The following is a 144,179-nucleotide window of genomic DNA, read 5'->3' on the forward strand; positions in this document are numbered from 1 at the left end:
ACAGTGAGTTTTCATCATAACTTACTGGGATATTTTGCAATCTATTCCTCTTTCCTGCAGCACAGACGAGCCCAGGTACTAGAGCAAATCACCAATCCAGTGGACTGGTCATCTGCCACCCCGTTTCAGAGAAAAGCAGGTCTTCTCTTCATGCTGATCCTGCTCTCCGGATCCAGCTCAATCCTGGACCAGTGACCCCTGGAGAGCTGCAGAACTTCGGTGCTGATTTGTGCCCGAGTGTGTCTGGGACTCCTCTGGTGATGAGTGAGCATCAACTTTCTAAGCTGGGCTTCTCCCTTAACAGACAGACTAAACTTTGTTATCACCAGGCATGATGTCTTAATGAATAACTTTTTGCTACTGGACTGTGACCTTGATAGGTCCAGTGTCTCTCTCAAAAAACCTGCTGCTGACACCACTGCGTGTCAAAACCCTGCAATGAGGAGGCAGAGGTTATTCAAAACCTTACAAACTGTCAATCATGCAAAAGTCTTATGGGACCTGAAGCTGAAACTGAGGGGGCTATTTAGTTGACATTTTAACATCAGAAGCATTACTGCAAAGAGCAATCAGCTAACTCATATTCTGTCTGACTCAAATCTGGACTTTCTCTGTCTGACTGACACATGGTTGAAACAAACAACTCCTGCGAGTGTGTTCACCGTGCACTGATACCAATGTTTTAGAAGAGACAGACCTGATGGAAGAGGAGGAGGGGTGCTTTTTATGTGAGAGACAACATCAAATGTGAATGTATGGTTTACATTTTGGGTAACACGTTAGAATATGTTGGGATAAAATAATGTTATCCCAACAAATGTCTTTTAACATCATAAATGTTTATAGCCCCCCTTCTGCAGATGACACTTTCTATGATCAACTCACAGAAGTCTTGAAAGAGTGCAATCTCAACAAAGAATTATTACTTATGGGAGATTTTAATGTGAACTGGGAGGATAAATCTAAGAGGAAAAAACTAAAATTGATCATAGAGAAATTCCAACCAGAACAACTAGTAAAAGACTCAAATAGGATTGCAAAATGCTCCAGTACACAATTTGCTCTGATATTTACCAAATTTAATGAAAGAATAACTAAAAGTTATAATTTAATCACTGGCTTATCAGATCATAACCTAACCCTATGTGTGAGAAAACTGACTAAAAATAGATTTAGGATTAGGACCACAGCAACTAAGCCAATGATCCTTTTTATCTCAATATTTTGAATGAAGCAAAAGGCAACAGTAAATTGATCTGGAAAAACACTGATAATCTCACAAGGAGGGACCCAAAATTTTTAGGAGATTTTAAACTCAACGGACAGAATAACAACAATCATAACAATAACAATGATGCAGCAATAGCAGTAGCAATAGCCAGGGAAGGATGCCAACAGGACTGCAAAGGACCACGAAGGCTAGGCCTGCAACCCAGGGTTTACTGAGAGATGAGAGAGCACAAAAAACTCCGGGGAAGAAGCCAAGTTAGTGACATGTATTGAAGTTACATGAATGCATACAGATGGAGAGGAGGAGGAGGAGAGAGGAGCTCAGTGCATCATGGGAAGTCCCCCAGCATTCTAGGTCTATAGCAGCATAACTAAGGGCTGATCCAAGGTGAGCCTGGTCGGCCCTAAATATGCTTTATCAAAAAGGAAAGTTTTAAGCCTACTCTTAAACATAGAGAGGGTGTCTGCACCCCAGACTGAATCTGGAAGATGGTTCCACAAGAGAGGAGCCTGATAGCTGAAGGCTCTGCCTCCCATTCTACTTTTAAAGACTGTAGGAACCACCAGTAAGCCTGCATTCTGGGAGCGCAGTGTTCTAGTGGGAATATGGTACTATGAGCTCTTCAAGATATGATAAGGTAAGATAAGGTGTGCCTAAATACTCTGTTGTGCGGAAGTGGGATGTGTACAAGGCGTGGTCTTTGTTCCCGAACTTTGTTTATAAATCTATAAACTTCATTTAAAACCATTAAGTACAACCTAGCAAATTTTAGACATATTAGAAACTGTCTCTCTTTGGACACAGCCAAAATATTTATGCATGTTATGATTCTTCCCCATACGTCTTATTGCATCACATGTTGGGGGCGGGCTGGAGAAACAGCCATAAGACTTCTTGAGTCCTTATACAAACAAACTCTAAAGACTCTGGACAAAAAGCCAATGCATTTCCATCACTGTAGGGTACTGAAGAAATACAATTTTCTGAGCTTTGAGAATTTTAGATTATTCTCAAATTTGTGCCTAGTTTATAAAATTTTAAATGGTTTGGCCCCTCCTCCACTACGTGACTTTGTGTACACTCACTCAGTAAGTTCTATTAGATCCTCCAGAATATCCTCTATACAAGATTGCACCATACCATTTCGTCGCACTGCATTTGGGCAATCAGCTTCCTCTGTGATTGCCACAACTCAGTGGAATGCCCTACCTGATGATATGAAGAGCTGCAGTTCCATCAGTATGTTCAAAACCAAATTAAAAAATCTGCTAAAAACTACTCAGCTCTGTAACTGCTGACTCTAGATTTCATCTCATGGTCTTCTCGTGAACGCAAATAATCTTGCTTTCAATTTGACAAGCTTACATTATTAATTTTTAATTGACATTGTGAGTGCATGTGATGTGCTATTGTATGTACCTTTGTATTTTGTATTGTATTGTATACTATTGTATTTGTGTCCTGTGCGTTTTTTGATTTGTACTGTTTGTTATTGTGCTGTTATATGTTTTAATTGTGACCTGCTGAAGGGACTGCAGATGAAAATTAGCTATAAGCTACCTCTGGTGCAGTACATCAAATGGTAACATTTATGTTTAACACTGTACATGGTCCCAATAAATACATAAATAAATGAATTTTATGGTCGCAACTTCATCTGACAAAATCAACATAGATGCAGGTTAATGACAGCTTCTGTCCTGTATGAATGGCTATATTATTTATAATGAGTGATCAAGGAGATTAGGGACAACAGAAAGTTGTCATTTTTGCAGACCTGCATGAGCTATAACAAGACAGGCTAGAGGCAACGGGCTACATATAACATAAAACATAAAAGGCAACAGGCTTTCTGTAACAAAAAAGGCAAAAGGCTTTCTATAACAAAAAAGGCAAACAGGCTATACTGTGCTGCTTGAAAGTTTGTGGACCCTTTAGAGTTTTCTGTATTTCTACATAAATATGACCTAAAACATGATCAGATATTTACACAAGTCCGAAAACTAGATAAAGTGAGCCCAATTATACAAATGAGACAAATTTTTTTTATTTTTTTCATTTATTTATTGAGGAAAATTATCCAATCTTACATATTTGTGGGAGGAAAAAGTATGTGAACCCTTGCTTTTGGTAACTGGTGTGACCCCCTTTTACAGCAATAACTTCAACCAAACGTTTCCGGTAACTGTTTATCAGCCCTGCACATCAGCTTGGAGGAATTTTAGCCCAATTCTCCTTACAGAACAGTCTCAACTCAGGGATGTTGGTGGGCTTCTTTGCATGAACTACATGCTTCAGGTCCTTCCACAGCATTTCTGTAGGATTATGGTCAGGACTTTGACTCAGCCATTCCAAAACATTATCTTTCTTCTGCTCTAACCATTCTTTGGTAGAATGACTTGTGTGTTTAGGGTTGTTGTCTTATTGCATGACCCATTTTCTGTTGAGCTTCAGTTCACAGACGGATACCTTGACCTTTTCCTATAGAATGTGCTGGTACAACTCAGAACTCATAGCTCCTTCAATGATTGCAAGCTGTCCTGGTTCAGAGGCAGCAAAGCAGGCCTGAACCATGATACTACCACCACCATGTTTCACAGATGGGTTGAGGTTCTTATGCTGGAATGCAGTGTTTGCTCATCGCCAAACATTATGTTTCTCATTCAAGCCAAAAAGTTAGATTTTGGTCTCATCCATCCACAGAACATTTTTCCAATCACCTTCTGGCTTATCCATGTGGTCTTGAGCGAACCGTAGACGGCAGCAATGTTCTTTTTGGAGAGAAGTGGCTTTTTTCCTTGCAACTCTGCCATGAACACCATTGATGTTCAATGTTCTCCTGATGGTGGACTCATGAACATTGAATGTAGCCACTGCACGAGAGGCCTTTAGTTTCCTAGACATTAGCCTGGGGTCCCTTGTGGTCCAGAGTAATACTCCGGGAGTATTACATGCCTGTTCTTGGTGTGATTTTTGTTGTTTGACCACTCCTGGGGTGGGTAACAATGGTGTTGGATGTCTTCAATTTGTACACAATCTGCCTGACAGTCGCCTGGTGGAGTCCAAACTCTTTAGAAATGGTGTTGTAACCCTTTCTAGCTTGCTGAGCATCAACAACTCTTCTTCTAAGGTCCTCAGAAATCTCCTTTGTTCAAGCCATGACACACTTCCACAAACCTGTGTAGTGAAGCTCAGACTTTGATAGTGTAAACCCAGATTTCTCTTCTTTAAATAAGGCAGGTCCTCCAAGACTCACACTTGATTCTCTAATTTCCCCTTCAAATAAATTGATAATCCTAGAAGTTCACACACTTTTGTCACGTGCAAATATGTAACACTGGATCATTGTCCTCAATAAATAAAAGTGTAAGGTTTTTGTCTCATTTGTTTAACTAATGTCTTTTTACCTAGTTTTAGGACTTCAATGGAAAGTATTTGTATTTGTATCTGTATTTGTTGAGACAGCAAAATTATTTGTATTTGTATTTATATTCAAATAAAAATGGAAAGAGGCTTAAAAATCCTATTTTTGTTTTTCTTACGCTTTTAATTTTAGAAAATTAAAGTGTTAGTATAAATGTTCATGTATAAACTATCTTGTGAAGGAGGTCCCCACACCAGGTCTCGAACTGGAGTCTCCCAGATCATAGATGACTGTGCTGACTACTGAGCTAAAACTTTATTCATTGTCTCATTGCAGACAGACCTCTACCGATTTATACACCAACACAGAGACAGCAAATCATGTAACATGTAGGGAAGAACTTAAAAGGCGATTCTTGCTTTGCACTTCTCATTTATTGCCTATTTTTTACAACCTAACTTTGTGGAAAGGAGAAGGGGAACAACAGGTTATAGAGTATGGAGTGTGTCAGTAGCTCAGCTTTATATCTGGGGAACAGCCTCAACTCTGGGACTGAGTTGGAAATGTGTGTCATGTAGCAGGTGGACGTGACTCCCCTCGTTGAGACCTGCTGATAGATGTAACAGTGGAGCAGAGGACAAAGACTGAGATAGAGACTGTAACCAACCTGCTATTTGACATGTTTTTTCTCGAAAACAAATCAAAATATTTGTATGAAACAAATGCTCGTAAAAAAAACCCCCACTATTTGTGTTTTGCCGAATAATGTATTTGTGTTTGAGCACACCCCTACTATATATAACATAAAAGATCAAAGGAAACAGGGGGACATTTTTGTCCAAACCCTGCTCTCCACTTTCAGTGTAGGTGACTGCTGGGCAGAAGAAAAATCCATCAAGGAGTTCGACTCATCAGGAGATATTTCCAGACCAAGACAGTGTGATAAATGTGTTGTTATAGACAACATCAATCATCAATCTCATGACTGCACCTCCTTGCTAGGACTGAATGTGAAAATATAATGTGTTTCCTGTATTTGCATGTGTTGCCAGTGCGATTGAATGTGCCTGCATGTGCACACAGAGCAGACTGAAAGACTACACAGAGTGGGCTGCCAGCATGTCAGGGGTCCAATCACAAGAAAAATGTTCTGAGAATATGCTCTCCTACAGCCCAGTAGTAAACTTTGAGTAAGCACTCTAGCAGTTGCTTGACCAGTCAACACTTGTGATTCCTTCTGACAGCCACACACAAAGCACTGGTCTTCAAATCATGCCACCATGCTGTCTTGTTGAATGTGTTAGTTCAGTTAAGTGATGGGCTGTTGAATGTGTGAAGTTTTTGTAACATCATGGACAACTTACTGATTCTTAATTATGTAATGGTCCATTTTGTGGGCAGTGTTCTATACATCTGACTTTATGTAAAATTCATGTTCAACTTTAATGAAAAAGTTTGTGTACCTCTGCTGTTCTAGGGTGTAGATTGTTGCACTGAAGGAGAAAAAGAAATTCTGTGAAATTGCACCACTCATTGTAAACCATTTTCCCCGTTGAATGTTCGATGAAAATGTTAGCAGTCACCACTGCACACATACTGCTGTGGTTTACTGTAATGGTGACGCATATAAACCCATTTCATACCAGAATTTAATTCACACAAGTAGTATATATATATGAGTCAGCGGGATTAGATTATGTTACTGCTTCATGTTGTGTTCTAAGCTGCTAAATGGCACTATGTCTGTTTATTAAGTGCCATAAGCTACTGTATCTTATGCACATTTGTAATCAACTTATAAAGCTACATAAAACTCATAAATAAAAGTACATGTGGCATTCAAAACTAATCTTGGGCTGCCTGTTGCTAAGCCAATCCTTAACAATCTGATCATAAAAGATAAGTCTGAATGATAATAGAGGGAGTTTCTACTGAACTTTTTTATATGTACACATGATTTTCATCATAAAATAGTTGCTGTGTAACTTTGCTTTGATAAAAATTACAATCAGATTTTCCAAATATTCCAGGTCAAACCACAGGTGTTGGGTTATCACTGTTGGTTAAAGGAGGTGAGCACTGTTCAAACACACTTTGATGCAATGTTATAACGTCTTTGTTTGGTTGACTCATAAAATCTCGATATTGTGCAACTTATATTAAATACGAGTCAGAGCCAAAGCTGCTATTGAAGACACTACCCCCCTGCTATCAGACATACTGTAGTAACTAGTATGGGACAAAAGAGCAAAAAACCTAGATATGAACAATGAAAAATCATTTCAATTACATTATTTGTCTTGTCATTAACCACAATTTGTCACAAGCTCAGCCTCCATTTAACTCACTTAATCCCACTATTGAGTATCCTCTCATTTCAGACCCTGTCATTCCTCTCCTGGCCAGCTGTAGTCCTCACTTCTTCTCTCTGTTCTCCACTCAACTGACCCCCACCTGCCCCTCATCACCTAATCAGCTCCCTAGAATATATACCTTTGCCAGATTGTCTATTGTATGTCAACCTTAGTGTTTCTGCCAACCTGATCTGCTACAACCCGGGCTTGGTCCCTCTCACAGTTCTTTTGGACCTGTTTGGACCTACCTGCAACTGAACCTGCTTTTGCAAAAAGACAGAATAAACTGCCATTTGGTTTTATCTGCACTGTCCCTGCGTCCTGTTTTTGAGTCCACACCTGACTTAATAAGACAAACTCCTAACACTAAGGGCTGTGTCAGTCCTAACCTTAGGACACTTTTGGTCTTACAGTATGGCGCTGTCAGACATTCACTGCTGTGTGGAATAGGCAAGACACATTCGCTTCCAGTCGTTGACCTGCAGCCTCCGTTTTTCGGAGGCTGCAGGCCCTTTGCTGACCTTTTACACATGAAATCATGAGGCAGTTGGGGTGGAGGGTGAGGTGGTTGAGGTGGAGGAGGTAGCAATGGGTGTGTAGTAATGTTCACTACATTAACTGTAAATACATTACTCCCAACCTCACCCTATCCTTAAAAGAAATGTTTTATCTTGTATCTTTCCCTAATTTTAACCATACCATAGGGCACAGATATTTTAGAAAGAGAGAATTTTAAAAACATTGGCATTGAACTTCATATAAAACATTGGCATTGACCTAAATCCATGGTTTTGCAGAATTGTGCAATATCAACCTACTGTAGGTCATAATGTCAAATATCATCATTATCATTGTTGAGTGATAGGGTTGGGTCACAGGGTGTAAAAGGGAACAACTGGTGAACAAGTAATGGAATTAAAAAGGTGCAGTGGAGCTTCACAGAACTTTCAATCACAAACATACAAATGCTTGAAGTGAATGCGCTTAAATATTCAGCTCTAAAAGTGGCTGAAGTATCTGCTGGAAACAAGGAGTCACAATGGTCCAGAAGGATTACCACAAATAAGATTGCAGATACAAGCAGCTAACAAGTTTCCTTCACATTGTGTCTGGGTTAACCTTTAAGGACCTCTGTCAGGACATCTGAATAGAACCACTGCTCCTCCTGCTTTAAAAGAATCCATCCAGTTGAGGAGTTCAGGCATCAGATTAGGATGCCTCCTTGACCAGTCTCCAGACAAACTAATATTCACCTACAGCTGCTAGACAGAACATGCGGGAGTGATTATACAGTATATCCTGGCCTGGGAATGCCTCAGAATTCCAGTGCCAGGTGGACATTAATAGAAATTAGATGGCGCATGTGTACTTTGATATTTTGCATATTTCAATATACATCAATAATACCCTATCTTGAATTTTGAATGATATTACTTCTTAATAAAAACTAAACTCAGATTTAAATGGCAGAACCTACAGTTCACTTTCCATGAGCTCAAATAATTAACTCTTTACACACACACAAAGACAGACAATGCCAGCTGAAGATGTGCAATCCTCTGCTGCAGATCCACCAAGAGCTCTCCCCCGGGAACAGACAATATGTGATTGGTCTGAATATACATTTTTTATGAGTCCCTCTGAACCCTGAGCTTGTAACCCTCTGAACTTTTCTCTAGCGGAATCATCAGGCCAAGGTTTGCTCATGTGTTACTGCAAACAAAAACAGCTTAATCCCAAGAACTTGAAGTGGTTTGAAACTAAATTGCGTTCTAACTGTGCTATCCTCAGGGTCCACATTTCTCCATTTAAATTCATTAAATCCCATTTGAATTTATTTCACAACATAAAAACAGAAATGTAGTTGAAGCTACAAAGCCAATGACATAAAAATGATTGCAATAAGACAATTTCTTAAAACCCGGTGTTTTTGTTGCAGTAACTATTGTCTTATTAATGTCTGTGCTGTTACCAAACACCCACTCACTCAACAACAGGAAACAATGTTTCAAAATGCCAATGCTAAAATCATTCTTTTTGCTTTTTTCATCCCGATGTTTGCCATCCATTCAGAATCTGCCCCAAGGTCTAATTTTGTAACACAATGCACCAGTTGGCAACCACTGCTCTTCAGTGAAGTAAGCAATGAAAGGTTGAACTGTCATTGAACGTTAAGAAGAATGTTATTGTCCAATGAGCCTACATATGTGAGGACTTTTGAGTTTTCAAATAAGTTGAAGGATATCATGCTTTCTAGGCTTGTAAATTTGAAGTCCATTGTCAGTCATCTCAAAAATGCATTGTCACAAAGAGGGGTTAAAACAGTAACAGCTATGAATGTTACGGTGGTGTGTGTTCTCCTGTTTGCACTGGTCGGGGTGTTGGTGTGTTATAAATGTTACACCTACTCTCCCTGTTATCTGGAGGAATATCGGGAATATTTTAAATATTTTTGTGACATCAGAAATTACATGAAAGGGATCCAAGTATTTTAAACTCAATGTAGAGTCATTTTTAAAAAATATTTCAACACTTGCTTATAGGGTTTCTCACCTGCACACTGCTTTTGTTTTTCATCCAGTTCTGAATATCTCTTTCTGCCTTCATGAAATATAATTAGTCATTTACAAATTTCAAAGTTTAGGCCTGTTATTTTTATGTAACTGCAACTGTGTCTGCTATGATGTAGTGGGCACCGTTCTTTACATTTCAAGAAGACAGATCGAGTGTTTCTGACATTTTAGAGATAAAATTCAGTTAAACTGTGATGAGGTTCATAATGTCAGTAGCTGAGGTGACTGGGAAGGGACAACCACCCAGATAATTATTCCTAATTAACTCCATCTTTACAGTGTTGTTACTGCCGGTCTACAGTCTTAGTCAGACATGCCATTTGAGATACCTCAAATTAAATTGACCTAATTGTTGACCTAAAAATTGTTTTATTTCTGCCATGTATCTCACCAGAAAACATGCACATATAACTAAAAAGAATAATGTTTTCTTTCTTCTGAAATGTTATGCTTATAGTTGAGACATTATTATGAGTTTCTGTTATGGTAGTGATTTACAGAGCCTCCTATAAAAATCATGATTCAAACAGCATGACGTAAAGCAGTTGCTGATTTATGCTGCTGCGTAAATGGCAGGGCTACACCCATGGCTGTGCATCACACAGTAGACCCACTTCAACCAACAACATAATGACATTTATGTTGATGGTAAAACAATACTAATGGATCTGTAATGAACTGAGGTGAATTGAAGTCATCACTGCTTTCCATTCATGTTCCATTCACTGTTGATTCTTGCTTTTGATAAAGATGACTGCTGGTGATAAGAAAGCAAAAGACAAAAGTGTTAATCACCTCAGAGATCTGAACACACCTTGAATACATTTAAGCCTTTATCGCCTGAGTCAAAATATGACAAAGAAAAGCAAATAAAAACACTCAGGAGAGTATTATGTTAAGTCTTTATTAATCTAAAGCCTTGTATTATCTCAATCCCTAATGATGATCTATTATTCCCACAGGTCCAAATCAGATTTGCTAGATGTGGGTGTAACCCACTTGAACTTTAAATAATGCCAAAGCTGTATCTTGATGCTCTTAAACTGAAAAGACAAACCTTTGCTTTCCTTCTCACTGTTTATTGCCACAGGTAGAAACTAACTGAATACATCTACTCAAATACAGGACATAAGTTTATTTTTGACTGTTGATATTTTAAAGGTTCAGTTATCCCAAATTACAAAACAACATATTTTCTCCCTTTCCTCTTATGGTATTTCTCTATGCTTATAGTTTTTGCTTTATTTGTTCTGATATCTGTCTCCACCTCAATTAACAGTGAAATTGAACATTTTCAGCAGCATCCTCTCTTTCCAGGGGCATTTTCCCTCTTACTCAAGATAATCCACACAACACACTGTCAACAGCATTTGAATATTTCTTTAGTTGAAATATAGTTCCACTGAAAAAATGATCACAGTGAGGCCTGTGACTAGGTTAACCAGGACCATGGTTCCTGGAAAGAGAATGCCATTGAATTTTAGTTTTTTAAGAAATATTTTAATGCTCTGATATATGTTATATGAATACAGAAAGTAATGAAACTTAATGATCCAAGAACACATCAGAAACACCAACACCATGGGTTTGGCCATCAGTATGGATGTGGATTCCTCATTAGTATAGACTGTGGCTTTTAGGTGTTAGTTTGTTTCCATCACAGATGTGAGGTGAACATTCTCTGAGTATTTGCATGCTCTGTAATCTTGCCCTCTATATCAGGTGTGTGAGGGAGAGTGAAACATGGACCATGAAAGTAAATGGGACACAGGGCAGGACCAGCAGTCATGAATCACCACGTGGAGCTATGGGCATGCCACTCCCTCACCTGCCGCATTAAGACCATTCCCCCTCGTATAAAGATCTGGGACTTCCTCCTATCTTCCTCAGAGTTCCTGTGGAGAAGCAAATGGCTATGACTAACGAGTGGCTGCTATGGCTGACCCTGTCTGCCATCGTAGCTGCTTGGCACAGCGGTATGTACATTATGCTCAATTAGGCAGCCTGACAAATATAACAAATGGGACTATTACTAGCTCACATGTTACCCATGTGCTACAGCAAAGCTCAGCTATGTTATGTTTTAAAGAAGTTTGAAATCAAGTTTAAAGTCATTGATTACTTGACTAATAACTCTTAATTCTTTCAATAGAGGCAAAGTCTGCTGTGAACACGTTCTCCTCTATGTCCCAGATTCCTGAAAAAATAACAGGTGAGCTTGTTGGTTGGACCTGTAAGCTGACTGTTTCCTTGTGTAGACAATGTATGAGCATTCATTCATGTAGGTAAAGACCTCTGTAAAAGATGACCACTGTTGTGGTACCACCTCCTGATCTGTCTTTGTCCTGTAGGTGTGAGTCCCATCCACAACGGCCAGGTTTGCAGTACATGGGGAAACTTCCACTTCAAGACCTTTGATGGGGATGTTTTCCAGCTCCACTCCTCCTGCAACTATGTCTTGACCTCTTTGTGCAGCAGCAGTTACAAGGACTTCAACATACAGATAAGAAGACAGGATACTGCTGGCCGTCCATTCATCAGCAACATCATTATGAAGCTGGAGGGTACTGTGGTGGAGCTCTCCAAGGACTCAGTGGTCATTGATGGCAAATCGTAGGTTTACTCTAAAAACCCCAATCCAGACTATGTCAGATTTTCCTTAGTAGTTCTCTTCAGATTTCCTTAGATAAAAAGAGGAAAAACTTAAGTAAACTTAAGTCATGTTTTTAGAAAATATCTTTTAACAAGTGTGAGACTAGGGAATTCCTTAAAGTCTGTTTTCTCCTCACAAACATTCCTGGAAATAAGACAAATTAACGTAACTTCAACAGCAACTTAAATGGAAGACATTTTGTCATTGCTGAACAGAATGTGCCAGAATATGTTTCAGGCTTTGTCCATGGTTTTTTTATGCAACCTGATCTTAAGACTCATCCTAGTCATCAGAGCAGCACAGTTAGAACCTAAAGACATCAGGCACAGTAAAATTCCCTAAACTATACTGGCAATTACTACCGGTCTTTGCATTCACACTTTCACAGATATTGAGATATAATTGGCAGCTCTGTTCACCATTTCCCTGTGGTTCTAGGTAGGGATGCACGATATCATCGGCACGTCATCGGTATCGGCCAATATAAGCTCTAAAATGAAATATCGGCATCGGCCCGAAATGAACATTTTCTGTTGATTATGAGAGGCTAATTTGTTGCCTTCTCCTCCGCCGCCTGACTGTGCATCCCTCCACAGACTGTTTCACCCTGACAGTCCCAGTGCTTCCTCCGTAGGCTCTACTTCACTCAAGCTGCCCATCAGACCTGCTGCTTCTTCCCACTTTAACCTGCGGAGCGTTAGCAGCAGCATGACCGGAGGCTAGTCAGCTAGCCTCTCAGCTAACATTACCCCCGGCTCTCCGTGTGGATCCAACCGGAGCACCGAGCCCCGGTTTGTTATTCAGGTTAAAGTGGGAAGAAGCAGCGGGTCTGACTGGCAGCTGAGTGAAGTGGAGCCTCTGAAGGAAGCACTGGGACCGTCAGGGTGAAACAGTCTGCGGAGGAGCTGCTGTGATCGGCTGTACAGATGGGAAACACCTTGGCTGACAGGATGTACCCGTAGACTGTGGATGTACCACTCTGTTTGGAAAAAAAAAAATCTTCTTTTTGGTATATAACGGTGGGTGGAAACCAGCGTATTAGGTGCATTACTGCCACCTTCTGCTCCGGAGTTTGGACCAGAGATTAAATCCTACACATTAATCCTGTATGTCTAATAAACTCAGAGAAAACTCTACTGCTCCACCCACTTAAGCAGGTTCATCAAAGTTTTAATGCTGAGCTCCTGAACTCCAGTCTTCCTGAGTTCTTCCTTCATATATTGTCTTTCTCAATCATACTTAGTACAATATATGCTTGCATGCATAGTAGTCTTCTCAGCCAGCTGGAAAAAAATATGTACATATATCGGTATTGGCAATTGGCCACAATGAGTTGGAAATATCGGCATATCGGATATCGGCAAAAAATCCAATATCGTGCATCCCTAGTTCTAGGAATACAAGTTGGAAAAACAAAATAATGTGACTTTTTCTTTTTGCAGAGTCATCCTACCATTCAGTCAAGCAGGAGTGCTCATTGAGGAAACTCCCACCTACATCAAAATCATAGCAAAGCTGGGACTGGTTGCTATCTGGAATGAGGAGGATTCTTTTCTGGTAGGTATATTGCTGCACCGACAATATTGTTATCATCAATGTTGTGTGAAAATACTAAACTGGAGTATAACATGGCGTTAGGCTGGACACTAAACACATGATATTGTTTTGTAATGTAACAAGGGCTAGTATATCTTTTAATGAGTAGGATCACAAGACTAATTAAAGCTGCAAGCAGCGATGATCGGGCCCTCGAAACCTTGCGTATGTCGCTGCGTGGCGCAGTTGAAGGGCTTCTGTCACTCGCATGTAGATGTGTTCAGACCTGGGCTGTTTTCAGACAGTGCAAGGAGATAAACATCACTTCCTTTGTCCACTATTTTGTCTGCTGCTTGGGCTGCTTCCTTGAAATTTTATAGGGGGCGCTATGGAGCCAGTTTGCATTACTTATTGAATATTCTCATGTAGGCGTGTTCAGGCTGGCAAACATGGAAAGTTTGGGGCAGATTGGAGCATTTACACTAAAGTTATAGCAATTTCCTCTGGAATGGCAAAACATCAAAACTCAACGCCACACCACAGCCACACGCTTCAACGATAACTAAATAATTTAATACATTTTGATCACAAACTAGTCTAGATGACATACACTGATTTTGAAGTCGTTATGATGGATTCTGTAGGAGGAGTTCGTTAAAATATAACACATGCAAAATCGCCAAAATTGACAACTAAATTCAAAATGGCCAACTTCCTGTTGGGTTTCAGCTATGGGTCCAAGAGACTTTTTTGTGCGCCCTGGCATGATACATGTGTGTACCGATTTTCATACATGTAGGTTTAATGTGGCGCAGGGGCTGCTTCGTTGAAATATTATAGGGGGCGCTGTAGAGCCATTCTGCCACACTCATGCCAGCCACCTATACGATATTACAGACTTTAAGACCTGTAATGTCTGTGTAATGTTTTGACTTTTCAAGCATGTCTAGCCCCTTAAAAACAGCTTCATACTTTGTGGCGAACAATGTGTTGCCATGGCAACGGCTTTTGATGAAAACTCAGAAGCTTCAGGAGTTATCATCATCAAGGTCTTACACCATGGCTGACCAAATTTTATGTGTTTCTGACCAACCTGCTAGGAGTAGTTAGCAAAAGAGTGGCGCTTAAAACTTCCTATTGCCAGTAGGTGGCGCTACGACTGTCACTAAATATGGGCCTTTACATGTGTTCAGACCAGGACTCTTAACAAGCATATGAAATTTGGAAAAGATCAGACCATATGGAGTGAAGTTATAAGGCTTTGAAATTTCATGGTGAGACATCGAAATTCGCCGCATCGTCATGGCAACACCTTTCAACAAAAAGTCACCAACTTCAGACTATACAAACTCCAAGGTCTTTAGGCTATTCTGAGTAAATTTGAGGTGGATCCAATCACCGTGCTACCCACAGGGCGTCAAAGCGTAAAACATGTTACTTCCTGTTGCCAGTAGGTGGCGCTATGACTCAGATCCAATATTGATACATGGATGTGTTCAGGGCGGGACTCTTTACAAGCACAAAAGGTTTGGGTCTCTTAGGATCATGTATGCCTGAGTTATGACCGTTTCAATTTTCATGGCGAAGGATCGAAATTTGCCACCCGTCCACGCCCCCTTGGCAATGTTGAAAACTCACTGTTTTGATAACTTTTCATCTCCCAGGTCTGTAGATGATACTGACCGAATTTGAAGTTGCTGAGGTCAAATCTCTAGGAGAAATTTGTTAAAGTATGAGGGCTGGAAATGGCAAAATCAGCGTCAAAATCGCAACTTTGATCCAAAATGGCCGACTTCCTGTTGTACTTAGGGTATGTCTCCAAGAGACTTTTTGGTGCGTCTGGTCATCATACATAAGCATACTGAATTTCATTCTTCTACGACAATCTGTATCAAGGGGCTCAATTTTCCTAATTTTCTAGGGGGCTCTGATGAGCCATTTTGCCCCGCCTTTTTGCGAGACCCATAAAGTATCAAATTTTTCACCACCTCTGATGTCTGTGCAAAGTTTAACAACTTTTCATGCACGTTTAGGCACTCAAAAATGCATTTGTTCCGGAAGAAAAAAGAGAAAAATTCCTTGAGTTACAATAGGGCTTTCGCACTGTCAGTGTTTGGGCCTTAATGATATGATCAAAAACATCAAAAAAATAATAGATTTCAATAATTTAACTCTAAAGTCTGTATACTTTAAATTGCCAGGAGTTTTGTGGAACATCAGAATTACCATTTTGTTCTGATTTATTCTGATCATTGGTAGTCTGGGAAAGTTTACTTCGAATAGACAAACCTGATGAGGTCACTTAGAGTGTGCTGCAGGTGCAAGCAGCTGATTAAGCTAATGTTTTTGTCCTCACAGGTGGAGCTAGATCTGAAGTACAAGAACCAAACCTGTGGTCTTTGTGGAGACTTTAATGGGGTCCAGCTCTACAACGAGTTCTACAGTCATGGTACACTTTGATCCACTTTAACAGGTCAGTCAGTGTAGGCCACAGAACTGAACTGTGTTTCTTTGGTTTTATCCAAACAGGTGTGAAAATATCTCCCTCTGATTTTGCTAACTTCTGGAAAATGAATGGTCCAACTGAAAGCTGCTCTGACTACACACTTGAATCAACACAAGGCTGCAATGACACGGTGAGGCTTCAGTCAGTTATATGGAAATAGAAATGGAAAAAATAATTTTACACAATATTATATCACTATTATACCATGACCAACACTTGATTCTGATTTGTGGGTGTCTCAGGGTGTCAGTGCATTGGTTTCATCACTGTTCTTGGTGAATATGCTGAGCTGGAATCCTACTCATGAAGTAACATTACAAAACTGACACATATATTGCCAAAGTGCTTTAAAAGTGAGGAGTCCACTTACCCAAAACATGAATAATGAAAGGATGCCTATTTTCTGAATACAGCATGCAGCTAATATGGATGAAGCAACCGCAACAATTATCATGGGTCATACATTAGTTTTCAGTATCTGCACAAAATGGCATAGTTTATCCCCTGATTATATGTGTGGCCTTTGTTACAATATTGTCAGAATTGATGCAGAAATATTTAATATCTTGCACTTCTCAGCTTTACCTACCTAATCATTCTCCCTGTCTTTGCTTTTCCTCTGTTTCCATCTCTGTCTCTCTGTTTGTCTTTCTGTCTTATAGAAACCTCTGTGTGAGCAGATCCTTACAGGGGTGGCCTTCAACAGCTGTCACAGCCTGCTGGACATTGCCTCTTTCACCTCTGCCTGTGCTGCAGACCTCTGTCACTGTAGTAATGGTGTAGGTGAACATGCAGATGCCTCATGCCTGTGCAACACTGTGTCTGAGTTCTCTAGACAGTGTGTCCATGCTGGTGGCAAGCCTCAAAACTGGAGAACCAAAGAGCTCTGCTGTGAGTACACTCATTAGACTCTGCTAATTATATATTCCATGGGTAGGAGAGCTTGTCTGCTCTGCCTGGACTTTTGTCCAAACAAAATATTTGAGGTGCATGGTGCATGGGTTTCTCTGACTGAAAACACAGAAAGATCAGAACTCAAATTAATTGAGAAGATAACATTAAATCAGAAAAAACTGTAACTGAGATATCTGTCAATTGTGAATGTTACAAGAAGGTGAAAAAAGAAGTTCAGAGAAAAGGTTTCAGCCATCATATATTCTGTAAACTTAAGAGTAACTCCAGGCCACAGTGTCTTCAGTCAACAATGAGGTTTGTCAGTGTACAGTTTGCGTAATTCAAGCAAGTTGATCAAGAACATTGGTCTGTGTTATCCTAACCCTAAGCACAATCACAATTTTGCACCCATACAAAAAGTGCTGTCTTGGGTTTGAATATTTCTAAATTCTTATTTCTAAATTTGAATGGAGTCTGGAGTTTAAAGGTTAATTCACTAAACACAGCTAATTATAAAGATCATTAACCTTGACTTATAGCTGTTATTAAGCTGTTGGCAACTGTTGAAAACTGACCAACTTCAGGCCCACACACACTGGCACTGAAGGCTTGACTGTTTCTTCAACCAAGAACAAGCAAGACCAGGGCCTGTATTCACAATACATCTCAAGGCTTAAAGTAGCTCCTATAACTGGCTAGTTAGCAGAAAACTAATAGTTGTGTTTGTTGTAACTCTACTACTACTGGGCCACTGGAATAATTTAGTACCTATCTAATTAATTTAGTTTGTTGCACTCATGTATATTGATCAATATTTTGTATCATATTCACTGACACAGATGATAACCATGGTCAGAGCGTAAGCTTAAACATGATGTAATGCATAAAATGGTGCCAACCTTGCCCCTTCTCAAAGCTTAGGAGTTAAGAGGAAAGTGCTCTAAAAAGAGAAAAGTAGGCATCAAAAACAGAGCTTTTTATCAAGAATGGACACTTTTACCCTGTGTCAGAGTTTCGGGACACAGCTAAAAAAGATATTGGACCATCCCTGGCAGCAGGACGAAAATGGACACCAAAGGAAGCAGTACAACAGGCAAAGTCACCCCTCCAGCATGGTGACATTGTGGGCTCAGCTGGAGGGACTTATGGGAAATGGAGGCAAGCAGAATCAGCTTCCTGCTTAGAGTAACTTATAATGTCTTTCCTTCGCCTAAGAATCTCAACCAGTGGCTGGGTGAAAATGGTAAATGGTAAATGGACTGTACTTGTATAGCGCCTTTCTAGTCTTCTGACCACTCAAAGCGCTTTTACACTATGAATCACATTCACCCATTCACACACATTCATACGCTGAATGGGTATAGGGGCTACCATGCGAGGTCCCAACCTGCCCATCAGAGGAAATCTAATAATTCACATACATTCTCACACTGATGGCACAGCCATCAGGAGCAATTAGGGGTTAAGTATCTTGCCCAAGGACACATAGACATGCAGACTGGAGAAGCCAGGAATCGAACTGCTGATTCTTCCGAAAATCCATCATGCCCCCTGTGTTCAACTCCAGCTACCCTCAGACACATCTTCACTGGGTGAAAAGTGAGCCTCTCCCAAGGCAGGTACACTTGGACACACAACCAAGTACTGAAGTGCTTGGCATCAGCTCTTGAATCCAAGAGAATAATTACCAATGCCTTGCCCCTTAGAACATGAAGAACAGTTCTGAAAACATCATTTGTCCGAGAATGGGAACTGGGACAGAGAAAGCTCCCGCCAACAACGAGAACTGGACAATTGGAAGCCACCCAGGACTGGGAAATGCGGGCTGATATATGCCAATGTCTTACAGTCCCGTCAGAAATAGCCACTACCACCTTGAGACTAGACTTGGTGCTCTGGTCCAACTCTCTGCACACTGTCTACTTTGGAGAGCTGACAGTACCCCGGGAGGATGCTGACGATGAAGCAAATGAGAGGAAGAGGCTGTGGTATGCTGAGATGGCAGCTGATGCAGAACAGCAAGGCTGGAGTATGATGGTTTGTCCTGTGGAGGTTAGTTGTCGGAGCTTTGTAGCAATACCTACTACTAGGTTGCTGACAGAACTGCGAATATGCGGCTAAGCCCTGTGCCAGACTATCAAGGAAACATCGGGAACTTCAGAATGCTGTAGCCAGTGGATATGGATGAGGAGGAAAGACCTCAGCTGGGCCCCAAAAGGACTGGGGCACACACCCAGCTCTGATCAGCCTGTGGTGGGCCTGCCTCAGCAGAGGGTGTATTGTGAGGAAAAGGCTGAAACACCCGATGACGCTGAGGTACACAACTGATGATGTGTCCCAAATAACATCCACTGGTGGTGGACAAATCGATAAAATATTAATGATGAAAAGTGCCTACTTGAAAACCCCCAATGACGGACTGACTCAGTTCCTATCACTGCTCGTTTCTTTAGTTAAGTGTAGAGGGCCTTCCTCAGACACAAGGGATTCATAACATCACGTCTTCTGTATTCAATAGGTTTCAGTCAACTGTAAAAAAACAAAAAAAACAAAAAACATCTCAGTATCAGCATGTAGATGATGTTTGTCAGATACAATCTACAGTACAGTTTGACCTTGTTTCATTCATGAAATCTGTATATCTATCTCTCCATCCTATTTTATCTAATCATGCTGCTGTGTGTTGAAGAATATTTCCCTTAACATTCACTGACACAGCCCAGTCACCTGTCAACCAATCACTGCGGAGGTTTCATTTCATTTCATTTTCATAACATCCAATTGGGGTCAAACATTTCTTATTAAAAGTTAATCTCAGCAAGTTGTGCAAATCGGTTTTAAGAGGAAACTCTTAGTTAGGAACTCTGGTAAGACTTTCTATGACTCTGCTGCTCATGTCTATAATGCGTTACAAGCTTATAATGCATCATAATATGCTTATAGTATTGTATAATTTTAATTATATTATTATTATTATTGTTCATAATTATTTATAATGATAATATCTAAAATGCATTATAGACATGAGCGTCATAGAAAGTGTTACTGGAACTTTTAGTGACACTTAGGAGGACTCCTAGTGGTAAGATAAGATACTTTGTGAATACAGCCCCTGAAGTGGTAGACACTACCCACACTGTGGGCAGACCATTCAGGGGCTGGAACCAGACTACAATAGTAGTGTTTGTGTGAATGAATTTATCAAAGATATAAGTCAAGTGGTGAGAAAAAACTGATGTATTCACAGGGAAGTCATGTCCCTACAATATGGAGTACAAAGAGTGTGGGAGCCCATGTTCTGATACCTGCTCCAACCCTGAAGCTAGCCACACCTGTGACAACCACTGTATCGATGGATGCTTCTGCCCTGCAGGTACGGCAGAGTGACACACACACACACACACAAACACACACACACACACACACACACACAACCCCAATACAGTATTACTGTGATTTCGTTCAGGCACGGTGCTGGATGATTTAAAAGGAAAGGGTTGTGTTCCACTGAGCGAGTGCTCCTGCAACTACAACAGCAAGATCTATGGGCCAGGAGAGTCCTACACCAGTAACTGCAAAAACTGGTAAGATATATATTTCGTCTGTCTGCATGTTAAAGGAACACTCCACATTATGGGAATGTGTTTGTTTGCTTGAAAAATCATTCAGATGAAATGATCAATTTCTATATTGTCAGTCTGTGTCCTGTACAAATATACAGTATATCCAAGAATGGGCTCCGCCTAGTTTATAAATAAAACTGTCTTGGAGATAGTTGCAAATTATTAAATCAGCTATCTGCTGAGAATCAATTAAGATCCAGATGTGTGTGTTGACAGTGTGTGTGAGGGTGGCCAGTGGAATTGCACAGAAGAGAACTGTCCAGGAACCTGTTCTGTGGAGGGAGGAGCCCACGTCAACACTTTTGATGGGAAAATCTACACCTTCCATGGAGACTGCTCCTACGTTCTGGCTAAGGTCATAAACATCATCATTACTGCTTATATACCACACACCGCTCTGCTAAGATAACACTGGCACAACACTGTAGATGTATGTATGTCTCTCTAAACCTCAGTTTATTTAAATATCAAAAAAAGCAAAATCGAATACAAGATGCAAATGTAACCAAACTTTGCACTGGAAGTTGGTATCACTTCCAAACTGACTGACAGTTATTTTAATAACTTGCTAATATTAGACAACTAAATCTTCACGTTACAATATAAGCTATAATACAAATTAGTATTGGTTAAAAATAATCAGTTAATCATGTTCTCTGATGCTGTCAGTGTTTTGTTATATTAACAATAATCAGTTCGTCAAAAAAAAAATCCTCTAATTGAGGGATACAGAGTTAGCACACAATATTAATATCTGACCTTTTTTTCAGCAGTGGTTTTAAACATTGCAACAACAAAAAAATCAATCAATAATAAAAAAAAATCATAGTTCCCTAATATTACCTGCCATTCTTCTGATCCCAATCCCCTTCCAGCCTCACAGGAAGTGCATTAACAGTCCTACACAACAAACAAGCTCTCCCTGTCAATAGGATGGAACTGCAAAGTAAATAATGTAGTGTAAAAAAAGAGGACACACATATTAGATTAACATTTAGATCAGGATTAGAGGTAGATTAAAAAACAAGAAGACAGGAAATTAATCTGGAAATTGAATGGAAACTCGATCTGCTGTTGTTTCAGTTTGACAGTTAGCAAGCAGCACTGTTTGATTAGTTTTATGTTTGTATGTTTAGGACTGCAGTGGAGCCTCGTTTGTGGTACAGGGAGAACTGGGGCAGTGTGGACTGACTGATAGTGAGACCTGCCTAAAGTCTGTTACCTTGGGTTTGTCTGGAGGGGCTAATGTGAGTATGATACACACACACACACACACACACACACACACACACACAATGGCATGAATAGATTCGTAGATTGCTGAACATGTTTTTCCTATATTCCAACCAGCCATTGATTTCTATTATTTCAGCAGTTAATATAATATTTCAGTCTACAAACATGATTGAGTTAGGTAATCCATCACAGAGAATATCAGTTACGTTTTTTTTATTCTATATTTATATCCACTCTTAATCAAAGTTGCACTGTTCCATGGTAGTGCTATAAAAGCATATTTTAGTGTAATTTAATCATTACACCATGAGTGAACATGCACTCAGAATGTAAAGATTTCAGTAATAACATCTTGTCTCCTTTCAATATAGGTGATTACCATCCAGCCAAATGGCAAGGTTTTTGTGAATGGCATCTATGCTCAGTTACCCTTTTCAGCTGGTGAGTGTATAGTATGTGCATGTGCAAAACATGTATACTGTCTGTGGCCACATTATAACCTACAGTATATTTTTCTATTTAATGTATACCAAAAACAGTTTAGCTGAATGACTGAGGACTCATTTCATTTGTTGTCAGGCTTCTCAGTTCCTAAATATTTGATTGCAATGCCCAAACTATTATATCTGACCTCTACCTACAATATCTACAACCTATCTACCATATCAACGTTTAAATACTATCCTAAAGGTGCAATATGTGACATTTAGACAGACAGCTCACAAAACTCAGATCAAACTGTCACAGTACATTAAGGGCCAAAATAGTCCCTCCTTGGCTCTGTGCACTGTGGCCTTGATGCCAGGGTGGCCCTAGTGGAGTTGCTGCAGGTAGTATTATTGGAGAAAGTGAGGAATGATAAATCGCTGACAGTCCATTGTCCATTGTTGTGATCTCATTCCTCATTGCATAGTAGGGTTTGACACTATTTGGGAGTCGTTTTCACAAGCCAGGCCAGGTTTTTGAGACAATGTTGGACAAGCTCCTGAATTTGGGGTCAGTGAGTGTCTCCTGTCTGAGCTTTCCTCCAAGTAGAGAGCATGTACACAGTCATTACCATTACCCCAACACTTGTCAGGGATGAGCTTCAGGTTATTGGGTTGAATCCTGTCCAGGACTTTGTGGAGACACACATCATGCACCTGCATGGATTTGCCCCAGAGCAGGATATCATCCACTATGATCTTGCACAGTAATCCTGCAAAAAGCTATTCCATGCATCACTGGAAAACTTCACTCCCTGTAGAAATACCATAAGGCATGTGAGGGAAGCAGTAATGGTCACCTGGAGTTATGAAGGTAGTGAGTCTTGATGACTGCTCATTGAGGGAAAACTGCCAACACCCACATTTTGCATTCAGAATACTAAACACCTTGGCTTCAGACATATCCGCAATGACCTGCTCCACAGTTGTCATTGGATGGTGGGGCCTGAGGAATGCTTTGTTAAGGTGCACTGAGTCTATGCAGAGCCTAACTTTTCCATCTTTCTTGCTGGCTGCCACCATGTTTGAGACCCATTCAGTGGCTTCCACAACAAGCGTGATGACTCTTAGTTTAGTCATTCTATCAAGTTCTGCTACTACTTTGTCCATAGCATAGCAAGCAGCACCTGCCTGGGAACATATATGGCGGAGGGCACAAATTCATCAATCCACATGTGATAGAGCACTGGGAGCTTGCCTATGCTGTCATAGTCAAACAGGTCTTTGTATTTGCTGAACTCTGGAGTTCCCTGTTGGAAGCTGTGTACCTTGGGAGCAATGCTTACCAGACCCAGTTTGTTGCTGTCTTCAAAGCCCAAGAGTGGCTTCACATTGAGGTCCACTACCTGGAACTTGAGCCACCTGACAATCACCGGTTCATTGTAGCCTTTGACATGATGTTATATTTCATTTCAGAATCTATTTTGACTCTCAGTTCTTTCTGGGTGGAGGTGGAGAAGAGTGTGGTGAAAAGTTCATCCTTCTGTGGTGGAGCCTATAAACTCTCACAGTCTGATGGTGCCTGTACTAGACCTCCTCTCTGTGTACTTGAAAATTTGCTGGCAGAAAATGGTTTAGATCTACAGCACCTAGAGAAGTGGTTTAATTTCCTACAGGTATTGCAGTGTTTATTGAAGGCAGGGCACTTGCCTCTGTCAGATGTGTGTTTTCCACTACAATTTGAATAAGGGCCTTCCTGTGTGCCTCCTTCTGGGGCCTCCTTCTATAGCTCCTTGCTGCCCCGTTCCAACTGCTCATGTAACATGCAGAGCTCTATGGCAGAGTGCAACATCAGGTCTTTCTGTTTAAGAAGCTGCGAGTACAGGGCATTGCTATGGATTAGCTTTAAGGTAAATCTGGTGCAGTACATCAAATGTTAACATTTATGGTTAACACTGTACATGGTCCCAATAAATACAATACAATACAATACCACACACCAATCGATCCCTGATCAGTTTGTCAGTTAGACTGCTGAAGTTACATCTTTTGGCCAGCAGTCTTAATGTAAAAACATATTAATTCTGTGTGTAGTGTCCCCCACTTTTTGTTTCATGGTGTTGAATGTGTGTTGGTCCATTGTTACATTTTTTAATAGGAGACATATGGTATCAAACTTTTGTATCAGTACCTCTGGATCCTCTTTGTCCTTGTCATCTCCAAACATGAAGATTTCGTATTTATCCAAAGCTTCAGAGCCAGCAAAGTTGAGGAAGGTGTAAGCCTGAACTTTTTTGAGGTAGCAGAAAGTCCAACCATGCAGTACACCCACCATTCCTTCTTAAACTCCAATTCTCTTAAAATCCAATTGTCTGCCACATTTTAGTCAAAAACCAGTGAGTCCAAGCTCCATTCTGACACCATGTAGACATGTAATAAATCCACCTAGCACTCTTGAACTTACTCGCTGCTCTTTTTATTAGCTTCATGTTAATTAACACGTTTTGGCTAGCAACAACAACCCAAGCGCCATTCTGACACCATGTAGACATGTAATAAATCCACCTAGTACTCTGTTGAACTTACTCGCTGCAGAGCCAACATCCTTTCATTTGTCTGTGGCCTGATTTGGATGACAGCATGCAGAAAATGATAGATTTCAATTTTAATATGCTTTCACTGTGAACTTTTTTCTTCGACTATCCAGATGGGCAGACTAATAGTATTCCACTCTGCCCCCTCCCCTTCCCTCCTCCCTGCTACCCCCTTAACAACTCTCATCTCCATCTTTTCTCTCAACCTCTAGCTGGGATCTCTGCCCTCAAAGCGTCCACTTTCTACCTTCTGGTCCAGACATCTGTTGGTGTTCTGTTGGAGGTGCAGCTCCAGCCAGTCATGCAGCTTTACATGACAGTGACCAGTGACTACCAGGCCAAGACCTGTGGTATGAACCCTGAATGATCTGTAGCTGGTCTCAGACTGAAAACATCCCACAAACAGTGAATATGCAAACAGTGAATAAAACATGGAAATAAGAGGTTCTGTAAATAAACACAAGCAACTACTCCAGGCATAGTCTGGGACACAGGCAAAGTCAATATTATAACTAACATAAACAGTATATAAAATAGCATCAAACATATCCATTGGAGTGAGAAAGAAGAAATACTGAGACAAAAAAAGTCAAATATTCCCATTTTTGAAAAGGGAGATTCTGCAAATTGTATGAGTGTTTAAAAAAACTAGAAGGGACTTTGACATAAATACAGCTTATACAACAATATGTTACTAACTGGTTGCCTTAATGTCTTAATGTAGTATTTCTTTGCTCAATGAGGCAAGAGCGATTTATTCATTGTTTGAAGTGGAAATATCAAGCTATACCTTCACCAAACAGGTGTGTGTAATCATTACATTAATCTTCCATGCTTCCCTGCATTTTCAAATCATATACAGTAGAAGACTCACTTGTCCACATATATGAAACTTTGATGAAATTTAAAAAAACTGTAGAAAGTTTGATTGATAGACTTCATAATTTGACTTTTCTGTAATGAATAACAGAATCTTCTGAGAGGCTGCAAAAACCTAGCACATACAGCTAATTTATTTTAAATTCAGACAACAGTATAGTGCCACAATGTGGATCACTTCCCCCATATTGAATATATATTCAGTATTATATATAATATTATTTTTTGCAAAATGTTCTGCTGTGGTGTGCCTTTTTCTTTATCTGTTTTGGTTTTAGTACAAAAGAAATTTGTGTAGTGAGAATACCCATAGAATCAATCAAATTTGCCTCTACAATGAATGCTTATGTATTGCCACCAACATGATGGTGTCTGCCTGCAGGTCTGTGTGGGAACTTCAACAGTAACCAGGCTGATGACTTTCTTAAGCTCAGTGGTGTTCCAGATGCCACAGCAGCTGGTTTTGTCAATAGCTGGAAGACACATGCTGGCTGTCCTGATGTTAAGAGCAACTTTGAGAACCCCTGCAGTCTTAGTCTGGATAATGGTGGGTCAGACTCATTTAGATTCTCTTTTACCACTGTGAATTCTTCAGAATGACTGATGTTAATCCTTGTGCTTCAATAACAGAGAAGTATGCCCAGCACTGGTGTTCCATGTTGAGTGACCCTCAAGGAGTGTTCGCCTCCTGCCACTCAGAGATCAACCCTGACATTTACAAAGAGGTAAGTCTCACAGCTATACACAGCTGTAAACTTTACATATTTCTGTGGATTGTACTTGGACCAGTCTCCAGACCTGGGATATGACCTCACACTGCTGTTTTTTTTTTTTTTTTTTTTTTAAATTCTGTCTCCTCTCAGAACTGCATGTATGACAGCTGTAACTGTGAGAAAAGTGAGGACTGCATGTGTGCTGCAGTCTCTTCGTATGTCCATGCCTGTGCAGCTGCAGGGATCCATATCAGTGGCTGGAGGAAGACTATCTGTGGTGAGTAGTGAGGAAAGGTGAAACAGTACAATTTTACGAGGATTCTCTTCTTGGAATTGGTAGAAGAGGCTTGAAGATTGAGTGTCCTCACACATATCCAAGTCAGTTTGGCCAAGCATTAGATAAATCCTTCACATATTTTTTTGACATAAAAGCCAACTGTTTCAATTAGAAATAGTTGGTTTCTTGCAGTTTGTTCTATTCTATCACACTATGATTATAAAGGATCACGTTTTATCCTAAATTACTACAAATTAACTATACTTTATCCTTTTTTATTTTGAGCCATTCCCGTCTTTCTAATTTTGTGGAGTAAGAAAATCACCTTGAGGGTCATGAAACTTGCTTGATTGATAGAAATACAGAATAACTCTGCACAGCAATAGTTACAATCATCAAGGATTTTTTTTAACACCTTCATTTATTCAGGGAAGCCTCTCTTTTGCACTTACACCATTTCACACATTCACACCTGGAAGCGGTCCAGTACAACTACAGTCTGACCTGCTGGCCACTGTGCAGCTCCACTGGAGCAGTTGGGGTTAAGGGCCTTGCTCAAGGGCACCTCAGTGATGATAATGATGGAGGGGCAAGCACTGCTTTTTCACTTTTCACTTTTCCTGCTCAGATTCCTCCTGTTATTCCAAGGATTGAACCAGTGATTGAATCCGGTCACAAGCTTGCTTCTCTAACCTTTAGGCCATAACTAGATCACAATAACTGTTTTTTGTAAAATTAACTAAAACCAGTAGCTGCATTCACTTAGGAAAAACAACCTAAAACACTACAACATAACTACAAACAGATTTAACTATAATTTAAGATGCAAGCAACAATGATCAGGCCCTCGCACATTTGTTCATGCTGGGGTGCGATGCAGTCAAAGGACTGTTATTGCAGGCATGCAGATGTGTTCAGGACCGGGCTCTTATCAGACATTGCATGAAGGAGTTAAATATCACTTCCTGTGTCCACTAGGTGGCACTAGACAACACCCACAACTTATATATCATGTTGCTGTATATCAACTGTAGACGACACTGTGTAAATTTCATGTGACTCAGATGATGTTTGTCATATAAGGCTGACATCCTGTTGTCAGTAGGTATGACTATGACTCAATATTGACATGTAGATGCGTTCAGGCTGGGACCTTTATCAAGCATGAGAAATTTTGTGCAGGTTGGACAGTGCACATTCAAGTTACAACAACTTCATGTTTCATGGTGAAACATCAACCTTTGCCGCGTCACCACGGCAAGGGCGTTCAGTGTAAACTCAAGATTTTGATTACCTTTCATTGCAAAAGTCTTTAGATGACATTGACCAAATTTGAAGTTGGTTGGGTTAAATCTCTAGGAGGAGTTCGTTAAAATACAATGTCTGAAAATGGCAAAAAGTGCGCAAAAAACGCAAGTAAATTCAAAATGGCTGACTTCAAGTTGGACTGAGGGTATGGCTTCAAGAGGCTTTTTTGTGTCTGGACATGATACATGTGCCTACCAAATTTCATTCATCAACCTCAAATTTAAAGGTGTTTGCTTTTAATTTAAATTTTCTAGGGAGTGCCCTCGATTTATTTTGCCATACCCAAGCTGAAAACCCATATCAGACAACTTAATAGCACCCTTCTGATGTGTGTGCCAAGTTTTGTGAGTTTTCAAGCATCCGTAGCCCATAAAAAACAGCTTCCTGTTTCATGGCAAATAATACGTCGCCATGGCACCAGCTTTTTATGAAAACTCAAAAGCTTAACCGTTTAGCATCATCAATGTATTACAACTTAGCTGACCAAATTTTAGGTGGATATGGTTAACCTGCCAGGAGTAGTTAGTAAAAGTATGTGGCCTATAACTTCCTGTTGTCAGTAGGTGGCGCTATTACTATAGTACAATATTGTCCTGTACATGTCTTCAGACCAGGACTCTTATCAAACATGTGAAATTTAGGAAAGATCTGACCATGTGGAGTTGAGTTGCAACAATTTGTTTTGCAATGGCAAAACATTGAAATTTGCCGCATCGCCATGGCAACTGAGTTCAATGAAAAGTCACAAGTTTCACAATATAGCATTATCAAGGTCTTAAGGCTTTTCTGACCAAATTTGAAGTGGATGTGTTCAACCTGCTAGGCACAGGTCATAAAAGTATGGCACCTGTAACTTCCTGTTTCCAGTAGGTGGCGCTACAACTGTGACTCAATATTGACACATGATGTGTTCAAGCAGGGACTCTTATCAAGCATGAGAAATTTGGGGCAGATTGGATGATGTATGTTTAAGTTATAACAACTTCCTTTTTCATGGCAAAACATCAAAGTTTGCTGCATTGCAACGGTAATAGCATTCAATGAAAACTCAAGGTTTTGATAACTTTTCATTGCAAAGGTCTTTAGATGACATTGACCAAATTCAAAGTCGGTCAGGTTAAATCTCTAGGAGGAGTTTGTTAAAACACAACACCTGCAAATAGCAAAATCTGTGCAAAAATTGCAAATTAAATTCAAAACGGTGACTTCCTGTTAGATTTAGGGTATGGCTCCAAGAGCATTTTTTGTGCGTCTGGCCATGATACATGTTCCTACCAAATTTCGTTCATGTATGTCAATTTGGAAGGAGGGGCTTCAAATTTGAATTTTTCTAGGGGGTGCCCTTAGGCCCTTTTGCCATGCCCATGGCCTAGTCCCATAAAATATGAAATTTTTCACAACTTCTGACATATGTGCAAAGTTTTGTAAATTTTCAAGCACGTTTAGCCGCTCAAAAAAGCGTTTCTTATGGAAGAATAATAATAGAGAATAATAATTCCCTCAATTACAAGAAGGCCTTCACACCATTCGGTGGGCGGGCCCTAATAATAACAAAAATTCCTCCAGTTACAAGAGGGCCTTCACACCGCTAAATGCTTGGGCCTAATAATGTGGCAAATTGGCTAAATTGTGCAAAAACACTGGCATGGGTCTTTATATATCTTCCTGTGCCATTATTGCAATGCAACAGTGTCAGTTTTTCCTCTGCTTCCTGTGGTCTGATCTCCTTAGGAAAGTATTCCAGTTCCTGCCCCAGTAACATGGTGTACTCCTACAACATCACATCCAGCAGTCGAACCTGCCGCTGCATCAGCACTACAGATCTCAGTTGTCACTTCTCCTTCCCGCCCATCGACGGCTGTATCTGTGCAGAGGGAAGCTACCTAGACGACTCTGGGAACTGTGTCCCATCTCAGGCTTGTCCCTGTCATGACAAAGGCACAGTGGTGCCTCCTGGACAAGTTGTCAACAAGGATGGGCTCATGTGGTATGAAAATGATATATTGTATAAGTTTGTTATTGTGTTATTGCATGTGATTTGTATGTGATTTGGTTGGTTGAAATGAGAGTACCATACCTCATATCTTAGAGTTAAAGCCCCAAGCCATAAAATTCTTCAGCAGTAAAATGCTAAATATATTCATATACTGTATATAATTAAAGATACAGAATTTTATATGAAAGGGCATTTTGTCTTTTTTAAGTGATCATAAATAAAAGTACTGGCTTGTAGTTGTTGTGTTCAAAGACCTGCCAATCAATTTGAGAGTAACAGTTGACAGGCAGGTTTTGAATTTTGGCTATTTTTGTATACATTTGGACTACAGATTGGGCACAAATCTTGAAACTGTGTGATATAGTGTTATCTATGTATATTAATATATTTCTTTTTTTTTCTACTAGCACTTGTAAGGAGGGCAAACTAAGCTGCATTGGAGAGTTCATTATACAGCCATGTAAGTTACATAACAGAATCACCTGATAAGTGGCAGTCTAAAAGTGGTAAATTCCTTACAGTACCTTGTATAAGGCAGAGAATGTTCTTACGGTATTCACCAGCTGTATTTATTTACGGGGAAACAGTGTCTATGTATGCTGTGAACTAGGAAAGAGTAGGTCTTAATAGATTTGAGTTACATTTCCAGATGTAACAGACTTACAATAATCTCTAGTATGAAGCTGAATCTGTCAGATTTAGAACCTTGGACAGTTGTTGGTATCCTTCATAGCTAAAATAGTTGGTTGCATTGTTTGGAGGTTGAATATAATACTAAACAAGATTTTGTTTGTGTTCAATGGAAAGGTGTTCATTTGTTTTTTTATAAGAGTGAGATGTTCAGATAGATATTTGGGATGAAAATTCGTAAAAATGAAAATGATGAGCCTTAGACATTAAATAGTTTTATGATTTGGTTTTAGAATACAGACAAAACTTAAATTCACTTGCCAGTGTTTCAGCATTAGCCTCCAAACACTAGAGAGTTTCCTGTTGCCAGGGGGCGATTTTTACCACAGTTTACAGTTGACAGGGTCCCCTGGAGGCTTAGAGTATGCTGCTGGTATCCCAGGAATAGAAAGTGAAGAGAAGACAGAAAAACAAAGGAGCTGCTGAGTCTCCTGCATCATTTAAATGTAATATTACTCATTTAAATCACAGAATGTTTGTTTTGCAAACCGTACGTTTCACTAAATCTCTGGCTGTGTATTTGATTCTTAGGGCTCGTTTTCAAGCTGTATGGATGTATAATTGTCATAATCAATATCTTAAAAAAATCAGTTTTCCAAGCTCCATTAATTCAGGCATAAAAATGTCTTTTTGGTACAATAAATCTGGGCAACAATGATGATGATGAGTGACAAAGATTAATTTAAAAGACATATTAAAGTTATTTCAATCATGCCTTTTCTCAGCAGCCTGTGCTCCTCCCATGGAGTTCTTGAACTGCTCTGCTAATGGTCCAGCTGCAAAAGGAATTGAGTGTGAAAAGAGCTGCAACACATTAGACATGGCTTGTGTGAGTCACCTTTTCCCAACACAAAGAAACATTTACATAAAAATACATATTATTAGTTAATATCTTGAATAGATAAGTGGGTAATCTGAGGTAAAGCAAAACATGATTTGGTAAACCTCAGCAGAAATTACATATACATCTATGGATTGTATGTTTGATATTTTCTCCAGGTGAGCATAGAGTGTGTCTCTGGCTGTATGTGTCCATCTGGGATGGTATCTGATGGTAAAGGAGGCTGTATCAAGCCAGAGGCCTGTTCCTGTGTTCACAACGGCATCTCCTACCAGCCTGGAGAGACTACCAAGGTGGACTGCAACACCTGGTAGGTGAATCACAAGAGGAATGAAATGTTGTAAAGCTAGAAAGATACACCTTAATTCTTTTGGCAACACCTCAGTCTGTGATTGAAATGTACAAACAAAAAGTCACGTCATTTATTATAAGCCTGATGCCTAATGGTGATCTAATCTTTATTTGTTTGCAGCACTTGTAAAGACAGGAAATGGCAGTGCACTACCAACCAGTGTGATGGAACCTGCTCTGTATATGGTGATGGACACTATATGACTTTTGATCAGAAACGCTTCACCTTTGATGGCAGCTGTGAATACATTCTCACTCAGGTGAGTGAAATGAATGAAATGAAAGCACACAAAATCAGTTGAACAGAGTGATGGAACTGATGTTCATTTTTTCACATTTCACCTTCATTTTTTGACTGAGGTGAGCATATGTTATGATTGATGATGGACTCAACATGCCGTGTGACATATTCAAGAATGAGCCATCTCAGACAATGTCAGTGAGCGATTAAAAATACTAAAACTTAATTACAACTGTAACCCTGCCCTACAAAATGCTTTTGGTATTCTGCATATGTCATACTTTTCAAAGTCCTTGCTTATTTCTTGTATCAATGAGTTGTTGCATGGAGGTAGAGACAAACATATATGCAATATACACTCCAACATCCTGAATACATATTCATTCAACATTATTATCTACATTTATTTAATGTTATGATTGGCCAGTAATCAGTAATCTACGCATCTATTGATGCAATTGTGTTTGTGTGTGTGTGTGTGCGTGTGTGTGTGTGTGTCCTTCCTCAGGACTATTGTGGCAGTGCTGAGAGTAATGGAACCTTCAGAGTGATCACTGAGAATGTTCCATGTGGAACCACAGGAACCACTTGCTCCAAGACCATCAAGGTTTTCCTGGATGTAAGCAGTCAATATAAAACCTTTTCAATAGCAACTGCTTTGTCTGTTTCAATATCAACTGCTTACACAGAGATGACATTCAAGATAGATTCATAGCCCTTTCTTGATGTAAGATTTTTGTAAACTCCAATGTAACTTTATTGATATGTTGATATTTTGAGAGACAAGATTTTTTTTTGTAAATTAAAATGAACTGATATGACATATCTGGACTTGCTTTAGATTATTGAAGATGTTTTGCTAATGGCTTTTTAAAACTTTTACAAAAATCTTTCATTTACATTTCCAAAAGGGATTTTAAAAAATCTTTCCTCTCAACTTATCTCATCATTTATACAAAAAACTGATTTTATTAAATAAACTCAATAAATTAATGAAGAGAAAAACAAATTAATGCCCACAGGATTTACACCATAATGTAACTGTAATGGTGATAAAGGTTGAGATGGCAGTCTGATTTCCCTTTTGATTTTTTCTTGTTGTGGTCAGTAATCCTGCAGCCAAACTTGATCCTTTGCACCCACATTGAATCAAACACAAAATTCTCCCAGTTTTACAAGTTTATGTTGGCTTTTGCTATTTGCATGCATTATGAAGATCCCATATGAGTTCATAAAAGGATATAATGCAATGCAATAGAAATGCATACTATGTAATTTGTCTAATTGTATGTTGAATGTGTTTTGCAGACTGGAAGAAATGGATTACTTAGGACTTAGTATACTTACAAATGCCACATTGCAGCCTAAAATAGATGACTTAGGGTGGTGTTGGTGGAATACAAAAGAACTAGAGGGGCCCATCATAGCTGCAAAAAACAATTGATTAAATGACAATCACAATGATTTAATGGCTTCAGAATTTTCAGTCAGAAATTTTGGCTTTGGAGTCAAACATATCATAAGTAAACAGTAAATGCAACATATTACATATATATATGTATATATATGTATATGTATATACCCAATCAATCAAACAATAAACAATTTGTTCTTATGTTTAGAGTACAGAACTGATTCTAACAGAGGGAAGCTACCAGCTGCTTTCAAAAGGAAATGAAGAAATAGTTCCATTCCGCTACAGCACTATGGGCATCTACTTGGTAATTGAAGCCAACAACGGCCTCATTCTCATTTGGGACAGGAAGACCAGCTTGTTCATCAAGCTCAGTCCAAAATATAAGGTAAACCTGCAATGTGAAGGAACATTTCAGTTTTAATGAGACTTTAAATGATTTGTTCAAACAAAAAAAGACAAACTTTGTTTTGATATTTGAGTCGAACAGCATAATATAAGGTGCTCTGTTTTTCAGGGTCGGGTGTGCGGGCTGTGTGGCAACTATGACAACAATGCGAATAATGACTTCACTACAAGGTGCCATGCTGTGGTGGTCAATCCTCTCGTGTTTGGGAATAGCTGGAAGGATTCACCAAGCTGCCCTGACACTCAGAGCATCACAGGCCCCTGCACAGCCAACCCATTTAGATACTCGTGGGCCCAGAAAAAGTGTAGCATCATACAGAGTGATGTCTTCTCTGCCTGCCACTCCACGGTAGGTTGTCGTTGAAGTCAAATTTGTTGTTGAAGTTTTTCCTTCTGTTTTTACCTTGCAAGCAGCAAGGCCTAATGATGGTGATGTTTGTCAGTTTGGCAGTTGCTCCATCTGTCCTTCAAACAGAATAAGATGTGACAATATCTGCAAAAATGGACATCCATGGTCCAAAGAGAATGAATTGTAATTATTTTAGTGACCCCTTAGTTTATATTCAGCACCACTGTCAAGTTAAAGTTTTACCCTTATCTAATCCATGTAAAGCTGTTTCAAAGAAGAATCCCAAGATTACCATGTAATATTTTGGTGAACCCCTGAACGTTCCTTTAGTGGCACCATGTCATATCTCCCTCTTGTATGAAAAAAACCCATCCAAATCTATTTCAGGCCATTTTAGACTAAGCTTTTATGAGCTTGTGCTTTCAGGCCAAAAGATCAACTTTGGCATCACATAAACTAATAGGCAGACTGACACGATATTTCCAGCACATACTGAATTCCAAAACAGGCAGAAACATAAACAGCAGATGTGCACACGATTCTGCTTATACATTAGGTGTCTTCATACTTAAAAGTACAGAAGTATTATCAAAATTGACTCAATCAATTTCAAATGTTTTTAAAATCAATCAAAAATATCAAAATAAAAATTACTCATTATGCAGCAGAATGGCCCTTTCTGAGTGTTAAATTGTTACGTATTACAGTATATATTTGGTATATTATTTGGTCATTATAGCTGTTAAATTTCAATGTTGTAGCTAGTTGAGGTGGAGTTGAACTGTTTTATACACCGTTGGGTATTTCAATCTTTAATAATGTATCGTAATTAGTATCTGTAACTGTTGATGTTGATCAGTTTATTGGAGTAAAAAGTACAATATTTGCCTCTGAGATGTAGTTTTGTTGTGGGATTTCTCTTTCATGCAGCTTTAACTCATAATCTTCAAACACTTGTCTGTAGGTGGATCCTGCTCCATACTATGAAGCATGTGTGTTTGACTCCTGTGCTTGTGACACTGGTGGAGACTGCGAGTGTTTCTGCACTGCTGTGGCGGCTTATGCTGAATCCTGTAATCAAGCTGGCATCTGTGTACAATGGAGAACCCCAAAGATCTGCCGTGAGTAAATGTTCCTTGTTGCAAAACTACAATCAGCGTACAGTTGATACAGTTGGTCTGAGGTAAACTCAGGTTAATGGGAAAGGAAAGAAAGAGAGGGGCTGTAGTAGTAACCCTCAAAGTAGGGTGGTTGGTTGTAGTATAGAGAAGAATGTGAGATGAGTCTAAGACTTTCATGAACCATATCTGAGAAATACATGTGTGTATGTGCTGTGTCTAGCAGGTACCTATTTAGAGTAGGGATGTGCAGAGAGCCCAGTATATGTATTTGTATCTGTATTTGTTGTGTTTGTATTCGATTAAAAGTGGAAAGAGGCTTAAAAAGGCCTGTTTTTTATTACACTTTCAATTTTAGAAAATTAAAGTGTTACAATAAGTGTTCAATAATAAACTACCTTACGAAGGAGGTCCCCACACCAGGTCTCAAACTGGAGTCTCCCAGATCATAGACGACTGGGCTGACTACTGAGCTAAAACTTTACTCATCGCCTCATTGCAGACAGACCTCTACCTATTTATACACCAATAACACAGAGACAGCACATTGTGTAACGTGTAGGGAAGAACTTCAAAGGCAATTAATGCTTTGCACTTTTCATTTATTGCCTATTTTTTACAATCTAACTTTCTGGAAAGGAGAAAGGGAACAACTGGTTATGGAGAGTCCCTTGGGAGCACTCGTGTGTGTCGGCTTTATCTCTGGAGAACACCCCAAAGTCCAGGAGTAATGTCCAAATTAGGAAACGTGCTTCATGTAGCAAGTGGATATGACTCCTCTCATTGAGACCTGCTGATAGATGTAACAGCGGAGTAGACGAGAGAGACTGAGCTAGTGATGTAACCGACCGACAAATCATTTTTAAAATATTTGTACAAAATAAATATTCGTAAAAAACCCACTATTTGTGCTTTGCCGAATAACGTATTTGTATTCAGACACACCCCTGGTTTATAGCTCTGGGATGTGTTCAGTTGCCATTCATATACATACAGCAGAGTGTGGATCATATTTCATCAATTGCAAAGCTCCTTTTTCCTTGTTATGCTCTAGCCCAGCCTCTATCCCCATTTCGCTACACACCAGGGTGAGGCCCAAAGCACACATAAGGTCCCAGCCTAACAAGTTTACTGGACAGCAACTTGACAATAGGAATGAGTGTTTAAAATTTCCAATCACTTCATCATGAACTCTGGCACCATATATCTTTCTTTTATTGAATTCCCTGTTTCCCCTATTGTTCTTAATGTTCTACTGCTCATTTTTGAAGTTGGGATCAAATCTGATGCTTTAACAACAGACTCTGCTGCCCCTGAGTCTACCAAAAAGGTTACTCCTTGGGCTGAAACTTGAAATGTGTGTGTGGGCATGACCCTGTATGCTGTATGTGCAAGCATAGAATATTTGATATTTTCTGTATTCTGTTGTTCTTTCTCTTCTAAATATATGTTGGCATTCTGAACTAATTGCTGAGGGTTTTGTGTTTGTGTATCTGTCCTGAGTGTTCTTACTGTCATGTTGTTCATCTGGACCCCAACCTGTTTCCAGCTCTGTGCACTGTCAATCAGCTGTCATCTCGTCCTTGTGTTTCTTTGGCCAGTCCTTAGCCCAGTGGTCACTGGCACTGCAGTTGAAACATCCATCAGAGTGACCTTTGCCTTTGCCTTGGCCTCAGCCAATCACTCATCCTTTACCACGACTCCTTCCTCTGGTCCTAGGTTTAATTTTTTTCCCTCATTTGTTTTCTCGAGTTTACTGCTATGGGCGGTTCTCTAGCCTGCACATGCCCTAGTAAGCCATTGCCTATATAGAACCCCTTTTACTATTTCTCTTTTCTGTTTTTTTCTCATAACCAAATAACAATAAACAGAAAAATGCTATTTTGCAATTCTAAGAATCACAGAGGAAATTTTCCAGAAATATTTTTCTCAATTGGAGTGATCATTCATACCCTTTCTTCCTTCGCTCTCAACCATCAGCATTTGTCCCCCTTCTCACCCTTTCTTCGTAGGGGAGGTCAAGGGAATCCTCAGAGGTTTTATTTTTCTGACTATGCAAAGCTTTTGTCTGTCAGCATTGAGTTTGCCACTGGTCCACGTTCAGCATCCTGCCTGACAACACCAAAATTGTGGTGGCAATTTCTGTAATAAAGACTCACAAAACAGAAGACGTCTTTCTGAGTTTTATGCTCACACTTGCAGACAACACTGAAGACAGTTCTAATAAGCACAGTAATGTCACAGAATTATGAACAGTAAGTGATTGCTTACTGATAGCCTTTGATCAGATGTCATTATCTGTATGAGATATCCAGGCACAGATCACATTTTAATACCAGGTAGAGAGGAGTTTAACTTTAATGTTTAATTATTCTCGCCAACCTTTTAAACAAGAACCTGTAGTGTTAGTTTATTCTCTAATACCATGTCATATTTATATATACTGATATATGTAGACATTAATGTCCTTTAGGAACAAACAAGAAAAATATCTGATGCATTAGCGTTAAGGACAGACTTAATTTTTTTTAAACATATCTTAAGCATGTCTACCCGGGTCCACACACCATTGCCAGTCAGCAGTTGTCCTTAAGACACTCTGGGCTGTAGTTGGGCTAAATGTTAGACCATGCACACTTTCCTACACTGTCTGTGTTTCCTGCTGACAAATATGGCCTTTCTCAAGGTAATTTTCATCATTATTGTACTGCTCTGGTTTTTGGCCAGGGTACCATGTGCAACCACAGGTCTAAAGTCATCAGTATTCTCACTAAATATTCCAGTCTGGAATGTGCCTGTACTAAATAAGTTTTATTATCTTTCCCAGCTCTCTTCTGTGATTATTACAATCCCCCTGGTGAATGTGAGTGGCACTATGTGCCATGTGGATTTCCTTGTATGAAAACCTGCAGGAACCCCTCAGGCATCTGCTCTACACAGATACCTCCTCTAGAAGGTAAAATATAATGTTTTTGTAGCTTGGTCTGATTTGCTAATCAAATTTGATTGAAGATTTAAGATTGAAAACAATAATAATTCTAATAATTATTAATTCAAATGATTTCAACACTGTCAACAATTATTAAACAATCCATTTCTGGCACCGTATGAACAACAATTTGGTTTTCAATCAGGTTGTTATCCAAAATGTCCTCCTGCTGAGCCATACTTCGATGAAGATGCAATGACATGTGTTTCAAAAGACCACTGTGGCTGCTACAATAAAGAGGGGACACACTTCAATAATGGTGACAAAGTGCCAACAACTGAAAACTGTCACACATGGTAGGTCTTGATTTAATGTGTCAATCAAGGTAATATAACTCTGCTGGTTCTGTCAATCTGACAATATTTCATGTCCTCTCTTGAAGTACATGCAGTTCAATGACCATCGAATGTCGCTATGATGCCCAAGGTATGAAAAAATTTGGAGAGATTGAGGGTTGTAAAATACATACTTATATTAGGTTGATATGTTAATAATACATCCTCTCTCTTTACAGCCTGTACTTGCACATATAATGGAAACAAATATCCCCCTGGCAATACCATCTATAACACAACAGATGGACATGGTAACTGCATCACAGCAGTGTGTGGGAATGACGGTACCATTGACAAGGAATCATACCCGTGCCCAGTACCCACACTAACAACATCTATGTCCATTGCAACCACTACTACAGCAAGCCACTCTTCAACCACGTTTGTTTTTACATCAATCACACCAGGTATGCACAAGACTATTTTGGAACATGAAGATATATTCAACTAATGTAAGGTATATGATATATGATATATATATTTCGACTATGACATTATACAGTTTCTTAACCAACGCCTGAATTATGTGTGTCCACAGAGCTAGTCACAGTCACAGTCACGAGAAAATCTACTCCTGAAACACCTTCAATCTCAACTGCAAAACCCCCAGTAAAACCTACAACAACAGAAAGTGTTACTGAAACATCTTGTCAGGAAACGTTCTGCTACTGGTCACGGTGGATAAGTTCAGACTACCCTGAATATGGTCCTGGACGTGGAGACAATGAAACCATAAAACACATTATCCAGAGAGGATATAACATCTGTGACAATCCAGTGGCAGTGGTGTGTCAAGCTGTGCACTATCCAGGTGTTCCACTAGACGAACTGGGACAAACAGTAACATGTAATAACCAAGGACTTCTGTGTAAGAACAGCTTACAAAACCCCCCCATGTGTTACAATTATGAAATAAAGGTTAAGTGTTGCAAGGCAATACAGTGCAGGAAAACGCCAAAACCTACTACAATTACGTTCACAACCATACCAACTACACCACAATCTTCTCATACTAGTACCACAAGTGAATTGCCAACTAAAACTCAGACACCTACAACAACTACTCCACCCACTACACCTTCTTCCACAACTCAGAAAAGCACAACTCAGACGACTACATCAACTCCTACAACCAATACGCCTTTTACTACAACTGAAACAACTACAACTCAGAAATCTACAACAACTATTCCACCCACTAAAGCTTCCACCACTACTGAGACAACAGACACAACTCAGAAACCTACAACTACTACAACCTCAACACCCACTACCACAACTGAAACAACTACAACTCAGACACCTACAACAACTACTCCACCCACTACACCTTCTACCACATCTGAGACAACAAGTACAACTCAGGCACCTACAACAACCACTACTGCCACTACACCTTCTACCGTAACTGAGACAACAACTACTACTAGGCTACCTACAACAACTCTTTGCCCAGGGGGACATGATATGACGTGTGGCTGGTCAGAATGGATAAATCTTGGCAAACCCACGCCGGGCCCTAATGGTGGAGAAAATGAAACCATCCAGAATATAATCTCTGCTGGTTATCATGTTTGTTCAACTCCAGAAGAGGTCCAGTGTAGAGCTGTTCTTTACCCAAGTCTTCCCTTGTCAGAGGTGGGACAAGCTGTGACATGCAATAAAGATGTAGGTCTCATATGCAACAACAAACAACAAGGGCTACAGCAGGGGTGTTTCGACTACGAGATTAAATTTAAATGCTGTAGGTGTCCAACACCATCAACTGCCCCTACAAATATTCCAACTTCAACACCTTCAACTACCACATACGTAGCACCTTCCAGCACAACTGAAACAATTACAACTCAGAAACCTACAACTACTACAACCTCAACACCCACTACCACAACTGAAACAACTACAACTCAGACACCTACAACTACAACAACCACTACACCCTCTACAGCCACTGAAACAACTACAACTCAGACACCTACAACAACTACTCCACCCACTACACCTTCTACCACATCTGAGACAACAAGTACAACTCAGGCACCTACAACAACCACTACTGCCACTACACCTTCTACCGTAACTGAGACAACAACTACTACTAGGCTACCTACAACAACTCTTTGCCCAGGGGGACATGATATGACGTGTGGCTGGTCAGAATGGATAAATCTTGGCAAACCCACGCCGGGCCCTAATGGTGGAGAAAATGAAACCATCCAGAATATAATCTCTGCTGGTTATCATGTTTGTTCAACTCCAGAAGAGGTCCAGTGTAGAGCTGTTCTTTACCCAAGTCTTCCCTTGTCAGAGGTGGGACAAGCTGTGACATGCAATAAAGATGTAGGTCTCATATGCAACAACAAACAACAAGGGCTTCAGCAGGAGTGTTTCGACTACGAGATTAAATTTAAATGCTGTAGGTGTCCAACACCATCAACTGCCCCTACAAATATTCCAACTTCAACACCTTCAACTACCACATACGTAGCACCTTCCAGCACAACTGAAACAATTACAACTCAGAAACCTACAACTACTACAACCTCAACACCCACTACCACAACTGAAACAACTACAACTCAGACACCTACAACTACAACAACCACTACACCCTCTACAGCCACTGAAACAACTACAACTCAGACACCTACAACAACTACTCCACCCACTACACCTTCTACCACATCTGAGACAACAAGTACAACTCAGGCACCTACAACAACCACTACTGCCACTACACCTTCTACCGTAACTGAGACAACAACTACTACTAGGCTACCTACAACAACTCTTTGCCCAGGGGGACATGATATGACGTGTGGCTGGTCAGAATGGATAAATCTTGGCAAACCCACGCCGGGCCCTAATGGTGGAGAAAATGAAACCATCCAGAATATAATCTCTGCTGGTTATCATGTTTGTTCAACTCCAGAAGAGGTCCAGTGTAGAGCTGTTCTTTACCCAAGTCTTCCCTTGTCAGAGGTGGGACAAGCTGTGACATGCAATAAAGATGTAGGTCTCATATGCAACAACAAACAACAAGGGCTTCAGCAGGAGTGTTTCGACTACGAGATTAAATTTAAATGCTGTAGGTGTCCAACACCATCAACTGCCCCTACAAATATTCCAACTTCAACACCTTCAACTACCACATACGTAGCACCTTCCAGCACAACTGAAACAATTACAACTCAGAAACCTACAACTACTACAACCTCAACACCCACTACCACAACTGAAACAACTACAACTCAGACACCTACAACTACAACAACCACTACACCCTCTACAGCCACTGAAACAACTACAACTCAGACACCTACAACAACTACTCCACCCACTACACCTTCTACCACATCTGAGACAACAAGTACAACTCAGGCACCTACAACAACCACTACTGCCACTACACCTTCTACCGTAACTGAGACAAAAACTACTACTAGGCTACCTACAACAACTCTTTGCCCAGGGGGACATGATATGACGTGTGGCTGGTCAGAATGGATAAATCTTGGCAAACCCACGCCGGGCCCTAATGGTGGAGAAAATGAAACCATCCAGAATATAATCTCTGCTGGTTATCATGTTTGTTCAACTCCAGAAGAGGTCCAGTGTAGAGCTGTTCTTTACCCAAGTCTTCCCTTGTCAGAGGTGGGACAAGCTGTGACATGCAATAAAGATGTAGGTCTCATATGCAACAACAAACAACAAGGGCTTCAGCAGGAGTGTTTCGACTACGAGATTAAATTTAAATGCTGTAGGTGTCCAACACCATCAACTGCCCCTACAAATATTCCAACTTCAACACCTTCAACTACCACATACGTAGCACCTTCCAGCACAACTGAAACAATTACAACTCAGAAACCTACAACTACTACAACCTCAACACCCACTACCACAACTGAAACAACTACAACTCAGACACCTACAACAACTACTCCACCCACTACACCTTCTACCACATCTGAGAAGACAAGTACAACTCAGGCACCTACAACAACCACTACTGCCACTACACCTTCTACCATAACTGAGACAACAACTACTACTAGGCTACCTACAACAACTCTTTGCCCAGGGGGACATGATATGACGTGTGGCTGGTCAGAATGGATAAATCTTGGCAATCCTACGCCGGGCCCTAATGGTGGAGAAAATGAAACCATCCAGAATATAATCTCTGCTGGTTATCATGTTTGTTCAACTCCAGAAGAGGTCCAGTGTAGAGCTGTTCTTTACCCAGGTCTTTCCATGTCACAGGTGGGACAAGCTGTGACATGCAATAAAGATGTAGGTCTCATATGCAACAACAAACAACAAGGGCTTCAGCAGGAGTGTTTCGACTATGAGATTAAATTTAAATGCTGTAGGTGTCCAACACCATCAACTGCCCCTACAAATATTCCAACTTCAACACCTTCAACTACCACATACGTAGCACCTTCCAGCACAACTGAAACAATTACAACTCAGAAACCTACAACTACTACAACCTCAACACCCACTACCACAACTGAAACAACTACAACTCAGACACCTACAACTACAACAACCACTTCACCCTCTACAGCCACTGAAACAACTACAACTCAGACACCTACAACAACTACTCCACCCACTACACCTTCTACCACATCTGAGACAACAAGTACAACTCAGGCACCTACAACAACTACTACTGCCACTACACCTTCTACCGTAACTGAGACAACAACTACTACTAGGCTACCTACAACAACTCTTTGCCCAGGGGGACATGATATGACGTGTAGCTGGTCAGAATGGATAAATCTTGGCAAACCCACGCCGGGCCCTAATGGTGGAGAAAATGAAACCATCCAGAATATAATCTCTGCTGGTTATCATGTTTGTTCAACTCCAGAAGAGGTCCAGTGTAGAGCTGTTCTTTACCCAGGTCTTTCCATGTCACAGGTGGGACAAGCTGTGACATGCAATAAAGATGTAGGTCTCATATGCAACAACAAACAACAAGGGCTTCAGCAGGAGTGTTTCGACTACGAGATTAAATTTAAATGCTGTAGGTGTCCAACACCATCAACTGCCCCTACAAATATTCCAACTTCAACACCTTCAACTACCACATATGTAGCACCTTCCAGCACAACTGAAACAATTACAACTCAGAAACCTACAACTACTACAACCTCAACACCCACTACCACAACTGAAACAACTACAACTCAGACACCTACAACTACAACAACCACTACACCCTCTACAGCCACTGAAACAACTACAACTCAGACACCTACAACAACCACTCCACCCACTACACCTTCTACCACATCTGAGAAGACAAGTACAACTCAGGCACCTACAACAACCACTACTGCCACTACACCTTCTACCATAACTGAGACAACAACTACTACTAGGCTACCTACAACAACTCTTTGCCCAGGGGGACATGATATGACGTGTGGCTGGTCAGAATGGATAAATCTTGGCAAACCCACGCCGGGCCCTAATGGTGGAGAAAATGAAACCATCCAGAATATAATCTCTGCTGGTTATCATGTTTGTTCAACTCCAGAAGAGGTCCAGTGTAGAGCTGTTCTTTACCCAAGTCTTCCCTTGTCAGAGGTGGGACAAGCTGTGACATGCAATAAAGATGTAGGTCTCATATGCAACAACAAACAACAAGGGCTTCAGCAGGAGTGTTTCGACTACGAGATTAAATTTAAATGCTGTAGGTGTCCAACACCATCAACTGCCCCTACAAATATTCCAACTTCAACACCTTCAACTACCACATACGTAGCACCTTCCAGCACAACTGAAACAATTACAACTCAGAAACCTACAACTACTACAACCTCAACACCCACTACCACAACTGAAACAACTACAACTCAGACACCTACAACAACTACTCCACCCACTACACCTTCTACCACATCTGAGAAGACAAGTACAACTCAGGCACCTACAACAACCACTACTGCCACTACACCTTCTACCATAACTGAGACAACAACTACTACTAGGCTACCTACAACAACTCTTTGCCCAGGGGGACATGATATGACGTGTGGCTGGTCAGAATGGATAAATCTTGGCAATCCTACGCCGGGCCCTAATGGTGGAGAAAATGAAACCATCCAGAATATAATCTCTGCTGGTTATCATGTTTGTTCAACTCCAGAAGAGGTCCAGTGTAGAGCTGTTCTTTACCCAGGTCTTTCCATGTCACAGGTGGGACAAGCTGTGACATGCAATAAAGATGTAGGTCTCATATGCAACAACAAACAACAAGGGCTTCAGCAGGAGTGTTTCGACTATGAGATTAAATTTAAATGCTGTAGGTGTCCAACACCATCAACTGCCCCTACAAATATTCCAACTTCAACACCTTCAACTACCACATACGTAGCACCTTCCAGCACAACTGAAACAATTACAACTCAGAAACCTACAACTACTACAACCTCAACACCCACTACCACAACTGAAACAACTACAACTCAGACACCTACAACTACAACAACCACTTCACCCTCTACAGCCACTGAAACAACTACAACTCAGACACCTACAACAACTACTCCACCCACTACACCTTCTACCACATCTGAGACAACAAGTACAACTCAGGCACCTACAACAACTACTACTGCCACTACACCTTCTACCGTAACTGAGACAACAACTACTACTAGGCTACCTACAACAACTCTTTGCCCAGGGGGACATGATATGACGTGTAGCTGGTCAGAATGGATAAATCTTGGCAAACCCACGCCGGGCCCTAATGGTGGAGAAAATGAAACCATCCAGAATATAATCTCTGCTGGTTATCATGTTTGTTCAACTCCAGAAGAGGTCCAGTGTAGAGCTGTTCTTTACCCAGGTCTTTCCATGTCACAGGTGGGACAAGCTGTGACATGCAATAAAGATGTAGGTCTCATATGCAACAACAAACAACAAGGGCTTCAGCAGGAGTGTTTCGACTACGAGATTAAATTTAAATGCTGTAGGTGTCCAACACCATCAACTGCCCCTACAAATATTCCAACTTCAACACCTTCAACTACCACATATGTAGCACCTTCCAGCACAACTGAAACAATTACAACTCAGAAACCTACAACTACTACAACCTCAACACCCACTACCACAACTGAAACAACTACAACTCAGACACCTACAACTACAACAACCACTACACCCTCTACAGCCACTGAAACAACTACAACTCAGACACCTACAACAACCACTCCACCCACTACACCTTCTACCACATCTGAGAAGACAAGTACAACTCAGGCACCTACAACAACCACTACTGCCACTACACCTTCTACCATAACTGAGACAACAACTACTACTAGGCTACCTACAACAACTCTTTGCCCAGGGGGACATGATATGACATGTGGCTGGTCAGAATGGATAAATCTTGGCAAACCCACGCCGGGCCCTAATGGTGGAGAAAATGAAACCATCCAGAATATAATCTCTGCTGGTTATCATGTTTGTTCAACTCCAGAAGAGGTCCAGTGTAGAGCTGTTCTTTACCCAGGTCTTTCCATGTCACAGGTGGGACAAGCTGTGACATGCAATAAAGATGTAGGTCTCATATGCAACAACAAACAACAAGGGCTTCAGCAGGAGTGTTTCGACTACGAGATTAAATTTAAATGCTGTAGGTGTCCAACACCATCAACTGCCCCTAGAATTATTCCAACTTCAACACCTTCAACTACCACATACGTAGCACCTTCCAGCACAACTGAAACAATTACAACTCAGAAACCTACAACTACTACAACCTCAACACCCACTACCACAACTGAAACAACTACAACTCAGACACCTACAACAACTACTCCACCCACTACACCTTCTACCACATCTGAGAAGACAAGTACAACTCAGGCACCTACAACAACCACTACTGCCACTACACCTTCTACCATAACTGAGACAACAACTACTACTAGGCTACCTACAACAACTCTTTGCCCAGGGGGACATGATATGACGTGTGGCTGGTCAGAATGGATAAATCTTGGCAAACCTACGCCGGGCCCTAATGGTGGAGAAAATGAAACCATCCAGAATATAATCTCTGCTGGTTATCATGTTTGTTCAACTCCAGAAGAGGTCCAGTGTAGAGCTGTTCTTTACCCAGGTCTTTCCATGTCACAGGTGGGACAAGCTGTGACATGCAATAAAGATGTAGGTCTCATATGCAACAACAAACAACAAGGGCTTCAGCAGGAGTGTTTCGACTACGAGATTAAATTTAAATGCTGTAGGTGTCCAACACCATCAACTGCCCCTACAAATATTCCAACTTCAACACCTTCAACTACCACATACGTAGCACCTTCCAGCACAACTGAAACAATTACAACTCAGAAACCTACAACTACTACAACCTCAACACCCACTACCACAACTGAAACAACTACAACTCAGACACCTACAACTACAACAACCACTACACCCTCTACAGCCACTGAAACAACTACAACTCAGACACCTACAACAACCACTCCACCCACTACACCTTCTACCACATCTGAGAAGACAAGTACAACTCAGGCACCTACAACAACCACTACTGCCACTACACCTTCTACCATAACTGAGACAACAACTACTACTAGGCTACCTACAACAACTCTTTGCCCAGGGGGACATGATATGACGTGTGGCTGGTCAGAATGGATAAATCTTGGCAAACCCACGCCGGGCCCTAATGGTGGAGAAAATGAAACCATCCAGAATATAATCTCTGCTGGTTATCATGTTTGTTCAACTCCAGAAGAGGTCCAGTGTAGAGCTGTTCTTTACCCAGGTCTTTCCATGTCACAGGTGGGACAAGCTGTGACATGCAATAAAGATGTAGGTCTCATATGCAACAACAAACAACAAGGGCTTCAGCAGGAGTGTTTCGACTACGAGATTAAATTTAAATGCTGTAGGTGTCCAACACCATCAACTGCCCCTAGAATTATTCCAACTTCAACACCTTCAACTACCACATACGTAGCACCTTCCAGCACAACTGAAACAATTACAACTCAGAAACCTACAACTACTACAACCTCAACACCCACTACCACAACTGAAACAACTACAACTCAGACACCTACAACAACTACTCCACCCACTACACCTTCTACCACATCTGAGAAGACAAGTACAACTCAGGCACCTACAACAACCACTACTGCCACTACACCTTCTACCATAACTGAGACAACAACTACTACTAGGCTACCTACAACAACTCTTTGCCCAGGGGGACATGATATGACGTGTGGCTGGTCAGAATGGATAAATCTTGGCAAACCTACGCCGGGCCCTAATGGTGGAGAAAATGAAACCATCCAGAATATAATCTCTGCTGGTTATCATGTTTGTTCAACTCCAGAAGAGGTCCAGTGTAGAGCTGTTCTTTACCCAGGTCTTTCCATGTCACAGGTGGGACAAGCTGTGACATGCAATAAAGATGTAGGTCTCATATGCAACAACAAACAACAAGGGCTTCAGCAGGAGTGTTTCGACTACGAGATTAAATTTAAATGCTGTAGGTGTCCAACACCATCAACTGCCCCTACAAATATTCCAACTTCAACACCTTCAACTACCACATACGTAGCACCTTCCAGCACAACTGAAACAATTACAACTCAGAAACCTACAACTACTACAACCTCAACACCCACTACCACAACTGAAACAACTACAACTCAGACACCTACAACAACTACTCCACCCACTACACCTTCTACCACATCTGAGAAGACAAGTACAACTCAGGCACCTACAACAACCACTACTGCCACTACACCTTCTACCATAACTGAGACAACAACTACTACTAGGCTACCTACAACAACTCTTTGCCCAGGGGGACATGATATGACGTGTGGCTGGTCAGAATGGATAAATCTTGGCAAACCTACGCCGGGCCCTAATGGTGGAGAAAATGAAACCATCCAGAATATAATCTCTGCTGGTTATCATGTTTGTTCAACTCCAGAAGAGGTCCAGTGTAGAGCTGTTCTTTACCCAGGTCTTTCCATGTCACAGGTGGGACAAGCTGTGACATGCAATAAAGATGTAGGTCTCATATGCAACAACAAACAACAAGGGCTTCAGCAGGAGTGTTTCGACTACGAGATTAAATTTAAATGCTGTAGGTGTCCAACACCATCAACTGCCCCTACAAATATTCCAACTTCAACACCTTCAACTACCACATACGTAGCACCTTCCAGCACAACTGAAACAATTACAACTCAGAAACCTACAACTACTACAACCTCAACACCCACTACCACAACTGAAACAACTACAACTCAGACACCTACAACTACAACAACCACTTCACCCTCTACAGCCACTGAAACAACTACAACTCAGACACCTACAAAAACTACTCCACCCACTACACCTTCTACCACATCTGAGACAACAAGTACAACTCAGGCACCTACAACAACCACTACTGCCACTACACCTTCTACCGTAACTGAGACAACAACTACTACTAGGCTACCTACAACAACTCTTTGCCCAGGGGGACATGATATGACGTGTAGCTGGTCAGAATGGATAAATCTTGGCAAACCCACGCCGGGCCCTAATGGTGGAGAAAATGAAACCATCCAGAATATAATCTCTGCTGGTTATCATGTTTGTTCAACTCCAGAAGAGGTCCAGTGTAGAGCTGTTCTTTACCCAGGTCTTTCCATGTCACAGGTGGGACAAGCTGTGACATGCAATAAAGATGTAGGTCTCATATGCAACAACAAACAACAAGGGCTTCAGCAGGAGTGTTTCGACTACGAGATTAAATTTAAATGCTGTAGGTGTCCAACACCATCAACTGCCCCTACAAATATTCCAACTTCAACACCTTCAACTACCACATACGTAGCACCTTCCAGCACAACTGAAACAATTACAACTCAGAAACCTACAACTACTACAACCTCAACACCCACTACCACAACTGAAACAACTACAACTCAGACACCTACAACTACAACAACCACTACACCCTCTACAGCCACTGAAACAACTACAACTCAGACACCTACAACAACCACTACATCCACTACACCTTCTACCACATCTGAGAAGACAAGTACAACTCAGGCACCTACAACAACCACTACTGCCACTACACCTTCTACCGTAACTGAGACAACAACTACTACTAGGCTACCTACAACAACTCTTTGCCCAGGGGGACATGATATGACGTGTGGCTGGTCAGAATGGATAAATCTTGGCAAACCCACGCCGGGCCCTAATGGTGGAGAAAATGAAACCATCCAGAATATAATCTCTGCTGGTTATCATGTTTGTTCAACTCCAGAAGAGGTCCAGTGTAGAGCTGTTCTTTACCCAGGTCTTTCCATGTCACAGGTGGGACAAGCTGTGACATGCAATAAAGATGTAGGTCTCATATGCAACAACAAACAACAAGGGCTTCAGCAGGAGTGTTTCGACTACGAGATTAAATTTAAATGCTGTAGGTGTCCAACACCATCAACTGCCCCTACAAATATTCCAACTTCAACACCTTCAACTACCACATACGTAGCACCTTCCAGCACAACTGAAACAATTACAACTCAGAAACCTACAACTACTACAACCTCAACACCCACTACCACAACTGAAACAACTACAACTCAGACACCTACAACTACAACAACCACTTCACCCTCTACAGCCACTGAAACAACTACAACTCAGACACCTACAACAACTACTCCACCCACTACACCTTCTACCACATCTGAGACAACAAGTACAACTCAGGCACCTACAACAACTACTACTGCCACTACACCTTCTACCGTAACTGATACAACAACTACTACTAGGCTACCTACAACAACTCTTTGCCCAGGGGGACATGATATGACGTGTAGCTGGTCAGAATGGATAAATCTTGGCAAACCCACGCCGGGCCCTAATGGTGGAGAAAATGAAACCATCCAGAATATAATCTCTGCTGGTTATCATGTTTGTTCAACTCCAGAAGAGGTCCAGTGTAGAGCTGTTCTTTACCCAGGTCTTTCCATGTCACAGGTGGGACAAGCTGTGACATGCAATAAAGATGTAGGTCTCATATGCAACAACAAACAACAAGGGCTTCAGCAGGAGTGTTTCGACTACGAGATTAAATTTAAATGCTGTAGGTGTCCAACACCATCAACTGCCCCTAGAATTATTCCAACTTCAACACCTTCAACTACCACATACGTAGCACCTTCCAGCACAACTGAAACAATTACAACTCAGAAACCTACAACTACTACAACCTCAACACCCACTACCACAACTGAAACAACTACAACTCAGACACCTACAACTACAACAACCACTTCACCCTCTACAGCCACTGAAACAACTACAACTCAGGCACCTACAACAACCACTACTGCCACTACACCTTCTACCGTAACTGAGACAACAACTACTACTAGGCTACCTACAACAACTCTTTGCCCAGGGGGACATGATATGACGTGTGGCTGGTCAGAATGGATAAATCTTGGCAAACCTACGCCGGGCCCTAATGGTGGAGAAAATGAAACCATCCAGAATATAATCTCTGCTGGTTATCATGTTTGTTCAACTCCAGAAGAGGTCCAGTGTAGAGCTGTTCTTTACCCAGGTCTTTCCATGTCACAGGTGGGACAAGCTGTGACATGCAATAAAGATGTAGGTCTCATATGCAACAACAAACAACAAGGGCTTCAGCAGGAGTGTTTCGACTACGAGATTAAATTTAAATGCTGTAGGTGTCCAACACCATCAACTGCCCCTAGAATTATTCCAACTTCAACACCTTCAACTACCACATACGTAGCACCTTCCAGCACAACTGAAACAATTACAACTCAGAAACCTACAACTACTACAACCTCAACACCCACTACCACAACTGAAACAACTACAACTCAGACACCTACAACAACTACTCCACCCACTACACCTTCTACCACATCTGAGAAGACAAGTACAACTCAGGCACCTACAACAACCACTACTGCCACTACACCTTCTACCGTAACTGAGACAACAACTACTACTAGGCTACCTACAACAACTCTTTGCCCAGGGGGACATGATATGACGTGTGGCTGGTCAGAATGGATAAATCTTGGCAAACCTACGCCGGGCCCTAATGGTGGAGAAAATGAAACCATCCAGAATATAATCTCTGCTGGTTATCATGTTTGTTCAACTCCAGAAGAGGTCCAGTGTAGAGCTGTTCTTTACCCAGGTCTTTCCATGTCACAGGTGGGACAAGCTGTGACATGCAATAAAGATGTAGGTCTCATATGCAACAACAAACAACAAGGGCTTCAGCAGGAGTGTTTCGACTACGAGATTAAATTTAAATGCTGTAGGTGTCCAACACCATCAACTGCCCCTACAAATATTCCAACTTCAACACCTTCAACTACCACATATGTAGCACCTTCCAGCACAACTGAAACAATTACAACTCAGAAACCTACAACTACTACAACCTCAACACCCACTACCACAACTGAAACAACTACAACTCAGACACCTACAACTACAACAACCACTTCACCCTCTACAGCCACTGAAACAACTATAACTCAGGCACCTACAACAACTACTCCACCCACTACACCTTCTACCACATCTGAGAAGACAAGTACAACTCAGGCACCTACAACAACCACTACTGCCACTACACCTTCTACCGTAACTGAGACAACAACTACTACTAGGCTACCTACAACAACTCTTTGCCCAGGGGGACATGATATGACGTGTGGCTGGTCAGAATGGATAAATCTTGGCAAACCTACGCCGGGCCCTAATGGTGGAGAAAATGAAACCATCCAGAATATAATCTCTGCTGGTTATCATGTTTGTTCAACTCCAGAAGAGGTCCAGTGTAGAGCTGTTCTTTACCCAGGTCTTTCCATGTCACAGGTGGGACAAGCTGTGACATGCAATAAAGATGTAGGTCTCATATGCAACAACAAACAACAAGGGCTTCAGCAGGAGTGTTTCGACTACGAGATTAAATTTAAATGCTGTAGGTGTCCAACACCATCAACTGCCCCTACAAATATTCCAACTTCAACACCTTCAACTACCATATATGTAGCACCTTCCAGCACAACTGAAACAATTACAACTCAGAAACCTACAACTACTACAACCTCAACACCCACTACCACAACTGAAACAACTACAACTCAGACACCTACAACTACAACAACCACTACACCCTCTACAGCCACTGAAACAATTACAACTCAGACACCTACAACAACTACTCCACCCACTACACCTTCTACCACATCTGAGACAACAAGTACAACTCAGGCACCTACAACAACTACTACTGCCACTACACCTTCTACCGTAACTGAGACAACAACTACTACTAGGCTACCTACAACAACTCTTTGCCCAGGGGGACATGATATGACTTGTAGCTGGTCAGAATGGATAAATCTTGGCAAACCCACGCCGGGCCCTAATGGTGGAGAAAATGAAACCATCCAGAATATAATCTCTGCTGGTTATCATGTTTGTTCAACTCCAGAAGAGGTCCAGTGTAGAGCTGTTCTTTACCCAGGTCTTTCCATGTCACAGGTGGGACAAGCTGTGACATGCAATAAAGATGTAGGTCTCATATGCAACAACAAACAACAAGGGCTTCAGCAGGAGTGTTTCGACTACGAGATTAAATTTAAATGCTGTAGGTGTCCAACACCATCAACTGCCCCTACAAATATTCCAACTTCAACACCTTCAACTACCACATACGTAGCACCTTCCAGCACAACTGAAACAATTACAACTCAGAAACCTACAACTACTACAACCTCAACACCCACTACCACAACTGAAACAACTACAACTCAGACACCTACAACTACAACAACCACTACACCCTCTACAGCCACTGAAACAACTACAACTCAGACATCTACAACAACTACTCCACCCACTACACCTTCTACCACATCTGAGACAACAAGTACAACTCAGGCACCTACAACAACTACTACTGCCACTACACCTGCCACCACAACTGAAAGAAGTACTACTACCTTTCAACCTACAACAACTACTACCGCACCTGTAGAGACAGGAGAACCACCCTCTCAACCACCTACTGGGCCAGCAATTTGCCATTGCTCTCATAATGGTATAGAGTTCGCCCCTGGTAAGTTCTCATTAATAAAGACACCCTTCCATCGACATTTAACTTGCAGTTGAGTCACATCCATGGCAGACATAATTGTGATTATCTTCTATACAGTATCACTGAAAAGTTTAGACACATCCTCCCATTCACCTTCTGTCTTTGAGTGCACAATAATTGGAATGCCACAGGCTTTGATGATGAAACAAGGCATTTATTTTTTCTTGCCTTCTGCCATAGCTGAATTCACTGTGAGATGGAATTAGGTAAAAAAAAAAAAAAGTATTATGGCTAGGATTATGAGAGCAACGATCCCATTGAGTTCCATGAACATGCAAGCAACTTTATATCAACATGGCCCAAGGTTTGGGGGCGCTATGGAGCCTCCTGGCCACACCTGAGCCCAATCACTACAGAACGTTGCAATTTTCGCCAGTTCTGACGTTTGTGCTAATTTTTCTGATTTTTTGAGCATCCCAAGCCCCTCAGAAATGCAATGGCATGCAGGAATAATAATAATAATAATAATAATAATAATAATAATAATTATAATAATATTTACAAAAACAATAGATTCCTTGCACTGGATCGTTGGGCCCCTGGCACATTTGTACTTGGGCCCTAATTATAGCTGCAAGCAGCAATGAATGAGCCCTCGCACTCCGTGCATGTCAGATGTAGCGGCAGCCATGGTATCACTACTAGAGGTCTGTTGACATGGGTCTGAATTTTCAGGACTGTGTGAATGGATAAAATATTATTTTCTGTGTGCAGTACGTGGTGCTAGAGATGACATAGTGGAAATTGTGTATTTTAAATTGTGTATTGTGAAATATTAATGCAGCAATACATTTACTAGAGGGCAACTGACATGGATATACATTTTCATGAATATTGGATATTCCATGTTGTAGATAACAATCACTTCCTGTGTCCACTATGTAGCACTAGAGAACACCCACTACTTATACGTCATGTTGCTGTATTTCATGTGAAGATCACACCATGAAAATTTCATGTAAATCGGATGATTTACAATAAGGCTGACTTCCTGTTATCAATAGGTGGTGCTATGACTATGACTAAATATTGACATGTAGATGTGTTCAGTCCTGGACTCTTATCAAAGATAAGAAACTGTCTATGGGTAATAGAAAGTGCAGCCTAAATGACACATAGTTCATGTATACAAAGTTTTCAGTATGTCATCTCCATCGCTGCGTTCTGCACACAGGAAATAATATTTTACCCATTCGCACAGTGATGATAGTGAAATTTCAGAGACTCCAGTAGCGATACCATGGATGTGTCTCCCTCCAATGCTGTTTGCAGCTTTATTTATGATTATTATTACTATCATTATTATTATTATTCTAGTAAGCCATTGCATTTTTAAGGGGCTTGGGAATCTCGAAAACTCACAAAAATTGGCACACATGTCAATTTCTGAAGCTCTGAATTGGGATTACACAATAAAATCTAGTGATGTTGCTTTTAACACAGATATATCCATGGGATATTTATAGTGCTTAATTCTGTAATATATGAGATCACATACTGTCTATGATATCTGACAGACTCATTTTCAACAATTCTCCTGTGTTTCATTTACAGGCTCCATAGTTTACAATGTGACAGACCATGATGGCTATTGTTACATAGGGTACTGCAATGATAGCTGTCATGTAGTGCCTACACACCACCCATGTAATGTATCTGGGAAAGAGTGTGCTGATGTAAATCCTCCAAGAAAGGTACTTCTTTATGTCCATTCCATACATATTTAACTTTCCTTCATGAAATTGTGTAGCAGCACTGCTCAATCTGTAAAATGCTGTGATTTCCTCTTTTTTTCCTTTAATTCCAAATTATGATTCCCTCTCATAGGATGGTGAAAGTTGGAAGGAAAGCAAGTGTCGTATAGGAAGATGTGATAATGGCAAGGTAACCTATAGCCACATACAATGTCCAACTCAGAAGCCTATAGTGTGCAAAAACAACTACCCTGCTATTGAAGTGCAGGATGATGATGGATGCTGCTCCCACTATGAATGCCAGTGTAAGTCTGACCTACTCAAATGTTGCTAGCTTGCGAAATCCTCAGGTTAACTATGCAAAATTATTTTAATTGTAACAATGTTTTGTTATGTTTTTTCATTTTACTTACATTATGCAATCCAACATCTAATGTTGGGTTGCACTTTATTTTATGGTACACTAATAACACATATCAAATTAGACAAAAACAAGAAATAATATGTTCTTTATCAGACAGTAATCAAACACAGTTATACCCTGATTAATCAATTACAAACCACATATAATACCGTGTTATACCCAAAATATTCTATATTTAGACACTATTATACCAAATTAAACTCTAATTAGAAAATGATAGATCCTAATACACTATTAGACACCATTTGACAAGATCATAGTCTAATTAGAAATCAAATAGAATGCCATATCAGATCCAAGATATGCTACAGATAGACACTATTCTACCCTTACTACCAAATTATGCTGTAATTAGACACCACATTTATTATTATATATTTTTTACTGCTTCATCGAATGTAAATTATACAAAAAGTATGAAGATAATACATTCATGATGAAGTAATGTGACACAATTATAAACCCTTTGTAACTTTTATTAACCCAGATAAATCTCACATCATTGCTAAGCTGTTAAAAACATACAATTATTAATATCTGGTTTCTAATTAGAGTATAATTTGGCATATCAGTGTAAAGTATATTTTAAATACAGCATTGTATGTGGTTTCTAGTTACAGCATAATTTAGGTGTATGGTGTCTAATTAGGGTATAACTGTGTTTGTAGTACAGCTTAGTACATCTTATTAGTGTACCGTAAAATAAAGTGCAACCAGATGTTGTATACCACATGATACCAGAAAACATGTCATTTTAAAATTTGAATATCCATATTGTATCAAGGTGTCTGCTACGGTTGGGGAGACCCCCATTATGTCACCTTCGATGGAACCTACTATGATTTTCAAGGCAACTGTTCTTACTGGCTGGTGAAAGAGATCTTGCCCAAATACAACTTCGGTGTTATAATAGATAACTACTACTGTGGTGCAGCTGATGGCTTGTCCTGTCCTAAGTCCATCACTATCTTCTTCAAAAACTACAAGATCTTTATTACACAGATGGATATCAACGGCATTTTTACAAACCAGGTAATTCTCCCTTTCTCTCTTTTTAATTCAAACTCTAGTCATTATCCCAGCAACGTCTCTCATTTTTATCAGTGCAAATGCAGCCACTGCTTGGACTTATGTAGATACCTGACCTGATCCTAATTGGTAAAATTGTCCAAAAAAGGGCTTTCATACCACCACTGTAGATGCATTGAACCATGCAAAGAAGTTTGTAAAGAGTTATTTCTGACATTTATATCATGATGCTTTTTGTTTTAGATTTCTGTGAATGACAAGCCTGTATGTGCTGCATACCAGACTGGTGACTTCCGTGTCACCACCACCGGCATTGATACAGTGCTCGTCATCCCTAGAATCCATGCCAAGATAACTTTCTCAGGGCTCATGTTCAGTATCTACCTGCCCTATAGTGAATTCAGCAACAACACCCGGGGGCAGTGTGGTGAGTCCTGCAGTAGAAATTAATAGCATCTTACTGTATTTAGAGTTTAGACATCAGTTGATTAATAACATAATAATATGTAATGCACATTTACAGTAGCTGAATATTTTGTGCACCTGATACTTAGAATACATAGAATCTATTGTACCTATTTTACACATTCTACATTCAGCATTTTGAATGGGAAAAAATGGCTTCTGCATAATTCCAGGGATTCAGCAGGAAAATAGCTGTTTGCTGAGTGCTGTCATGGTTTCACTACTAATGAGGGTTTCTCTAGGTACATGTAACAACAACCGGACAGATGACTGTATGTTGCCCAGTGGCAAAATTGATTCTTCATGCTCAAATGCACACGAGTGGCATACTAACAACAGTAACTGTGAAGATCACCTCCAGCCCACACCAGCCCCTCCACCTAATCCCTGCAATACAACCATTTGTGAGGTCATCAAAAGCAGGTAGGAGGAAAAGGCGTAAATAATCATCTGTAACATAAGGTTCAAACATTTATTAGTTTGAGTATTAATTTTCAGCTGTGAAATTAAGAGTTTACAAGTTCTAAAATTTGTTTTTTTGTTGTATTTTATTCATTTTTATTTTACCAATACTAAGAGACTTAAGAGTCTTTATATACAGCCTGTGGGGGGAAAAATAAGTTTTTCTAAAATCCATCAGTGATGCAGCCTGAAAGAGAACAGAAAATACTATTCCTCCTTCTTGTCATTGCTCTCCAACTCACCACTGTTTTCCCAATATTATGTCTCTTTCTGTAACTGTCCTGTCATGTCTGAAGAAAGCCATAACAAACAACTGTGTCTGAATGGCAAAAATTACTTTTATAAGTTATCTATGTTAACATAGATTACCATAGATTAATATTAGGGATGCACGATATTATCGGCACGTCATTGGTATTGGCTGATATAAGCTCTAAAATGAAATATCGGCATCGGCCCAAAATGAACATTTTCTGCCCATTATGAGAGGCCGATTTGTTGCCTTCTCCTCCACAGCCTGACGGTCCCAGTGTTTCCTCCGTAGGCTCCACTTCACTCAAGCTGCCCGTCAGACCCGCTGCTTCTTCCCACTTTAACCTGCGGAGCGTTAGCAGCAGCATGACCGGAGGCTAGCCAGCTAGCCTCTCAGCTAACCTTACCCAGGCTCTCCATGTGGATCCAACCAGTGCACCGAGCCCTGGTTTGTTATCCAGGTTAAAGTGGGAAGAAGCAGCGGGTCTGAAAGACAGCTGAGTGAAGTGGAGCCTGCGGAGGAAACACTGGGACTGTCAGGGTGAAACAGTCCGCGGAGGAGCTGCTATGATGGGCTGCACAGCTAGGAAACACCTTGGCTGACAGGATTTACCCATAGACTGTGGATGTACCACTCTGTTTGGAAAAAAAATCTTCTTCTTTTTGGTTTATAACAGCGGTTGGCAACGTATTAGGTGCATTACGGCCACCTTCTGCTCCGGACTTTGGACCACAGATTAAATCCTGCACATTAATCCTGTCTGTCTAATAAACTCAAAGAAAACTCTACTGCTCCACTGGCTTGGCAGGTTCATTAAAGTTTTAATGCTGAGCTCCTGAACTCCAGTCTTCCTAAGTTCTTCCTTCATATATTGTCTTTCCTGATCATACTTAGTACAATATATGCTTGCATGCATAATAGCCTCCTCAGCTAGCTGGAAAAAAATATGTACATATATCGGGATTGGCATCGGCAATCGGCCACAATGAGTTGGAAATATCGGCATATATCGGATATCGGCAAAAAATCCAATATCGTGCATCCCTAATTAATATAGCAAAATTACAGATTCCATCTCTGAAACTGGTTTATAAGACAAATTACATTCCAGCTTTGTTTCCAGGTAAGCAACACATTTTATTCATTTGTCTCAGGTCAATAATGTGCCATGATGCTTTCAGTTTGTGTTCAGTGACCACACTAACTATGAATACTATCTTCCCCAGTGTGTTTGAAGCTTGCCACAAGATCATTGATTACAGTCCATTTGTGAGGGCCTGTGAGTTTGATGTGTGCCACATGCACGTTAATCACAGTTGCTGCACCAGCTTGCAAGCCTATGCTGAGGCCTGTGCTGAGTCCGGAGTGTGTATTGATTGGAGGAGTGCCACCAAAGGACGCTGTGGTATGAAACTAGAATATGTAATGTGTAGCCATTATGTCAAGCACTATTACACACTGTACCAACACTGCACCAACAACATCACAGCAATAACCTCTACTAAAAACATGATGTTTATTCTCTCTTCATCATTGAATAGAATATAAATGTCCAAGTCCCAAAGTGTACCAGGCCTGTGGCGTTAATGTGGAGTCTACCTGTGATTCCTGGTACAGTAATTCACCAACACATTGTGGTTGCTCATCACAGTCAATTAATTATCATTCATTGCTTTGACTCACATACAATATCAATGTGTGGCTTTCACACACCATACTGTTGTTTCTATAGGTACAACCAGAAATTCATCTATACCATCAATGAGTTCAGCAGGATGACAAATATGAAGGTGGAGGGTTGCTACTGCCCGAAAGACACCGTCCTCCTCTCTTCCAACTCAAATGAATGTGTGCCCACCTGTGGTAAGAGCAGATAGCATTCCTGTATGGCATTTGCTACTTAAGTTGTAATTCAAACTCTTGCACTTTTTGATGACCTGTTGTGTTCACAAAGTCAAAATTGCATTTGTTATTCTATTGTAAAATAATTTAAATAAATTAAATCACAAGTTTATGGAGACAGTAGTATCCTGTAGCGAAGAGGAAAGTGAGGGTGTAGAGGTCAGGGTAAGGAATGGGTGTGTAGTGCATTCAACTTTGATGCCATAAAACAAGGTTTGCACCTTGTCTTAAACCAACAATTAATGTTGACTGTTTTTTTTTTTACCGTAATGACAATCTTTCCCTCACTAAGTGTTTTACTAGAACTTTGCTATACTGTAGCTGACATATGGGGATATGAGAGGAATGACTAAAGAAACACTCAAAAATGCCATTACTTAATCCAGTAGACCTGTTATCAACATCTGTCAACCTGTTGCTGTAGCTGAAGTCTGAGTCTGTTTGGAAGTCTTAACCAGTAAAAAGAAGGAACATTCAAACTGACTATTCTGGAATTGAGTACAGCAACCCTTGGCTGGTACACAATGCAGTACCTTAGCAATGGGTTAAGGACTGTTAATCTAATTTCAACAGTAAACCGATGTGTAGAATATGAGATGGGAAAATAATTTTATGTTGATGTATGACTATATGTTTTTCTCCTAATAGAAATCTGTCGACTTGCAAATGGAAAATGGAAAAAGGTAAATTATTTGTCTACAATGCCAGCCCCTTTTTACCTTTACCCGAACTGTCAACAGGCCAGTAATACATGATAATGCCTTTCCTCCTGCCACAATTCTACATTAAATAATGTGTCCTCAGGCCAATGAAACATGGATAGAAGGCTGTGAGGAGTGTATATGTGAGGAGGACACTCTGCAGGTCACCTGCCGTAGCATGTCCTGTCCAACACACCCACCAATCAGCTGTGACGAAGAAGGTCAGGTCAAAGTCACTGACACTGATGGCTGCTGTCAAAAGGAGAAGTGTGGTAAGTGGGCGCCAAGAAGTTAGCAACTCCTAGTACTGAAGTCACAGTTTTCCTCATCCTATGCATTCTGTATTTCTAAATATTGTACTGTTCTGTACTGTATTTATATATTTAATACACTGTTCTCTCATTTCCTGCTATTCCCTGCTATGTTCGGTGTTTAGATACTAGTGATCCACACAGATAGAATTTGAATGCACAGTAACTATGTCTGCACATATTTAGAACCAATGATAACCACAGATCAGAAATGGGTTATAATGGTAAGACGATGATTGATGTTTGTAATTTGATATCTGTTCACAGGTAGTATAAGTGGGACATTATACATACCATAATTGCAATGTGCAACACAGAAGCAACAAACCAAAAATGACCACAACATGCTTATTTATTGCCTGCTGTGAAAACCAAGACTCTTGAGTATTTCAAAAGACTTGTTTCTCAGTGAAATATCTCCCCAGTTGTTATTTTACTGGTGTGAACCTCCCTCTTTGAACACAGAGTGTGATGTGAAGCAATGCCCTGGTATGCCATCCTGTTCTGCTGGTTATTATCTAAACACCACTATGGGAGTCTGCTGTCACAAATACTTCTGTGGTGAGTGTGCTCATGTCTGTGCATGTTACTATAAATGCATAGCCAAGTTTCATTTTTGCCACTGTGATTGTTGCAGCACATTTAAAATGCATTAATTGATTGGTGCCGTTGCTTCACAGTGCCTAAAAAGGGTGTGTGTGTTTCCAACAACCATGAGTATCAGGTGAGATCTCACATCTACCACCACCATGAGAAACTGATGTAAAGTGACTAGATTACAGAAAAAATACAGTGGGCCTTTGTTTAACACATAGACTGTGGGATTGTGTAATTTTTCTACAACCAAAACCTTATTTGATCAGAAATATATGAAAGGTGTTAACATAATCTAAAATTTCTAGACTTGGTAACTGGTGGCACAGGCAAACAATTATGCTAATTGGCCATGATATATTAGAGTTACCTAAAACTTGTCATGGGAATAATTGCATTTGTACAGGAAGAAAATGTAGTCATTAACTCATATTGGTAGGCTCAGTTATGCTGCTGTATTTTGCAGGATTCCTGCAACTTACATGTGTCATTTACATTTGTCTTCCAATGCTTCCCAAAATATTTAAGAATTTCTGCACTTTATGTCCAATGGCCCACAACTAAACAAAAAACAGACAAAATGGCGACAATTCTAGGTGAAAATGGGTGAGTCCAGGAATCCAGGAAAAACTATTTTTTTTACCTTATGGTTTAAGATTTATATGACAAAACATAAAGTGCTGCACTTGATACATTGAGATCAAACGCACAAGTAACTGAGTCACATTTTGTGTATTAGTTGTGTAGTATTTTTGACATTGGCAGATATGGTTTCACTTGAATTGAGACTTATTATGAACATGAATTATCTGTGCTGACCTTCTCACCCTGTCCATCCAGGTTGGAGACCTGGTGCCCATGAAGCCATGTGATAAGTGCATTTGTAGTCACCAGATAAATGCCAACAGCAATCTGCACACTATAGAATGTCAGCCCATACCATGTGACATTCACTGCCCTCTGGTAAGACCAGTGTCTCTCCCTCCCTCCCTCAATGATGTACTTTCTCACTCACTCACACACACGCATGCATGCACACACACACACACACACACACACACACACACATACACACACACACACACACACACACACACATTTATAATTTTTTTTTTAGCTCACTCTTACATTCTTACATTCTCACTTTTTCTTTCTTCACTGATGAGCACATTCATTGGCCACGTTCTCTCCCATACATTCACATTTTAATTTTTATTAGTTGCCAGTAATGCCCTTTCAAACCTCTGTCAGATCTGCTGTGCTATTTTTCCATTCTGCTTTTATTGTCAATTCAATCATAAGTTTTAAGCATTTTCCTCCTTACTTCATATTTGCTGGCAGGAATTAGTAAGTAACAGTAAAATGATTGAAGAACACTACACATTGGATTGGAGTACCAGTCAAAAGTTTGGACACACTTTCTCATTCACTGGAATGAGAAGGTGTGTCCTGATGAGCAAAAACTACTCAGCACAAAAAATTTAAACAGGGATAATTTTACAAATCCACATATGAGAGTGTACACCAACAGATTTGTAAGTGTCAAAGATATATTCTGCAAGCGCAGAATGGTGAGTGTCATCACTGTGTCAGAGAAGTTGTGTTAATGGATTTGAGTGAGCAGCCATGTGACCTTTTAAATCAGGATTCAAAGCAGAGAACAGCAGTTTTGAATCATACAAAAGCAACTCAAACCAAAATTCCTTGAATTTGACTTAGAAGTAAAATATCATCCTATTAGATGACATTTTTAAAATAACATCAAGCATCCTTATACTTTGCTCCACTATATTTTATTTGTTTAAAAGAATTTAACTGTTTTAAAAATCATGGGTCTAACAGTCAGTTAAGAGAGTATTCTGCCGAAGCCTATTGGTCAGAAACCATTGTTAAGCACCTTCTCACATTCTCCGGCGCTAAGCCTTTGACAAGTAGGAAACAGTGAGAGCAGATTGAAAATGAACATGGACCATATGAAAAAAAAATCCCTTCACGCACTCACCCACAGAATGTTTAAAGTGTGAATTTAGTGTTAGGTCATTTGTACATTTCCGCAAGTCTCAGCAGAGAATTTTGAGTCCTAGTACTTGACTACAAATTTGTCTTTTGACCACACACAGTTTTAGTCAGAAACTGTCTGTGACATTTTGTGTTTTGTATTTGCCTCAACTGTATTGCTTCTTTGCTGCCAATGGGAATAACTAATGTAAGTAATGAAAACATGAATGTACACCCTCCAATTATAGTTACCCGTTTGATAAAGCTATCCCATAAACTCATCAGAATATTGATGTTAACTCTATATCCAAATCCTGACATTAAATGTCCTCATCTAGAATGGATCTTGTGCTGGTTTTACATTTTTACATTTTGTTTATATGCTGAGTTTCTGTGTGTGTCTCTGTACAGGGCTATGAGTACCAGATAGTCCCCGGCCAGTGCTGTGGGAAGTGTGTCCAAACAAGCTGTGTTGTCACGCTGTTGAACAATTCAACACACACATTACAGGTTGGTATATGTGTGCAATTCAAAAGTCTCAACTAATGTGTTTTGGAAAATTGTTAGCAATAAATTATTGGTGATGTGTAGAAAAACTCTGGAATATCCCTTTCAGTTTAACTGGCAGTGATACTAGATTCAGCACAAATTACCAGGAGGTGAAGTGCATCTTCATTTGATGATACTCACAAATAGAAAAACATATCAGACAAGGCAACAGGGAGGCAAAATAGCTCAGTCGAAGGCTATGAAAACCAGTCCACATATGTTTGAGGAGATGACAGTGATTCATGCAGTCCTGCCTGGGAGACTGTGTTCTAAATTGTGTTATGTTATCTATGTTATTCTTCAGCCTGGCACCATTTGGACTCCTTCTGGGGACCCCTGTGTGAGGTTTGAGTGTGTGAAGAACGGTAATCAGTTCACCACAGTTGATATCAAGACCATCTGTCCTCCCTATGACCCTAATGAATGCATACCGGTAGGCTACACACACATGCATGCAAGCACACACACACACACACACACACACACACACACACACACACACACACACACACACACACACACACACACACACAAACCATCATCATTGTAGCTTCTTATTCATGAAAGATTTGAGTCTGTCAGGTTATAATTTCACACATACAGTAATGACATGATGGTCATGTTTCAGGTATACATAGTATGGCATGCCATCAAACTCATTAGACCCCCTGGTCTTCCCCTTGCTTTTCTGTTGTCATGGACTAAACTGTAATTTAGTTTCGTTAAATTGCTTTTTTAAAAGAAAGTGTGAAAAGATTTGTCATTATTATTGTATTTGGATATTGCGATGTGTTAGATAAGTCTTTATAGCAATGCCTTGTGTTCCTCTGTATAGTTTTTGTCCAAGACATTGGCAGACTTGCCATTATGAAGAAGAGACAGATTGACATCTAACTTGCATTTAGAATAATTCCTTATGTTGGAGTTGAATCAGACACCACAGAAAAACAAAAGATGGATGATTAAAAAAGAGAAAGCTTGTGTGTTTTTCTGTGTGCAACAGCAACAGAGAAACCACAGTTTTAATTAATTGAATCTGTTCCCCCTACATAACTATGGAAATGCATTTACACACCCAGCATGTGACCACAACTTATGATACCATCCTACATATGCCTACATAGGCATACATATTGCTATATTACTTGGCAGTGGTATTAGAGCTTTACTTTAAGCGCATACACGTTAATGCACACACCCAATGAGCTTGGTGGCTTGCCATAACATAGAAGTGGAAGTAGTGTGTGCCACCTACTGTCAAATGTGAATCTCTAGAAAATAAAACATGACTCAACAGAGTACTGATGTGAATGTGTGTCTCCTACAGGGAACAGAGACCATAACACCAGATGGATGCTGCCATGCCTGTATGTATTGCCTCCAGGAGTTTTTCATATCTGCATGTTATTTACACTCCTGTGGCCTGATTACACTCATGAGGTCCATTAGAGCCTTTAAATGAGCAGAGCCATAGAGCTCTCACACTATGTTATCTTCACTCTATTATTTATCTGATAACTTCGAATTTTCAAAGTTATCAGATTGTGTTGTGATAACTTTTATACTGTGATCTCACCAGAATGTCATGTGATCAGGTAGAGGGGAGAGCGGAGATATTTTTAGACCAGAAAAAAATTTCTAAACACATTTCACTCCCATAGTTTTAACTCCTCAAGCAACTTCAAATAATTGTTAGATGACAGGCTTCTGTGTTCAATACCCGCTCATTGCAATGCTCCTCATAATATTGCTCTTATGAACAAAGTTGCTTTAGATCTTCACCATGTACCATCATTCAGTTCGACTCAAGTGCTCTTCAACATCATTACTTTAAATGTGGATTGGTGTAAATGTTGAAGTCATCTTTTCCAGTCACATACCCCTCTTCTCATTTCTCAGTTTGTACATCCTCGATTCCTTTCCTCGTCTCCTCTCCTCGCGTCTTAGTTCCTCCCACCTGAGATGCGAGAGGAGGAGGCAGGGAAGAGACACAAGGCAGGCATTTAACTAAATGAGACATCCTTGCCATGTCAATTAAATATAACATGCTGCAGGGCTGCATCATCTGACCATTGTTTTGTTACAGCATACCGCTATATTTTATGATACATTGTTATATTTTATTTAACACGCACGTGCACGCACAGAGTATGTCTAAGTAGTCCAGTGGTTTAAGATCAGGCCACCTCTGTACCCCTTTCAGATCTGTAGGTTGTGAGTTTGAACCCTGTAAAGGCTAGCAGTTAGTGGAGTTGAAGGTAAAAAAATGCAGAGGCACACACCTTGGCAAATTTTATTCTTGGTAGATTTTTCAATACTATTCAACTTCCAGCAATGCAATCTAAATCAGCTTTCTGCGATCACATGCAGTTTCTACAGAAATTGCATTTTCTAGTAATCATTATTATCATTGTGTGAGAGCATGCATACTATGTTATCTTTGCTTTTGTCCAGCTTTCACAATCTTATCTTCTTTGTTCCTCAAATCTTTATTTATTGTGCGAGCTGCAAAGCAAGATAACTATGTTATCTTCGCTCTTTACTAGTGTGAATGCTTTCAGTAAATCTTTATTATTATTATTGCGTGAGAACTGTACCACAGCTCTCACAGTCTTCTTATCTTATTATTATTATTCTTCTGTATGTTTTTTGACCACTACCTACACCTACATACTTTCAGTTACAGAATCCATTCATATCACAAAACTTTTTAAGTTTTTACTGGACATTTTAAGGACATTACTGCTGTTGAGACTTAGTAGGAGCAGTTTTGGTTATTAGCAATAATCAACAATTATTAAAAATAACTACTAATTATTAAAAATCAGTTATTTGTGCAAATTAATAACAACAGGGCACCACCCTGAGATCAGGGACCAATAACCAAACAGTGAAAACAGTCTCAAAAAGTGTGTTTTTCCAAGAATGTCAACATCTGAGAGATATTAACATTACAGGATGAACAGTGAAAGTATGAATTAGAGCACTGACCCCGTCACCAAGCTGTTATCACAGTATGTATGCAAACAATCACAGGAAACTTCTCTCCAAATGCACAACAGAATTAATTAACATTAGTAGTATCAATTACAAATTACTAACACTTCAATTAATGAACATCTATCATAGCTAGTTACAGCTACAACTATCCAACACAAGCAACAATAAACAACAGTGGTTATAAACAGCAAGACAACATATAGCACTAACAGAGATGTGTGTGTGTGTGTGTGTGTGTGTGTGTGTGTGTGTGCAGGAGGGGTGTGAGACGCGACAGTTCCAAGATGGCAGGCGTGACTGCAAGATAGATAGAGAACAGAGACAATCGTTAGTAGCGTCTGCCGGTTGAACACGTGTCTCTAACAATAGGATAATTTGGGGACAGAGCTGAGCTCTGTAACTGAGTTATCTGCTCACCAAATGTGTGTGTGTGTGTGTGTGTGTGTGTGTGTGTGTGTGTGTGCGTGTATGTGCGTGGTTAGTGGGAGAAAGGAGGTGGAAGCACCAAGGAACAAAAGATCACAGGGATTGTGAGAAGTGGCACTTGCTTTTATTTTCATAGATGTGGAGTATGAATGTCCTTATTTGCCAGCCACGGTCTGATTTCAACAAATAAAACGCAACCTATGGTCTCATACACGATGGCAAGCTAACACAAAGAGTCCAAGCAGTTGGACAAACACAAATACAGCAATGATACTTTCACAGCATTCTCAGCAGCAAAACTGGGCTTACAGTCCGTTAATCTCATAACAACAACAGCAATAAAGCTGAAAATAACACAATTTAATAACCTATCTCTGCCCAGACTCTTACTTGTGTCGCTTAAGAAAGCAAGTAGGGTGTGATTATATATCAGGTCACAATGAGATGTTATTCCCTCTCAAAATGTTGCTCCTTTCTGCTCCAGGTGTTCGGAAGAATCAATCATGCAGTGTGTCCACCACTACTGTGTACCTGGAGAGCGAGGGCTGCCACTCCAAAGACCTGGTCAACGTCACATCTTGTAGTGGAGCGTGTGGTACCTTCACCTTGTGAGTCCCCACTTATCATCAGTGTCATGGATAATTGTTTTATCTCCGAATGAATGTTTCTGTTTTCTGAGATTTTAACGACATTATCTATGATAGAGGTTTATATCACTTTAAAGGGGCACAGCACCAATTTAGTATTGCATTTCCATTAAGCTATAGGAATTGTGAGAGACAGATTAATATTGTTAATGCTGTATCTTACGCTTCTCATAATGCAGCTCCATACTGTTTATCAGACCCTCCTTGCTGTTAAATGCCCATGTGTTTGATACTTCACAACCTCAGACTGTATCACCGAGCCAGTTCTTGCACTTCCAGTTGCTGCCGCTCATGTGTTTACTCTCATGTTTACTCTCGTGTCTCTTGTCCTTGGTTATTGAAAATAATTTCCCAACTGACCACTGATTTTGGATTATGGAAAAAAAGAGCGATATATATTTTTATAGGTCAGTGAAAACATTTTATTGTTCCAGACTTTCTATTTCCACTCTGGTTTTTAAACAGAGCTTCTAACAAATGGAGAGATTGTTTACAACATGGATGATTTTACACTCTGATTCCATCACTGCAGCTCAGAATAACATGAGACAACTGTGTGATGATAACTAGAAATAAAAACAAAATATTGTCTTTTATTAGAAAAATAATCCGCACACTGTTAATTGGCTCCTATGATTATAGATAGACCTCATCAGTCATTAACTACTTTTCCACTCTTTGTTTCGGTAGCAGAAACAATCTGGCTGCAGTTTGTTTTTTTTATGTACATATGTACATATTCAGGATGGTTTCTTCATCATCCAACTAAATAGCAAAAAATACTCTCTCTGTATTTAAGTCATATATAATAATTCCTAAATGTATTTTAAGTATTTAATTTAATGTATTTAGCCTACTTTTAATATGTGGAAATTATTTCTAATGTTTCTACATCTTCTTATTCTGTTATATGATTACAGGCTCATTTACATTTCACTTGGTTGAATATGACTTTTTGCTGTCTCTTAAACAGAAGTTTTCCTGCAGGTACTTGGTATCACTGTTCATCTCATATCATGAAGTATTTCATTCATGGTTCTGATGATGTCTCTCATAATTAACAATCCTGCCTCTTTCACATAAACGCGGTCGTAGCTGGATAGGAAAACCTGGTTGAGCTAGTTGATAACTATCTTCGTAGTACTGGTGAAGCCAGATAACGAAAAGATATCCTAGGTATGTAGAATTTGCTTCGTAGTACAGGTCTCTGGTTGGCTGATTTGGAGCAGTACGTGCGGATGAACGACATCATAGTCACTGGGCTGCATTATTGAAAATGGATCTAGAAAGTCAAGTTACCCTCACTATTTTATTGACGATGATAAGACCATAAATAATATGGATATGTGTTAGTAACATGGATATGGTTAGTGGTTTAAATAATTCTTTGTGTGGGACCAATTGGCAGAAAAAAATCAATGAACCAGAAACAACCAAAGAGGGGAATGATGATGATTAGGGGGATAGAAATGCAAGTTCAATGTTTCTTAGAGCAGTAGAGGAAAAGGAAATCATGGACATTATAAGCAAATGTAAGAACAAAAATTCTACTGACTGGAGTGAAATTGATATGACAATAATCAAGAAAGTCATTGAAGGAATTGCAAAACCACTAACTCACGTCTGTAACTTGTCTCTCCAAACTGGTAAATTTCCAAGCAAAATGAAAATCGCAGAAGTAATACCATTATATAAAACTGGGGATAGACATCGCTTTACAAATTAAAGGCCTGTTTCTTCACTTTCCCAATTCTGCAAGAAATTAGAAATGCTCTTTACTGAAAGACTAGACAATTTCATTGAGAAGCACAAATTGCTGACTGACAGTCAGTATGGATTCAAAACAAACAGATAAACATCTTTGGCGCTAATTTAATTATTGAAGAAATTACTAATTGTATAGACAAAAAACAGTATGCAGTGGGAGTTTTTATAGATCTAAGAAAAAGCTTTTGATCCCATTAACCATGATATATTACTACTACTACTACTACTGAATTGGTTGAGAAGCTACTTAAGAAACAGGCAATAACTTGTAAAGATAGGTGAGCATAAATCAGCATGTATGGATATTACTAGTGGAGTCCCTCAGGGGTCAGTATTAGGTAGTATCATCTCCATCTATCTCCTCCACTGTTACGTCTATCAGCAGGTATCAATGAAGGGAGTCACATCCACCTCCTACATGATGCACATTTCCTTATTTAGACATCACTCCCGGAGTTGGGGGTGTTCCTCAGAGATAAAGCTGAGCTATTGACACACCTAAAGTGATCCCAAGTGACTCTCCATAACCTGTTGTTCCCCTTCTCCTTTCCAGAAAGTTAGGTTGTAAAAAATAGGCAATAAATGAACGCGTTACACAGTGTGCTGTCTCTGCGTTATGGGTGTATAAATAGGCAGAGTTCTGTCTGCAATGAGGCAATGAGTAAAGTTTTAGCTCAGTAGTCAGAGCAGTCATCCATGATCTGGGAGATTGCAGTTCAAGACCCGGTGTGGGAGCTTCCTTTGCAAGGTAGTTTATTCATGAAAACTTATTGTTACATTTTAATTTTCTAAAAAAAAAAAAAAAGCATAATGAAAACAAAAACAGGCCTTTTTAAGCCTCTTTCCACTTTTATTCGAATAAAAATACAAATACTTTTGCTGTCTCAAGAAATACAGATACAAATACAAATACTGGGCCCTCTGCACATCCCTAGTCAGTATTATGCCCCAAATTGTTCTTTTTGTACATAAATGATATATGCAGAATATCAGAAATATTGAAATTTGTTTTACTTGCAGATGACACAAATATGTTTTGCTCTGGGGAGAATTTACAACAGCTTTTGGAGGTGATCACAACAGAAATTATCAAATTAAAACAGTGGTTTGACATAAACAATTGTCATTAAATCTGAACAAAACAAAGATTATGTTGTTTGGAAATTGTAAAATAAGCACTCAAGTTCAAGTGATGACAATGTCAATATAGAAAGAGTATATGAAAATAAATTTCTAGATGTGATATTAGAACACAAAATCTGCTGGAAAATAGGATATGTTCAAGTAAAGCTGGCAAGGAGCATTACAATACTAGGAAAAACAAGGCACATTCTGGATCACAAAGCGTTGCACACTGTTCACTTGTATTGCCATATCTGAGTTACTGTTTGGAGGTATGGAGGAACACCTACAAAAGTTTTATTGGTACCCTTGCACTTTATTAAATTAATGCACCATTTGCCCTGAACAGTGTTGAAATTAAAAGATATTTTATGATCAATGCATGTCTATGTTTGGTTTGCAGTGGAACAAAACAAAAAAGTCGTGAAAATAACTGAATTCATGCTCATTCTACAAAGACATTCTAAAATAGCCTGAGCAAAATTAATGGTAACCTTTAGAAGTTGTAAGAAATAATTGATTTGTAGTGATACTTTAAGCTATTTTAATTAGTATCACAGGTGTTTTCAATCTTATAATCATTCATGTAGCCAGTTTAAAAGAAGAAAATGACTCCCTCTGCTGTTTTGCCACTGTGTGCATCACATTGAACATGAAAAACAGAAGGAAAACTAGAGAGTGGTCTGAAGACATTAGAAAAAAGGTAATAGCCAAGCATGGTCAACGTAAAGGTTACAAGACCATCTCCAAAGAGCTTGATGTTCCTATGACCAATGTTGCCAATATTATTTAGAAGTTTACGGCCCATGGAACTGTAGCCAACATCTCTGGACGTGGTCACAAGAGGAAAATTGGAATATTGAACAGAAGGATTGCTCAAATGGTCGAGAAAGAACCAAGGAAAACTTCAATACAGATCAAAGATGTTCTTCGAGTTCAAGGTACAATAGTTTCAAGTCGCACTATCCGTTGCTGTCTGAATGAAAATGGGCTCCATGGTAGAAGACCCAGGAAGACCCCACTTCTAAGAGGGAGACACAAAAAAGCCTGACTGGACTTTGTCAAAATGCATGTTGACAAGCCACAGTCCTTCTGGGAGAATGTGCTTCAGACAGATGAAACAAAATTAGAGCTTTTTGGTAAATCACACCAAGCCTATGTTTACAGAAGAAAAAATGAAGCCTTCAAAGAAAAGAACACCATGCCTACCGTACTGCTATGAGTCCTGATCTGAATTTCATTGAACATCTGTGGAAAGAGCTTAAACTTGTAGTCGGGGGACAACACCCCTCTAACTTGAGAGAACTGGAGCAGTTTGCTCAAGAAGAGTGGGCTGAACTATCAGTGGAGAAGTGTAGAAACCTTTTTCAGGGTTACAGAAAGCGCTTGACTGCAGTTATTGCCTCCAAAGGCTGTGCTACAAAATATTAAGTTAAAGGTACCAAAATTTTTGGCCATGCCATTTTCATTTGTTTTATTGTATTAAATAATATGTTAAGTTGTAAATCAAAAGCAAAGTTTTAGTTATATTCAATGTGAAATAAAGAATGATAGATACTATATACTTCTGTCAGTTTCGACTTAGTACAGAGAAAATTTAGTTTTTTTTTTTTAAAAAAAGGTGGAAGGGTACCAATATTTCTGGCCATGTCTGTAAGTTTATCGTTTATTTAATTTCATTGTTATTCTTATTTTGTTTTTATCTTGTTCAAAATAAATATAATATATTTAATATAACATCATCATTGGGGTTATTTTCTCAGACTTGTCAAAGCTCCTCCAGAGCCACAAAGACATAATTATAACTGTTTTCAAAGGCTCAGTAGTACTAACCAGGAATAGTAAGATTCCACAAATTGTTGTCTCCCTTTAGAGCATCAGAAATGAATAAGACTGAAATTACAGATTTAGAAAAGTTTTGCTCACTTCCTGTATCAATGTGACTTTAAGGGTTCATATCAGATCTTGACCTGATTGAGGAGCTTTCCAAACTTAGTAGCTCTGTAGTTCTTAAATCCGATTTTTATTTTATGCTCCTTTTTTCTTCGTTTTTAATTTCTCTCAATTTCCTTGTTACCCTCTTTATTTCTCACCCCCCTCTTTTTCTTTTGTCTCTTCTCTCAGCTATTCTACCAAAATGAGATCCTTGCAGCACACCTGCTCCTGCTGCCAGGAGTTGACCACATCTGAGCGCCAGATTCAGCTCTCCTGCCCAGACAACACAGAGGTCACATACACTTACATGCACATCGATTCCTGTGGGTGTCTCAAGACAGAGTGCTCTGTGTTTGGCCACAGTCAAATGGCGACAACTCCCTCTAGTGTGAAGTCTCGTCGACGCAGGAGATAAGGCAAAAGCCAAGACTAGCATATGTATTGGTAACTTAAGTAATGAGCATTTATAGGATAGAATTTATGGGAGCATCATTGAATAGACATAATTGTATCAGTGTCTATTTCATCTGCATACATACTTCATATATTTATGTCTAATGTATTAGAGTACTTAGTTTAAGCTTGATAAGATTATAAATACAGAAAGATCTCATTAATAAAGCTTATAGCTGCAAGCTGAGCATGTCTGTTTTTATTTGTGGAGTCTTACTGCATGTGCAGCATGTGTGTGAGTGAGTGTGTGTAGCTATTGAAATTTTGTTTCACTACAACTTTCCTCTAAAACTAATCAAATTTAGGGCCAATCAAACCTCCACAGTAAACATACATTTTAACTGATTTAAAATTCATGAATGACTGTCATGTCACCATCTGTTTTTATGAATAATTTTATGACTGCATTAGTTCGAGATAGATTACAGCATATTTTTCAGACTTTAATGGCAAGTTGAAAGAAAACAGGTTGAGCTTTTCTTTGCTGGGCACATTATTAACTTGGATTTCATTTTAATGCTGGATGCATGTTAGGAAATGAAACCAGGATTATTCATATTTATTTTTAAGGTTTGTTTTTTGTTGCATATTCTTGATAAATGCACCAATATTTTTGAAGATCTTATTTGTTCTTGAAATGAGTTCTTTGAGCAGCAACTAACCTGTAATTTTTGAAAAACACAGATTTTCTCATTAAAAGGGATATTCATTACCTTTGAGTCACAGTTCCAAAAGGTAAAGCTGAAATTATATTTTAAATATCCTCTCTTAAGTCGTCTCTTTTACAGAGGAGATAAGAATACACTATAACCAAGTCTCTGGCTATACAGCAGTAGAGAAGCAGTCCCTTCACCCCAAGAAATCCCAAATCCAACACTGCATGGTTTATGGACTCAGAGTAACCTTTCATATCAGAAGTGGGTAATGCACAGTTTTATCCGTATTTTCCTAATAATTCCTAAATTAAATACATCTCCTTAAAAGAACGATATAATTTGGTATCAAGTATAGTGTAAATATACATAGATAAAGTTCTAAAACTTGAGTTTTGTTCATAGTGAGTTCAAATGCAGTTGTTGAATTGAATTTTGAAGTTAAAAAAAAATGACATCAGAAGAGACTGTTGGTAAATTTGACTGATATGGAATTTATGATTAGTTGGCATTATCAGTATAATGCTCATAATCAGTTATTTATTCATAAGCTCTTTGTGACACCAGAGAACATTATTATGCACATAAGAAGCATTTAAGTGCAGCATGACCTACTGTCAGTCACCGGAATTTGATGTTCCCATGTGGGTTCATGTTGCACTGATGATGCAGGATGAGAGTCACGAAAACTGTTAAAGGATTGAGTCAGGCTTCCTGTCTGTCTGTATAGCTTCATGTTTACAGCTCCCATTTCATTTGTAAAATAAGGTCTCCAGATACGTAGGCAGATAACGGAATGGTATATCACAGGGAACATGAAATGGACTAGAGCTAATAGGCAACAATTTTATCTATTAAATAACTACTGCTGAAAAATCATCCTAAGAATTCACAGTTACATTTCTGTTCCTTTCTAGGGAAATTATTAGAGTCCAAACAATAGGCTGATATATCAGCAGATATTAGCTCATTGCAAATATATTGGTAGTGCATAAATGCCAAAGATATGTTTACAAACAGTGTCAGATTCTACAGTTTGCCCACCAGAGAGTACTGACAAGTTTATCTTTCAACTGTAAAAGATCCTGCCCAGTACATTTCTTGGTCACAATCCAACTGAAATCATATTTAATCATCCCTCTTTGCAGTCAAAAATAATGTCAACATATTTTTTAAATATATTGGTAATGGCAAACATCGTGTTGCTAGCAGGGATTTTGAAGAGCAATGACCACATCAGCTTCTAATGGGACCCAACATTTACATGTGCTGCAACTGAGCAGCTAAGACATGACAGTAGTGGTACACTTTTGCGGTATTTCATTGAATTATCGTTAAATACAATTATTACTTGTAAAATAAAGCATTGCCTAAAAGTTCAATAAAAGCCATGCATTGTTTGGACATATAAAACCTTTTACCTGACTTCACTTGACATCTCTTGCTATATCATCATTTACTATATAACAGAATGCAATACTGTGTTTGTTAGGATTATAATATACAGCTCTATTAGAGACTGAAGTTTGTGCTGTTGTTAAAGATATTGGTCTTTACTGGCAACTGTGAACACAATAGATGTATGAGGTTTCTGAGGACAAAGTGTGTGTGTGTGTGTGTGTGTGTGTGTGTGTGTGTGTGTGTGTGTGTGTGTGTGTGTGTGTGTGTGTGTGTGTGTGTGTGAATGTGTGTGTTAACCAGCCTCCACCTTGACCATCAATCAAGCAGCTGTGTGAGAAGCCTATCACCTTCATACATGTAGGCTGTGGCTAGATCCTGCTTCCAGTTTACTTCCCAACCCTGAGTATTTGCCCAGGATTTGGGAGACAAAGGTCTCACAGAAAGATCATGGCAAAGCTGTGATGACAGCAGCCAAACACAGCACCTTGAAGCAGAGAGTCTCAGACAAACACTCCCAGTGTGACACAGTGCCTTTGGGCAAGGCGGTACCACACAGCACATATCCCCAAGTCAGAGCTTTCACAGGCTAATGGGTGGAGAAAACAGGAGTCTTGGTAAACAAGGATGTTTACTTAATTTGATGTTTATCTAACTAGATACGTAAATGAAAGCAAATTATCATGACTTACTGCTCAACACCACCATAATTTACAGCCACAATTAATTAGAGTGCAGAAGTAGCAATACGCAGTTGTGGAGGACTTAAATCAGTTCACATCTCAACATATCATATTATATATTACATATCTGAGTCAGATGAGAAACCTTTTACTTGAGGCATATTTATTCAAGTTGAATAGAGCAATAAATGATGATGTTGAAATTATGCATCATTGTTAATCTTCAGATTACAAATAAAATATGGTTGTTATTAAAATCTGACCTGCCAAAAAAAGATGGCCTCTTGGCTCAGCTTAATTAAACATGCAGAGCAGATATGTTCAGTTGCTCTAGTTACCCATTCAAGCACACTGATGTTTTTGAGGAACTACAATAATGAATCATAAGCTATTACATTTTGTTTAAAACATCTTACCTTAATTCAGTGGTGGTTTGAGTACGTTGTATCCTGCACCAAACAGGCTGGGTTTGTCCTTCCTGAACTCTCCTCCCAATAAATCACTCATCTCAGGCATGTTCTACTGCTGCCCTTAGTAGATCAAAGTAAGAGAAATGATTTTCACATTTAAACTTGTTCTGGTCTAGTCTGCTATTTATTAAGCTATCCTGTTGACTTTCCTGCATTATGAATTTCATTCATATGATGGAATGCAATACATAAGTCATTACCATTTTTTATTTTTTACTGATATATCATCCTGACTTCCTTTTAAGAGTATCACATTTTTCATTTTTTCAATTTATTGTAAGTTGCTTTGGACAAATGAAATGATGAAGAATGAAAGTGAATGTCCTAAAACGGTAATGTAAATTAAGGAGCTGATTTGCATCTTATTGGACTTTTGGACACACAGACAAAATGCTATTGTCATGAACCGGGCTGCACGGTCATGACAAAGAAGGGAGACGCACACAACAAAGCCAATTAATAACCAATTTATTTAAAAAAAATAAAGTAACCTAAGAGAATAACCCAACCTAACAATGGCATGTGAAGTCAGTGAGGTCAGTAGTGTAGGTGAGTGCATGAGTGGAACAGTGTGTGAATGTAGTGTTGTCATTGGAAAAAAGGGGAAACAATTCATACTACACAGTTGTTAATAAATTGGGAAATAAGAACAAGTGTAACACAATCTACTTCTACTGATTAATCATTTTAAAATAATCAGTAGTTGTCAAAAGTGAACAATAAGACTAGATTACTTTGCTTGTACAACACTGTTGAACAGCAAAGCTGGTGCCTTTCTTTATTTATCTTATCAGCAAAAAAACCCCATGAGGACTAAGGCCATGTCTGAAATCACTCCCTGTTAGCAGTAGAGGAAAGTACATTTACTCAACTGCTGTACTTAAGTACAATTTTGAGGTTCTTGTATGTTACTTGAGTATTTCCATTTTATGTTACTTTATACTTCTACTGCACTACGAGGCAAATATTGTACTTTTTACTCTATTACAATTGTTTAATCCTTTCAGTTACTTTGCAGATTCAGATCAAAAATATAATGTTATTATACGTTAAGAAAAGATAAGACTTTATTGATCCCTGGGAGGACATTCACAAGCCACCCAGCAGTATATGAATTGACTCAATGACCTCACCTTTACCCTAAAATACCTTAAAAACTTTTTCATGTTTACATTCATAAGTATGTTTTAATTGGTGTATAACCCCATGAAAATAAGAAGTATTGTGTATTTGTTACCCTAGAATTAGCCCTATATCTAAATAGGGAGTGGGTCCTATTTCACAGAGGTCGCCATGTTTCTACAGTAGCCCCGGATAGACAAACCAAACACTGGCTCTGGAGAGGGCCTTTCATGTTTTTCGCGAGTTTTGCAGCCACCATAGGTTCTCCTACATGCTTGGAAGGGGAGAGGGAAGGGTATTCAATTTGTTGCAATCTGATTTTTCTTTTTTTGTGAAATAGTGGATACATTCACCACTTCATGTATTTCTATATTGTTGTATTGCTACTTTTACTATGTAATGCTACTTTTACTTTTTTAAAATTTTATTTCAACAATTTCATTGATAGAAAGATAGTGTAGAAAAGAACAATTGACATGATAAGAACATTCTTAGCCCAAAAGCCTCTGTCTTTGCATTAATGTTTTGCTGATTCTAGCTTTTTTTCCAGCCCTAATAAATGAAGAGATCATAGAGTCAACCTGATTAAAAAAGGACTTTGGTGGGAAAATTGGAAGGCACTGAAATAAGTATGGTGCACACTGATTAGCATAGGCAGGAATACAAATCAGAGATAATTCCACAAACATGTGTGGGAAGAAAGTAGTGGGCCTGGGACCCTTGGTGGATTCTGGGAGAACAATAAGTCTGATGTTGTTTCTCTGGCTACGGCTTTCAAGATCAATCATTTTAGCAGTTAACCTAGCATTGCTATCAGCCAGGGCAGTGTACTTCTCCTCAGTTATGGTCTGTTACCATGGCTTGGGTCTGTAGTAGTTTCTCCTCCAAACTTGAGAAAGTTGTTTTAAAGTTGGCTGAGTTTGATGCCCTGTGTTTTTTGAGGAGGCTAGCTATGTTATCCAAACACATGTTGCTGTATGTTGTTGGAATGTCACCTTCTTTAACCTCACCTTTCTTCGACCCTTTTGTTGATTTTGAGGCCATTGTGTTGCAAATGGCACATGTTAGGAATGCCAGCACTGTAAAGTTGAAAAGCTATTAAAGTAACTTTACATATAGTTAATTAAAAGTTTTTAAGAGAGAGGAGACTGACACATCCTCTACATTCTGCTACAATTACTTTTAATATCTGAATACTTCTTCCACCACTGCCTACAAGTGCACTATATTTACTGTCTGCCATTTTTTGGCCCAACATCTCAGTGGGAACATTACTCACTGTATATTCCCCTCAAAACTTCTCATATAAGCAATGCAACAAAACAAGTAGTGCCACACTATTCTGTGTTAACAAGCTCACAATGCAATGTGAATGTGAAAATCACAGTCGAGTGACACTAAACCTGTCACTGATAATCCAAAATGGTGATGATAGAATGTCTGCTGCTCACTGTAGAGTAAACCTGTGATTGAGACCTCTCACAGGGTCCCAAGAAAAATCTGAGGGGCCACCATTAAAGTAAAGATATAAGAAAAGATAAGAAAGAAAAAATGTTTTTGTTACATAGAATTTTTCTGATGCTTTCTTTTTTTGTGAAATAGTGGATACATTCACCACTTCTTGTATCTAAAAATCCTTCAAATTAAACAGTCTGAGGAGAAAACTAACTGTTCAAACCACACAGAATTTTCTCTTGGGTACGAATGAAATTTTCAAATGGTCTAGACCATGCAAGTCATGTACAGATAATCTGCCTTTCTCTAAAAAGAGAAAAAGAGAAAATCACTTGTTAATTATTATAAACACTCTGTCATAGTATGGCGAGACTCTGATGACACATTGTTGGCAGCTGTACACAACAATCATGACTCAATCAGAACAGAAGTTTCACTTCACCTGTTTTTTTTTGGTTCTTTTTTAGAACACGCATAGCTAAGCTTCAGTCCACCAAAATTAAACATGCTGTACAACTCTCCATGCAACATTGCATTTCCAAACATTTTTAGCCATCTCACCTTCATCGGGGATAGACACAATAAGATTTGCTGACGAAACAAATGTGGCTATTATTATAACCATAACAACAAAGTGTCCCTAACCTTAACAAATTAGTAAATGTAATGTAAGCCCCGATGTTTCCCAGACCTTACCAAAGTACTTAATTTTAACCAAAACCATGATCTTTCCCTAACCTAACCAAATGGTTTTTGTGCTTAAACCTAACCAGACCTTAATCACAGCATTGTCACATCATAAAACATATTTATTTTTCAACAGTGATTTCTAATGGTTTTGGAACAGACAAATGGTGGCGTCCTGCTGATTACTGCTGATAGGGGTGTCAGATCAGAGAAAATGCGATATGTTTTGCCCTTGCTGTATTACAAATGACTGACAAGACCAAACATGACAAATCTGTAAAAGTCAAATGATTTTGGTTCAGAATGGAAAAGTTTATGGAAATGTTTTGCAAAAAATGAGTCTGAATGTTTCAACTGGACCTAAGAAGTAAGAGTCACACATCAAAATGAACAGAAAATTGATGTGTTTGCTGTAGTTCCACCATCTAGCCAATGAACAGCCTTGTCTGAAGAGTCTGGGGTCACATGAGGCCACCTGCCAAATCCTGCTCCTCTAACACTTCCAGTCTCTGAGCTGCTCTATCTTTGCTTGGAGCTCTGATGAGAGTGATGTCACATCTGAGTCCATGGGCTCATTCGAGATGATATTTGCCTCATTTGGAAAGTGCATGAGAGGAGAGGAAGTGAGAAAACGCTGCAGTCAAGATAGACAGTTTCCAGGTGACCAATCATAGCATGCAAGATGGGAGAGGAACAGATAAGGTGTGCCTAAACACTGTTGTGTGGAAGTGAGATGTGTACAAGGCATGGTCTTTGTTCCCAAACTTTGTTTATGAATCTATAAACTTTTAAAAACATTTAAAACCATGAAGTACAACCTAGCAACACAAGTACAACTTGTGTTGTCTTGTAGCTGCCACGTTAGTTTGTCTCAATGTAAAGTGAAGCTTCATGTTTTTACTGGACAGAACAACAGTGCTGCCTCTAGGCTCTATATTTACAGATATCACCACATCTCTCTATATAAAGCAAGGAATCTCTGTCTGTCTGTCTGTCTGTTTGTCCTTTGCATATCTCAAAAACCAGTCATGCAATCTACTTCATACCTGGCAGATGTATTGCTGGGGACTCAAGTGTCGAATGTTGTTTGGATGAGCGGTTCTCACGAAATATATAAAAAATACCTCATCAACAATGTTGATTGTTTCTCCTTCTGCCCATAGAGTCAATGAGCAGACATATGGACAGTGCTGCTCTGCCATTACAACCCACATTTTGGTCGGAGGTGGGATTACATCCGTAGTGGTAATGACTTGAAAAAATTTAACAGACTTAACCTCTACTATTGAACTGTGTACTGTGAATGAAAATTGGCATGTACATTCAAGCCTTACTGCAGGATCTCTCAGACATGTTTTGAACAGGCACTGCAGTTCATCTAACTAAAAAGCAAGGAATCTCTGTCTGTCTATCTGTCTGTCTGCCTGTCCTTCGCACATCTCGAGAACTGCTCATCCGAACTACTTCACACTTGGTGGTTGTATTGCTGGGGACCCAAGGACATGCAGTATTGAATTTGGTGCAATTTGGACAAGTAACACATTTAACAAGCAAACAAGTGAACAGCGAGCCACTCAGCTCTGTGTCTGAGTGCAGTGGGTGCTGTTTGATATAAATACCATCACATCACAGTGGGGCTTCTGGGCTCTGACTTGCTGAGTGAGACAAAGGCACGTGCCCCGCTCAGTTAGACTGCCTGAGAGAGAAGAATGAGCATACACAGGAGAAAAAAACAGAGGCAGAGGCAGTAAAACTAGCCAATAGGAGCACAGGCACATTTGATTGGCAGCAACCAATGGAAGGCCGTAAAGAGCTTCTACAGTTTAACTTCTGTTTAGTCTCACTGGCAAAGTATCTGTCTGGCTTTAAACCATTCAGTTTATTAATTCATTATTGTTTTCACTGATATGTTTGTAAATTGATGCATATATATGTGGTTCTTGAGAAATAATAAGCGATTGGCCAGCTGAACAAGCACATTTTGAACAGGCACTGCACTAGTTTCAATTAACATAAATGTAAATATAAAATGAACAGATCAGTCTATATTATGTATACATTTCATTTTATTTTATTAAACTACATAACAGTTTGGATTTTCATTATAGATACATAAAGCAAGGAATCTCTGTCTGTCTGTATGTATGTAAGTTTGTCCTTTGCACATCTCGAGAACCATTCATCTGATCTACTTCATACCTGGCAGGTGGATTGCTGGGGAAACGAGGAAGTGCAATGTTGATGTGTGAAGCTGTTTGGATGAGCGATTCTCAAGAAATATATAAAAATAACTTATAAATAACATTGATTTGCTTCTTCTTCTGCCTGCAGTGTCAATGAGCAGAAAAACAGACAGCAACACTCTACCATTGCAACTCACTTTGTGGTCGGAGGTGGGATTACATCCATAGTGTGAATTACTTCAAAAAGAGACTTAAACTCTACTATTGAACTGTGTAGTGTGAACAAAACTTGGCATGTACATTCAGGATTTAGTGCTGGATGTCTCAGGCATGTTCAGAAATATATAAAAAGAGACCTCATAAACAATGTTGCTTCTGCTTCTTCTTCTGCACAAGGAGTCAACGAGCAGAAATACGGATAGTGCCACTCTGCCATTGTAACATCCGTAATGATAAGAACTACCATAGAGAATGAACTGAAAAAGTTTAGAGTTTAGTTTAGAATTGTAGTCTTTAGATATTCTGCATTTAGAGACCATCAGTAAATTGTAGCATCTATCAATAGCCTGCATGTGAGCTACTGAGGGAACATGGGTAAATTATAGTTTCTACAGACAGAATAACATAATTTACTGCATCTCTCTGTCAATGAGGTCATTTTTATGTGAAGGAAAAAAAGTGTTAGTGGAGCTTTGAGATGAAATTATTTTGTCACAGTACAGTCAGGTAGGTGTGTTGAAGCTGAACTGCTGCTGTCAGCAAGTACACTGAATAATCGAGAATAGACAGGCTCTTCCCTCTACTCGAGAGATTAGTTCAAAAATAAAAAACATTGAATGAAAGGACAAGCCTTTGCACACTGTGTCCTTCGAAGGATGGGGCCTCTGAATCGGAACACAGCTCTAGGCTCATTATTGTAAATGCAATAACACCTTCATGAGTAAAAAGCCAATAAGATTACTTTATGAAAACACATGTTCAACAAGCATAAACACTGGCAGACTCAGGAGGTGGTCTGGTGCCACATAGGACAAAAAATACCATGATAGTCACCTCTAAAATGCCCTCTAAGGTGCCCACAAAAAGGAGAAAACATACCAAAATTCTGTAATCGCTGTCTTAGTTATGAGTAAATCAGAATGAAATGCTCTATAAAGTGATAAATGGTAAATGGATTTATAGAGCACTTTTATAGCCTACCAACCACTCAAAGCGCTTTGCAACACATGCCAACATTCACCCATTCACACACGTATTCATGCACTGATGACAGAGGCTGCCATGCAAGGTGCCATCCTGCTCATCAGGAGCGATATAGCACTTTTTATCCAAAGCGCTTTATAGTGTTTTTAATGCTCACTCACCCATTCACACACACTCACACAATGATTGCACAGCCATCGGGAGCAATCTGGGGTTCAGTATCTTAGAGTGCCTCTATATGTGAGTCTGGAATGACATGACCTCATGGGCGCCCTTTCAGTGGAAGAAAATGTGACGATGCCCTGTGAAGTACCCCCACATAATATAATGCAGTGCCCTTTGAGTTGCCATTATGGAGGTTCTGGAGGTTCTGTATGGGTGCCCTTCCAGTGAAAAAAGTGGAAAAGTGCCATTTTGGGTGCCCCTAAATATAACATACAGAAGTGCAGAATTGGGTACCCTTTCAATGAAAAAAGTGCCTTATGGGGTGCACTGTATGGGAGAAAAACATGGTGAAGTGCCCTATAGATGAAGAGAGATACTTTGCCCCATAAGATGCACTTACAATGGAGTAAATTGGCCATCATGGTAGAAATTAATGTATCCTGTCTTGGGCCTCATACTCCATGTGCATGAGGCAAAGGCAGGCCTGCATGCAGTCACAAAGCCTGATAACAGGGAAGGGTGCCAGTGAAACAAAAGGGAGTCCAAAACAGACTCCCAACATGCACTGCTCAGTTCACACCTTGGTGTTTAAATCTGGAAAGGAATATGTTTCAGATGCTTTGCATCCACCTCACACCTTGCCAAGGATTGCAAGTCATCAGTAAAGTGCCTGGAATGCGACCGCACCTACCATGACACAGCCATGCATCCTGGCCCGCCACCTCAAACCCCAAAGGCTCAAGAGATGCCATCACAAGAGAATGGCAGGGAGGGAGAAGCTATGCTAACCTGGCTGTCATTAGCTCAAGCTGCACAGAGGTTTGCGACGCAGGCCAATGGAGTCACTCCTGCACAAAGATATGCCTCACAAAAGTATACCGAAAGAATGCTAGGAACAACGCTGTTAATGTCTATGTGATAATGGATGAGAGTAATCACTCACTGGCCAAACCAGAGTTCTTCAACCTCTTTGGTGTAGTAGACAAACCATTCCCATATTGGCTGAGAACCTGCCCTGGTTTAGTAAATGTCAGGGAGACATGCTGAAGGATTCCAAGTCAAATCCCCAGATGGCAAAGTGGTCAATTCTCTCCCACCACTCATTGAGTGTCATGAGATCCTGAATAGTTGTTCAGCACATTGACATGCATGTCAAGGAAAGACATGCACCCTAATTGGGGTTCTTCTCCACTTCTGGAAGGAGAAGGTAGCAGTGTTAGCAGACATCCAACAGATATTCCACAGTTTCGAGGTGAGCGTAGACCACCACAACTTTTTCCATTTCTTGTGGCACCAGGACAATGACATTACCACAAGGAGGTCACTCAGTACTGGATGAAAGTCCACGTTTTTGGCAACAGTCCTTCACCCACTGTGGCAACCTATGGTTTAAGAAGAGCCATTAGACAGGAGCACAGCAGCATGGCACTGACACTGTTGAATTTGTGGAAAGACACTCCTATGTTGATGATGGCTTGATATCGATGACTTAATAAGAAGAACGCAGGCATCTCTGGGGGAATCAGACCTTCATCTCCACAAGTTCACCTCAAACAGCCAAACCGTCTTGAAGGCCTTTCCCCCTGAGGACTGTGCAATGATCGTTAAGGACCTAGACCTCACTGGAGAGATACCACTCACACAGTGCAGCTTGAGACTCCTCTGGGACATATCCACAGATACCTTCACTTTCCTTGTGTCAGCAGAAACCAAGCCATCACTCGCCGTGGGATTCTATCCATGGTAAACAGGATTTTCAGTCCCCTGGGTCTGTTGGCATTCATCACCATCCAAGGAAGGGCTTTCCCTAAGAGAGCTTACCTCTGAACTCTCAGACTGGGATATTCCTCTCCCAGAAGAAAAACTTGACAAGTGGGACACATCGAGTTGCATAAATGCATTTCTTCACCATTAGAGGCCCGGTTGAAGTCCAACTGCAGAACTAACTTCATCGGTGCAAACAAGGAACTCAGGATAGGTAGAAACCAGCTGGACCCAAATATACAAAGGCATCTTAGTGAGCAAGGATGTGTCTGAGAGTTCAACCCACCACACGCTTCCTATATGGGGTCTGCTGGGAGAGAATGACAGGCACCTCAATCTTGGATTCTATGTTGCTCCAACTAAACACTCAACTCATCCATGAAGTGCTCTCTACATTAATGGTGGAAGTCACTGCCATTATGAATGTGTGACCATTTGTGCAAGTATCCACAGACTCAGACAACCCCCTGATACTCTCTCCGTCAGTGCTCCTCACACCAAAGACTGGAGTCCCACCACCCCCTGGTAACTTCTCAGAGAAGGATCTGTACATGAAACAGTGGAGACAAGTCCAGGCTCTTGCAAATCAATTTAGGACACACTGGTGACAAGAGTAACTACCTTGTTTACAACACAGACAGAGGTGGACAGTGCTTCGCAGTGTCAGGGCTGGGAGGAGTATGTTTGGTTATTACCAATAATTCCTAGTTATTGACTTCCGGTTATGGTGAGGTGCTTAGCAGGTGTGTGTCGGAGCCCCTCCAAAAAGTTTTTAAAATTTTACAGCTAAACAACCGTCATCAATTCATACAACCAGTTTTTTGACTTAAAGTAAAGTGATGATCCAGATGACACTGAAACCAGCAAAACAGGCACAAAAATGTGTGAAAATAGACTCCACGCTAGACCCTACACAGCAAGCTAGCAGCAATACTAATGCCAACGAAGAAGCAACAGGTTCTAGTATGGCAACCAGCCCAGACCAAATTCTGACTGTTACCCAAGCAATGAAAGAAGACTTTGTCTTGAGGTTCAACAGGCTGCTAAACACAATACAAGAAGTACAAGGGGAACTGAAAGCGGTCACAATGCATGTCACAGAAGCTGAAGACAGAATTAGCACCAATCAAGACAATATCCTATCCTTGCTAGCTCCATATACTGCCATGAAAGTGACTGTGGAGGGGTTAGTGCTTGAAGTGGCAACTTAGAAAACCGTGGGTCTCCCGGTAAAGAATGAAGGGACTGGTATGTCATCATTACATATCATACATATCATTTTTGGAAAAGTGGCTACCTGACGTGCTTGGTGCAGATGATTTTCCTGGGCTGCTGCTGATTGAGAGAGAGCACACAGAATTGCCAAAGTTAATGAAGCTGAAGCACAGTCAGTGGTATGACCCAGAGCAATGATAACGAAATTCCTGAACTACATGGACAAGACTCAGGTCAGAATTAAGGGACCGATATTACTGGAGAAGCAAAGAGTCATGTTTTTTCCCAATGTCTCTGCTGAGCTCCTCAAGTGAAGATAAAATCTTAAATCAAGTGAAGAAAGATCTGGCCTCCCTCTCCATCCCGGAGCTGCGTTATGGGATTGTTCACCAAGCTAAACTCCTGATAACCAACAAGAGGAAATGCCACATTTTCAGCATGTCATCGGCAGTGGAGAAATTTGTGCAAAAAGGATGGCAACCGGGAGACTGCAAGTAATTGAAACAACAAACACTAGCTTAATAGCACCTTTTAAAGAACACTCTGACCCAGTTGGTATGTTCCACAATACCTAGTGGACATGAACAGTCAATAATAGCTAGTGCTAACTGTATGTTACCACTGCATTGATCACATTACTGACTATACATCAGATTATGCCTCTGTGGCAGTGTGCTTTAACCTAGATTAGACAAAGACTCTGTTTGGTTTGGTTGTCATAGTTTATACTGATGATTTATGGGAGAACTCGCTCTGGTTGTTGGGCATGATGCTCCTTTCCATGACGATAGCTTGGGTGGACCAGCGAAGCTCCATAGTTGGGCTCTTTTCTGGGCTCCTAAGGAGCATGTTTAATATGGGATGGTGGGTGTATTTCAGTTGGGGAAGTACACTCAGATATGTTTCCAGTGTTCTTTTTGTTATTTTCTGGGATTTGTACATTTCTTTTCTTTGTTATTATGGCATATTTTTGTTAGCAGCCTACTGAAATATATCCAATTTACCATGATTGAAATTATAACTTTCACCTATGGCCTCTGAACTTCAGTTCACCGTCTGGAATGTAAGGGGACTAAATAAACTTGTCAAGCTAATGCAAGTCATGAGTAGGATACAGCAATTAAAAGCCAAAGTAGTGTTTCTTCAGGAGCCCCATTTAACTTCTGAGGAAATAGTTGAGATAGTCGAAATAGTTGAAATAGTAGAGTGAGGAGGAGATGGCCTGGTCAGGTGTTTTAAGCCTCTTTCAGCTAACACTCATGGGGCATAATCACTCACATACATAAATCTGTGTATTTTCATCTTATTAGTGTCACTGAAGATTGATTTGGCAGTCAGATTCAATCACATTTAATCAGATTCAATCAGATTAAATTAGCTTAATGTGTATGGGACAAACAATGATAACTCAGCCTTTTTCAGAAACCTTTTCTCATCACTAGCTGCTCAGCCTGGCCATTTTGTCAATGGGGGGGATTTCAATTGTGCACTCCAACCAGAGCTGGATAGATCTACTGGGTTAGACACCTCCCACCCTCAAACAAGAAAAGAGCTACTTAATAGTATGAAAGACTTTAACTTGGTCGATGTTGAGAAGTACCCCAACCAGCTAACATTTTCCTGTTACTCCAGTACTTACTGGACCTTTTCCAGAATTGATTATTTAGTCTCAGTGGATTTAATATTCAAAATTGCAAGTTGTTGGTATGATAGCATAATAATTTCAGACCATGCTTCAGTTTAATTTCTTTTTAAATTCCCCAACTTTTTGCACCACTCCCCAAGATGGTGTCTCCAGACAACTTGGCTTAGGGATCCAGAATTCATAGGGTTTATTGGAGCACAAATATTTTCAAAATAATGTTGACCAGACATCTGCAGCTGTGAGGTGGGAAGCTTTTAAAAAAGAGGCCAGATGATAAGCTTTACAAGATTTAAACACAAATCTCACAGACTGGAATGCCATCAGCTAATAACGAAGTTCCATAAACTGAGAGCCAAATATAATGTTTTATCTACAAATAGGGCAACAAAAAGTTTGATGAGATTAAGACAATCCCATTATGAACTAGGTGAAAAAGCTTAACTTACAAGCTTTTTCAACTAGTTCATAATGGGACTAGCCTGGCACATTAAACAAATGCAAGCAGAGAAGGCATTAAAACAGATAGGGGGTGATAACCTCTGACCCAAAATAAATAAATAACACATTTTTAAACTTGTACAGCTCCAGAAATATTCAGATTCACCTCTGCATATATAAAAACAATTTCTAGATTTCTAGAACTGTCTGAAACTATAACCAGCTTGAAAGGAGGAAAGACTCTCGGACCTGACGGAATTCCAATTGAAATATATAAAAATTTGAAAACTAAACTAATACCACCTCTGCTCGACATGTATCAAGAATCGTTTGATAGGGGATCACTTCCTTCCTCACTCAACACAACAATAACTACGTTATTACTGACACCCAGAAAACCATCAACTCAATGTGGATCATATAGGCCAATTTCTCTTATTAATAATGACCTTAAAATTCTATGTAAAGTACCAGCTAAGAAGTTGGAACCAATTTTACCAAAAATGGTTCACTCTGATCAGAATGGATTTGTACAGGGATGGCAGGGCTTTCACAGCACAAGGAGGGTGCTTCACATACTTTTTGAGAAATCTGGCAGCCCTGACAATGCTATCCTGTCATTGGATGCAGAGAAGGCCTTTGACAGAATAGAATGGCAATGCACTGGCTTGTCTACTCTTACCCACAAGCTGAAATTTTAACTAACAGGCTCACATCAACTTCCTTTAAACTTAATCAAGGAATAAGACAAGGTTGTCCCTTATCTCCTCTACTGTTTACCCTGGCTATTGAGCCACTAGCCACGGCAATACGTAAACACATCAACATAACAGGAATAAAAATAGGAGATATAGAACACTGAATAGCCCAATACGCAACATAATTCTGTTTTGCTCCAGTTTGAAACAAACTCTTCCTATTTTACTTGACTTAATAGGTGCCTTTGATGACTTTTCAGGCTACAAAGTTAATAATGACAAATCTGTAACAATGTTTATGGCAGAAAATGAGAGGCTCAACCCTCCGATCTTAACTCCATTTGTGATGTGACTTACCTGGGCGTTAAAATCACCCCCACTATTGACGAAATTATCCCAGCCAACTACAACCCTCTCACTGAGGTAGTTTTGCAGCTTATAAATAGGTGGACACAATTACCTATATCTTCGATTGGGCACATTAACGTTTTAAAAATGACAGTTTTACCTAAATTCTTGTACCTTTTCCAATCAATTCCACCTTTTCTCTACCTTCCCTTTTTCAAGTGTTAAAGAAAACCTTTTCAAACTTCATTTGGAACAATAAATGTCCAAGACTGAGGCTTTGCCACATTTGACACAATTGACCATCACATCCTATTACAGAGACTGGAACATTTAATTGGCATTAAAGGAACTGCGTTAAGCTGGTTTAAGTCCTATTTATCAGACTGATTTCAGTTTGTACACGTTAATGATGAATCCTCCATGAAGGCAAAAGTTAGACATGGAGTTCCACAAGGTTCCATGCTTGGACCAATACTATTCAACTTGTATATACTTCTTTTAGGTAATATTATCAGGACACACTCCATAAATTGTCATTGTTATGCAGATGATACCCAATTATATTTATCAATGAAGCCAGATGAAATTAATCAGTTACTAGACTCCAAGCATGCCTTAAGGACATAAAGACCTGGATGACCTGCAATTTTCTACTACTAAACTCAGATAAAACTTAAGTCATTGTGCTTGACCCTAAAGACCTGAGAAACACATTATCTAATGATATAACCACTCTGGATGGCATTACCCTGGCCTCCAGCACCACCGTAAAGAATCTGGGAGTTATCTTTGATCAGGATATGTCCTTTAACTCCCACATAAATCATATATCAAGGTCTGCCTTTTTTCACTTACGTAATATAGCAAAAATCAGGCACATCCTGTCCCAAAAAGATGCAGAAAAACTAGTCCACGCATTTATTACTTCTAGGCTGGATTATTGCAATTCTTTATTATCAGGCTGCCCTAATAAGTCTCTAAAGACTCCAGCTGGTCCAGAATGCAGCTGCATGTGTACTAACAAAAACTAGAAAAAGAGAGCATATTTCTCCATTTTAGCTTCACTACATTGGCCTCCTGTAAAATCTAGAGTAGAATTTAAAATCTCCTAACTTACAATGCCCTTGATGGTCATTCACCATCATATCTTGAAGAGCTCATAGTACCCTATTACCCCACTAGAACACTGCGCTCCCAGAACGCAGGCTTACTGGTGGTTCCTACAGTCTTCAAAAGTAGAATGGGAGGCAGAGCCTTCAGCTATCAAGCTCCTCTCCTGTGAAACCATCTTCCAGATTTTCTCTCTCTATGTTTAAGAGTAGGCTTAAAACTTTCCTTTTTGATAAGGCTTATAGTTAGGGCCGGCCAGGCTCGCCTTGGATCAGCCTTTAGTTATGCTGATATGGGCCTAGACTGCTGGGGAACTTCACATGATGCACCCAGCTCCTCTCTCCTCTCCTCCTCTACATTTGTATGCATTCATGTACCATCAATGCATGTTACTAACTTGGCTTCTTCCCTGGAGTTTTTTGTGCATTCTCATCTCGCAGGAAACCCTGGGTTGCAGGCCAAGCCTTCGTGGTCCTTCGCAGTCCTGTTGGTGTCCTTCCCTGGCTATTGCCACTGTTATGTTATTGTTATGATTGTTGTTATTCTGTCCACCCCCTAGATTTGAAAGAAAATAACAGAGGAGGAATGGTCAGAGGCTTGCTCCTTAGTTCAAACCCACACAGTAGACACACACTAGGGAAAGCAGAGAGCCCAGTATTTGTATTTGTATCTATATTTGTTGAGGCAGCAAAATTATTTATATTTGTATTTGTATTGGAATAAAAGTGAAAATAGGCATAAAAATCCAGTTTTTGTTTTTATTACACATTTAATTTTAGGATATTGGTGTGTTAAAATAAATGTTTATGAAAAAAACTATCTTATGAAGAAGGTCCGCACACCAGGTCTCGCAGTCAAGTCTCCCAGATCATAGATGACTGCACTGACTAGTGAGCTAAAACTTTATTCATTGCAATTGCAAATTATTCCAAATTATTCCAATATAAGTCAATTAAGTCAGTGCCTCTTAATCCTAAATTATGTATTCTGAATATTTACCCAGATGATTTTGTAACGTCAAACAGTGTAAGGTTCCTGCTCAATGTTTGTTTTTTGGAAGCTAAACAGTGCATTGCCTGTGCATGGAAGACAATCTGTAGAATTTCCCAGTGGCTGAAAGGAATGACTTTTCACTTTGCTCTTGAAAAGATAAGCTATTTCACCAAAAAACAAACTTCATAAATTGTGGAATTTGTATTAATTATTATTTCCTGGAACATAATATACAAAATGATTTTTGGAATGATGAACTGATGTAACTGCTAATAGGGCTGTGTTTTTTTTGGGGGGGGTGGGGGGGTGGGTGTTGTAGTTTTTTTATTTTTATGTGTGTTAATTTCAATGCTCTGCATTATAATTATTTCGATTATGTTTGTTTAATGGTTTCATTCATCTTATTGTCTTTTATTGTTTTGTAAATGACAATAAAGAGATGTCTAAAAAATTCTGTGGTGATTATTAATAATTAAAATCAATAAAATTGTTAATACAAATTAATAACAACAGGACACCACCTGGAGACCAGAACCAATAACCAAACAGTAAGGTAGTCTCACAAAAGGAGTTCACATAGGAATGCTAATAAGCGAGGGATACCACCATCCACGGGTGAATGAAGGTTTGATTCCAAGCTCTGACTCTCTCAACCAGCCTCTTATCACAACAAGTGAACACAATAACCACAAAAGACTTCTCTTTAAATATATGACAGAATTTATTAACCTAGCAAGAATTGATAATTAATAATTAACAAATGCTTTAGTTATCAAATTACTGTACTGAGACTAACACTACCTAAGCAAACATACATCAAACAACAGCTGTACATGGTTAAACACATGTAGGTGAATGCATGTGTGTGTGTGTGTGTGTGTGTGTGTGTGTGTGTGTGTGTGTGTGTGTGTGTGAGAGAGAGAGAGAGAAGATGGTGGATGTGACCTGGGATGATGATATCGCACAAGAGTCAAGATGGTGGATGTGACTATGGGAGGAAGACACATCACGCAAAAATCAAAATGGTGGATGTGACTGCAGTGTTTTAGTTGGAGACAATGGCTAACATGGCTGTGCCTACTCAGTACAGGTCTCTAGTTGCAAGATGGCGCCGGCCTCAGGTCAGTGCTGCAATCACCCAATTCAGCATGTGTGCTATCAAATACACATGTCTGGTGGTAAGATGGCAAGGGGCAGAACACCGCTGTGTCCCACGTTATCTGCCCACCAGCTGTACAAAGGGATGCAAGTGTTAATGTGTGTGTAAACAGGGTTAGTAACAAGAGAGAGAAAAGAGAAAGAAACGCCAGCTCACGGCATAGTCCAGCAACCGGGGGGGATGGTAGTCTGTAATGCATGTTGTCTGGACTGTTGACCGTCAAACCACTCAAATTAGTTTAGCGTGGTAGACACAACTAAACAAGCACCAGGCATCAGTGATCCTCAGAGCTTAAGGCATCCCAATTTACCATAACGAGGTCATTAACTTTAACACACTCATGGTCAAAAGAATTCTCCTTTGATTTCATCACTCTTGCTTCTTGCTTTCTTGACAAGACTGCTCAAAGCAGCTAATTCTCAAAATGTTAATAGTTCCATGTTTTTACCACAGATGTAAACATTTGGAAATGATGTAAACATTTAAAACATTTTATTGACATTTTAGATTTGTGTCCAATGAAATATTATTGAGTTTATATAGTGACTTTACTGTTGTAAACATTACTGTTGCTGTTCTAGAAACGTTATTTACTTATATTAAAAAGATAAATCAATTCTAATCGTGTTCTGAATTAGGATTACTTCAGGACATAGTGCTTACTAATAAACTGCACTTTGAAAAATGTATATAAAATGTTTGAATTTTTTGATAGTTTTTATCAAAATTTCAATGTTTATCCTTACTAAAAGGTCCCGTTAACAGACAAAATGGCGGTACAAAGATAAACAAAAAAGGATCCCAACCTGAAAGGAATAAAAAACATGTTCCTTCTGTAGACCCTTGGGGCTATGAACTTTGGGGATACGTTTATTCAATGTATTTAAATATTCTTAAATGCCCCTAAGGTTCAGATTTTGACTAATGGAGTTTTGTTGGATGCCTTCTCGCTCTCCAGGGTATGTAGGCAGGGATGTCTGAGCTCACCTGGATTATTTTCTCTTACCATTGAACCTCTAGCCATTGCTATCTGTTCAAACCCATCCATCACTGGCATAACATTTGGCACAGATGAGCACAAGCTATCTCCCTATGTGGATAGCCTCTTATTATTCCTAACTCATCAAATTAATTATCTTCCCATTATTTCAGTGTCTCAAAGAATATAGTGCAGTATCGGGTTACAAAATAAATTACTCAAAAAGTGAGAACTTCCCAATCAATGTACTGGATGATGTTAATTTAAATTCAATTCAGTTTTTATTTATATAGCGCCAAATCATAACAAAAGTTATCTCAGGGCACTTTTCACTTTTCACAGTGTTCTAGTGGGATAATAGGGTACTATGAGCTCTTTAAGATATGGTACCTGACCATTAAGGGCATTGTAGGTGAGGAGAAGGATTTTAAATTCTATTCTGGATTTTACAGGAAGCCAATGCAGCAAAGCTAAAATGGGAGAAATATGATCTGTCTTTCTAGTTTTTGTCAGTACACGTGCATCAGCATTCTGGACCAGCAGGAGAGTCTTTAGAGACTTGTTAGGGCAGCCTGATAATAAGGAATTGCAGTAATCCAGCCTAGAAGTAAAAAAATGTGTGGACTATTTTTTCTGCATTAGTCCTTGAAATTTGTTTTATGTGGGAATTAAAGAATATATCCTGATCAAAGATATCATCCAGATTCCTTACAGTGGTGCTGGAGGCCAGGGTAATGCCATCTAGAGTAGCTATATCATTAGATAATGTGTTTCTAAGGTGTTTAGGGTCAAGCACAATAACTTCAGTTTTTGTCTGAGTTTAGTAGCAGAAAATTGCAGGTTATCCAGTAGGGGTGTGCCTGAATATAAATATGTTATTCGGCAAAGCACTGGGCTGTGGGAGGTGGGTGTTGTTCTACCATGTATATAAATTTCATGACATAGAGAACTCCAAAATGGTTGACTCTGTCACCATTGACCGTGGCTTTTCAGGGATGATTTTAAACAGCAGGTGACAGGTTGAGCCATTTTCAATCAATGAAGTGCTGATTTTTATAAATTTGGTGTCAATGTCAATATTAACACCAGCATTGTTGTGTTTCATTACAACACAGTCATATAATTTAGTTTACAGCTAAAAAAAAAACATGTTTAAGTGTGCAGTACCTCTTTAATGGAATTTGGCAGAACATAAGTCTTTATTGACACAACACAAACATTCTAGATGGTAGACTTTTTATAAAAGATGCATCACAGGATGTATATCCTGGACTGAGGGACCTGAGTCACTGTGACTTATTTACGTAAGACTCTGACATCAACACAAGCCTCACAATCCTTCTCCTCCTTAGAGCAACACACGCCATGTTTACATCTGAACAATGTGCCATTTTGTGTTCAATTTCTATAGCTGACTAAGTGATGGGTGCGGACTGCTAAACACTGAGACGTCGTACACACTGAATTACTGATTAGATATTCATTGAATAGGAATCACCCTCACACAGCCATGAAATTTGTTCGAGAGTGTTGAAGTAGAGCCTGTACAGGCATAAATTATCGAAAATGTCACGGGAAATCAGGGAAGAAATAATTTGGCTTTTACATCTCCCTGATCAGGTGCTATGAGTACAAATGTAAAGTGGTTTATAGAATGGAGCAAGAGGCCAGTTTTTCCTTTGCTCATGACCAAGAACAACTTGGGCACATGGCCATACGTTCACTGAAATCTGTTCAGCAGTTTTTGAGTAATCAAACAAACAGGACAAAAAACATAATCTCCTCATTGGTGGAAATAAATCATATAAGATGTACAGCACAACGCATCCCTAATACAATGTTACTACTCACTATCACTTCTGTTAAAAGTATTTACCTCACAAGATAAATTGCAGCAAGCAGTTCATTTTCTTCCCATTGAGGGGAGGGGTAAGAGGGTGTCTTTTTCTTACTTCTGTAACAAATTGATTTATTTCCAGAGCTTCACAAACTCCTCAAAGGAAACGTCATTAACAGAATAAAAGCATTATAAGCATTAAGCATAAATATCACTGAAGAAAATATATCAAGACTTCACCCTGTCTTCCAGCTGCGTACTGTCTCAAATTCTGTGGTATATTCAAAGACAAGCATACAAGTTTACTGTTAAATGAATGTATAGACGTATAAATATTCCAGTAGTAAGCAAGACATTGCACAGGAGTTTTCTCATTTTTATTGAAGTTGTGCTTTCCTCTGATGTACCTGTCACATATTCAGAATTGTTGAGACTTTTTCATTTTTATATAAATATATATATAGCTCCATACATACTGAGCTGTATATGAGTGACTTCAACTCTAGAGTGGTTCAAATCCCAGCTCATAGTTCAAGTAAATGTGACCTTAAACATATCATAGCAATTACAAGTGCTAAAACATCCATTTAGTATTTATTGATTTTCTTTCTTTTCTTCCATCTCTCTTTTCCCTGTTCATTTATTTTTTTCTCTAATAATACTTGTAGTGTAGATTATTGGTGCAATATAATATCTATTCATTTTGGATTTTTTATTGTGGTATATTCATCACATTTTGCAAATATAATAATTAAGACAAGGTTTATTCAAGATTCAATAGTAACAAGTGGCCTCAAGACACTGATGACAGCAGTGTTTGATATTGGCATTCTAATTGAAGCATGATGGCAACTGTGCAGTAAAGTTTGGGAATATTTTTGGACCTCCACTCAATTTTGTCAGGTCATGTTAGGTGAGTGATGAGAGAAACAGTTTTGCAGTTCATGTTTTAGGAATTAAACACCTAACATACAATCATGCCTCCAGGGGTAATAATATTTAATAATCTCTCATTTTCAAATGCCTCCAAATATCGACCAGCTTCATTGCTTCTTGTCATACATTCTCTGAGTGTGAAGGACTCCACTGGTAGGATGAACGGCATTCTTCCAAAAGATATATCCTTTTTAGGAGTTTTAATGATGGTGGAGGTGAGCGACCATGGATTGAGAGCAGAGGGGGGTTTCATAAAAGTGGGTCAGAAAAGATATAGAAAAAAGTCAGAAGTAGGGATTGAATTCAATACAGCACTCTGCTTGTAATTATGACATTTGTTAAAGTTAACTTTCTTCATATAACTATATTATATATTATATATTATAAGATGCAGATGTATTAAATGCAACACACTATTAAACAAACTCTGACATATCAAATAGAAGCTCAGCCAAGTAATTTATTTTATAGTAGATAACAGTTGCATTTTTTAGAGACTTTGTTCACAGTTCAGGGAGAAACTGTGGAGAAAAGACTGATGTTGTTTCAGTCTTGCAGATTGACACTGCTTAAGACTGATGTGAAGCTAAGCCTCAAAACTAGTCTGATCAAGAGTCTGCAGGGCTAAGTTTCTATGGTAACTTAGTTGAAGCTTATTTAAACCTCCTTTATGAAACAGAATATCCAGACCACAGTGGCCATAGTTTATGATTCATATCATATCGTTTTCAGTCTCATCAAACCATTTATTGAACTGTCATTATGTGTATGGAAGCATCTATATTCATTTATTCATTTATTCAGGTTTTAATTTGTGACCATTATGAATGTTTTTGTTTTTCTAACAGGAAAACAAATGTCTTGTGGTCTCGCAAATACCACTGTAATTTCCCTGTGGGATTAATAAAGTACTCTATCTATATATCTAACCCTGTTACCAGGCAATACTGGACATCCAGTGCTAACATTTTAAAATTCTCATTTTCTACAATATCTATGCATGGCAACTTAAGTATGATTATGGTTAGTGAAAGAGTGTGATTACAAAGGCTAGCATTAATTGCAGGTGTGTGACTGGTCTTGAAATTCGGACTGCTGCATGAAAGTCTGACATTCTAGATGCTCATCCACCACCACCATATCCTCACATTCTACTTACATCTAGGACACACTGCTTTCCTGCATTGGCACTGAACATTAACACTGGAGGTACAGTAATGTACAGTGGGTACATTAGTGTCCAATATAAAAGTAGTTTTTAGGTCTCCTTGAAATTATATTCATAACTAAATTGCAACAGTAAATACAATTTTCTAGAAACATAATGCTGCTAACATAATAACAAAGTGTTAATTAACGTATTTGGCAAGTTATAAAAAATGTCAACACTGAATGTATGAGTGAAATGTTCAGAGAAAACATACCTAGTTCTTTTTTCCTCACCAAAATATCTGATCTTGTAGTACAGTATCTGCTCATAGAAACTACAGCAATATTAAACCTTTCATGGTTGTGCTTAGACACTGGCAGCACTTGGTTAAGGTTAGGGAAAGATTGTGGTCTTGGTTTAATACAGAAAACAGTCTGCAGTGACTTGAAGCTCAACTTGTTTATTAATATTTAAGCCACACTATCTTTCACTAACCTGAACTTGCTTTTGTTGTGTAAACCTGAATGCACACAGGACTCAGGATGTGAACCTGGGTCTCTGCTGTCAGAGTCCTGCATCTTGTGAATTCTCCATCCACCCTGACCTCTGCCATCTGACTTCAGAGCAATATATAGATATAACACTTCATTCATTAAAAAAAGTTACCTGTGAACATAATCCAGGCAGCGATTACATTTGTCAATGCAAATAACTGGGAAAACAGTTTCGTTGTTTAGTTGTTCAACGTAATTTGTAGGACACAGTGTTGACTGGACTGGGAAGGTGGGGTGGATCATCAGATGTAAATAGTTCCCCAGCATCCTAGGTGTGGTTTGTTTTACTAAAACACTTGGTTAAGGTTAGAGATGGATGGTGGTTTTGGTCAAATATTGAAATACTCAACACTCAAATCAGCATTGACATTGTCTACATTGAACTGAAACTGTCTCTGAGTGACTACAAAAAAAAACCTCCATCATCTCCATCTCCTGTCAGCTCTGGTTCATTAGGCCTGCGGGGTGAATAAGGTGCTCAGTGCGCTGATGGAGGTGATGACATGTTTACTGAGCAAACAAAAAGTAACCTCATGTAACATGTAAATGTCACAGGCCAACCACCCTGAACATATGTGAGCAAAGGAGTGATGAGTTGTGGAGCTGCCTCACACTCTCTCTCTCTCTCTCTCTCTCTCTCTCTCTCTCTCTGTCTCTCTCTGTTGCCTGAAGGAACTGCTGTAGCTCCACCTTGACTGTCAGGTTATAAAGGCCTTCGTCTCCCAGGTGTGTGCTCTCATAGTAGGTCAGTCCTCAGGATCAACATGGGGACTACAGGACTCCAATTCACGTTATGGCTCATCTACCAGACGCTGCTGGTCGGCTCACTCTCTCAGCCTGGTGAGTGATGACTTGAACTACCACTTACAGCTTCACACTCACTGGATACACTATCAGATGTTTGGAAGAGGTCATAGAGAGGCTGACTAGATGTTGTTCTTGTAACAGAAGTTAATTTTGGTGTATGGTTAAGGAAAGAAAACATGCTTAAATGCAAGATATATATATATATATATATATATCTTATTTGATGTCTTCTACATTTCCTTTGTATTTGTCTGTTAAATAATACAAGAAACTATCTAATTTACCTACTTTGACTTCTAAACTAAACTTTACTATTACAGTACACACAGACGTGTATCATGCTGCCAAGCATTGTTTAAACCTACAGAAGGCCTTTCCAAAGATACTGATTTTGTATAAGATTTCAGAAAATGTGTATTTAAGATATCTACAATAGTTCCATTTGATTGAACAGTCTATAGCACCATGGGTTAGATTATTTCATTCCGTGTAAGCATCATATAGTGTGCGTGTGTGTGTGTGTGTGTGTATGTATGTATGTATGTATGTATGTGTGTTTAATGATTATTTCTTCTCTTTAATACAGCAACCTTCATTCCTTCTGTAAACACACTGAACCTGAATTCAGGTAATTCTGCAAATGCCCATAATAAATTTTTGCTCAAATCTTCACATCAATTCAAAAATCTGTTTTAATATATTAATGTTGTTGTAGCTAATGCATCTCACATCGGCCGAGTGTGCACAACTTGGGGACACTATCACTGGAAGACCTTTGATGGAGAGTTCTTCCAGCTGGCCTCCACTTGTAACCATGTCCTGGCCTCACAGTGTAAAGGCAGCTATGAGAATTTCAACATCCAGATGAGGCGCAAAATAGTTGACAACATCCCCACTATCAGCAAAATCATCATCAAGCTGGACGGTTCTGTGGTGGAACTCTCCAGCGGCTCCGTGATTTTCAATGACAAGACGTAAGTTCAGTCCAGACTTGTAAACTACATCTACCCCTGACGATATACTTGATATGTTCTGTGGTACATTCTGAGACACTGTTTTAGATGTTGGGAAATGTGTTCTTCTCAAATATTTACATTCAGTGATGTAGTACTGCAAAGTTTGTTCTCTACCTTAAAAGCAGTAGTTTGACAAAAATAATAATAATAAACTTAAGATCTACTGAATAGCTTTTTCTGAAACTTTCAATCATGCTTAACCTACCTCAGCAGATAGTGCTCAGTATTAAAGGTGACAGCTCTCTAGACCTCTATCTCCTATATTTATCCATAAACTCCATTCCCTGGGGAAGAGTGTGAGTACTACTGAAAGCTTCAAAAAAAGGAAGTAAGTGGACCTTGAATTATTTGTCCATAGTAATTGTGACCTGGAGAAGTGACACAGACAGTTTTTTTACGGTAACTATGATTGTCGTGAGATTCACTGTTGCTATGAAGACGAAGGTTGCCTAACTTTAACCCACACCATGTTTCAAGTGATCATTTTAACCCAAACCATGATATTTCCCTACCCCTAACCAAGAGGTTTTTGTGTTTAAACCTAACCAGACCTTAACCACAGCATTATCACACCATAAAACATCATTATTTTTTGACAGTTATTTGGAAAGATTTTGGAAAGCACAGGCAAAAGATGTTGTCCTCCCAATTACTGCTGATAGAGGTGGCATATTAGAAAGTGCTCCTATGGGTCGTTCTGGAGTGCATGGTATGAAGAACCTATGTGGTCTTTTAATTTGGAGAACTTGTTGCATTTTAGCCCAGTTATTACAAATTATCTATTCTAGTGCCAAACATTTTCAAAGGTCTTCCATAGCATTTTAGATTCTTGAATCTTTTTCCAAGCAGACAGTGTTTCAGTTCCTTTAACAAGAATATAACAAGATGTGATGATTTACTTACTTACTACCACTATATGTAGAAATTTTTACTCTGTGATTACAGCATCATTCAAATAATTATAGTTTTTATTCATAGAAAAAATTGACAATCCCAATGGAAAAGCACCAGTTACATTTTTAATAGGGCCAATGGAAGTCACCAAATAGTTTTCAAATCCCACACATACAAGCTTTGTTAAACATAATCCATTCCAATGAACATTTTCCATATTTTGTCAGTCTTGTGTTGCTGTTTTTTACTTAGTGATTATTGCTTAAGGTCAAGGTTAGATCATATGAAAGTTAGATCAGAGATCAGTGATTCCCAACTAAGTTTTTGTACCCCGGGGGGGTTCCTCTGCAGTTGGCAAGGGATCACAAAAGACTGTGCAGTAGTACAGCTAATTGATAGACATACATACAGACAGAGAGATCCCTAACCCAAAACAAACAAGACTGAGTTATACAAACAAGCAAAACAAACTTATGAGAACAGACAAAACTGTTGCACAGAACATGCCTCAGTTTTCCACCGACCTAAGTTGGCTGCATGAGAGTGCATGAAAACCAAGTAAATCTAAATAAAAAGCTAAAATTAACGGAGACTGATCCTGAAGTAATTTTCCTGTTTGAGAAAACACATGCCTAGACTACTGAGTATATTATTCATAATGAAATATCATTCAGTAATAATCCATTATTTTCTGTTTATTTTTCAGTACAAATAATTAGAGCTCAACTGTGAGGATGGAGAGTCTTGTTTGCAATTGTATTCAATGTAAATGTGTCAGTTGTGATGTTGGTTTCAGGTGAAATCGCCCAGCCTTATCCTAAATATCAACAATTCCAGGATCAGTGTGTCTTCATGAAAAAAAAAGTACAAATGTTAAATATCACATTTGGAACATAACAGATCGGTGTTGATGAAGTGATGATAGGGCTATTGGCGTCCGTGAAGAAAAAAGGATCATGGAAATAGAGTACTTGCTCCTTATGGAGCATTCTAGGTATTTTCTAATTGTTTACATTAAAATTGTGGTATCATATTTTGTTGGGGATTGATTCTACTGTACTATACTACTATAGCTCTGATACTGCAACTTCCTCACCTGCATGACGTGGGACACAAATAACATGCAGTGTTACAAAGTATTTACAGCAGCTCATTTATGAAGCGACCTTATTTGGTTTAGGACTATCTGCCTATCTTAAATGGCTCAACTAAGCTGTTAGTTTTACATTTCAGTATATGACTGACTCTTCTTGTCACTATGTTTCTTCACATCAAGAGTTGGATCTCTAAATACCACTGGGATGTCTGCATTTTTTCAAATCATTAATGGGATTTGAAAATGTACAATTACTGTGCCTCCCAGTGGCAGCATCAAAACAGACATGGTGGCAGATAAGCTGCTCAAACAAATTCAGGCTGCAAGTTGATTTTCACACTGTGGTAAAGTGAAGTGCAAACAAAGGCCTCCTACATGGTAGGAAAACACAGTCATGCTTTGGAGAGAAGTTTTCAGAACCAGCAAAGGCTATAAGCAAGCTGCTTAGAACCTCTCATTTGCAGTTTGTTTGTTTATTGTTTGTTTGTATATTGTGTTAAAATTGAATCATATGACCCGGTGTGATTTAATGGAGGGTCCCTCATAGTGCTAAGATCATAAACACTCACTTCTGTAGTTCTGTTGAACTTTCTAACCTCTTTTAGCTCACTGTTTTGAGTTTACATTTACTGATAGCTGCTATTATTAACACCTTTAAAGCAGCCATTTCCAGAGCAAGGCTCTGATAATGGTATAATACATGCAACAGCAAACAGTAATAAGACAAAGTTATCTAGATTTTAGATTTTAGGCTGGAAACAATACGATCCACTGTCCAATCAACTCATTGTAGTGTTTAGCCACTTCCCTCAGCTGCTCTCTTCCCACTTTCCAGGCAGAGCTAAATTCCTCTCCAACAAACCTTTGACTTTCTGTGACTTTGTGTCATTTGACAATTTTTGATTCCCATTCACAGAAGAGCCTCTGCATGTTATTACTTTGTCTCTCACTGGAAGATGACCTCCTGTGTCAGCTGCTGCTTTCCGTCTCATTTTAAGTCTCTGTGATTCTGCAGGGTGTCTCTGCCACTGGTCTCATTCGGGGTGACTGTCAAGAAGACCACATCTAGTATCACTGTTGAAGCTTCATTGGGAATCAGAGTTGTCTGGAACCTGGAAGACTCCCTGGATGTATGAAGCACACACTCACACGGATGTCTGTCCTCACGTTTGTGGTCAGGTGTAGTTGTAGTCATGGGGTATTAAACCAACAAAGTTACACATTGTGAGCGTGTACACAACTCAACAAGATCTAACTCTATGTAACTGCAGAAGCCTTTTCTTGCACATGCTTGTTATATATGCATATGTATATGTGTGTGTATGAGTACAAGAAAAAACGTCTTAAGCCATGTTAATAGTTTAAAAAAAATAAGGCTAATGTTATCTTAATCCCATGAAAAGACCAAAACCAACAATGAAATGATGTTTCTTATAAGTATTGTTTGTGTCGCCGCAGTCTGATAGAGCTTTTTCCTCTTTGCCACAGAACTCCATCATTGTCCAAAAGCCATTAAAATCATATACAAGAGCCACCATGTTGCATTTTGGTGGCATATTTGATAAGTCCGATCAAAATAGTCAGTGTACCTTTATCCTTTCAGCTCATCTTGCTAGTAACTGCAGTCACAGCTGATCACAAACCAACTGAGTAGGCAATAAAATTACCGGTGAGCAGCAGTCCACGCTTTCAGACATTTTTAATTTAAAATTCCAACCAAACGCAAACAAATTTCCACTGATACCTACACAACACTTGAACTGCTCCCTTTGTAGTGGAGGTTTTGACTCCACAGGGCCTGGTGCAATACATCCAAACATTCCTTTTTACTATGTGTAATTAAATCAATTAATAAATTAGGACTGATGGATGAAATAGACGAAATATGAAAGCCATGACTACTGAGCTATGGACATTTAAGTGTTTCATGTTGCTGTAGTGCATGTTATCTAAATTTGGTTTTGTATCTGGCAATTAATATCAAATAAGCCAGATTTACAAGAATCCATGATTTTTAAAAAATGCTTCTATATATCACAGTTTTGAATGAAAGCATAAACTGCTTTATAAATGACAATGTCACTATTACCACCAAAAACGTTTCTCCTTGGCCCCTAGCTTAACTTCAACTCTTCAGCACTCTGACTAACAGACATGCAGACAAACTGGACTAAAAGACTGATCAAGGCTCACTGCACAGCAGCAGTGAGTCACTGAGTGAGTTTGTGGGATATGCCCTGGAGAGATCAGCAAACAATATGCAATAAGCCAGGCCTGAAAACCACAGTGAAATTGTACCTGCTTTAAGTAAACATGCATCTGAATGCATTGCTTCATGAAGATGGATGTGATTGAATGATTGCTTGATTAGACTGATACAATTCATTATACTGGGATGGATGGAATCAGCAGAGCTCGCACCCATTATACTGCATAGTGAGATTATGTAGAACAGTTTCCCAACCTTATTCTGGCTCATGTGCCTTTGTTTATATCTTAAAATTCCCATGAACTCAGAAAGAGTACAGACATGTTGTGATGTGAACTTGATTATGGCTTACTCAAATCCCCAAATGGACTGCATAGAAAGAATGATATATTTCAAATTTTTAATAATTATTTAAAAATATATTTATCAAGCAACCCCAAGGCTGTAAAACTCTGAAGTGAAAATCTGAAAAACTTGCTTTGAATCATAAATGATTAATTACGAACTTGTGATTTCGCAAATGACTACTGTATGTGTTCACAGATTGAAATAGATAATAAATACCAGAACCAGATCTGTGGACTCTGTGGAAACTTTGACGGCATATCCAATGATTTGGTGAATGACGGTAAGATCCTTTTCAGTATTATGGAGAGATAACATGCTGTAGATTGTAGTCATGTTTCCATTCACTGAAAAGAAACCAGAAAACAGGACATACACACACACTGCTACTGATGCTACTAAACTCCCTTAATATTAGGGCTGCAGTGTCTTATGGCAGCAACCCAAAATGACAGCTGGTCTGGCTATTGGAGACTAATACTCTGACTAAGGGCGTGTCTTCATCCATTTATGGCTAATTATTGGAGTGGAAATGAGGCTAATGCAATTGCACTTAGTTCCAGAATGACTGAGATTCATAAATGAGAACCATATGTAGGCATATCTTAATAAATCTGACAAAAGTAAAGCACACAGTTTTAGTCATGAATCTACACAGAGTTTTGTGCATTTGGAAGTCATTGCCAATGCCGTTAAAATGTGATGTGAGTTTTTTAACAGACATAAAGCTGCAACTGGTGATTACCAAGCCTGTTTCTTCAGAGTGTCCTTATTGGCCTCCCTCACTACTTTCCTCCTCAAAGAGATGCTTTACTTCACTTTGATGTCCTCATGGTCATTTTGTGATAGGAAAGTGACTAAGAAGCATTTTGATCTTCGAGATTCAGATATGTCTACCCTGAAATCACTGTTACACTATGAATACACATATAATCTCTATTCAACATAGTATTTACTGCCCATCCTAACAAGAAAAACGACAGTATAGGTCTAAAATTCAGACCAGTAAAAATGACCTACAGTTACACTTACGCCATCTAGCGGCCATGGTAATTATGACCTGAGAAAGTGACGTGGTTCAGATGACATCAATATAAGGTAAATTGATAAGATGATTTTGTCTTGTTAGGAGGAGGTGGGTTGGGTAGATGGATAGATGGATTGTGGACCTTGCTGCAGGAGACCACCGTCTGCCCTCCGTTTCCAACCACGCGTGTCATGATTCCAACCGTGACATTTTTTCAAAAACTATAAGATCGTGGTGTTTACTGTTGCCATGACTAACCCTTAGATTTGTGTCTGAGAGAAAAACTGTCTGAGAGTTTCAGGGCAGAAAACCTAAACTAGTCTAAAGTTCCTGTATGGAGCCAGTGACTAGCAAGGATGACTTTTACCCAAAGGGGAAGGGGGTTGGGGGGGCACAAACATCTGCAAGTTTTAACTTGCTTACTGGTGTTTACTTTCTTTACTTCTTTCTTTACTTACCAATGTTGTGTGATTGTCTGTCCTATACTGTAGGAGTTCCACTGTCTGTGGCAGATTATGCTGAGACCTATAAGGTAAACGGGCCAACAGAGAGTTGTGAGGAGCCTGAGCTCAACCCGGTCCTGAGCTGTGGAAATAAGGTAACTCTTCAGTCTTTATCATACTCCAAACATATTTACATTCTACAGATCATGAAATCAACGTTACAAAGGATGAAGATGCCCTATTATCTGTGCCAACATTGAAAAGAGCACTAGAGTATCCTCAACTTAGAGCAATACTCCACCTAGAATGGACCATTAAATAGGAAAGACTTGAAATTTGGTTGTTAAAAGTTGTGTGCTTTCTGCATTTTGATTATTTTTCCTGCTATACAAACTTGTTACCATTGTTCCATTTCACATTATGACCAATATAATTTACACTGACAAGTAATTTGTTGTGCATTGATGTTTTTATTGATATAATACAAGTGTTATAGAAAAATAAACAAGCTGTTATGTACATATTTGTTAAATGGACAATATCATCATTTGACTACTCACAGGATAACATGTGGCAAGTTTAAGACTCCAGTATTATCCATTTCAATAGATTTATGTATGTGTGTGTGTGTGTGTGTGTGTCTATTGTTGTTTTTGTTTTTTTTTTGTCTTTTTTTTTTGTTTTTGTTTTTGTTTTTCAGGAATTCTGTGAGCAGATCTTCTCTAGTGCTCCATTCAGCGAATGCCAAAACCTTCTGGATATGGAATCCTTCAGTAAAGCATGCATGGCTGATATGTGCAACTCTAAGGACAGCACTGACTCTGTCCTCTGCAAAACCATCTCAGAGTTCTCCAGAGAGTGTGTCCATGCAGGCGGCAAGCCCCAACAATGGAGGAATACTACTTTTTGCCGTAAGGGTGCTAACACCTAAAGATGACTAAACTTATTTGAATGTTCTGGGGCCCATTTCATTGAAAACAATTTGCAATCACTATTTGCAGACAGATTACATGTTTAGCAGAATTGTTTGTTTGTCACGAGTATAACATTAAAGTGTTTGTCTCCACAGACAAGAGATGTCCAAACAACATGCAGTTTTTGGAGTGTACCAGCTCTTGTACTGACAGCTGCTCCAATCCTCAGGCCAGCCAGACATGTGACAGTCACTGCCATGATAGCTGCAGCTGCCCTGCCGGTATCACACACATTTTACACTAAATATGCTGTATGCCAATGTATGCAATCTCATTTCTGTCCCATTCACAGACATAAAACATAATAGTAGTCATTATTATCTCTCCTCTGCTCCTCAGGAATGGTCTTTGATGACATCAGTAACACTGGCTGTGTTGCAGTGGATCAGTGTCCGTGTCTGCACAATGACAAAGTCTACAAGTCAGGAGAGTCTTACTCTTACAACTGTAGATCCTGGTAAGATCCACTTTTTCGTTTGTTTGTATAAAATGCATCTAGTCGCATTTAGAGTATATTCCAGTCAGTAATAAGTCACAATTCAAAACCTCTTATAGAAGTAAAGTGAGTCTTTACTTTAAGTGGCTACAATCAATATTTTCTACAACAACAATGTATGAAATGATGATGTATAATGTGAGAGGCACGGCTCGTAGTGATGAACCTACAGAGAATTATCAGTGACTCTGCAGCTCCCCTTGGCTTTATGGAGCTTTCTAGCTCTAATATGACAGTAGCAGGCAGCTGTTTTCAGAGGAAAAGCTCTAAAAAGCCACTGTACACTACCTGCTCAGCACCAAACGGCAAACAGACACAGTTAGCTCTAGACTAGCTGGTGAACATAGTGGAGCATTTAGCAGCTAAAGAGCCAGATGTTTTCCTCAGGAGTTGGTAGAGAGCAAAAACAGAATTAAAAGAGAGTGAATATTGGACTTACATTCACCAGGTGGACACAAACATGACTCCAAATGAATGAATGTTGCTCCTTCACTGCTGGATGTGGAAATTGCAACTGTTTGCTAACAAGTTCAACATATCAACTTAAAAGCTGATGATATGTCAGTGTTGTGTTCACTACTTGTTTCTACTGCCCCCAAGTGGCCAATAAAACCAGTTATTGCATGTTTAAAGGTAAATGAAAAAAAAAAGAAAAAAAAAACTCATTTTGTTTACCACCGAAATCCCCACATTTCCTCTCTGTTCACTTTAATACCTTTATAACATCATGTTCAGTGCTGGTCCCTGGCCCTCACAGAAATTTTTTGTTTGTTTCTTTTTGTTTGTTCTGTTTGTTCTCCAAGCCAATTAGTAAACTGCAGTTAAATGCATTCACCTTGAATCCACAGTGTTAGAATAATCTTTGTTATGGCTGGAATTCATCCAGGTTTCTCCAGTCTTCAGTTCCTTCAGCTTGCCCCCACTGCTAATAAAGGCAAATAACAAACACTCCCAAATTATAGATTTTGCCTGAGGAGCTTCACTCATCTTTAGCTGTCCCATTTTAGCCACCAGCTTTTTCCCTAATGTTCATGTGTGTTCAGGGTGGAACAGGGAGGGAGGTGGGTCCTTCCTGGGGACTTTGTGGGGTTGCTTTTTTAAGTAGCTGTGTGTGTGTGTCCCCATGCTACCCACTGCTCAGTGTTAAAATGCATTCAAAGAATGATAGTAATGATCGTAAAAATGCCAGTAATCAGCTTCAAACACTGTGTGTGTGTGTGTGTATGCTGACAGTGTGTGTGAGAGTGGCCAGTGGAGGTGTACGGAGGAGAACTGTCCGGGAACCTGTTCTGTGGAGGGAGGAGCCCACGTCAACACCTTCGATGGGAAAGTCTACACCTTCCATGGGGACTGCTCCTATGTTCTGGCTAAGGTAGTACACATCATCATCTGCAACACTGCTAGTAAATCACCACATACAAATACATGTTACATGCAACCTGCATGGGCAAAGACAAACTGCACATTCATGAGTATGGGTTACTTCCCATGGACTACAACCACAGGATAAACATATTTGGAGTAGAGGGGCATATTAGACTGACTGCAACACCTGAAAATATGGCCAAAGAGGCCTCCTAGAGTGACTGTAAAACAAAGTCTTAAACAATTCAAACTACAAGATTATCAGAGAAATTTGGCCGCTTTTCCATGAAACCTTGTGTATCGATGTTGATCAATCGATGTTGCTCTCGCTTGTTTTACTAAATTTTTTATTGACGTTGTAGATTATCAAACTCCAAAAAGGAAAAGTATAATCAAAGCTGGACCATCTCCTTTGATTGACCAAGAACTCAAGGAAGCAAAAGCTGCTGCAGCCAGGCCCAAACTGGATTCTGATGTTATGCTATTTAGGAAATGTAGACATTTTGTGGTAAAGTTAAATTGGCAGTCACAAAAACAGCATTTAAGGGATGTGAAAATAACTCAGAACAAATCTAGAGTACAGTAAGGAATTAACAAAGGAATTAAAACTAAACCAGAGGACATCACTAATCTTTGCTGATCATTTTGAAACAAAGACTTGAGGTCTAATATGAATGATCACCCTAATCCTAACAGTCCATACCCTAACAGAATGGACTGTTGTTTTATTCAAATCATTTTCTTTAGCTTTAGCTCATTCAAATGCATGTATGTTTGCAAATGACACAACAGTCTAAGCAATAGCATACAGAAATATCTAACTAATTACAGTGATTATCAAATGGGTAGAAAAGAACCAATTGGTGTAAACAAAACTAAAAGTATGACAATGTGCACAACAAGAAGAAAGCGACAAATGAAGCCATTGTATTTAATATGTAGAAATGTTCAAATTGAAGAGGTCACCAAAGCCAAATTATTGGAAATCAAAATACAAAACAATCTGACGTGGACAGCTCATATTGCTGACCTTTCAAAAAGGTGATGAAAGCAGGGATGGTTGGAGGATTTGCAAGCTTCTTAATTAAAGATATTTGTGAAGTTATATCTCACAATCTAATATATAGCCATATCAGTTACTGCTGTACAGCTCAGAGAGATTGCAGTTTGCACTGAACAAGACAGCAAGGTTGATCCTATGACATGGGTTTGAAATAGAATACTTGCACTACATGATGCTCACAGGCCCACAGTCGAAACACACGTGAGACAACATGACAACATTCAGTTGCACTATTTGGAAAAATTAAAAAGTTCAAAAGACCAATAAGCACTCAGGAGAAGCTACTATTGGTACGACATAAACACAAAGTCGATAAAGGGAATATAGATAAAAATCATTACGTATTACCAAGGATGAAAATAGAAATGGGCAAGTGGACCTTTATTTACAAGACTATTAAACAATGGAACTCAATACAATAATGTGTTTACAATATGACTGGAAGCTGATGTGTTGTAGACTGTAAGTTCTTATTGTGGCTGTCAACATACAGTACTTGTATTATTGCACTGTCAGAATGTGTGCATCAATTTAGATATATGCAGATGTGTTGGTGTAAATGAAGTGTGTATGTGCACATACTGTATTTTATGTATTTTATTAAGCCTAACTGAGTGTGTGAGTGTGATTGAGTACATTATAATCATGTTTAACTATGGTGTGTATGCATATGCGTATATGTGCTTTAGGCCTATAGTACTCTGAAAATGTTCTTATTGTGAAGATAAGATGGATTCCTGAGAGATTAGCTTTAATCTATTTGATGAACAGAGATATTATAGTGTGTCTTACAACAGAGATTAATGCTTGTGGTTGGTGACATGAGTGTTAAGTCTCAGTTTTCAGTCTTTCAAACATTATTAAAGTTCAAGTTATGTTCCAATGTGTGTTTCAGCAAAGTAATGGCTCCTCATACACTGTACTAGTTGATCTGGTCAAGTGTGGTCTGGCTGACAGTAGGACCTGCCTCAGAGCTGTGACTCTGGCCTTAAACAGCAAGTCTGTGGTAAGCTCTACACACACACATACATACACACACACACTCACACACACACCAACATGATGCACCAAGCAGGTTTAAATGGTTTAAAAGAAATCCAGTCATTATTTAGAAATACTGTAGGACTCATGTTTGATATAATCTAAACTGTGTTTTTTACTCAAATTGACAGGTTTTGAAAATTCAGGCATCCGGGCAGGTCTATGTGAACCAGATTCTCTCTCAGCTTCCACTGTTTACATGTGAGTTACTATAAATGATATTACAGAATACACACAGAATGCTATAAACAGCTGAAATTCCTTTAAAAAAAACCTCAGAGGCAGTTCATAATTATTGCTTACAGCCCAATCCATTCTTCTCAGGTGCAGAGTAAAAATGATTATACATTAAAAGAGTTTTGAATTTATATTGATGCTGTAGATACACATAAATGAACAGAGCAACAATAAGATCAAAAGTTGAACATGAGAATGGCTATAATCTAACATGCAGAGAAGCTTCAAGCCCAGTACTTTTACCTCAGGCAGTACTGAAAAAGAATGGAGACACAGTAATGAGTATACAGAATTTCTGTGACTGATTGAACAAGTTGCTGTAACATTGAGTGTTTCAATATCTTCTGACTGCTCCAGCTGAGCTGAGTGCATTCAGGCCATCATCCTTCTACATCCTCATAAACACCAAGGTGGGCATACAAGTGATGATCCAGCTGTCCCCTGTGATGCAGGTCTTCATCTCGGCTCAGCCTTCACTCAAAGGAACCATCTCTGGTATGCCTCTACATTATTGTTTCAGTACCTGAAAATACTTCCTCCATGTTTTTATGTGTAGCTTAATCTTGTGTTTACCAATATTTATAATGTAAAGTGTTTTGTAATACTTCACGTCATTGATCTTTGGCATCTGTGTAAATGTGTGTCACCTCTTCCAACAGGTTTGTGTGGGAACTTCAACAACATAATGAGTGATGATTTCAGGGTGATGAGTGGGCTGGTGGAGGGCACTGCTGCAGCATTTGCCAACTCTTGGAAAACCAGAGCCTCATGCCCTGATGTCACAACACGCTTTGGACAACCCTGTAGCCAGGGCATCAGCAAGGGTACAACTAGATTCTCTCCTCCAATGTCTTATCATGTCATGCCATATCATGTAATGTGTGTCATACCATATCATATTTTCATATGATAATATGATATGATACCACATTATAGAGTTAATTTGCAATGTAATTTTAATGAGATGTTTTGGAACTACTTCATTTCTGTTTGTTTCTATGTCTCAGAGAGTTATGCCCAGTACTGGTGCTCCAAGTTAACAGATCCCAAGGGAGTGTTTGCTCCTTGCCACTCTGTCATTAGCCCCAGGACATACAAAGATGTAAGTCTGCACACACAAAGCTATAATGACAAATAAACATGCTGTCTAAACTAAAATACTGTACCTTCAATAATTTGCCCATGCCAACTGTGTCTCCTCACAGAACTGCATGTATGACAGCTGTAACTGTGAGAAAAGTGAGGACTGCATGTGTGCTGCAGTGTCCTCCTATGTCTTTGCCTGTTCAGTGGCAGGAATGCAGATCACCGGCTGGAGGGAAACCATCTGTGGTGAGTAAAGACCATTTTGTTTTACTGTGGTAATAAAGAGAGGATGGGTTTGTAACAAACAGCCAAACACGTGCAACATGGACAGATCAAGAGCAGCATATTCAATGAGATTTGATGAAATTATTGGTTTGGTTATTGCAGAAGTAAACAATAATTCAGTAAGATAAATATCACTAACTAAGTGCAGCACATACAAAATTGTTTGTATTGTATTGAATTATGTCTTGCTGGGAACAGGTAGAAGTGCCATCAAATCAATATTATATTAATAAATTAATGTTAATGGTTGCACCCTCTGACCCTGAGACCTGCAGAACCAGGTGCAGTTGCACCCCTGGATCCTTTTCTATTGCTTATCTGCAACAACAAACAATTATCCAACATAAAGATTTGCTAACATGCTCACACTCAACTCTTGTCTCCCCCAACAGGCAAATTCAGTACATCTTGTCCAACGGAAACAGTGTATGACTACAACATGACCTCCTGTGGTCGTACCTGCCGTTCCCTCAGCCAGGTTGACTTCTCCTGCCAGGCTAGCTTCACCACAGTGGATGGCTGTGGCTGTGCCGAGGGAACCTACATGAACGAGGACCGCCAGTGTGTGGCCAGTGCAAGCTGTCCCTGCTATGATGAAGACACCATTATTCCTGCTGGACAGGCTGTCAGCAAAGACGGCATCACATGGTACAGAGTGCAGTGTTGTCAAGAGTTGCCAAGAGACATAGTGAGAAGGAAACTGAGATTATGGACAGGATTTTTTTGTTCCATTTTAGGGCACTTCAGAGCATAAATTTTACTCCTCAAATTCAGACACTCAAATAAAGTTGGGGAAAACAGATATAAGGCATTAGGTAGACAACATGGAGTTACATGTCTCAGGAAGAGAAATGTTAGCATGGCAACATGCTCACAATGACAAAAAAACATGCTGATGATTCGTAGAGTATACTAGAGTAACTTACCATCATCATCCCAGTTTAGAATATTAGCATGCTAACATTTGCTAATTTGCACTAAAGAAAACATACAGCTGAGGCCGATGGGAATGTCATAGTTTTGCTGGTATTTGGTCATAAACCAAAGTATTGGACAAAGTTAAAATTGGATTGTATGATAGCGCTAGATAGACAGGGTTCACCAAAGTTATTAAAATTCATCATGTGGGAAATACTAATGTCTAGACATTTTACTTTGAACCAAATATGTCAATCTGTGGATGGTGCTAAATGAAAAGACAGGGAATCACCAAAATGAGAAAATTTAATGGCAATCCAATCGAACAGTTAAAAACTACAGAAATGTCATCTCTGTTTCTCATATCTTCTCATACCTGCTCTCACAGTATCTGCAGACAAGGAGTTCTCAGCTGCTCAGGAGGGACACAACTAAAATGTAGGTTTCCGTATACGGACACATTCAAATCCCTGTAATTTACATTAACAATATGAGTTTTACATGTTTGCTTTTGTGCTTAACTACTGAATTCAGTTTGTCAATTAATTGTTAAAGGTGCAGTGTGTAGAATTTAGTGGCATCTAGTGGAACAGACTTGGCAGAAATGGAATAAAATATTCACAAGTATGTTTTAATTACTGTATAATTGCCTGAAAATAAGAATTGTTGTGTTTTCATTACCTTACAAATGGGTACTTTATATGTACATAGGGAGTAGGGGTGGAGCTGAATCCAAATACGGTATTCAAAAAGTACAAATAGTGGATTTTTACAAATATTTATTTAGTACAAAATTTTAAGAAATATTTCTTTGTCTCTGTCCTCTGATATGCTGTTCTGTCTGTCTCTGTGTCATGAGCATATACATAGCTGCAGGTCTGTGTGTGTAGCAGAGCTGATCTCCTTTGCAAAATAGGTTATTGATAAACACTTTAATATCCTAAAATTAGAAGTGTATTAAACACAAAAACAGGATTTTTACACCTATTTCCACTTTTATTCAAATACAAATACGAATAATTTCCCTGCCTTAACAGCAGATACAAATACTGGGCTCTCTGCACATCCCTAATAGGGAGTGGTTCTTCTTCCATGGAGCCCGCCATGTTGCACTGCCATTTCTCTACAGTAGCCCAGAACAGACAAACCAAACAATGGCTCTAGAGAGGGTTTTTCACGTTTTTCACAAGTCTTGTAGGTTCTCCTACATGCTTGGTGGTGGAGGTGGTGGGGTATTCAGTTGGTTGCAATCTGCAGCCTCACCACTAGATGCTACTAAATCCTACACACTGAACCTTTAAATGCCTTAAAATGCACATGTCCCATTGACAATCTGTTTGATATTAGAGGCCTGTTGAGTGGCCAAGTAATGCTCAGAGCCACAGAAAAAAGAAACAATTCTCCTCTGGATTATGCATTTTCCAAACTGAAGAAATTCATGCTAAATTGCGGAATGAATTATGCACATGACATCTGGAATTTTAACATGATCCATATCATGCTAATAAGGCTTCTCTAAATTTGAATATGTTATTGATTACCCAGCCTTACCAACATGCATTGGCCCCATGGTTTACTTTGACTGTGCCACTGCTCAGCCTGGGATGTCTGGGACTGAGTGTCAGAAGAGCTGCAGCACTCTGGACATGGCTTGTGTAAGTGACAGCTCCACCACGCACACACTCACAGAAATCAAACACTTAGATATACATACAATGGCTCTGTTTGATTCACTCCCTCTCTTCCCCCTTCATTTGTATGGATACAGATCAGTACTGGCTGTACATCAGGCTGCATGTGCCCTGATGGCCTGGTGTCAGATGGAACAGGAGGCTGTATCAATGAGACCAGCTGTCCATGTCTACACAATGGACAGGTCTACCAGCCTGGACAGACACTGACTGTGGGCTGCAACACCTGGTTTGTACAGTGCTTTATACAACACGTATACCTGCATGAAAATTCAGACACTTAATATTTCTTTTACAGAGGTTGTCCTACACAATGATTCAGATATTAAACACGGTATGTGTTCAAACAGACGGTCACCAGCAACTTTGATCTACTTTGTTGAGGTCTCAATGAAACATATTACATTATGAAGAGGTGGTCTTGATCCAGTTACAAATGAACTCTGGTACAGTTCATTTGTGGTATGAACGTGATCCAACCTAGATCCCACCCAACTGCAGAAAGCACTGTGCATTTTTTGGATTAAACCAGCTCCTGTAGCCAGCTGCACTGTGCAGTATGTGCTCAATATGTGCTCCCTTCTCTTCTTCAGCCAACGTCTTCTTTGCGTAACGTGTGTTTCCATCAGAATGGCAGTGTAACCATGGCGGTGGGGGGTTTTACAGAGAGAGATAGAGAGAGAGAGAGAGAAAGAAGGCGTGTGTGTTGGTAAACGCAAGTGTCGGTTATACTGTACACTGGAGTGTGTGTGTGTGTGTGTGTGTGTGTTGGTGTCGCAAGTGTCGGTTATATGCAAACTCCTTTCTCTCCCTGCCAACCCTACAAGCTTTCTGACCAATGAAAAGAGTGACAGCTCCCACGTGGCTTTTGTTGAAACATTTTGGTTTGCTTGAAATTTTGCCATGTGAAACCAAACTAAACCAAAGCAAAAAGCAAACTATAGTGTGAAAATGCTGTAAATTATAGTCTTTGGATGTTTCGCCTACTTAGATCTGAATAAAACGCTTTGCAGTAGTCAAGTTGGAGGATATAAAAGCATGGATGACCTTTTCTAGATGAGAGGAATGACCTAATCTTAGTTAAATATCTCAGTTGGACTAAGCAGGACTGCACCACTTTAGTCACTAATCATCAAAAGACAACTGTGAATCAAAAAATACACAGAGGTTTCAGGCCACTTTTTAAAAATATTGTTAGATGAGGCACTCAGACTAGATGAGAGACTGTTCATGATGCTGGTACTGGGGCCAGAGGGAGTGATTATCCTTATTACTGATTTTGAGTCATTCCAATGCAGTTTTTTGAGCATCCAATTCTTAATTTCAGCAAGGCACAAGTAGATGGGTTTCATTTTTGATGTTCCCATACATCAAAAAGTTGTTGGATTTGCTGTGACTCCAGGACACTGTTCAGGAAAGTTCACTCTGCTGAGGGCAAACATACTGTACTGACATCCCACCCCATGTGTAGCTTGTCTGTCTTTTGGAGCTCCTCATCATCTTTGAAAAAAAAAGTAAAAATGCAAAAAGGTTTAGAATCAAATGGGGGTTTTTTTTAGCAAGGTTTACATAATTGAAAATTTGTGTCTCCCCAGCTATTGCAGCGGCAGGAAGTTCACATGTACCACCAACGTGTGTGATGAGGTTTGTGGGATCTATGGCGATGGTCACTATGTCACATTTGATGATAAGAGATTTGACTTCAGTGGACAATGTGAATATACACTCCTCCAGGTAAAGTGGCAGGTCATGTTCATATTTAAGAGAAAAATGGACAGATGTACAGTGGTTAAAGTTGTAATCCTTAAGGAGTAAATGATATGTTGAGGATTTAAATGAGGAAATTGAATTTTTTTTGAGTAAAAACCAATTCAGAAACAATTATTCCAAGCTGGAGGGGGTCTTTAAGGATGTTCATTTTAAGGATGATGTCCATTAATTGTATTCTGTGTCTGTGTATGTGCCTTAATCAGGACTACTGTGGCACTGGTCAGGGCAATGGGAGCTTCAGAATTATAAGTGAGAATGTTCCATGTGGAAGCACAGGAACCACCTGTTCCAAGACCATCAAGATCTTTGTTGGGGTAAACACAACACACTTACACACTTACACACTGTGCCCATGTCCTGTCTCAAACACAAGCTAATTTTGATATTAACATGGTAAAGTTGGGCTAGGATTATTTGCTTTATTTGGTACCATAATGGGAGGTATAAGGTTCACTGTAAGACCTGTAATAATAAAATTTCATCCCATAGTCACGCTATGATGCCGATACCCACAATATACTAAATATATCCTGTACATGTCCAGCCTTTGTGAACATTTACATTCAATGATGCAGCTCATGAAATTCGGCCATCATATTGCTATGCAATCAATTTGTATCTTTCTGAAGAAGGGGCCAGTTTCTCTCCAGTTATAAGGGGACTAAAGTTCCTTTTCACAATAGCAAGTAGCTTTTCAGGAGAAAACTATAGAAAAATACCTTGTAATTGTTGTGTGATAATTATGTGAAAGACTTCACAGTTGTGATTCCCAGACTCAAGGTACTGATATACTGTATAGTTGTAAAAATGTGAGCAAGTGAGTACTTGTTCCACCTCACTTAACTGGTGCAGTAATAAAATGCCTGTTTATCTAATGTTGATACCCACAGGATAATGAATTCCAGCTTAAAGATGAGAACTTCCAGGTGGTGAAGGGCAGCAGCCAGGTATTCCCTGCTCAGGTACACAAGATGGGTATTTATCTGGTGGTGACAATCAAGCCAGGACTTGTGCTCATGTGGGACCAGAAGACCAGTCTTTTCATTAAACTCAGTCCAAAGTTCCAGGTAAACACTTTATTCTGCATATCTTGATTGACATCTAGCCTTTGCACAAAGCATGACTATTTGTTAAGCCAGTTCCTTTCAGTCTGGCTTCTTATCAGAATATACCAATTTAACTTGTAGTTTAAAGTTACATTCCTCATTTAGTATTTTGTTTAAATCTATCTTGTGTTATGCTACAGTAGTCTGATGTATTTTGTAGTCAGCAGCGTTTTGGTAACAACAACAAACTGGTGCCTTACTCTGTATCAGTCCTATCATATAGCAGTGAATACTGTCATTGGGTTTCTCCATCAGGGTCAAGTCTGTGGTCTCTGTGGAAACTATGATGGTAACAGTAAGAATGACTTCACCACACGCTCCCAGGAGACAGTAGCAGATGTTTTACAATTTGGCAATAGTTGGAAGGTTTCATCCAGTTGCCCCAGTGCTCAACTCATCGATGATCCCTGTGCCTCCAACCGCTACCGAGCAGCCTGGTCCCAGAAACAGTGTAGCATCATCACCAGCGTCACCTTCAAGAGCTGTCATTCACAGGTATCTATAGTGATAACAAACATACTTACATGGATACACACAGAGATGATATACACAAGCAATATCACTTTAACTACAATGGTATTTAGGAAATAAGATATACTGTATTTCATCGTCATTTTCAATTTTCATTCATTATTTCAAGCGCTCATTCATGTGTGTTGATTGCCTGACCACTACTGGCCAGGGCTGAGGGCAGTGATGTTGATCAATATGATGGTCTGTTTGGTGGTCTCCACATCCATCTGTTCCAACAAAATGTTGGTCCAGAGAAAAATATAATAATAACAATAAAGTAATAACAACAATAATAATAATAAACTTTATTCATATAGCACCTTTCATACAAGAAATGCAGCTCAAAGTGCTTTACAATAAAGATATTACATAGACATAAAAAGAGGATGAAATAAGAGAAATAAGATGAGAGAGAAATAGACATAAAATGAGCATTAAAAACAGGGATACAATGCCATAATAAACGTGACATAAGATGGAAAATACAACCCATTTTATCTTTATATTTATAATGTCATGTCAGTGGCGGCAATTTGAGACTATTATTTAATTATTTGTAATAAATGCACCCGTGTATGCATATTTATTGGAATTTTCAGAATATATCAGCACCTAGGACTGCAACCCAGTCCAGAAAAAACAGTTGCTAGTAAAAACCTCATCAAAACCCTGCCAGAAACGCAGTGGTCAGAAAATACTTCACTGCTTTTAATTTATTATATTTCAGCAAATTTACTAACCGACTACTGACAAAAAATAGAATAAAAATAAAGAGGAACGAGAAAAAGAGAGCTAAAAGAGGAAATATCGTAACAACTACGACTGTTAAATTTTTGGACAGGATATTCACAGTTAGGTGATAGCACCACCATCAATATCTCTACTATTACTACTGATAGTACAGCCAATGTGATTACTACTACTGCTACCAATGCTACTGCTGCTACAACTACTACTGCAACATTTTGTTACCCTCAGCTTTCATTGACAGTATGTTATTGTCTGTTCAAGGTTGACCCAGGGCCATACTTTGATTCTTGTGTGAGAGACTCTTGTGCTTGTGACACCGGTGGGGACTGTGAATGTCTCTGCACTGCTGTGGCTGCCTATGCCAAAGCTTGTAATGAAGCTGGAGCGTGTGTTAAATGGAGAACTCCAAAGCTGTGCCGTAAGTTTTTGCTCCAATCACACCAGGAAAACATGAGCTATGGAGGGACAGAGGACAGGGCAGGAAATTTAAGAATTTAGGGGAACTCAGGTGCTAAATCAAAATCAGAAATTGTAGCACCATGAGTTTTGTAACAACAGCTAGGATGTTTTTTTGTCTCTGTCTTTTGCAGCTATTTTCTGTGACTACTATAACTCCCCTGATGGCTGTGAGTGGCACTACAAGCCTTGTGGAGCTGACTGCATGAAGACATGTAGGAATCCATCAGGAAACTGTTCCAATCTCATCACTTCCCTGGAAGGTACAGTAGACTGATCTTTTGGTATCTCATTACTCTTGACTTGTGGAACCTGTGTGTGTGGCCAAATCAAAGCTTTGAGTGGAACTTAAGTTAACTGACTGATTAACCTTTCCCCTGTTCATATAAACAGTGATAACAGTGCATGTCAATCAGATGTGCTCTTGATCCAGTTTTTAGATGTGTCAGAGCCATCATACTCAGTACTGCAGTCATATCTGTATGAACCTTATATTTATTTTATTTAGTAACAACAATGAAATACAGACCCAACAGTTTGTTTAGTTTAGCCTTTATTCTCACTGTGTCTTTCTCTTTTGTGCTCTCTTTTCTTTGTCAGTCTGTCTCTCTCTCTCTCTCTCTTTATGTCATTTTCTATTTTGCATCAATACTTATTAGTGTGTTGGCAGGCTAAACAGAAAGAGATCATGCCTAAAGCAAAACGCTAACTGTTCCAGTCTGCATACAAATGGGCTGTTAAGGACAGTTACACTCTGCAATTATTATCGCAAACAAAATAAGGTTTTAGAATCCTAAGAATGGGCACTGTTTCTCTGAATTGCTGCAGTGTCTATGTTTAATGGATTCAAGAGGCTGCTGTACTTGTATTTCTACTGAGGTAAATCAAAATGTTATAACGATGTTGCAGGCTGCTATCCACAGTGTCCTCCAACCCAGCCATACTTCGATGAAGACACCATGAAGTGTGTCGCCTGGGGCCAATGTGGCTGCTATGATGACAAAGGCACCCATTACAGCATCGGAGATAAGGTTCCATCAAACAACTGTTACACTTGGTATGTCTCATACAGAAGATTCCTCTTCACAGTAATGACTTAGCACACAGTAAGCAATGATGCATCTACCACATTTGCACTGCACTTAAACCAACTCTGAAGAAAATAACTGTGCTCAGTCTGTTTCACCTCAAAAACCCTGCACCCGCTTAGTGTCTTGTACAATGATCGCTTTCCCCGGAGCTGATGGTGCAGCAGAGAGGCTGCTCTCCACTGCTGGAAACATGACGCTAATAACAACAGAGTCATTTATGTTATCTGCCAGTTATGTTTCATGTTGTATTTAGGTGTTGTAAGGACACCAGTCAGTGGTTTGGCACACAGTTTACTGGCGCAAGACTGAAAATAGTGCTCCCTTTTCTATTTATTCAATTGAGAATAAGTTTTGAATGGAGAACAGATTCTGAATCGAATCGGCACCAAGTATTGTGATAGTGCTAAATCAGGAGATAAGCATATTGTCCCAGGCCTACAAAATCAACACTCTCATTTGTCATAAACTTTATTTTTCATCTTTTTGTTCCATCTTGGTAGACAATTTATATTTCTATGGACACTTTCATCTATCAAATCGTGTTTTTTTCACTTAAGTGCACGACACTCTAAAGGTGTGCACACAAACCATGTATGCTGCACTACGCACATTCTCCAGCCTTTGTCACCTTTGTCTCAAAAAAATCCAGGAAAAACCCTGTCCCATGTACAATAAGGTTTTGTGTCAGTCTATGCCCTTCTTCTTTTGAAAAGTCTTTTTTTTATCAACAAATAAATTGTTTCCTTTGTCAGGCCATGACAAGCATGCAGATGTAAGTTTAAGGATGAGATAGGTTTACACAAGATCCTTCTTGTTCTTAGCAGCTGGCATCCAAATCCCTAAATACATTTATTGATGATTTTGACATATGGTGATTTCATAATCCATGGATTAAAGACTACACTTGCTTTTCCTCTTTGAACAGAATACACTCAAGAATCATTTGCTGTATTTCTAACTACAGGAATTATCAAGATGTAGGTGATCCAATGCTTGTTTGGATTGTTGTTAAGGGCTTTATTAGAAACTTCCCTTCTTGTTTTGCCTCCTATTTAAACAATACCAGGCCAGTGAAAATGTCAACTGCTGGAGCATCTTAAAAAGAAATACAGTGTTTCTATTGAAGATAATCTTTTGTAACTGGAGATAATTTATTGAGGAGGACAGCGTTTGTCAGAAATACTATTTCAGTGAACACATGGCAAATAAGCTTCTTGTCTTTGGGTTAAAACAGTGAGAAAATTATCAATCAATAGATTGCATACAAACCCCCCATGAAAAGTCTAGTCTCTGATCCAGTAGAAATTAAATAATACTTTGATGATTATTTTTTTTATACATCTGCTACAACTTTGATATGGATAGGTGGAAAATAGCTTGTTGAAAGGGAATTTTTAGGGTTAGTTTTAGAATGATTTGATCGGCTAGGAGACAGTAACATAAAACAACATATTAAACTCATCCAAAAGTGAAAATCACCAATTAATTCACTTAAAATTGCCTGCAATGTATTGGTCTCCTATTTTGTAGATATAATAAAAAGTTGCTTTTAAGTCCAAATTTTGATCTGTGTTTTGATAAACTGGCTCAAAATTTGTGGTCATGCACATCGAGAGGGAAAGAGTCAAATAAAGCCAGGGCTCATAAGATCTAATTATGATTGTGGACAGCAGCGAAATATTACATCCATGTTAATTATTGAGATAATGAGGCAATGTTGTGGTATGATATAATTTTACTGAAAGGCATGTCCTTGGTGTATGTTTACATTTCAAACCAATTTTCTGTATACAATACCAAAGTACACTGATATAACAACAATTTCCTTCTATTTCAAAGCTCCTGTACAGTCTCTGGAATAAGGTGCAACTACAATGTGAACTGTAAGTACATGTATACACTGATATTAACAAAGTGTACATACTGTATGCACACACATGCATACACAAACACACACACACACATACACACACAAACACACGCACACACACACACACACACACACACACACAAATATATATATATATATATATACACATATATGATAACACATAACAAGGTTAAAATGATGAAATACTCTCCATCTGCAGCTTGTACATGCTTTATTAATGGGAAAACCTACAAATATGGGGCTACTATCTACAACACCACGGATGGACTGGGACACTGCATTGTAGCTAAATGTGAGGCCAATGGTACCGTAACCAGGAACATGTACCCATGCTTAACCACCACCACTCCTGGCCCTACAACATCCCCCTTTACATTCAGCACAGCTGTAATAACAACTTCAGGTAAGAAAAAATCTACATAGCATGAGACCAGATACTGCTTTAGAATTCTCGATAACTAAATCAAAATGCAAATTATATATTTTTCAAAGAAAAATTACAACATTTTAATGGAAAAGAAATATGTATGTAATTGTTAATGATATACTTTTCTTTACAAATGGATTTTTTTTAATTTTATCAGTTGCTACCACACCTACATCAACCACCACCAAACATGTAGAAACAACCACATCAGAGGAAACAACAATAAAGGTTGAAACAACAAAGCCACCAAAAGTAACCACTGGCCCACTCATAACCTCCACCACAGCTGTTGTTGAAACTACAACCTCATTGCCAGGGGTCACGACAAAAAGTCTAGAAACAACAGTTGTCACATCCAAACCTTCTGTTCGTACAAGTACTACTGAAATACCATCAACTACCACAAAGGGAACCACCACTAAACCTGGAGAAACTACCATATCAGAGGAAACAACCGTAAAGGCTGAGACAACAAAGCCACCTAAAGAAATCACCACTGGCCCAGTCACAACCTCCACCACAGCTGTTGTTGAAACTACAACCTCATTGCCAGGGGTCACGACAAAAAGTCTAGAAACAACAGTTGTCACATCCAAACCTTCTGTTAGTACAAGTACTACTGAAATACCATCAACAACCACAAAGGGAACCACCACCAAACGTGAAGAAACAACCATATCAGAGGAAACAACAACAAAGGTTGAAACAACAAAGTCACCGAAAGTAACCACTGGCCCAGTCACAACCTCCACCACAGCTGTTGTTGAAACTACAACCTCATTGCCAGGGGTCACTACAAAAAGTCCAGAAACAACAGTGGTCACATCCAAACCTTCTGTTGGTACAACTAAAACACCATCAAAAACCACTGCAGGTGTAGTCACAGGAAGGCCCCAAACAACAACTGAAATAACAATGCCTTCTGTTTTGAACACAACAACTTCCACTGAAACTACAGGAACAACAGCGATAGGTACTACATCTATTGGCCCAATAACACAGACACTTCCAGGCTTTACAACTGTCTACACTACTGGTTCAACCTCTACCATACCAGTCAAACCCACAGCATCCATGTTTACTACAACAACCACAGAGGGAACCACCACCAAACGTGGAGAAACAACCACATCAGAGGAAACAACAATAAAGGTTGAAACAACAAAGTCACCGAAAGTAACCACTGGTCCAGTCACAACCTCCACCACAGCTGTTGTTGAAACTACAACCTCATTGCCAGGGGTCACTACAACAAGTCCAGAAACAGTTGTCACATCCAAGCCTTCTGTTGGTACAAGTACTATTGAAGTACAATCAACAACCACAAAGGGAACCACCACCAAACGTGGAGAAACTACCATATCAGAGGAAACAACTGTGACGGTTGAGACAACAAAACCACCTAAAGAAGTCACCACTGGCCCAGTCACAACCTCCACCACAGCTGTTGTTGAAACTACAACCTCATTGCCAGGGGTCACTACAAAAAGTCCAGAAACAACAGTTGTCACATCCAAACCTTCTGTTCGCACAGGTACTACTGAAGTACCATCAACAACCACAGAGGGAACCACCACCAAACGTAAAGAAACAACCACATCAGAGGAAACAACAATAAAGGTTGAAACAACAAAGCCACCTAAAGTAACCACTGGCCCAGTCACAACCTCCACCACAGCTGTTGTTGAAACTACAACCTCATTGCCAGGAGTCACGACAAAAGGTCCAGAAACAACAGTGGTCACATCCAAACCTTCTGTTGGTACAAGTACTACTGAAATACCATCAACATCCACAAAGGGAACCACCACCAAACGTGGAGAAACAACCATATCAGAGGGAACAACCGTAAAGGTTGAGACAACAAAGCCACCAAAAATAACCACTGGCCCAGTCACAACCTCCACTACAGCTGTTGTTGAAACTACAACCTCATTGCCAGGGGTCACTACAACAAGTCCAGAAACAGTTGTCACATCCAAGCCTTCTGTTGGTACAAGTACTACTGAAGTACCATCAACAACCACAAAGGGAACCACCACCAAACGTGAAGAAACAACCACATCAGAGGAAACAACCGTAAAGGTTGAGACAACAAAGCCACCGAAAGTAACCACTGGTCCAGTCACAACCTCCACCACAGCTGTTGTTGAAACTACAACCTCATTGCCAGGGGTCACGACAAAGAGTCTAGAAACAACAGTGGTCACATCCAAACCTTCTGTTGGTACAAGTACTACTGAAGTACCATCAACAACCACAAAGGGAACCACCACCAAACGTGGAGAAACTACCATATCAGAGGAAACAACTGTGACGGTTGAGACAACAAAACCACCTAAAGAAGTCACCACTGGCCCAGTCACAACCTCCACCACAGCTGTTGTTGAAACTACAACCTCACTTCCAGGGGTCACGACAAAAAGTCCAGAAACAACAGTTGTCACATCCAAACCTTCTGTTAGTACAAGTACTACTGAAATACCATCAACAACCACAAAGGGAACCACCACCAAACGTGGAGAAACAACCACATCAGAGGAAACAACAATAAAGGTTGAAACAACAAAGCCACCAAGTACTACTGAAATACCATCAACAACCACAAAGGGAACCACCACCAAACGTGGAGAAACTACCATATCAGAGGAAACAACTGTGACAGTTGAGACAACAAAACCACCTAAAGAAGTCACCACTGGCCCAGTCACAACCTCCACCACAGCTGTTGTTGAAACTACAACCTCACTTCCAGGGGTCACGACAAAAAGTCCAGAAACAACAGTGGTCACATCCAAACCTTCTGTTAGTACAAGTACTACTGAAATACCATCGACATCCACAAAGGGAACCACCACCAAACGTGGAGAAACAACCACATCAGAGGAAACAACCGTAAAGGTTGAGACAACAAAGCCACCGAAAGTAACCACTGGTCCAGTCACAACCTCCACCACAGCTGTTGTTGAAACTACAACCTCACTTCCAGGGGTCACAACAAAAAGTCCAGAAACAACAGTTGTCACATCCAAACCTTCTGTTGGTACAAGTACTACTAAAGTACCATCAACAACTACAAAGGGAACCACCACCAAACGTGGAGAAACTACCATATCAGAGGAAACAACTGTGACGGTTGAGACAACAAAACCACCTAAAGAAGTCACCACTGGCCCAGTCACAACCTCCACCACAGCTGTTGTTGAAACTACAACCTCACTTCCAGGGGTCACTACAACAAGTCCAGAAACAGTTGTCACATCCAAGCCTTCTGTTGGTACAAGTACTACTGAAGTACCATCAACAACCACAAAGGGAACCACCACCAAACGTGAAGAAACAACCACATCAGAGGAAACAACCGTAAAGGTTGAGACAACAAAGCCACCGAAAGTAACCACTGGTCCAGTCACAACCTCCACCACAGCTGTTGTTGAAACTACAACCTCATTGCCAGGGGTCACGACAAAAAGTCTAGAAACAACAGTGGTCACATCCAAACCTTCTGTTGGTACAAGTACTACTGAAGTACCATCAACAACCACAAAGGGAACCACCACCAAACGTGGAGAAACTACCATATCAGAGGAAACAACTGTGACGGTTGAGACAACAAAACCACCAAAGGAAGTCACCACTGGCCCAGTCACAACCTCCACCACAGCTGTTGTTGAAACTACAACCTCACTTCCAGGGGTCACGACAAAAAGTCCAGAAACAACAGTTGTCACATCCAAACCTTCTGTTAGTACAAGTACTACTACAGTACCATCAACAACCACAAAGGGAACCACCACCAAACGTGGAGAAACAACCACATCAGAGGAAACAACAATAAAGGTTGAAACAACAAAGCCACCAAAAATAACCACTGGCCCAGTCACAACCTCCACCACAGCTGTTGTTGAAACTACAACCTCATTGCCAGGGGTCACTACAACAAGTCCAGAGACAGTTGTCACATCCAAGCCTTCTGTTGGTACAAGTACTACTACAGTACCATCAACAACCACAAAGGGAACCACCACTAAACCTGGAGAAACAACCATATCAGAGGAAACAACCGTAAAGGCTGAGACAACAAAGCCACCTAAAGAAGTCACCACTGGCCCAGTCACAACCTCCACCACAGCTGTTGTTGAAACTACAACCTCACTTCCAGGGGTCACTACAAAAAGTCCAGAAACAACAGTTATCACATCCAAACCTTCTGTTCGTACAAGTACTACTGAAATACCATCAACAACCACAAAGGGAACCACCACCAAACGTGGAGAAACTACCATATCAGAGGAAACAACAATAAAGGTTGAAACAACAAAGCCACCTAAAGTAACCACTGGCCCAGTCACAACCTCCACCACAGCTGTTGTTGAAACTACAACCTCATTGCCAGGGGTCACTACAAAAAGTCCAGAAACAACAGTGGTCATATCCAAACCTTCTGTTCGTACAAGTACTACTACAGTACCATCAACAACTACAAAGGGAACCACCACCAAACGTGGAGAAACTACCATATCAGAGGAAACAACTGTGACGGTTGAGACAACAAAACCACCTAAGGAAGTCACCTCTGGCCCAGTCACAACCTCCACCACAGCTGTTGTTGAAACTACAACCTCATTGCCAGGAGTCACGACAAAAGGTCCAGAAACAACAGTGGTCACATCCAAACCTTCTGTTGGTACAAGTACTACTGAAATACCATCAACATCCACAAAGGGAACCACCACCAAACGTGGAGAAACAACCACATCAGAGGAAACAACCGTAAAGGTTGAGACAACAAAGCCACCGAAAGTAACCACTGGTCCAGTCACAACCTCCACCACAGCTGTTGTTGAAACTACAACCTCACTTCCAGGGGTCACAACAAAAAGTCCAGAAACAACAGTTGTCACATCCAAACCTTCTGTTAGTACAAGTACTACTACAGTACCATCAACAACTACAAAGGGAACCACCACCAAACGTGAAGAAACAACCACATCAGAGGAAACAACCGTAAAGGTTGAGACAACAAAGCCACCAAAAGTAACCACTGGCCCAGTCACAACCTCCACCACAGCTGTTGTTGAAACTACAACCTCATTGCCAGGGGTCACTACAACAAGTCCAGAAACAGTTGTCACATCCAAGCCTTCTGTTGGTACAAGTACTACTGAAGTTCCATCAACAACCACAAAGGGAACCACCACCAAACGTGGAGAAACTACCATATCAGAGGAAACAACTGTGACGGTTGAGACAACAAAACCACCTAAAGAAGTCACCACTGGCCCAGTCACAACCTCCACCACAGCTGTTGTTGAAACTACAACCTCATTGCCAGGGGTCACTACAAAAAGTCCAGAAACAACAGTGGTCACATCCAAACCTTCTGTTAGTACAAGTACTACTGAAATACCATCAACAACCACAAAGGGAACCACCACCAAACGTGGAGAAACAACCACATCAGAGGAAACAACTGTGACGGTTGAGACAACAAAACCACCTAAGGAAGTCACCTCTGGCCCAGTCACAACCTCCACCACAGCTGTTGTTGAAACTACAACCTCATTGCCAGGAGTCACGACAAAAGGTCCAGAAACAACAGTGGTCACATCCAAACCTTCTGTTGGTACAAGTACTACTGAAATACCATCAACATCCACAAAGGGAACCACCACCAAACGTGAAGAAACAACCACATCAGAGGAAACAACCGTAAAGGTTGAGACAACAAAGCCACTGAAAGCAACCACTGGTCCAGTCACAACCTCCACCACAGCTGTTGTTGAAACTACAACCTCATTGCCAGGGGTCACGACAAAGAGTCTAGAAACAACAGTGGTCACATCCAAACCTTCTGTTGGTACAAGTACTACTGAAGTACCATCAACAACCACAAAGGGAACAACCACCAAACGTGGAGAAACAACCACATCAGAGGAAACAACAATAAAGGTTGAAACAACAAAGCCACCAAAAGTAACCACTGGCCCAGTCACAACCTCCACCACAGCTGTTGTTGAAACTACAACCTCATTGCCAGGGGTCACTACAACAAGTCCAGAAACAGTTGTCACATCCAAGCCTTCTGTTGGTACAAGTACTACTGAAATATCATCAACTACCACAAAGGGAACCACCACTACACCTGGAGAAACAACCATATCAGAGGAAACAACCGTTAAGGCTGAGACAACAAAGCCACCTAAAGAAGTCACCACTGGCCCAGTCACAACCTCCACCACAGCTGTTGTTGAAACTACAACCTCACTACCAGGGGTCACAACAAAAAGTCCAGAAACAACAGTTGTCACATCCAAACCTTCTGTTAGTACAAGTACTACTGAAATACCATCAACAACTACAAAGGGAACCACCACCAAACGTGGAGAAACAACCACATCAGAGGAAACAACAATAAAGGTTGAAACAACAAAGCCACCAAAAGTAACCACTGGCCCAGTCACAACCTCCACCACAGCTGTTGTTGAAACTACAACCTCATTGCCAGGGGTCACTACAACAAGTCCAGAAACAGTTGTCACATCCAAGCCTTCTGTTGGTACAAGTACTACTGAAGTACCATCAACAACCACAAAGGGAACCACCACCAAACGTGGAGAAACTACCATATCAGAGGAAACAACTGTGACGGTTGAGACAACAAAACCACCTAAAGAAGTCACCACTGGCCCAGTCACAACCTCCACCACAGCTGTTGTTGAAACTACAACCTCATTGCCAGGGGTCACTACAAAAAGTCCAGAAACAACAGTGGTCACATCCAAACCTTCTGTTCGTACAAGTACTACTGAAATACCATCAACAACTACAAAGGGAACCACCACCAAACGTGGAGAAACTACCATATCAGAGGAAACAACTGTGAAGGTTGAGACAACAAAACCACCTAAGGAAGTCACCTCTGGCCCAGTCACAACCTCCACCACAGCTGTTGTTGAAACTACAACCTCATTGCCAGGGGTCACGACAAAAGGTCCAGAAACAACAGTGGTCACATCCAAACCTTCTGTTGGTACAAGTACTACTGAAATACCATCAACATCCACAAAGGGAACCACCACCAAACGTGAAGAAACAACCACATCAGAGGAAACAACCGTAAAGGTTGAGACAACAAAGCCACCGAAAGTAACCACTGGTCCAGTCACAACCTCCACCACAGCTGTTGTTGAAACTACAACCTCATTGCCAGGGGTCACTACAAAAAGCCCAGAAACAACAGTGGTCACATCCAAACCTTCTGTTCATACAAGTACTACTAAAGTACCATCAACAACTACAAAGGGAACCACCACCAAACGTGGAGAAACTACCATATCAGAGGAAACAACTGTGATGGTTGAGACAACAAAACCACCTATGGAAGTCACCTCTGGCCCAGTCACAACCTCCACCACAGCTGTTGTTGAAACTACAACCTCATTGCCAGGAGTCACGACAAAAGGTCCAGAAACAACAGTGGTCACATCCAAACCTTCTGTTGGTACAAGTACTACTGAAATACCATCAACATCCACAAAGGGAACCACCACCAAACGTGGAGAAACAACCACATCAGAGGAAACAACAATAAAGGTTGAAACAACAAAGCCACCGAAAGTAACCACTGGCCCAGTCACAACCTCCACCACAGCTGTTGTTGAAACTACAACCTCATTGCCAGGGGTCACGACAAAGAGTCTAGAAACAACAGTTGTCACATCCAAACCTTCTGTTGGTACAAGTACTACTGAAGTACCATCAACAACCACAAAGGGAACCACCACCAAACGTGGAGAAACAACCATATCAGAGGAAACAACTTTTATGGTTGAGACAACAAAACCACCTAAGGAAGTCACCACTGGCCCAGTCACAACCTCCACCACAGTTGTTGTTGAAACTACAACCTCATTGCCAGGGGTCACGACAAAGAGTCTAGAAACAACAGTTGTCACATCCAAACCTTCTGTTGGTACAAGTACTACTGAAGTACCATCAACAACCACAAAGGGAACCACCACCAAACGTGGAGAAACAACCATATCAGAGGAAACAACTTTTATGGTTGAGACAACAAAACCACCTAAGGAAGTCACCACTGGCCCAGTCACAACCTCCACCACAGCTGTTGTTGAAACTACAACCTCACTTCCAGGGGTCACGACAAAAAGTCCAGAAACAACAGTTGTCACATCCAAACCTTCTGTTAGTACAAGTACTACTGAATTACCATCAACTACCACAAAGGGAACCACCACCAAACATGGAGAAACAACCACATCAGAGGAAACAACAATAAAGGTTGAAACAACAAAGCCACCAAAAGTAACCACTGGCCCAGTCACAACCTCCACCACAGCTGTTGTTGAAACTACAACCTCATTGCCAGGGGTCACAACAAAAAGTCCAGAAACAACAGTGGTCACATCCAAACCTTCTGTTCGTACAAGTACTACTATAGTACCATCAACAACTACAAAGGGAACCACCACCAAACGTGGAGAAACTACCATATCAGAGGAAACAACTGTGAAGGTTGAGACAACAAAACCACCTAAGGAAGTCACCTCTGGCCCAGTCACAACCTCCACCACAGCTGTTGTTGAAACTACAACCTCATTGCCAGGAGTCACGACAAAAGGTCCAGAAACAACAGTGGTCACATCCAAACCTTCTGTTGGTACAAGTACTACTGAAATACCATCAACATCCACAAAGGGAACCACCACCAAACGTGAAGAAACAACCACATCAGAGGAAACAACCGTAAAGGTTGAGACAACAAAGCCACCAAAAGTAACCACTGGCCCAGTCACAACCTCCACCACAGCTGTTGTTGAAACTACAACCTCATTGCCAGGGGTCACTACAAAAAGCCCAGAAACAACAGTGGTCACATCCAAACCTTCTGTTCGTACAAGTACTACTAAAGTACCATCAACAACTACAAAGGGAACCACCACCAAACGTGGAGAAACAACCACATCAGAGGAAACAACAATAAAGGTTGAAACAACAAAGCCACCAAAAGTAACCACTGGCCCAGTCACAACCTCCACCACAGTTGTTGTTGAAACTACAACCTCATTGCCAGGGGTCACTACAACAAGTCCAGAAACAGTTGTCACATCCAAGCCTTCTGTTGGTACAAGTACTACTGAAGTACCATCAACAACCACAAAGGGAACCACCACCAAACGTGGAGAAACAACCACATCAGAGGAAACAACAATAAAGGTTGAAACAACAAAGCCACCAAAAGTAACCACTGGCCCAGTCACAACCTCCACCACAGCTGTTGTTGAAACTACAACCTCATTGCCAGGGGTCACAACAAAAAGTCCAGAAACAACAGTGGTCACATCCAAACCTTCTGTTGGTACAAGTACTACTGAAGTACCATCAACAACTACAAAGGGAACCACCACCAAACGTGGAGAAACAACCACATCAGAGGAAACAACAATAAAGGTTGAAACAACAAAGCCACCAAAAGTAACCACTGGCCCAGTCACAACCTCCACCACAGTTGTTGTTGAAACTACAACCTCATTGCCAGGGGTCACTACAACAAGTCCAGAAACAGTTGTCACATCCAAGCCTTTTGTTGGTACAAGTACTACTGAAATACCATCAACAACCACAAAGGGAACCACCACCAAACGTGGAGAAACAACCACATCAGAGGAAACAACTGTGACGGTTGAGACAACAAAGCCACCTAAGGAAGTCACCACTGGCCCAGTCACAACCTCCACCACAGCTGTTGTTGAAACTACAACCTCATTGCCAGGGGTAATGACAAAAAGTCCAGAAACAACAGTGGTCACATCCAAACCTTCTGTTCGTACAAGTACGACTGAAATACCATCAACAACCACAAAGGGAACCACCACTAAACATGGAGAAACAACCATATCAGAGGAAACAACCGTAAAGGTTGAGACAACAAAGCCACCGAAAGTAACCACTGGTCCAGTCACAACCTCCACCACAGCTGTTGTTGAAACTACAACCTCATTGCCAGGGGTCACGACAAAGAGTCTAGAAACAACAGTTGTCACATCCAAACCTTCTGTTGGTACAAGTACTACTGAAGTACCATCAACAACCACAAAGGGAACCACCACCAAACGTGGAGAAACAACCACATCAGAGGAAACAACTTTTATGGTTGAGACAACAAAACCACCTAAGGAAGTCACCACTGGCCCAGTCACAACCTCCACCACAGCTGTTGTTGAAACTACAACCTCATTGCCAGGAGTCACGACAAAGAGTCTAGAAACAACAGTTGTCACATCCAAACCTTCTGTTGGTACAAGTACTACTGAAATACCATCAACAACCACAAAGAGAACCACCACCAAACGTGGAGAAACAACCACATCAGAGGAAACAACCGTAAAGGTTGAAACAACAAAGCCACCAAAAGAAGTCACCACTGGCCCAGTCACAACCTCCACCACAGCTGTTGTTGAAACTACAACCTCATTGCCAGGGGTAATGACAAAAAGTCCAGAAACAACAGTGGTCACATCCAAACCTTCTGTTCGTACAAGTACAACTGAAATACCATCAACTACCACAAAGGGAACCACCACTAAACATGGAGAAACAACCATATCAGAGGAAACAACCGTAAAGGTTGAGACAACAAAGCCACCGAAAGTAACCACTGGTCCAGTCACAACCTCCACCACAGCTGTTGTTGAAACTACAACCTCATTGCCAGGGGTCACGACAAAGAGTCTAGAAACAACAGTGGTCACATCCAAACCTTCTGTTGGTACAAGTACTACTGAAGTACCATCAACAACCACAAAGGGAACCACCACCAAACGTGGAGAAACAACCACATCAGAGGAAACAACTTTTATGGTTGAGACAACAAAACCACCTAAGGAAGTCACCACTGGCCCAGTCACAACCTCCACCACAGCTGTTGTTGAAACTACAACCTCATTGCCAGGAGTCACGACAAAGAGTCTAGAAACAACAGTTGTCACATCCAAACCTTCTGTTGGTACAAGTACTACTGAAATACCATCAACAACCACAAAGAGAACCACCACCAAACGTGGAGAAACAACCACATCAGAGGAAACAACCGTAAAGGTTGAAACAACAAAGCCACCAAAAGAAGTCACCACTGGCCCAGTCACAACCTCCACCACAGCTGTTGTTGAAACTACAACCTCATTGCCAGGGGTAATGACAAAAAGTCCAGAAACAACAGTGGTCACATCCAAACCTTCTGTTCGTACAAGTACGACTGAAATACCATCAACTACCACAAAGGGAACCACCACTAAACATGGAGAAACAACCATATCAGAGGAAACAACCGTAAAGGTTGAGACAACAAAGCCACCGAAAGTAACCACTGGTCCAGTCACAACCTCCACCACAGCTGTTGTTGAAACTACAACCTCATTGCCAGGGGTCACGACAAAGAGTCTAGAAACAACAGTGGTCACATCCAAACCTTCTGTTGGTACAAGTACTACTGAAGTACCATCAACAACCACAAAGGGAACCACCACCAAACGTGGAGAAACAACCACATCAGAGGAAACAACTTTTATGGTTGAGACAACAAAACCACCTAAGGAAGTCACCACTGGCCCAGTCACAACCTCCACCACAGCTGTTGTTGAAACTACAACCTCATTGCCAGGAGTCACGACAAAGAGTCTAGAAACAACAGTTGTCACATCCAAACCTTCTGTTGGTACAAGTACTACTGAAATACCATCAACAACCACAAAGAGAACCACCACCAAACGTGGAGAAACAACCACATCAGAGGAAACAACCGTAAAGGTTGAAACAACAAAGCCACCAAAAGAAGTCACCACTGGCCCAGTCACAACCTCCACCACAGCTGTTGTTGAAACTACAACCTCATTGCCAGAGGTCACGACAAAAAGTCCAGAAACAACAGTTGTCACATCCAAACCTTCTGTTAGTACAAGTACTACTGAAATACTCTCAACAACCACAAAGGGAACCACTACCAAACGTGAAGAAACAACCATATCAGAGGAAACAACAACAAAGGTTGAAACAACAAAGTCACCGAAAGTCACCACTGGGCCAGTCACAACCTCCACCACAGCTGTTGTTGAAACTACAACCTCATTGCCAGGGGTCACTACAAAAAGTCCAGAAACAACAGTGGTCACATCCAAACCTTCTGTTGGTACAACTAAAACACCATCAAAAACCACTGCAGGTGTAGTCACAGGAAGGCCCCAAACAACAACTGAAATAACAATGCCTTCTGTTTTGAACACAACAACTTCCACTGAAACTACAGGAACAACAGCGATAGGTACTACATCTATTGGCCCAATAACACAGACACTTCCAGGCTTTACAACTGTCTACACTACTGGTTCAACCTCTACCATACCAGTCAAACCCACAGCATCCATGTTTACTACAACACTATGTGCCTGCATTGTCAATGGAACTTCATATCGTCCAGGTAGGTGCTGCTCTAGGTGGGTGTTTTCTTCACTGCACATTGATTCATGTGTGTGATGTCTTGAATCTTTCTTTCAAAGATAAGAAATGAACCAGACTTCACTTAAGTCTGCTCACATTACCTCAGAGTTTGAGTTTGTTATATGAAATGGATTAATCCTGGTTCAATTTGTTAGTCTCTCTTATTAATATAAATGATTTATATTTATGTATTCCTTTAATTTTGTGCAATAAACTTTTTACTCCACTCTGATTTTCACAGGTGACTTGGTGTACAATGTCACTGATGGCTTAGGGTGGTGTTTCGTTGCATATTGCAATGCATCTTGTAAAGTTGCAACACAATCCAGTCCATGTCCGACAACACCAATACCCAGCACAACTGCACGTTCTACATTGTTCAGCACAACTACAAAGGCTTCAATTTCAACTTCAGTTCCTCCCACTACAACTATTCCTACCTCCACTTCCACTCCATCAACAACTACCTTGGACTGCAATGATGTATATCCACCAAGAAAGGTGTGATATAGATAAAATAAATTAATGTAAAGACTTTAAGCATTGTATTTCACCAGTGGCTACTTTGTGTCCAGGGACACACTTGTGGGGACTTTTCTGTTAAACTTCACAACAGACTGCATCTCGAAAAATAATTTTAATTACACTAGAGATGCACTGATTCCAGTTTTCTTGGCCGATTCCAATTTCCAATATTTTAAAAGTCTGGCCTACAGATTCTGATTTTTGCCGATTCAGATTTTCTTTCTTTATAAAAATTTAATTAAAAAATTTTTTTTCTTTCTTTATATATTTCCTTTCTTTCCAAGAACTATAATTGACAGCATACACAAACATTTTTGTAACTTTTCTTTAATGGAATACTGAAATTCAATTGTATGTTCATTAACTATTGAAATAACTTACATTTTTCCTCTTGAATTTGGGTACGATCACCAAGGTGATGTTTTTTTTTAACTTGACTTTTAACTTTTTAAAAACTTTTTTATCTGATTAAGTTAGTTGTTCCAAATCTTTTCAAGGTTGTTCCTCCACAGCAGCTTTGTCTCTTCTTCACTCACACAGAAGAACTTCCACACCAATGACATGTTGTGTGTATGTGGCTGTACTGTCAGTGCTGCATCTGCCACTGTGTCTGCAATGTGCATATTGCGTGTGTGTGGCGGTGGGTGGCTGTCTGTGCGCTGTCTGTGCGACGTGTGTGTGTGATGTGTATGTTCTGTGTGTGTGGCTGTACTGTCTGTGCGCAGTATGCATGACATGCATGTTGTGTGTGTGTGGCTACATTGTCTGTGTACTGTGTGCGCAACATGCATGTTGTGTGTGTGTGACTGTACTGTCTGTGTGTGACATGCATGTTTTATGTGTGTGTGACGACTAACCATAGCGCAGCTATGAAAATTTGACCAGCAAAAAATCAGATGTATGAGGCTGATCAAGGCAGTCACCAGTCATGGCTGCTCAGCTAAAAACCGTCCATTTTCGATCTGTGGCCAATCAATCAGTGCATCACTACACACTACATTACAGTTTTACACACCCATTGTTTCCTCTATGACTTACTACTTCCTGATCCCCATCCAGGATGGAGAGTCGTGGAAGGTTGGCAACTGCACCACAGCTACGTGTGCCAATGGCAAGGTCACAGAGACACCTACTCCCTGTCCCACAGTACAGCAACCCATCTGTGCCAATGGACGTAAAGTTGTCAAGGTCTATGATTCTAATGGATGCTGCTTCCACTATGAATGTGAATGTACGTTGAAAATTTCAATACAGTTAGCTTTACTGCTTTTGTCTTATATATGCAGCAGAGAATCTTGTGTCAGTGTGCTCTGACTCTTCACAGCAATTCTATGACTAAGGCCATTTTTGTAATAGACACTAACTGCTAACAAACTAACAAACATGGCCTTCTCGGTGGAGGTGATAATGGCATTTTTTTTTCTGCTGGTTCCAGCTCTTACTTAGATTTACCACACATGGTTCCTTTTATCCTGCAGGTGTGTGCAGTGTCTGGGGTGGATCCCACTACAAGACATTTGATGGAAAATCATACAGTTTCAAGGAGAACTGCTCTTACTACCTGGTCAAAGAGATTATTACCAAATATAACCTGACTATTATATCAAATAACCATGACTGTGATCCTTCAGACAGCACATTCTGTCCCCAGACTCTTACTGTTACATATCAATCCTATAAGGTAGCACTGACTCAGTTGAAGACTTCAGGAACAGTAGCTAATGTGGTAAGCACCTACTTGTTGTTTTAGTGTCAGTCTCTCACTTTATTAATTATTGCGAGTGTACTAACTTAATGGTAGTCTGTCAATCAAAGTGGTGTGATGCATGATGCAGTTAGGGTTAGAGATGCTGCTGTGGTTCACAGTCTTCACTAATGTGTTCTGTCTCCTTGTCCTACAGGTGTATGTGAATCAGAAACGTATTTATCCTGCTTACAGCAATTCTGTCCTGCGGCTCACTAGCACAGATATGGTCATAACATTGGAGATACCACAGATCAACACAAAAGTGGTCTATACGGGCTCCTCATTCAGCATTGACCTTCCCATTTCCCTCTTTGGTGGGAACACTGAGGGACAGTGTGGTAAGTTACCAGAACACTTAACCCCAGACCCTTACCCTCACCCTGTTCAGTGACACTTATTTCAGTCAGGAGATATTCAATATAAACACTAAACATAATAGCTCATAAAAGCTCAAATTTCTCTTCAGAAAAAAACATGCATTCATATTATTGGAGAACTTGGGTTCAGTTTTATAGGAAGGTAATAATCTGAAACTTTATAGAACAAAATTGGAGAGAGTTAAGAGTTTTCATTTTTTTGAGTGTGTATTTTGAAGATTATCATGGACAGAGGATATTAGATATATAGTTAATAAATGCAAAAAATCAATCAAATCATGGTTAGATATAGTAAGAAGTAGTGGAACAAAACAGAAAGAGCAAGTAATACCTAGAAAATTCTACAATTTCTGAAGAAATTGTGTGAGAGCTGCAAGATGCTATCTGCTGTTGCCGGCTGCTGCTGCCTTCTGCTCCTGCCGGCTGCTGCCAGCTGCTGCTACTGCTGCTGCCACTGCAAGTTCCTGCTCCAGCAGCAATTTTTTAAAAAATTTGTAGCACAACCTACAAGTGAAATTGTATCAAATGCTACAGACTTGTTCTGTATCCCCATCTATACAACTTTACTGAATTTGTTACCATGGAATGTTGTATTTAAGGGATATGGAACTTAATAAGTAGTATGGTGGTGTTTCACTAATGGCCACAAGGTGGGGCTATTGGTGCCATGCTTCAATATGTCATGCGCATTCTTGTTTACCATGTTTCATTTTATTAAAGACAACAGAATTGTAGAAATATCATGCAATAATATCATAGTACCACTCCCTGTGTAGAATTGTATCAAAGGTTATACACTTGTGCGGTGTGGCTGTATATATGACATTCCCAAATTTAGTGTTAATCTAATTAAGCATTGAGTTATGGCCCGTTAAGTGCATCAGGCCATGCCTTCAAAAGTTTGGTAACCAATTACAGACAGACAGTAAGTGATACCTGAAAACAAACCAAGGATTTGGCTCCTCTAAACATGGTAAGTTTGGTGAAGATTAGCTGAAATATGTGCCAACAGAAGCAAGAAATGTGTTTAACAAAAATTCCAAAATGGCGGAAAAACTTTTTTGATTGAAATGGACAAGGCTTATATCAGTCTACTTGGCATCACCTAAGGAACATACTGTGCAAATATTCTTTGGATAGGCCTCATGGTTCATGAATTATTAGCCAATACAAATATACAAACATATGTTAAGCATTTCCACATGGGGCACCTGTACATGAAGTATGAATACTTTCACACTTTTAGTTTTTGAGATATGAACTTTCAAACATTCCCCCCATAGACTTTCCATTATAAATTTTAATACTTTAAAAAATATCTAAAATCACTGAAACATGTAACAATGAAGAAAAGAGATAGCATACATCTCCAGAGATGACAAAAAACAGCGAAGTCATATGAAATAACAATCATTAACTTGATTAAAGCTGCAAGCAGCAATGAACAGCCATCGCACCTTGCACCCATTGGAAGGCATGGCAGTTGTGATATCGCTACTGGAGGTCAGCTGACACGCCTCTGAATTTTCAGGATTATCGGACACTGTGTGAATGGGTCATATATTATTTTCTTTGTGCAGTACATGTTGCTGGAGATGACATATAGTAAATATATATATATATTTTATTATATATTGAGTGGCACATCATGCCACGCCAAGGGTGTTCAATGAAAACTAAAAAGCTTTGCAATTTAGCATTTAGCAAAGGTGTTTAGATGTAACCTACCAAAGTCGCAGTCTCTCGGGTTAAATCTCAAGGAGGAGTTTGTTAAAATACAACACCTGTCAATGGATTTACTTTGCAAAAAAAAGCACTTAGGGTATGGCTCCAATAGGCTTTTTTAAAATCTGGAGATGTTACATTTGCCTATCAAATTTTGTACATATATGTCAAATTTAAGGGTGAGGGCTTTGACGTTGAAATTTTCTAGGGGGCGCCCTCGAGCCATTTTGCCACAACCATGTTCAAGACCCTTATCAGATATCAAGTTACGCCACTTTTAATGCATGTGCAAAGTTTCACACTCCTAGCACCTCAAAAATGCTAAAAGTAATTAGGGTTCTCTATAGAGCTAATGTGCCATGCCCAAGCCCAATTGCGATACTAATTGCAATACTTACTCATTTGAATATGGGTACAAAGTTTCATGAGTATACATCCTAAAGGTCTCGAACATGCGTTCGTAAAATAAAATTTAATGCACGAAATCCAAAATGGCTGACTTCCTGTTGAGTGAAAAAAATTGAAAAAATATGTACAGGCCCTAATAATCTTTACACTTTCAGTTCCAGGGACTGTTGGGCCCATGGCAATTTCATTCTTGGGTCCTAATAATGATAGTAATAATAATAATAATAATAAAAATAAAAATAAAAATAATAATGATACATGTGCCTACCTAATTTATCTTTATAACATGCAGGAAATATACTCAAGGAAGGCAAGAAATTATCAAACAATTACAGAAAATAGGGTCAGCAGAGGAGAAAATGGTTGTTAAATTTTTGAGAGTAATTGGACTGACAAATTTAAAAAGGAATGAACATTGAGAAAGATTAATTCTGGAAGGAGGCAGTAATGAAACATCAAGGATGCCAACGGCCATAAAATCTAGAAGTACAGAAGTCTTTCTGTAAAGAGCATGGATGTATTATAGGAATGCTCTCTTAATACATCCATAAGAAAGAGTAGTTGGAGTTTTCTTCCACACAAATTATTTTTTGCCCAATACAGACACTATGACACTACACAACAGTTTAGTTTCACTTAGCTTGTGGTCAAGTATCTCTAGGAAATTGCAGTAATTAGCAACAGCTGATTTGCCATGGGCAACTTTTGTCATTTGCTATACCAATGAAAGCTGACAATGCCAGCTAAAATAAGCTCGCTGCTTGAGTGTTTGCAAAGTGATCTTGGTTGATAATAAAGAGGGCGGATGAATAAAATTTCAGTGACAAGTCATGAACTGGTTATGAACATGAGTCATAGGCAAAAGGGTTAAAGGCAGGGTGAAAGAAATCAAAAACATTTAAACGCCACCTCTAACAGCAGGCACCTGAGAGAGCCCCTGGGGCTCTTGATGACCCTGCACTGTCACTGCCAGCCTGCAGTAAAGACAGGCCTAATGGTTACACTAAATAAAACTTCTGAAACTAAAAAATGTAAAGAGCAGAAATTAGAATAGTCAATACAACAAGTCACAGAGCTGGTGATGATCAGAAGAACAGGATGACCCTTTATAACTGATATGAAACTAATATATACTACAGATGAGGACCCACATGTAGAAGGCAAAACTAAACTTAAATCCACGTGAACAGCATAGCACTGCAGATAAGAAACTATGCTCTGGCCTCATCCTGCTGCTTCTCCTTTTCCAGGGACCTGTGACAACTCCCAGACCAACGACTGCCGTTCTCCCAATGGCCAGGTGGAAAGCTGCTCAGACTCTGCAGGCCAGTGGCATGTCCCAGGTACACCCTGTGTCAACCCCACAATCCCACCTACAACAACTACAACAACAGCACCCAGGACCACCTCAAAACCACTATACTCAACAACACAGCCCATTTGCAAACCTGCCATCTGTGATCTCCTGACAAGCAGGTGGGGGGAACCACAAAATATTAAAAAACCCTTTTAGTCTCTAAGGCTTATTGCTTATATAATTCCATACCTTTGAAAGTACCTTTATATTATGTTAATTATATGAGTCTATCCTGTTTGCTTGCAATCACCAGCTTATCAGAATAAGGGTACTGGGTACTATTCCGAGTTATGACAGAGCTCAAACCTGAAAATGCACTTTCAGGATTTTTGAAATGCTATGTGTAGTCATTGCCACTGTGGAATAGAATGCTATTATATCATGCACTCAATGCCCCAAAGGTCACTGCCAAAATAATTAGTAAACACAGTTGTGTGCAAATTTCAACATAAAACGTAGGCGCGAAAAACATTGCAAAAAGGCCCTCCTCTACATTAAAGGGAGGGTACATAATTTTTTGAGTTTTTATATCATTCTAGCTGCCCATATAGCTGCCCAGTAGTGTTCCATATGTATTCAAATCTGAAAATTCAAATTTTGGTCTAAGTATGTATGTTTTAGCATCAAAATGCCATTTTCCCAAGCTCTCCTAAAACCTTTTTGGAGCTCCAGCTCTGCTCCCAGCTCTCACCTCCAGAGCTCCCAGGACTCAGCAGCTGTCTCTCCTGCCGCTCCATCCAGTGCATTTATTAACATCTCACACACTCAGACTGAGCGCTGCCACATCGCTCATAGTATATCTGGGCAATTTCTCATGCTGTAGTAAGTCAGTATGTTAGGAAGACACTGTCAGTGAACTGTGTGTGTGTGTGTATCACTGCTTTTTGGTTGAGTGGGCGTTTCCATTTGCAAAACCTCGAAAGGAACGCAGATCGAGTCACCCTTTATACTACAGAAATTATATAAATTATAGCACAATTCTGAGGATTAAGTGCACTTTTTAAAATGACAGAACCTGCATTTTCTGATTTTATTATTTGTGATATTTTCAGATTTTTTTCTGAAAGTTGTTGATAAGTATTTTTTTCAGTGAGTTTTGGATGTGAAACAATTCAATTTAGTGGCAAATGTAGACCCTAAAAAGTAGCCACTCACATTTGGCTAAAGGTAGACCTGTTACTACCCACTGTGGCATGATGTGGTAGAGCATAGTCATACCTATTCATTGACAGAATCATAACCAAAAAAGAGAGATATGGTTAGATAGAGACACATTTTAGATTCTGGTTGGTAGAACATTATAGGATTACAGGAACTGTCAATTTATACAACCTAAAGGCTTAAACAGATATTTCTTTATTACAAGTTTTGGCAGCAGTTAAACTTTTTTTATTTTTATTTTATATGTATATATGTCACTTCAAATTGAAAACAAGAATAAAAAAGGGATGAGTTTATATGTTGGACACTACCAGCTCCTTGGAAGTTTTTCATCACAGTAGCAGGCTATAGTTGGAACAAATCACACCAAATAAAAATTGAAAATGCTGGGTGAACCAGGCACCTGGTGGTTCACTAAAGCTACTGGACATTTTACCACTGTGCAGTAGAAGGCATCTGGTACATACAGTATTAGTCTACTTGTTAAAGCTAAGGTTGTTTTGGACCCAAAAGCAGGCACAGAAACAGAGAGGAATGGATAAGATGGGATGGTTTTAATAAGTAAAACTGGTTGTGGAGGGAAGAAGGGAGGGGAGCTGGCGATGGCAAGGGGTGGGCAGGCT

At 39.8% G+C, this 144,179-nt stretch overlaps 6 protein-coding genes across 6 annotated transcripts in view; all 6 read left to right on the forward strand.

The window, feature by feature from the left end:
- Positions 1–20,368: 20,368 nt before the first annotated feature.
- LOC122978905 (mucin-5B-like) lies at positions 20,369–38,968 on the forward strand. The gene is made up of 20 exons (XM_044346018.1): positions 20,369–20,484; positions 20,578–20,695; positions 20,951–21,089; positions 21,871–21,981; positions 22,342–22,411; positions 25,202–25,339; positions 26,251–26,415; positions 26,499–26,593; positions 26,732–26,858; positions 29,898–30,153; positions 30,570–30,622; positions 31,578–31,681; positions 31,852–32,003; positions 32,166–32,304; positions 32,794–32,904; positions 33,908–34,087; positions 34,217–34,456; positions 35,421–35,577; positions 38,402–38,530; positions 38,709–38,968. The coding sequence occupies exons 1-20, from the start codon at positions 20,379–20,381 to the stop codon at positions 38,861–38,863; spliced, it is 2,745 nt and encodes a 914-aa protein (XP_044201953.1). The 5' UTR covers positions 20,369–20,378; the 3' UTR covers positions 38,864–38,968.
- On the forward strand, positions 38,959–43,361 carry LOC122986235 (mucin-5AC-like). The gene is made up of 4 exons (XM_044357398.1): positions 38,959–38,989; positions 39,078–39,279; positions 39,915–42,318; positions 43,275–43,361. Exons 1-4 carry the CDS (start codon positions 38,959–38,961, stop codon positions 43,359–43,361), a joined length of 2,724 nt encoding a protein of 907 aa, XP_044213333.1.
- Positions 43,362–46,613: 3,252 nt separating this feature from the next.
- Positions 46,614–48,557, forward strand: LOC122986241 (mucin-5AC-like). The gene is made up of 2 exons (XM_044357411.1): positions 46,614–48,360; positions 48,471–48,557. The coding sequence occupies exons 1-2, from the start codon at positions 46,906–46,908 to the stop codon at positions 48,555–48,557; spliced, it is 1,542 nt and encodes a 513-aa protein (XP_044213346.1). The 5' UTR covers positions 46,614–46,905.
- A 3,186-nt stretch (positions 48,558–51,743) lies between these two features.
- LOC122986247 (mucin-2-like) lies at positions 51,744–53,747 on the forward strand. Its single transcript, XM_044357424.1, has 2 exons — positions 51,744–53,316; positions 53,661–53,747. The coding sequence occupies exons 1-2, from the start codon at positions 52,036–52,038 to the stop codon at positions 53,745–53,747; spliced, it is 1,368 nt and encodes a 455-aa protein (XP_044213359.1). The 5' UTR covers positions 51,744–52,035.
- A 1,996-nt stretch (positions 53,748–55,743) lies between these two features.
- Positions 55,744–74,022, forward strand: LOC122978975 (intestinal mucin-like protein). The gene is made up of 18 exons (XM_044346143.1): positions 55,744–55,860; positions 55,994–56,165; positions 57,069–57,316; positions 57,557–57,740; positions 58,021–58,201; positions 59,720–59,898; positions 60,035–60,104; positions 60,226–60,356; positions 61,044–61,078; positions 61,200–61,368; positions 61,873–61,968; positions 62,088–62,131; positions 62,842–62,964; positions 64,411–64,509; positions 64,853–64,981; positions 65,876–65,915; positions 68,459–68,582; positions 73,635–74,022. The coding sequence occupies exons 3-18, from the start codon at positions 57,287–57,289 to the stop codon at positions 73,858–73,860; spliced, it is 1,860 nt and encodes a 619-aa protein (XP_044202078.1). The 5' UTR covers positions 55,744–55,860; positions 55,994–56,165; positions 57,069–57,286; the 3' UTR covers positions 73,861–74,022.
- A 25,485-nt stretch (positions 74,023–99,507) lies between these two features.
- Positions 99,508–144,179, forward strand: part of LOC122986258 (mucin-2-like) — a 58,293-nt gene continuing 13,621 nt past the window's right edge. The window contains exons 1-34 of the mRNA XM_044357433.1: positions 99,508–99,583; positions 100,266–100,524; positions 103,572–103,686; positions 105,309–105,393; positions 106,629–106,735; positions 107,281–107,491; positions 107,650–107,775; positions 107,894–108,011; positions 109,284–109,422; positions 111,374–111,484; positions 111,651–111,720; positions 112,114–112,251; positions 112,416–112,580; positions 112,764–112,858; positions 112,962–113,088; positions 113,520–113,775; positions 114,434–114,483; positions 115,591–115,700; positions 115,814–115,965; positions 117,332–117,470; positions 117,710–117,820; positions 118,397–118,573; positions 118,868–119,107; positions 120,137–120,293; positions 120,466–120,594; positions 121,241–121,388; positions 123,262–123,305; positions 123,513–123,716; positions 123,898–136,236; positions 136,498–136,757; positions 137,841–138,012; positions 138,260–138,507; positions 138,683–138,866; positions 142,289–142,514. Of these exons, the coding sequence (XP_044213368.1) occupies positions 99,508–99,583; positions 100,266–100,524; positions 103,572–103,686; positions 105,309–105,393; positions 106,629–106,735; positions 107,281–107,491; positions 107,650–107,775; positions 107,894–108,011; positions 109,284–109,422; positions 111,374–111,484; positions 111,651–111,720; positions 112,114–112,251; positions 112,416–112,580; positions 112,764–112,858; positions 112,962–113,088; positions 113,520–113,775; positions 114,434–114,483; positions 115,591–115,700; positions 115,814–115,965; positions 117,332–117,470; positions 117,710–117,820; positions 118,397–118,573; positions 118,868–119,107; positions 120,137–120,293; positions 120,466–120,594; positions 121,241–121,388; positions 123,262–123,305; positions 123,513–123,716; positions 123,898–136,236; positions 136,498–136,757; positions 137,841–138,012; positions 138,260–138,507; positions 138,683–138,866; positions 142,289–142,514 (17,288 nt within the window). The remainder of the gene's footprint in view (positions 99,584–100,265; positions 100,525–103,571; positions 103,687–105,308; positions 105,394–106,628; positions 106,736–107,280; positions 107,492–107,649; positions 107,776–107,893; positions 108,012–109,283; positions 109,423–111,373; positions 111,485–111,650; positions 111,721–112,113; positions 112,252–112,415; positions 112,581–112,763; positions 112,859–112,961; positions 113,089–113,519; positions 113,776–114,433; positions 114,484–115,590; positions 115,701–115,813; positions 115,966–117,331; positions 117,471–117,709; positions 117,821–118,396; positions 118,574–118,867; positions 119,108–120,136; positions 120,294–120,465; positions 120,595–121,240; positions 121,389–123,261; positions 123,306–123,512; positions 123,717–123,897; positions 136,237–136,497; positions 136,758–137,840; positions 138,013–138,259; positions 138,508–138,682; positions 138,867–142,288; positions 142,515–144,179) is intronic.

This window comes from Thunnus albacares, chromosome 1 (assembly GCF_914725855.1).
Source record: "Thunnus albacares chromosome 1, fThuAlb1.1, whole genome shotgun sequence".
Taxonomy (NCBI): domain Eukaryota; kingdom Metazoa; phylum Chordata; class Actinopteri; order Scombriformes; family Scombridae; genus Thunnus; species Thunnus albacares.

What these genes read in the sequence shown, in the direction of transcription:
- LOC122986241 (XM_044357411.1), top strand. Translation starts at nt 46,906, where the DNA reads ATGACGTGTGGCTGGTCAGAATGGATAAATCTTGGCAAACCTACGCCG. An exon ending in CAGGTCTTTCCATGTCACAG is followed by an intron (nt 48,361 to 48,470) that starts GTGGGACAAGCT and finishes TAAATGCTGTAG; the next exon opens with GTGTCCAACACCATCAACTG.
- LOC122986235 (XM_044357398.1), top strand. Translation starts at nt 38,959, where the DNA reads ATGACCATCGAATGTCGCTATGATGCCCAAG. An exon ending in ATGTCGCTATGATGCCCAAG is followed by an intron (nt 38,990 to 39,077) that starts GTATGAAAAAAT and finishes CTCTCTTTACAG; the next exon opens with CCTGTACTTGCACATATAAT. An exon ending in CTGCCACTACACCTTCTACC is followed by an intron (nt 42,319 to 43,274) that starts GTAACTGAGACA and finishes TAAATGCTGTAG; the next exon opens with GTGTCCAACACCATCAACTG.
- LOC122978905 (XM_044346018.1), top strand. Translation starts at nt 20,379, where the DNA reads ATGGAGTACAAAGAGTGTGGGAGCCCATGTTCTGATACCTGCTCCAAC. An exon ending in GCTCCTACGTTCTGGCTAAG is followed by an intron (nt 21,090 to 21,870) that starts GTCATAAACATC and finishes TTGTATGTTTAG; the next exon opens with GACTGCAGTGGAGCCTCGTT. An exon ending in CAGTCTTAGTCTGGATAATG is followed by an intron (nt 26,416 to 26,498) that starts GTGGGTCAGACT and finishes CTTCAATAACAG; the next exon opens with AGAAGTATGCCCAGCACTGG.
- LOC122986247 (XM_044357424.1), top strand. Translation starts at nt 52,036, where the DNA reads ATGACGTGTGGCTGGTCAGAATGGATAAATCTTGGCAAACCTACGCCG. An exon ending in CTGCCACTACACCTTCTACC is followed by an intron (nt 53,317 to 53,660) that starts GTAACTGAGACA and finishes TAAATGCTGTAG; the next exon opens with GTGTCCAACACCATCAACTG.
- LOC122978975 (XM_044346143.1), top strand. Translation starts at nt 57,287, where the DNA reads ATGGATATCAACGGCATTTTTACAAACCAG. An exon ending in TGAATGTGTGCCCACCTGTG is followed by an intron (nt 60,357 to 61,043) that starts GTAAGAGCAGAT and finishes TTCTCCTAATAG; the next exon opens with AAATCTGTCGACTTGCAAAT. An exon ending in GCGTGTGGTACCTTCACCTT is followed by an intron (nt 68,583 to 73,634) that starts GTGAGTCCCCAC and finishes CTCTTCTCTCAG; the next exon opens with CTATTCTACCAAAATGAGAT.